This window comes from Rhyacophila brunnea, unplaced genomic scaffold (genome assembly GCF_057557595.1).
Source record: "Rhyacophila brunnea isolate RB1 unplaced genomic scaffold, BYU_Rbru_1.0 scaffold_10, whole genome shotgun sequence".
NCBI lineage: Eukaryota > Metazoa > Arthropoda > Insecta > Trichoptera > Rhyacophilidae > Rhyacophila > Rhyacophila brunnea.
Window position 1 is genome coordinate 36,351,977 of NW_028232752.1, and position 144,179 is coordinate 36,496,155.

The 144,179-nt window shown below is 33.3% G+C and overlaps 5 protein-coding genes across 5 annotated transcripts; 3 read left to right on the top strand and 2 right to left on the bottom strand.

Annotated features, from left to right (window-relative positions):
* Positions 1 to 33,663: 33,663 nt before the first annotated feature.
* On the top strand, positions 33,664 to 55,962 carry Nurf-38 (Inorganic pyrophosphatase Nurf-38). The gene is made up of 8 exons (XM_085953953.1): positions 33,664 to 33,842; positions 34,344 to 34,459; positions 40,328 to 40,527; positions 42,546 to 42,616; positions 50,355 to 50,572; positions 50,821 to 50,879; positions 51,840 to 51,949; positions 55,758 to 55,962. Exons 1-8 carry the CDS (start codon positions 33,785 to 33,787, stop codon positions 55,787 to 55,789), a joined length of 864 nt encoding a protein of 287 aa, XP_085810079.1. The 5' UTR covers positions 33,664 to 33,784; the 3' UTR covers positions 55,790 to 55,962.
* A 7,903-nt stretch (positions 55,963 to 63,865) lies between these two features.
* Cow (Proteoglycan Cow) lies at positions 63,866 to 101,869 on the top strand. Its single transcript, XM_085953967.1, has 12 exons — positions 63,866 to 64,111; positions 83,282 to 83,345; positions 84,084 to 84,186; positions 84,849 to 84,977; positions 85,371 to 85,516; positions 87,040 to 87,212; positions 87,944 to 88,025; positions 91,612 to 91,776; positions 92,469 to 92,567; positions 93,490 to 93,648; positions 97,982 to 98,122; positions 99,516 to 101,869. Exons 1-12 carry the CDS (start codon positions 64,007 to 64,009, stop codon positions 99,596 to 99,598), a joined length of 1,449 nt encoding a protein of 482 aa, XP_085810093.1. The 5' UTR covers positions 63,866 to 64,006; the 3' UTR covers positions 99,599 to 101,869.
* Positions 101,870 to 106,107: 4,238 nt separating this feature from the next.
* On the bottom strand, positions 106,108 to 106,562 carry LOC147079172 (uncharacterized). Its single transcript, XM_085948988.1, has one exon. The coding sequence runs from the start codon at positions 106,475 to 106,477 to the stop codon at positions 106,298 to 106,300; it is 180 nt and encodes a 59-aa protein (XP_085805114.1). The 5' UTR covers positions 106,478 to 106,562; the 3' UTR covers positions 106,108 to 106,297.
* A 1,389-nt stretch (positions 106,563 to 107,951) lies between these two features.
* LOC147079173 (protein ST7 homolog) lies at positions 107,952 to 112,124 on the top strand. The gene has a single exon (XM_085949001.1). The coding sequence runs from the start codon at positions 108,137 to 108,139 to the stop codon at positions 109,664 to 109,666; it is 1,530 nt and encodes a 509-aa protein (XP_085805127.1). The 5' UTR covers positions 107,952 to 108,136; the 3' UTR covers positions 109,667 to 112,124.
* Positions 112,125 to 118,802: 6,678 nt separating this feature from the next.
* LOC147079174 (uncharacterized) lies at positions 118,803 to 124,028 on the bottom strand. The gene is made up of 5 exons (XM_085949011.1): positions 123,845 to 124,028; positions 123,467 to 123,663; positions 122,424 to 122,573; positions 119,459 to 119,575; positions 118,803 to 119,133 (listed from the first exon to the last, which is right to left on the bottom strand). The coding sequence occupies exons 2-5, from the start codon at positions 123,626 to 123,628 to the stop codon at positions 118,984 to 118,986; spliced, it is 579 nt and encodes a 192-aa protein (XP_085805137.1). The 5' UTR covers positions 123,629 to 123,663; positions 123,845 to 124,028; the 3' UTR covers positions 118,803 to 118,983.
* Positions 124,029 to 144,179: the final 20,151 nt, after the last annotated feature.

Sequence of the window (144,179 nt, forward strand, 5' to 3'; positions counted from 1 at the left end):
GTTTCCACGTTTCATTTTTCTGTTTCTTTTGGAAAATATAATATAGCATATTTTATAACAAAGTTAATAAAATGTTAATAGAACAATATTAATCAAACGCCCGCGATGGATGAGTGTTGAACATTTATATTTGTTTTTTTTCCATGTGCGCGTGGATCCAGTGCCAATAAAAAAAATCATTAAGGCTTCGGCCACACCGAAGTGCTTCGCTTAGTGCTAAGATAGGTGCTATGCTTGTCTACTAAAAACACTACTGCCACAGTGCACGCTACGTGCTTAGGTACAAATTCAGTTGAAATTTGGGAGCTCTCAAGTCAATAATGATGACACTCTCAAAACTGACCAGAAAGCTACTTCTCACAGAGAATTTACGTTTCAAATTTCGAAAGTCTAAATTCGAACTTGTTGGGTGCATAATGTCGATTCATCTAGAAGTACTCTTGGAGAGTTTCAACTTCTCTACAAAGGATTTCGGAAATACGATGAAAAGTTTTTTTAGTTATTTAAGGATGAACCAGGAAACATTTGACTTATTGTGGTCAAATTAAAAGAGACATTACGTATATTTTATAACTATGTTATAATTTGTTAGATGGGTTCCACAAAGGCTCTCCTTTATAAACCGCTCCTATTGAAACTTCCTCCATCTTGCAAAACCACAAGGTGTCACAATAAAATTAACCAACTTGTCTGTTCGCCGGGAGATTCACTAGTTGACTAATAATCACGTAGCGAAGCGTGCAGTGTGGCAATTGTGATAGTATAGTGTGCGTCCGTTTCCTAGGATATGTCACCTAGCACGTAGCGTAGCACTAAACACCAAGCAAGGCACCTACCTATGTGGCCTCGGCCTAAGAGACATCTTCGATTGATGCCCAATATTAATGTCGGATCGTAGAACCAATGATAATTAATCATAATATCAATTTATACTATAATTTGAAGAATATATTATTTGGATGTTGTATGTTTGTACCGTCCTTCGGTTTTTCTTTATACAAATACATACGCGCAGTCAGATTTCGACAAAATTTGGACAGTAGACGGAGGCCGACAAGCCGGAGTGCGTGGTCGGGGTATCGAACTTCAGTTTCTGTTGCACCCCGGGGACAGTTTTACGGTTTTTGCGGAAAAAGGGCGCCGCGTACAGGTCTTTGAAACGCGGAAGTCAATGCTGCAACCCCCATTTTTATTGAATATGTCGCTAGAATGTGTACATTAAAAAAAAATATTGGCGTTTATTTCAGCTCAATCGGAGGTCAAATGGCAAAGTTAGATGTAAATAATTTTGTTATTGAATCGCTAATCGACAGTTTGGTGCGGGCGACGCGTTACGCGTACTGCCACATTAGATCGGAATGCTTCACTCACGGACAATTAATCAAGAGTGTAGTAAAAATCTATATATTTTGGCACCAAGTGGAAAAGTCACAAATATTGTATATTGAAAAGCCCTGGAATGATGGATTGGATATTTATATTATATAGAAATGCCTTAAAACAATAAATTGAATATGTACCACTTTTTAAGAGATTTAAATGCAATAAATGCACAAAATATATTATATTAGGTATGTTAAAAATAAAAATCTCTAATATATTTTTTTACTTTTTTAAACCCAATTCTTTGCACTCTACGTATTAAATTTAGAATTTTTATTTTCAAATATTAAACCATTCTTCTCCCGGGCAGCGGCGGGTGATACTGCTAGTTATTCTAATAATTTTCAATAATTAAGTTTTAATTGTTAGCTAGTTAGGTTGTAATACCCATTATCAAGAATATACAATATAAACAGGCGAACCGATTAACCACTAATAATCGCAGATGCGATTCTTTCCTGTATTATAGTATTATGATTGCAATCGTCAATTGTGTTTAGACCACACTTGTTATAAGGTATTCTCTCGATTGGCGCTTTTCATGCTCAAAGTGTCAAAACTTACTATAATGCAATTAGTTTATAGGAAACAGCTGTGGGAATTAACTGAGACAATTATCAATTAAACTACGATTTGTGGAATAAAATATTATTCATATTAGAATATCTACCGTTCGGAAACGGATTACTACGAAGTAAATGCTATCTCAATTATAAAGTAAATTATTTTGTGGATTTTAAATCAATATAATGCTTCTAGGACAATTATAATCACTTTGATGAAACCCACCCCGGCCATTAACTCCATGTCAATAATCCCCCGGATAATAACCAAATGATTTAAAAACCTCTGCATAAAAAAAACTCTCGGACATTAACCCTCCATATAGAAATAATATCTCATTTGCACGAAAACAATAAATACAAAAAAATATTCTACAAAATAAACTTTTTAAAAAGAATTTGAGAACACAGAATATGGATATCAATTTAAAACTGTACTAACACAATATGCACATTTTAGAGATGAAATGAGGAAGAAAAGGTAATTATTTCTTAAATATTGAAATGTCTGAAACTTAATTTTCTTATTTATCAGAAAAAAATTAATTCATTTAAAATATTGAAGTCTATTAAGAATTCATTTTAACATAATATTTATTAGGTCTAATATTTTTTTGTATTAATTTCCATTGTTTGTTGTGTATTTTTTGATTGAAAAAGATATTAATTTTATACCGGTGTTTTTTGCAGTGGGGTTTTGATCTGGGATAATAATTGTCCTGTTACCTTTCACACAAGTAGGTTTATAAGCTTGCGCTTAGAGTTGAAATTTTATTTTACCTTTTATCTCTAAATAACTAATCTCTACTGCAGGTTGTATATTAGGTATATGTAAGTACAATATAAAATGGTTTTTTTACATAAATTATATAAAATATTAAGGAATTACCATCATATAACTGTACACTAATAAAAGTATGCATAACGAACCAATTAATCTGACGATATTTATTTTAAGAAAAAAATACTTGTTTAACTGTGGCGCTTTTAAATTAAAAATAAGGACTTATTTAGCTAAACAAAGAAAGATTTTGAGCATTTCTTAAACCCCACAACGACATTTTTAATTTAGAAATTTAGCGAAGTACCACTAAAGAATTTTTTTCATTAAATTCTTAAATATAATTTCAAGTGGGACCTGAAATAAAATGTAGTGCAAAATTGACATTCCGACGGTTACTAGTATTTTTCGCCAACCAGCTGCGGTTGAGGGTAAAAATGGTAACTTCAAGTGCTTACAATCTACCTACTAACTTTGAGGTACCGTATGATGGAAATAAAGCCAATAATCTCAAATTAAGGGCGGACATGCTCAGCGTAGGTCAAAATGGAGCTTTTATTGCATTTTCAAAGCATGATCCTGGACATTTCTTAAACGTTGTAGATAATCTATTTATATAATTTTAAAGCCTTATTATCCTTTATATTTATTTTAAACATTTGATGACTGCGTAAAGTATTTTTATTACATAAAATAGTATTCTTTTAAACCTCTCGCTCTGACGTTTTAGAATATAGTCATATTTCAGTACATGCATGCGCAGTGGTGTTAAGACTTTTTACATGTATTAATTTTTAAATGCATTTATAAAACCATTAGTATAATTTATGTCGAAATTATTATAGTGAAATATTTACGATAAAAAAATATATTGATAATCTCTGTGATCCCAAATTTGACAAGAATCATTTTATTATTCAAAAAATGGGCAAGATTAACACATTTGAAGATAATTCCAAAGATACTAATTATAGGCTATATCTTTGACCATTCAAGTGTGATAAACATCCTACGGATAATGATTGCTTTATAATAATTATTGACCTAAGAATAAGGTAGTGTTTTTTTGAAATACGCCATTTCTTTTGGCATTCTCCAGTGGTTAAGCTACAACATACGGCCGTAGCCATAAAACGACAAACAATAATTGAAGTAGGGAGTAAAATGATGTTAACGCGCGTGTTTGAACATGTACCTAACCAATTTTTTTTAAACGGTACGTTTTTAAGGCCCTCTTGTAAGCCTTAGCCTATGTAATAAATCGATAAGCGTAGGTTAATAAAATATAATAATAGTGTTAGCTGCATGATTTGTGTACCTAAAAGTCTCAGATTGTGAAAAAATACACATTGTATATCTCATGTTAGACTGCAAAATACAAACATGACTTAGTGAATAAATTTATTAATAGTATAATTTAAAAAAAATATTATTTACTTACTTGAAAAACATGAAAATGACGAGTATATTCCCGAAGGCCCCCGCCAACATAAAACACAAGTATAAGCCGGCGATCAAATAATGTGCAGTCTTAGAGGGAGGTGGAAAACCGAGCCAATGGACATTTATTAACCTCAGGTAATTATCATCGAAATAACCATGCTCTTTCCACAACGATATCGGATATAATCTTTTAAATTGATCAGCCATCTGATTCCAACTGTCACTATCGTTCAGAGCGGCGTCTCGGCTCGAATTAAACGAAATGTCTGTATCAAAATCGTGATTTTCTGTTATCAAAGTTTGCTTTGGATCGTCTTGTTTATCTGTCCCTTCCGAATTTCCTCTAACTAATTTGACGCCCAATTCACCGTTATGGGAGTCGTATACGTCACTGTAAATATTTGATAAACCTGTTCGCTCAATTATGTCGGCTTTATCTGGGTTTCCGGTAAGTTTTAATGGTTTATTTGGCGGGAGATTTCCATATAAAGCTGTCATTTTTAAAACTTTTGGTGGACTTGTTGAATTTATGCGTTTTGTTCTATCTCCAATAGAGTATGTTTGATTTGCATGCTTTATAAATTGTACAATGTCCCTCTTTGGTCTGTGCAAACTTTTAATATTAACAAGAAGATAATTGACATGCGTTGGTCTTAATTCTTTAGATGTATAATCATTATATTTTGTATTCACTATGGTATACTGTTCATGGTTTTTATTATTTTTTTCTTGTATATTATGATACAGGTGTCTTATAATATTCTGATCTTTTCCATCGTGTGGTTTTACAATTAACTTGTGATAGAGATGTATTTGGGGATCAGATGTTAAATTGTTACTTTCTGATACGGCGTAACAATATAGCACATTTGTTAATATCAGCCATCTGACAATATTAAAACGTGCCAAATGCATTTTTAAAAATTAAACAAAACGACAACACATTTACCAATATAAGTAACACAATGAAATGGCTGTATTTGATATTGAATATACTTTCAAAGCTGTATTTTGTTATTTAAATTTTATACACTTTATAAATCACAGTTGCAATATTGTAATGTTGCATATTTAGCGGAACGTTTTGATAAATGTAAGTGCGTACGATACTACGCTAGTTCGCGGAAAATATCCCGATTATATGAGGCTCCAGCTTTTATGATAAGCTTGTGCTCTCTATGACAGTTGCCGACACACTGCCTGTTGAAAGCTCGCTTCTCGTCTGCTCAAGTTGCGCCGCGTAACTTTAACTCAACAAGTTACAATGGTAATGGTGTATTACATCCATGTCCCGGAGGAATCCCGTGTTTTTTCTATAAAAGAATTATAAAGTTTATGTAACATTGTTAGATAATAGACTCAAACTAACAAAAGTGTAATGCGACGGATGATTTTCGTGTTGCGTAAGTATTAGTAATACGTCAGAGAGCTTTCTAGAAACTATAATCCCTAGCTACTGGTACGAATTGTCAATAAAGTTAACGTTTTTTATCATCAGTCGCTATTTTCTATTGCGCAACGAACACGTAAGATACTATAATGATAAAGCTCGCAATCTATGCGAAACACATGTCGTAAAATAAATTATTTATTGTGATGAATAACAAATGATATATATGCTTCATTAATTACCATGATAATCATAACCACCATTACCAAGTAAACGCTGAATTTCTTAAAAATCTTGTATTACTTTGCATAATATTTTCTGGAAAACATCGTTTTTTTCGTACCAAGGAGTTTCTGTAGCATTCGCATGTCATCAATCGGGGACACTGTAGACCAGGGGGGGGCAAACTGCGGCCCGCCGGGTATTTTTTGTGGCCCGCCATCATTGTACTTCTGATTACGAATAACTTTTTTATATTTTTTTAAAAAATATTGACAATAGATTAAAATTTGAAGAATTTGTTATTTCGTAAATGTATTATCTCAGTACGTCTTCCTTGCGCCTCGTCTCACACTATGTAACAACTATTTTCTACGTTGAAGATTGTGACACATTTAAATACTTTTAACTCCGCGTTTTAAGGAAAAAAATATATGCCCATGATATGGTAAAAAGTTTGAATGGATTTCAATTAAAACTCAAGTTATTCCTTCGACAAATATCGAATAACGACGTGGACCACTTTCCATCTTTGAAGTTGCTGAATATATCAGAATATAGATTTGAAGAATATGGTAAAATTATTAAAGCTCTGAATGACGATTTTTCACAAAGATTTGGTGACTTCCGAAAAATTGAGACAAGTTCAGAAATAGTACGCGATCCATTTTCAATATATATTGATAGTGTACCGACAGAGCTACAACTTGAGATTTTTGATCTGCAGTGTGACACTGATTTAAGAAAATTGCATCGTCGTGAAGAAATCTCCAAACTTTACAATGCCCTTAATTCAGACAAATTCGACCAACTTAAAGATTATGCAAGAAAAATGTTCGTTATTTTTGGATCAACCTACATTTTTGATCATGAACCTCGATAAAAATTCTTTACGATCAAATATCTCCGATGCCCATTTACAAGCAGTTTTGAGAATATGAACTACAAAATTAACACCTGAATTTAAAAAAATATTTATTTTTCGTGATAATAAATATTGTAGGTATATCTAAAAATGGTATTTTACTTGCGGCCCGCCGCTAATTTTGAATTCTTGAATTTGGCCCTCCATCCAAAAAGTTTGCCCCCCCCTGCTGTAGACAAAAGTGTTAATATATCTTTAAAGTTATTTAACGTATTTGATGATGGATATTTAATCCACAATGAATGTAACTGTAGTAATTACTTATTTTAATTTTTGTGCCAAACTTAATAGACCAATGCGTTCATAAGAAATGATAATATATTTAAGATAATGTATCGCAATGAAATACGTCTTCTCCACAATAATTGTTCGTTGATATGGCGAGATAGTGAATGAAAATAATATGACTATTTTAATTTATAATTATATTTATGACATTTTTTCATTTTCGATAGCTAATTCGTATACGAGTATACTACTTCTTTTTAAACAATGTTTAACATTTTTTTTTATTTAGGATTTTTAATGCTGTTTCGATATATAGGTATGTAGGTATATATAATTATACTTCTGATGAAAGCGTTCGTATGATTCTTAAGTCGATACCCATTATATTGCAGAGAATTTAAATAAATTGTCAATTTAAAATATTGTTCAATTATTTAGTGCAATTCTTATTTTATAAATTCATGTACACATTTATAAAAAAAACAGAATGATATATACATTATACATGTTAAGTCTATAATTTGGTGACTAGAGTAACAATCAATAAAATCGCTGCACTTTGGGCGCATGTTCGATTCAGTACAGAAATACCAATGTACTAAATAAAATTATTTTAGTGAATTCGGCATCCTAAAAAAACCCCATTTTAAAGTGTTTATTTCTTTATATAGAATAATACCGATTCTTGTGTTTTTTGGTACTTTCAATTTGGTTCCTACTCACTTTTCCACCATTATACATATTTAAAAAAAATCATACATTCTCATGACATAAAGTCAGGGACGTAATTTTCCAACTTTATATTATTTATGTTTTAAAACAGGCATGTATTATATCACACGAAATAACAAAAAAATGTGTATGCCTGGGGCTCTGGGGCTTTAGTTCTAAGAAATAAAAGCGACAGCCATATACCTACCTACGTTTTTACATAATAGAAGAAGACATACATATTTTTTTAAAGTACGTGAAAACCATTTCATATATTATAGGTATCATTGATTTCACACGTAAACAATTTTACAATAATTTGAGTCATAGCATCGTGTCTGTATGGATAAATGCAGAAATACAGAACAACCGTTAGAAGGCGCTTTTTTAATAAGTATATCGCCTTTTAAAATTTTCATTTTTTTTAGAAGCCTGTTTTTAATACGTTTCCTCACCGTTCGAAAAGACTTAAGTATATAAGAATAAAAATCTGTGAAACATGGAAATTTTTGTGAATACTGATGATACCTACTGAACTATAAAGCAAATATCGAATTGGGTTATAATGTTGGCTATCGGTTTTAGTATATTAAATTATTCGTTGAATAAAATAAATAGTTTATTAAAATTATTAGCAAGTTTAAGTACGTGGGTGCCACGGTTGCCGTCGATAGTGGTATATCTAGTGAGCTTGGAATCCGCATGGGTATGGCGGGTCTGCATTCAGCCAACTGTTCAGATTCAGGCTGTATTCTGTAAGGACTAAATGTCGTTTGTTTAACGCATGAGTGCTATCTGTGCTCCTGTATGGCTGTGAGATATGGTATCTTACTAAGCTACAAAGGTCTCGGCTTTTGAGCGTTGAAAATCGATGCCTCCACCAAATCTTAGGGGTATACTGGTACGACCGCGTTACAAACACCCGATTTCGTGAGCAGACACAGCACCCTTCGGTGATTGAGGTAATCGGGAAGAGACGTTTTACGTGGCTGGGACATGTGTTCCGGATGCCGCCAAAGAGTGCGACACTTCGTACCCTAGTGGCTCATCCTCAAGGGTTCCGTCGTCGTGGCCGGCCCTGCCTCACCCTGCAGCAGTGCTACAAAAGCGATTTATGCGCTGCTTCTAGTGTGTATATGCATGAAATGTGTTCAAATTATGTATATACAATTTATTATTATTAAAAATATAAATATTAAAGCTCTATAACGCATTCTCTGGTTAGATTTTTGTTTGTGAAGGTTGTCCTTCTGAAACTAAGCAATAAATAATAAAGATTCATACATTACAATGTATATTTTTTATTATATATATTGAAAACAAGCGTATGAATAATGTAGTATTTCCATATTATATAAATTTAATAATGTAAATGTATTTTTATTTTTTTCTGAGAAAATAAGTAGGTACTTACCTATTTTAGATTTCAGTACTAGACGGTAATGATTTTATCTGAAGCGATAGTATTTTTGTTTTTCATGTTTTTATCATTCTGCACGAGTGCTATGAAAAATAAAAATACTTTGTAGGTACCTACATAATATTTATAAATATATAATATGCTGTCAAATTGGTTGGACTATAATAGAGAGGTCGTCATTTGACCTGCATCGATAGCAATTCCACAAACGTGTGTAGTGGTTATAATAAAAGCCATAATGTAACATATTGTACGTTATCGCACTGAATGATTGCGACTATGAATACTCGTTTATAACCACCATTTTTTGACATTTTGTTATAATGTACGAATTACACTCTGCTGTTTCCATTTTATTTGCGGTTGTAAATTTAGATATTACACTAAGTGTAAAATAATCTGTAATACGAAATGATTAGCAGCTGAATTAATCAGTGGCCGAGTTGTGAATAGTTAATGAATGCATGTTTATTTCTTATTCATTCAATAATACACAAAATTTAAGAAATTAAGTGTATCCAATATTGATGAAGATAATTTGGAACAATATTGCCAATATTTTTTTAAAACTATTAGCATTGAAGTACCTAAATAGCTTACTAGTATAATATATTACGTAAGTAATTATAATAGTATCTATATATTATATTTATCAAGGTATTTTTTTCATTCAAATGAACAAAAATGGTATTCAGGAATTTCTAATATTTAATCAAATAGTCTTAAAATTTGTTAGATAAGGTATACGTTTTATAACTTTGCACTTTTTACTACACTGCCCTCATAAGAAAAAAGGCAGCTTTTCGACAAAAATCACAAATTCAGTTAGTGTACAGATAATGCTCTACGTGGAATTCTGAACCATTTGACATAAAGTCAAAAACGGTATAAAATTTATTTCAATATAATAATCGACATATTGTTTTTCGTTTTTTTTTTCACAAAAACAGTAGTTATTCTAAACAAAAAGACGAGTTTTATAAGCAAAAACACAGCATCGATTGAAAATATACTGGTTTTTGCTTATAATATATATCAAATAATGATTCATCCACATTATTTAAAAATTTATTAAAAAAATTAGAAAAAACGTTAATGTCTCATTATCTCAAAATGTGACTCTGGCAAATAGCTGCCTTTTTGCTTATGGGGGCAATACATTGATATGCCTCTTTGCCTTATTACCTCGCATATAATTAGATCAAATAATATTCACTTGTATTAATATATGTAGTAATAAATAAATAAATAAATAGAATTGTGATAATATAATATTATGTAAAAAACTTTTTTTAGAATACATGTACGAGTATTACACTATTTACATCCTAGAGTCGGAGTGCAAAGTTATGAAGCGTATACTCTACCTACACAATAATTTTCCGTTCATATACCTTTTTTACCAAAATGTAAGTATGTATGTAATATGTTTGAATATAATTCCATACGTAGCCATACAAATAAATTAAAAAGACACGTAATCATCACTCATAGTCTCAGATTACTAAGTATGTATGGATACTTTGAACGAATCGATGCGATAGGTAGTCAATAAATTAATAAAGGTTAGGTTAATTTAAGTCATTTAGTAAGTTTAGATTATTTTGATTACATTTACTTTTATAATAAATTAAAATTGAATGAAAAATGGTAAAGTACTCAATAGTTCTCCCTTTCTGCGAAAAGCTTTCTTCACTGGTTATGTTTAAAAAATATCTCATTTTTATCAGTCAAACCACGTCATTTTTAGTGTTTCAATCCTTCCTTCCATCTCCAACCAATGAAGAGTCTGTTGAGGTATTTTTAATTTTTAAAACATGGCTTGCCGACGAAGTCATCTCCCCTTCACATGATATGAGATGATAAAGGGATTTCTATAGATTATTTGTTACATTTCTTGCAAATTTGTACTTTATTCAAATACGGATCCGAACTTTCTTCTTAATAATCTAGCCGAAGACTTATTGCGTTTGAAAAAATAAACATTCGAATATTAGGTATGTTAAGCAAATACCTTTCACAATAAATTTACTTTATCATACAAAAAATACTTCAAATCCAATTTTTGAAATGGCGAAATTGTGAATTTTTATTTTCATCAAGTACCTAGTTAGTCAACGTCTGTTTTATTACGTTTTCCTTATTGACAAAAAACCACGAAGCGCAAAGACGGTGGATTATTTTTTACGATTAAATGAGGTTTTTCTATAATTAATAGCAAAATAAAAATTAAATTGATTTTCGAGATTCATCATTACACATTGTATTTTATGCGCCGCTGTCATTGACACGACAAATATAAGCTTGAAATGGATTAATATCTATTCAATAAACACTAATAATTATCTATATAATATGATATAAAATAAATTGTGATAATAAGATTTTAATAGAAAAAGTTTTAAAAACCTTTTGAAGAGATTAAAACATTCGAAAATCAAAAGATAGAGTAACTATTGGCTATATTGTACCAAATAAATGATCACACAATACATTGATAAGGATTACTTTACATTTGATGTAAGATTAACGTAAGTATTACAATTTAAAATTATCAAAAGATCCGCTAAACTTTCTAGTAAACCCACGTGATACGGGGTCTAGGACGATTTGGCACCGGACAACTGGACGCCACGGAATTTGAAAATAAATAGACATTAGGTACTTATAGGTACTTTAAAAAAATATATTCAATATTGTTATTTATACTTCAATGATTATATTATGATTTAATAGTTGGTAAGAATGTAAATATGCAGACGTAAACAATGATTTAATCGTGCATATGTTTAAGTTCCAACGAAAAAAGAGTTTTTTATTTAATATAAAGCCTTAGGCATGGTAATTCTCAATCCACGATAAAGAATACATTATGTTAAGAGTAAAATGAATTCAAACTACTAAGTCGTAGATAGACACTGATTAAAATACCTCGTCTACACGTGTCTACGACAGTGCGGCGTCCAATTGTCCGGAGGCCAGTCGTCCCATTCCCGTGATACGCAATGCCTGGTAGCAAGTAGCGAGTAGCACCGTAACAGCATCGTATGGAGAGGTAAATGCTTGACGTGATGCGTAAGGACAAGAAAACAAAATAATCAAATAAGGGTATGTACGCGATGTGATAGTGTTCAAACCTAAAATTAAAATGGGCACGATACATAGTTTGAAAAATAGAGGTATAGAAATGCTGCAGAAGTGCGTTGCAAAGCAATCCAAAGAACTGAGAGGAATTGAGTCGGTTTGGATAGAGCTTTATCCAGTAGTGGATTGATCTAAAAAGACGATGGTAGTGCCACCCTACAACCCTGTGGGGTTTGATGTGGGTCATCAATGTGGGTAGTCATCGACGTGTCGTATGTCATGGTGTTGAGGATGATGATGAAGAAGTCGAAGATGGATGCAGGAGCGAGTTGTATTTGCGGCGTAACGGTCGGTACAATTAATAGTATGTTGCAGTAGTTATGTTACAATACTAAACTTATGATAGAGATGTTGTGCAGGACGATACGGGATTGAGGTAGTAACAGACTGGAAACGTATATTCAAGTGACGCTTCCGATGAATTAATTATTATTCGCTATTTATACAATCAAAATAATATTCTTTTTATTGAAATAATCGAGTCAGCTATTATCTGGCGTTTGCGTCAATGGATACTGATTAAGTGAAAGACGGATATGCAGAATTTATTATTGAGGTCAGCTCCTTACAGAGTTTGCTATAATTTGACACTATGGAAAATAGATACCTATTTAATTTGTAATTTAATCTCCATAATTATTGATATCTCAATTTAAAAATCTAAGATTTCGCCCAAAACGATGTTTTCTGGTGTAGAAATGTTGATTTTTATTGAAAATAGTTAAAAAAATTTACACATACTATGTACCCTACGTGAGTCGCGAATACGAATTAAGTAAAATTAAAATTAGTTCACATATTTAATATAAACTGATTTATTTTACCCATTCAAATTTACTCAACGATTAATAATAATAAATTGGTGACAAGTTTTATGTTAGGGCGTATTTAAATAATGCGTATTGATGTATGTGAAGTCGATATTTTCGATGTACGTAGACCCGAAAAACACAGTTTTCAGCTCACTCTGAAAGATGACATTTACAAAATGTGGGTGTATCGACATTTTCTTCGTATCTGTTTGACTGAAAGAGTAAGAAACAAAAAGGTGATTCAGTGGACAAACAAAAGCAAATAAAATTACTTGAACAGTGGTTTAGTTTATTTAGATATATTGTTATGATCGATATAACTTGATCGACGTAATCATTTAAGGCCGTGGTGTTGAACCCATGATACGCGTGCCACGGTTGACAGGTGCGGATTGTACAATTAACTATTTATAAAGGCCACTGACGATACGTAGCATCTATCAATAGTATGACATTGACTTGGATTCTGAACGCATATTTATTTTTGATGAAATTTTGGTGAATTGATCTTTTCATAACGACATAAAGACCTTTGGTTCTCGACAAACAAATGTTTGTGTGTTCGAAAGTGTAAAAAGTTTTTGGTAAAGAAAAGCAAAATAAATTTTGATTATGTTTACAGTTTTTTTTTAGAAATAGGATAGAAGGGTCTAGATTTTGAAAAAACTCTTTTGGAGAAAAAAGGTTCACCGTAGCTAAATATGTTGTTTCAAATTGAAGAAAATCCATTGGCACGCGACACGCTAGTATTTTTTTGACGGTTTTTTTGGAATCTAAATATAAAAAGGTTTGCTAACACTGATATAAGTCAATGCTTTCCAAACGGTTATACGTACAGGTTTTGAAATAATTTTTGCATATTTTTTTAGGAAACGAATAAGTACCAGGTGTATTCCATATTTGAGGGTGCGGTCAGAAAACTGGATAACCCACAGTATGTGATATCTTGAGTTAATTACTTCATTGAATAAAGAGGATTTTTATTTAAAAACTTCAATCATTTTAGTAAAAAAAAATATATTAGTGGATTGATGGTAGTAACACATAAAAATACATTCCATATTTACCCACTTTAATGTTGAAACACCAGACAAACCACAACAAGATGGCCGATTTTAGAGATTCTAGGGAGCATTACTAGAATTCAAATTTCAATATCGAAGAATTCCACATCCTTAATAGTACTACTTACTAATATAGATATATCATAGAAAATTCTGTACTAAACATTGTTTTTTTTTCATTGGCTATTTAATTAGTTGTTGATTTTGTCCATTTCTTAATCAGGTTAGCCTATTTTCTCAACCTATTAAGCTCATGCATTGGATCCAAACACAAGTTATAAAATGTGATTTTTTCAAACGCGGGATTGAAGCTTTCGACCCGCAACTTTATAAGTGGATACTATACTTTGACTTGTAAAAAATAATTTAATTACAATAATTTATTAAACATATAAATAATGTGAATTGTTAATGTACGATCCATATGTACTGAAATAACAACGCGTAAGAGTAAAGATATTTATCAATGGTAATAACAAGTCAGTGATGAACAATAAACGTTGATCAATGTATAAGATGATATACCTACAACAAAAATATAACTTTATATCATGGGACGAGAAATCAGACATTTAAAAGTATATACTTAAGTAGAAATATTATATCCTTGCTAATTGAATCGAAAGGAACGATTACGAACTTAAAATAAGCCAAATCAAGATTATGATATATTTTCAATGTGTAAAAATAAACACCGTAAATACTCCGTCCTTAGATGAGGACGATTTTTTGTTCTTTGCAACAGTATGCATTAAATATGATGTTCTAAAATAGATGTCATTTATATTAGGTATATTCTGAACTTATCAAAAAACGTAGTCTCCATTATAGACGAAAACCCCTGGAAATTAAGCCCCCGTTAATAACCACGCGGATATTAACCCAGCGTATAAAATAAAAACTCTTTAAATTCGATTTTCATTGATAAAATGAATAATGAATATAAAAGTTAATTTGACAAAATATATGTTTCAAAATGAATTGACAAAATAAAAATATATTTGACACAGCAAAATATGAATACGAACTTTAAATTATACTTACATCTAAAATGCACTTTTCATAGAAATAATAATCAGAAAATGTACTCAGTTAAACATTATTTAAAATTATACTGAGTCAGAAAAAACATTTATGAAGCAAGATACAAAAATCACCGGTACCACAAAAATGTCATGAACTTACGAGGGGCTAATCTTCTGGGGGTTTATGGCCAGGGGGTCATTTTGTACTGTTATCTTTCAAATGTTTTAAGCCACTACTGGTTACAACAGATACATTTGAGGGATTTGCACGTTTTGTTGTTAATTCTATTCGATTTCACATTACCTACATAATTATAATCATCAAAGTAGGTATAACATATTACTAACATAATAAATATATGGGGTCAGGTATTAATCAAATTCTATTATTCCACTTGTACTTGCGAATATTTTGTTTTATTCAATACTGAATAAACCCAAGATTTGAGAATGTTAGATTTTCTGTTATCTTTCTTTGTTAGATTGTTTTTATTGTCTCAGAAAGCATAATTATAAGGAAAAATCATTTAACTCATCGTTTGGATTTGTAGCTCAAACGATAAGAGCAGTCGCCCGGAAAATGAAAGACGTGAATCCTTTTCTAGGATTTCTTAAAAATATATGTATTTCCAATAAGAAATAATCTAACATTCTTAAATCTCGTGTACATTAGATATTGCATAAACTTTGAAAAGTTCTAATATGAGCTGTAGAAATCGCTAATACTCTCTGAAGGTAACTTTTATAGTCAAGAATACATCATTTATAAATTATCTTATTATATCCACCTCTACGTCAAAATTATACCCTAGATGCTAAACTTGCATATTACGTGGTTGTATAAATAATGAGTTGTAGCTTTATTGAATTTACGTAAGAAGCTTTATTGATACTTACGGTATATGGTATTAATTTCAATCATATATATTGATCTACACAGGTAAATATTATTTAATCTCTATTATATAATAGAGATTAAATAATATTTACCTGTGTAGATCAATATCATACATAAATAATTAATATGACATAAACAAATAAATACAGGATATTATTTAGATGGGTATTGTCACTATCATGATAAATATTCTAGTCGGCTTATAAACCGACGTATGCTTTATGGTCGGGATAATTATTTAAACAATTCAATTAATGGATATACTATTATTATTATAGATAAGATATAAGCCTAAAATATTTTTAAATGCATTTAAATATATGCACTCGTCAGAAATAACACCTAAATAACACTGGCGAAGGGTGGAGGTAGGTTGTTAAGATCGGACATAAATAGATCACATTAAACTTTATCAGTCATACATATTTGTTTTCATTGAACTAAGACTTAAATATGCAGATAGTCTTGATTAGTTTTTAAAATTAATTAAAACCTGCATAGACCAAGCCATTATTAGATAATAGTCAAAAAATACTCGTATATCTATAACATATCTAAAACTATGCCATTAAATCATATATAATGTTGGATATTTTATAAATATAATAATATATGGTGATAAAAGACTTATTACCAGTGTTAGCAGATTGATCGGCGATATTAAATACTGTACTGCAATTACGAATTCTTTAATACGTCAAGTCAGTAAGTCAGTAAAGTGTCAAATTAGATTATTTCCGCGATATTTATATTTTATAAAATAGTCAGCTACTCGTATGTCCATTGACGCAAATGACAGTAAGTAGCTGACTCGATTAATATAGTTATTTCCTAAATTATAATGGGTAGATATTATTTTGATTATATAAATAGCGAATAATAATTCATCGGACATGTCACTCAAAGCTAAGTACCTGGTCCGTTACTATCTCAGTCTATGTACTGTCAGTTATTTATATTACTGTACCGATTGTACCTTTGTACTTATGTAACCATAAATAAACTCTCACTCCGACATCAACACGAATAACCATGATCATCTTTCATCTACAACTCCATCGACCCTCACATTGACGACTCCTATAAATATTTTTTTTTATCTATTATACCTAGTTTGGTTTAGGCAGGTCTTAATGAATTTAAAAAATGAACCAACAATATGTGTAATATGTATTTTTAATCCAACGAAAAGAAATAAGTATGAATGCAAGAGTCTGCATAATATTATCTTATCGCCCAAAGTATTCCAATATTATTATGATTTGGTTTAGGCAGGGCTTAATTGATTTTTAAAAACTAACTAACACCATCTGCAAATTGTAGTCTTAGTTCAATAAAAAATAAATAGGCATGACTCACAAAATTTAGTGTGCACTATTTATATCGTATATTAACAGCCTAACTCCACCCTTCGCTACTACAAATAAGTAAACAGGGAGAAACGTTAACAGCATAATGCAATTTTGATTTTATTTACAGAGGAACACGGATAATATTAACGTGTTTATTGGTATGCATTCAATTCATGCATATTACAAAAATTGTTTTGGATTACTGTCAAAAATATTGTCATACAAAAATGAACGAATTCTACTAAATTATTTCAAAAAAATATATTAGTACTTATATGAAGAATTAATGTGAATTACATAATTCCTGAACAATGTATAAAAATCCTGAATAATGTTTTTATCTGTCACAAAAATAAGGTTTCTCGAAATAATTAAATTGTGCATATTGAAATACCCAAATATCTTGTATGTCTGAACCTAGGAAAAAAGGTCAAAACCATTTGACTGAAAATATACAAACACAAATTATTTTTAAATGAATCCAACTGGTGGAAAATTCTATTGTATTTTCATTAAAAATATTTATATTCTCCGAAAGAAGTCGATGTGAAAAATCATGATATATATTCTTATAGAGTATTAACTACAGAGGCTTATACTTTTATGTACATTTTTTTGTAATGGAATTTTCATTATTTTAATACGTTTGCAGCGATTATTTGAATAGTATCTGGTAGTGCATATAATTGGAAATACAATTTATAGCGTATTGCCCCATTAATCCGGATATTTTTTTTATAGTTTTCAAACCTTTGGAGCTATGATTCCATCTAGTAAAATGTTCGAACTCATTAGATTTCGATAGATCTGGGTTCTGATATTTGCAAAGCGATAATATTACATTTTCACATTTAAAATATAAACATAATTTTTTCTAAATTATATAATGTTCAATAATCAGAATTATATATTCTTAAATCTTGTGAATTATTCGTTTGAATAAAAGAAATAGTTAATTAAAAATTATTAGCAAGTACAAGAAGTTGCTTAAAAAATATTAGAGAAATTCCTAGACGTCGGTTAGTAATCTTCGTAATAGTAAAATAGCTACCTACTTTGATTTAATAAACAAAAATCGATTGCCGAAGTAACATGATTTCGAAGAGCGCTGAGTGGTAGGTATTTAATAGCCAATAGCTTAAATATTTGTCGTCATTAGTATGTCTTCCGTAGCATAATGGCTGAATGCGACGAGTTTGGGGCGTTTACCCGTTGGAGATGCCGGGTTCGATTCCCGACCGGTTGGCTTACTTTTTTCAAAAAAAGTTTTTTCTATTGGTTGTGATATACTCTCTGTGTGTTTTTCTAAATTATATAATGTTCAATAAACATAATAATAAAAAGTGTCAAAAAGATAATATTATATATATAAAAGATATTCAATAATATATGTGTGTATATTGTTATTTCGATGCTAATGGTTTATGGGTAGAGCTCGTACAAATAGTTCTAAATCATCGCTTATATTCGGCAATCTTCAGCGTTTGTGGACGGGAGATTAGATAAACGTATAACATCTTAACAGCTGAAATTAAATACCGATTAAATATTTTTTTACTAATATTTATTAATTAAAAAACTGATCTTTACTAGATAAATTTGTATGCATAGTAATATACTAGTATAATAATTATCCCTCGTGGTCCATTACATACCAGATGCAGTTGTTTCTCACACGGAGATTGCGAGTTTTATTCCCGGTGGGATTTTAATACATTCACTGCTGACCAGTTAATTACTTTTTAATTACCACATTTAAATCATGTTAATTATATCTAATGGCCGACTACTGCAAACGCGCCAGTCACGTTGTTAGCACTAAATGAGTTTTAATATAATATATTTGTCATTGTCTCAAGCTTGGGTTTCTATATAATATAATTGATTGTTATATCACTATCATCACAATAAATTATGAGATAAACCTATTTCCATCGCAACCCGAGTGGTAAGGTACAGAGTACTGAAGCTTAGAGATTGTTAAAATTCTCATAGAATCTTTACTTTAATTCTATCAACGGAACTTTTTGTTCGCAGGTAAAAAAAAATAGGTACATTTTCTATCCTTGAGCAAGATAAGTTAATAAAAGCTTTCGAATATCATCTCAAACGGATTCGGCCGGCAGAAAATTTGCGCCGAATCAAGTAAAAAAGAAATAAAGACATTTCTCGAGATTTCTTTTTCTTGAATTTTCAAATCTCGAGAAACGAAAAAAGTCGAGAAATTACAACATGTATACAGGGTGTCATCATATAAAACGAGGTGCTCAAAATGTAAAAATGTAATACTTACTTACCAATAATTTATCAAGAGCAGTTAATTTATATCAGATATAATTCAACATTACGATACGAATATCTATAAATACGTTAGATTACAAATAAGTACGTTAGATTTTTTTGTTATATATTATCTAAGTTAGATTGAAAAATTATTTTTTCACTATATCGAGCGATAATCTTGTGGATTTCATTAATGGAAGCTGTGCTCCGATGCGCTCCGTCATTTTGATCTCTAGGCGGAATAAAATAATATAGTAAGAATAAAGGAATAAAAAAATATGTATTATGATGTCGCAAAAAGTTAACATCCGAACAGTAAAATGGGCAATTTTTCCATAAAAGATTAAAGAAATCTGACAAAAATGACATGAATTACCCTATTACAATGTAAGTAGGGTAGGTTTTTAAGTACATAGTACATATATGTATTTTTCCAATAAACATCAGGTGTTATATTATATATTGAAGACGCATTGGGCAGAATAAAATGTTAATGAAATAGGTATAACATTAACGCAATTTGAAAATCGATCCGTATTATAATAATTCAAGGTAGATTTCATATTTTAATCACTTCCATCTAAGTATATTTATTTATCACTGCTTATTAGAGTTGCCACTTCATAAATTTGCACTCCGGGGAAAATGAAGATATTCTAAAAATATTTTTTTACATATTATCTATACTTCTATAAGTACATTTATATTAATACAAGTTAATATCATTTGATCTAATTGTATGCGAGTTAATCAGGCAAATAGGCGTATTAGTGTAGTAAAAAGTGCAAAGTTATAAAACGTACCTATACTCTACGAAACGCGAAGTCCAGACTGAACAAATAAAAAATGTTGATTGTCATCGGAAAACAGAAAATGCACATGTCAGAACATGTTAAACGTTTGAATGGGTTTTATATAATTTTCAATATTCACCGAATCGATATATCTTGGTTTGGAATAGGCAAGAGTAAAATACGTATAAGAGGACTTAATACGAACTTTAAAGTATGCATACGGTGATATTATAATATTATTCATTTCCATTTCAAAGTTTAAAATGACCTCCGAGCGTTTAGAAGTCAAGTGTGTATTTATTTGTTTGACCTCGAAAAATATTTACTTAATATTAAATTGACTTAAAAAAAGACATTACCTGCTACACTGGTTTAATTTTACAAGTGAAGAGCAGAATATGCCAATCTAAAGTCATTTCCAAAAAACACTAGTGACACGCCCCCCATCTTATTCTACGCCACTGCGCCCGCTTAGTGCGCTTCGGAGATCAGCTTTTTGCTCCCCACCTTTCATTGGACAAATTAATATGGAGAAAAAGATATTAAAACGTTACAATTCAAGAAAAACAAATCTTACCATGATGGGTGATTTATAAATCTTTTTTAATTTTTTTTTTAAAGATTTTTTGAAATGAAATTCGAGAAATACATCTGCAATACTCTCCGTCGTGGAACACGAGAAGACGGTAGAAAAACGCCGGTTTATAGGTAATTTATGGCATTGCAACGGTGTCATTGATTTTTTGACAATTAAAAAATATTATTACATTATCTATAATCTGTAAATCCAGTGCTGCATAAAGGTCTCTCTTAGTTCCTTCCATCCCTCTTAGTTTAGTTTAGGTATATACTTATTTTTTCACTGCAAAGTATTTCAGGGAAATGCAAATAGAAAAACAATTTTTATTTTTTGTTGACAATGTTGATTCCTAATTTCACATAAAAGGTAAGAATTTCTCGAGATTTTCATTATTTCTCTAGATATTTTCGAGGCGAGATTAAAAGCTCTAGGTAGGTACTGGGCAAGTTTATCAATATTGGTCTAGTAGTTTTTGTGTTATAACGAAACAAACGGATAGATCGGTAAATACTTATTATTAGTATAGATAGACAAATATAGATAAATTAATTACTCACAACCTAGTAAAAGATATCTAATATGATATGAAAAAATAAAAATATATTAAATCGATCAGCTTGCGCTTCTAGATGTCGTCTGATGTAATTATAAACTCTATATTATTTGTATAATTATTATCTTCTCCACCAGCTTGTATATGTTCAACTGCTGAGTATATTATGTATCTCCAATATCTTTCCATTCTTTCCACATTTAGCTCAGTTTGGCAGGTTTTAATATATAGATATCCTCCGTCCCAAGGGATTTTTCCTTACCAGACATTACGCCACTCCTACCTTCTAAGTTGACTGTTCATGGTCCATATCTTTGATCCGTATACCATAATGGGGAGAGATTATTCGACGACCCTAGTTAACAGGCATTGCGGTGGATCGGTGCTAGAGAGCGACAAGTTTAACGTGAGGCTGCGCGCCGTAGCTGCTGCGTTGCCGCGGAGCCTCACACTAAACTTGTCGGTCTGTATTAATTTAATTCAGCTTACCTACTAAAGAAAACTTAGCCGACTATGGCGCTTTGTTTCGTTGGGAAAGAAAACGGCACCCAGGATGGCGTCGGCCTATAACGCCGTGGGTCCCAGCTTCAAATCCTGGTCTGGCCGAATGGTCGAAAAAAAATATGAAAGTGTTATCAAGAGAGGTTACTAAATAAGTTTTCGCAAAAAAAATATTAAATAAAAGAAGTAGGTAACATACGGAATGTTTTTTTTTTGTCGAAAATTCAATATGTTCTACCTACAGTTATTGTAAATTCTATTTATCTTTTTGGTATTAAATACACAGGTAATAATACTGTACGTATTGTAAATTTGAAAGAAATATGATATACTATTTACGACCTTCTTTTCTGGCGGAATTTCCATGAATTCGTGTTTTATTAGAATATATCCGAGATGAAACGAATTCTTGTGAAGTAGCCGCTTATCTACATATTACGTGAAAATGATTTATAAATGTAAAAGATTTTGAATGTATTCAATTAAAATATATTATCGTCTTTTGTCACAGAATTACCGAAAATTATGGGTATTGTTTCGAATATTCGTCGAATTTTCTTTCTACATAATATTCTTGTATGACATAATAATGAAATGCCTCAGAAAAATAACTAGGTACCTACTTATTTCAAGAATTCTAGAAAAACTCTTGAACTGGTGGGATCTGTATACATCTTGATTTTTTGGCTGAGTTACTTTCTGGGTGAGTGCACGTGACCACCCAAAGTTTCCTTCTTACAAAAAGTATATAATAACTACAATATCTCAGGTATTTAAAATTCTACTTTCAAAGCTATTAGCACGTTTAAGGGCGTCAAAATAAAAAATTGGATTATTACTTATAAATCAAATTACAGTATAACCTCGTTTTTACGTGCCCGGAATTCACGTTTTCCCGGCAATTGCGTATAATTTTTTCAGTCCCGATGTATTTCAGTACATTTAATACCCGCATTTACGTTTTTCTTTCCCGCGATTTACGTCGGAAATATTCAAATTATGCGAGTTACGCGCGCTTGACAATGATTGGGTCGTGACATTCGAACGGCGTAAAGTGTTTGGAGGAAAAACTTCGTTTCTTTAGAACGGCGCACGGTGATTGGTCTTAACATAACAAAAAAACAAAAATGCAACAAATATACATGATTTTTTTAATAAAAGATAAAAAAAATTTCAATAAAATTTTTAATTGAATGTTGTTTTTTAATAAAACGTTATTTTTTTTAGAAACATAAAATTTAAATGTTCTTTTTTCCAATACCCGCCTTTTACACTTTCCCTCCAATTAGGTTTTTTTTCTTCATTCCCTTAAAAAACGTAAAATAGGGGTTATACTGTAGTACGTTGTGTTCATTTGAATAACAACTATATTATGTATATATTTCTTGGTGTAATTTGATTATTATATTATATATCTAAAGTCTTTTCAAAATCATGTTATATTATTTTCAATTAAAATATTCTAACAATCTTTAAAATGCTGTCCATTCAGTTTTCAATACGAAATAATTTAATTAAAAATGTATAAAGTTTACGTGATTATTAGAAAAATTAATTTTAAAGATTTTTTTAAATCTATAACATATTGATGATTTGACATTTATACATAATATTTTCTTTGTAATTCATCGATTCAAGTCGAAAAGGTAACTCTTTCTGAGATTGATCAATAATTCAATTACACAAGAGAATTTCGGAGATGATTCCTTTCTGAACTGTGAAATTTAATTGAGCATTTTTACATTCTATTCGATTAAATCAAAAAAATTGCATTTATGTTAATTATGAAATTAAAAAAAAAATAAATAAACGCCTTTCACACGCCGTTTTCTTACGGCTATGTAAAGTTTTTTTTACTTGTTTCTGTACTTAATTAAGATCTTGATATTATAACATTACATAGAAATATGATTTTTTTAGAAGGTAAACTCAAAAATGCTCTCGATATTGATTTTGAACAAGAAAAAAAATATGGAAACGACATGTTAATTTGGTAAGTAATCATTATTTTTTTACAAGCCATGTGCGGTAAATTTTCCTACACAACCTTCATAATATATATTATTTCATACCGCCTTACGTGGGTATATATAATTCATTGTATCAAAGGAATACAAGATTTTTTTCTTACCAACATGTTTTGCAGATTAACGAATAACCCTGGCCGCAAATTCGTATTATTATTAATTCAGGAAAAAAGTTAAAATATTTAGGTACAGTACAGATTACAGAGTTTCTTAATCTTTAAGTCACGAACCACTTAGTTATAATAAATAATTACAAATAATTACAAGATAAAAAGAACTTTTTATATACTTACAACGTTTTTAAATTTTCTGTTGAATCATATAAACTTGACTTGACTAGCTTAAACGATCAAAAAAAATTGTACTTGATAGAAATAATACTGAAATGTCATTTTGACATGTCATATTGATTTCCATAGTGACGCACGTATATATTAATAATTTAGTTGCTAGGACCCCAGACCCCTAGCAACCAATAATGGTGTCAAAATAACTTTTCATACAAAACAGAATTAACTGAAAATGAATTCAATTCTACTTAAAGATAGCTAAAAATATATATAAAAAAATGCATTGGCACCGTATTCTGATATATTCTAAAAGTTTAAAATGTCTAGCTAGTCGGGAAGTTAGTTAAAAATCGATTGCAAGATTTGCAGAACCACCGGTCAAATAAGAATACGAGCTAAGAAAAACGCTGTAATAATAAAAAACCGTTGAAATAAAAAATAATTAGTACTATTTAAAACTGACAATAAAAATATATAAATTTTATTAAAAATCACCTATTAGAGTAAAAACGAAAACCGTATTTAAATAATACGAGTATATTATATTTGTAAAAATGTAGGTAACTAAACATAATTATTTGGAAAAAACGGAAATTCTCTCAACCAATAATTTTATGCGATACCTCAACTTGTCAGTTTTTATAAATTTCAATTATAGCAGGTCTAATAATATAATAGCCAATCTCATTTATTCGTGTACTTACATCTTAGTAAGTGGTTCGCGTTTTATGGTTTTTTTTTTTATTATATTGGTTAATGTTTAGAAACTGAGCTCACTCAAACATAGTTTTGAAAACTGTTGTTGAAAAGTTGACTGATTTGGATGTAACTCATAAATTACTCAAGAGATATTTTATTATTGAAGTACGCGTTGACAAAGTAACCAATAATTGTTTTTCTTTTTGTAAAAATATCATGACTCGTATTATGTTCTGTCATAACATTTTATCGTTATAAACGGCACTGCAAAGTATTTACTGTTAATTGTCTTTAGCCTCAATTACATTGAGCTTCTTTACGAGCTGTTTATTGGTGAATTTACAATCTGCCTGTAAAATCGCCCAGTGTAATCATCGAATAAGCTAATAAGCAGGTTGTAAACACTCTACCGAGAAACGCCCGCTTTTAAATTCGCCAATAAACAGCTCGTAAAGAAGCTCAATGTAATTGAGGCTTATGTGTAGTTTCTAGCTAGTACACCGATTTCATAATTTTGTATAGCACTCTTATAGGAATACCAGTTAAGAACCACTGGTATAGAAAAAACAAAACAACTGATCTATAAGGCAGTGCTCCGCAATCTTTTCTTAATTTCGGCACACCAAAGGTCTTCCCAGAATCCAACGGCACGCCACAAGTAAAGATATAATATATTAAAAAAAGTTCATACACCCAAATAACATTAATTTATTGAACATACATAGCTTGAATACACCTCAACTATATACCTACTCAATGATATTAATATGGACGAAGCATCTGGAAAAAAATGACTCTCACTTTTTTGTCGGGTCTGCCGAATGGCATAATTCATATTTTTATATCAACATCGTCTCAGCATATCAGCATCTAATCTCATTCATCGGATTTTATAATATTATGTAACATTGTATGTAACCGAGAAACACTCTTCTAACGCCATTAATTGTAATTTTTGAAAGGTGATATTACTATAAATTCTCGATGCGTGATATCGCATAATGGAAATTACGAAATTTTGTCACGTGACGTTTGTCATGGACGAATTTACTTACTAGCTACTGTACTGAGGGCGTTGTCCATTAATAATGTCATTGTACCCACTAGAAACAATCATATTTGAAAAAAATCGATGCTCGACGGGATTTGAGCCCGTGTAACCACTGGTATCGGGCCAACTGTGCATTCACCAATTATGCTCCGAGCCTTATATCCTCCTATATCTATATAATATGGTTGGTCCTATTGGACTGCTTATCATTTTTAATTATTTGAACTATAGTTGAAAAACTTTGCTCACTTAGATATGTCGTAGAAAATGAGAACAGAACTGCGATGCCAGATCCAGAAAACATCCAATGGAACATCGGCGAAGTTCAGTTTTATCGTCCCGTCGTTTCTCAATTCAAAATTCTCGAATTTGTCGGGAAAGCGCTTCTATATAATTTCCGGTATTGGTTGCAAAAGGATTTCGAATCCAGTCGTATTGATTGTATGAAAGTAATGTTCAAATTATTTCTTTCGCAGCAAAGTTAAATATTTTTCAGCCAGATCCAAAGGTATTAATTACTTGATTTCAATCGTGGTCTGGTAGGTCCTTTGGTATATTTGTATAGATCCTTGTCTTAACTCATTCTGCCAAATTTCGAGTTTATTTTTGAATCCTAATTTATCGGAGTGTGTCAATATATTTTCATTCAGATCTTTTTTTTTTATTAAGTTCATGCAAGTGCTTAAATATATCAGCTATGTACGCAATACTTAAGTATTGTAAGTATAAATAATATGTAAAATTATTTGCGTTTTTTAAGCAATGCACCGCGGCACAACTAACATCGTCTCGCGGCGCACCGATGCGCCGCGGTACAACGATTGCGAAGCACTTGCCTTTTCCTCCACCACCCGCCACGTCTCCTCAACCATTATGCAGGCGTATACCGTGGCCTAATAAACGAATGAATAGCCGCTCTTCGAAGCGAAAGCTATTGCGAAGCACTACTATAAGGCACTCACCCGGCCAGTTCTTTCATACATTTTCGATCGCTGACTTGCGAGAATGCGGTTGTTGAAGACTTATACGAAAAAAATATGGACCCAACTCAGGTGGTATGTTGAGTATTATGGTCCAAACACATTACCATCACGTCGCGTGTTGCCACGTGCTGTCACGCTGGGATAGAAGTAGAAACGTTGAGATAGGTATGCTGAATCACTAGTGTCAGGATGTGACGTGGTGGTAATGTATTCGGGCCATTATGCATGTTTAGGTAGACATTACCATCACGTCACGTGAGTGCACATGCGCTCATGGTAGGCTCGCGCCACGGGTAAAAGATGTGTAATGTTTTTTTGGTAGGTATTTAAAATGTTATCAGACAATATTGCTCCCACCCGAATATGGAATATGCGAATATAGTATCTTATTTGAGGAGATCAGGATTCGCATTTGGGGTGTGGGCCCAATGAGGATGATGATATTATTATTATGTTGCAGAAATCCGTTGATAAATTGCAAACCCAATCGGCGACTCCCTAGGGCCTAGGATAATATAAAAAAGAAACAAAATAGTAAGTGCTTACTTGAGTAGGTAGGTATATCATATAATGTGATGAGGTCACGAAATATCAGCATCACTTATAAAAGGGGTTGACAAAATGTAACTTTGTACAGTTACTTAGTTAATCATAAGTCAATATTATTAACGTAGGCGTAGTAAAGGGATCGTGTTTTTCCCTCGGCAACTTTACGTGATTAGATATTAGATACACGCGTAATCAAAAAAATGTTATAATAAACTTTAGTGTATTTGAAAAACTATAGGGATTGAAAAGCAAATCCTGGTATAATCAATCACTTAAACACAGTAGCTTCTCAGAATTATTAAAATTATCTTCCCAGTAATGTCTTGGTTTTCCAGGTATATTCCCCCCTGACCATCCACGACCTAGCGTCACTAATTTACGTAGTACTGACGTTATGATATTAATACAATTTATTTTGCACTATCAATTTTAGAACGTTTTTGGGATGTATTAAAATAAATCATCATAATTTTTAAGAAAAATGTGTAATAATTGTCACGTTGCAAATATCAATTAAATTTATTAATCCTTGCTTTTCTTACAGTACAAGTACTTTTCTACTAATATCCATTACTACCTTCTTTACTCCTATAATCCGTAACGTACCTTGTACTATCTTCAATTTAATAAATTCATTTTATTCCCATACTAACCTTTTCTCATATTATAATATATTAATACATTTCTTTTATTTTGTTAACTGTCAATTCATGGTGGAACTGCATTGTATTGTTGTTTTCATTTAATAAAACGCAATTTTTATGTAGTACTTATTCCACGTTTAATCAAGAGATTAGGACCGGTTGTTGGGAGCGGGTTCGGGTTGCGGAGTTGAAAATGTCCCTCTGAGGCGGACGAAACCGGTCCTAATCTCTTTATTAAAAGTGGAATAAGTACTACATAAAAATTGCGTTTTATTAAATAAAAACAACAATATTAATACATTATAATTATTATTACCAATATCGAAAATATTATACATATATATAATATATATATAATATATATTCGCCTTGAATTAATATTTAATATTGTCGGCCAGTAGCCATCCTAAACAACAATATTAATTTCATAAGCTTTTATAATTAACATGAGCATGTTTAGGAACATAATATTATTATTAAAATAAACAACTAATTCCAGTTATTCCTGTATCCAAAATAATACAATAATTATAATTAGAGGATTCAGTGTAACACACAATTAATATTGTATGTAGCCAGGTTTCCCGAAGGCCTATATTACATAAACAATTATTTTATGTAATATATTATAAATATGATAATAATCCCTATATCCTGAAGATATTATTTTGATTTGGCAAACGATTGTACGTATAATTTATTATTATCCTTATAATAATAACTCTCAAATCTCCTGGATAAAAGACCAATTTCTTACATAAACACCAATCTGTTGTTTTTTTAATACTCTAACTTCGATTTATGCACTCCCTAAATGTCTTCCACTTGAATCAGATAGGTATATTCGAAAACTATTTGATAATTTCAGAGATAATTTACTTACATGCTCTATTCGTTTTCGCTATAAGTACTACTATTGACCTGTCAAAAATGTTGTCTTCGTCAGATAAGACATTCTAATTCTTTATTGCCATAAAATTGTAATAAGTAACAAAAGCTAATACAAAACTGTCAAACAATCTAAATGAAGAGATCTTCACATTGGCAGTATGACGCCGAGAATTTTCTAAATGTAACAAAATTGGTCTCTGTGGCGACCAGGTTGGACGGTCCGATGAGCCCAACAGCTGGTTGAACCAACTTGAGCAACTTTTCCCTTTCCGTACACATTGTAGGAGATTCCCAGAGCATGTGGCTTGCATCCTGTATTTCTCCACCGCATGGATATATTAAACGGGTAACAAGACCAAGCTCACAGAACCTGCTAGTGAAGCCACCATGTCCAGTCAAGAATTGACTGGTGTACTGATTCGTAGTCAAAGCGGTTATCTCCATTCGCCATTTGATATTTAGAAAATAACATATTATGTGTGCTTGCCTTTGGTGAGGCATCCCATTTTTCTGCCAGGTCTTTAACGCCGCATACAACGTTATTAAACGGATACTTCGCTTTCTCATGGATAGTTTTTTCAACCATTGGACGATCCACATAGTTCCACTAGTTTATGAGTAGGTTTGACAATAAATGTAACAAAGACGAAAGTCGTGGTCAACTTCTTTGCGGGCCAAAAAGAAATCCTCATCAATGGCACTCAGCTCGAACAAGTGAAAAACTACATCTATCTCAGACAACAAGTGTCTATAGATAAGTGTATATTTGAAGAAATTGTTTGCAGAGTAAAGCTGGGCTGGAGTGATTTTAGCCGCCTGAATAATGTCTTCAAAAATGACCTTCCACTGTGCCTAAAGCGCAAACTGTTCAACCAGTGTGCGTTTCCCGTAATCACATAATATGCGTGTGAAACATGAACCTTTGTGGTACGGCGTACCAGCGTGGTACGGAGAGGTGCATGTTGGGCATAGCGCCTTCGTCCAGCAGTGGATAGATTCAGGCTGATGATGATTATGATGACGTATATTATCTATGGTGCTACTCACAGGTCGTCCAGTGGCCACAGGCTGTGCGTCTCGTACATGCCGAGAGGAGTGTCACCTACGTCGAGTCGAAATTTCGCAGAGCTGGACACATTTTATTTGAGAAAATGTTTGCTCACAAGAATATGTTGACCCAATGCTGATAATAGAGCAAATAATTTTTTTTTAACCATGAAAAATTTTGTGGTAATGACGCCCAACATAATGAGTGTCATTCTTGGAGCTGCTGGCGAGGATTTTTAAATTTATTTGACCATAGAACTGAACATTTGAATTCAATGTACATCTAATTCCAAATTATGTATTCCAATATATTAAAAATATTTCACAATAATTATATTCACATCTACATCTTCAATGCCTTCGTGTGTTTGATGAAAAATATTTTACTTTTGATATTATTTTCAAATACAGAAAATTTCAAACAAAAACCTTCAGTTACTTACTTAAAATTAATAAGTGATAAAAAAAACATTATCATTTATTCATTTTAACTTTTTTAAATTATTGGTATTTTCAATAAATAATTTTATAAAAATAATAATTTGAAATAGATATTATCATATTTTCTTGGCGGGTAATTCAAAATGTTGTATTGGGTAATTCAATTACCCGCGGGTAGTAGGTTGCCGACCACTGTGGTAGACTATACATTCATATATTATATAATATAAAGAGAAAAAAAACAATTAAAAATATTCCAGTCACGTAAGGTAGTTTAAATATAATTATTATGTTCGTTGTATAATATCTAAATTAAAATATGCTCACGCACTGTATGTCAATTATATTTTTCAACTGTTTGTGTATGAAGTACCTAGATACATAGCAACAAAATGAAAATCGCGATAAAACAACAAAAAATATGCCATTGATCGCGGTTCTAAAATCTTAATCCACAAGGTTGTCAATATTCGAACGAACGCGGGAAATTCACACGTGTTTTGAATAAAGCCCGCATTTTTGTGATAAAATCCTTTCTGTACCAACATAATATCACGCAGCGACCGTAGCGCTGAATTTTACTATTACGGTCGACACATTTTGTCTTTCGGATAGTTTGAGTACTTACCTATCTATCCACCAAATATACCTACCTATTTTCCTCAGAATAAGAGTATTTCCACAAAATGTAATCTTTCGAATATTGGTTAATATGAACTTGACGCTAGATAATAATATGTTTGTCAATATTCCCATCCTGGTTGATAATTGGTAAACTGGCGTTATTATGACGTGTCGGTCATTCTTTTACCTAACCTAACCTGTCAGCTAGTATTTTTTGACTACTTACATAAATTAAAAATAAAATAGGCCAAGCGCAGTATCTCTCCGTTCAGTGCCATACATTTTTTAAAAATCTTTCCGTTCTAAGGCAGATCATCCCTATATTTTATCTAAGACTTTTTTAAAATGATTTATAGCCATTTACAAGCTTTGTCTGTCAATATAGATTGAAATAAACATTAATTTCAACAAACAAATATTTGTAGTAGCTTGGTAATTAACAGAGATGCAGTAGCGGATTCGAAATCTTGACCCACGAATTTAAAGCTGGTGTTCTGTCACTACTTCACTGCAGGCGCATAATGCATATGAAAACAGTGCTCGAAATGGAAGATTTTACAAACCGGAGCGCTCGATAATTTTCCGAAAATATTAATATAATAAAGTATTTATGTAATAATTGTACTTGCATTATATAAAAATATAACTGCAAAGCTCAGACGGTTAAATGGGGTATGTAACTGTCCATAAACTTGTGGCATGCAAGATAAGAGCATAATGTTGTTGGTGTTACAGACGAAAATCAAAGTTTTCCTCTCGTCATAAATATATTTTTTGCTTTGATATCGTATAATTTTTTTTAAATACCTATATAAAGTAATTATTACTTTTAATAATTCACGAACCGGAATGCAATATTTCATTTTTCCACGAGACGGAACGATAATCTCAGGAATTTCACAAACAGGAGCTGCGCTCCGGTGCGTTCCGGTCCATTTCGAGCGCTGTAAAAATGATAATTGGACACATTATACGTATACCTGCGAACAGCATGATAAAAAGACGCGAAAGCTATATAGAATACAATATATATGTACCACTTACGCTGCACCACTTAAAAACGAAGATAATGATATTTTGAAAAATGAATATGTACCTATTGATTGTTTTTATAATATCTAAAAATAGCTCGCAATTTGTCAGTCCTTTGTTAATATCTAGATGCGTCGCCAGAACATTATTAACTGCACGCGATAAACCACACCAAGTTGATCCCTCGGGATCATTTTCGGGACCACGCCTGATGAGTTTCAATTCAATAGTCTACTAATTATTATTAGGTATGTGGTACCTATATTCATAATCATAATAATTATATAGCTATTGCATCACTACTTAATTGTTTATTTACAATAGCGTGATAATTGATTCATATAAAGCATTCGTTTCATATTTGAATCCTGTGTCACGCATGTGGTGATGTGAAAACTGATCCTTTTACCCCGTTTACACGTGCATGGATGTACTGTGCATAGTAAGAAAATGTATGGGGAAATATGTATTATCCTGCAGTTGGCAAGATTGCGTGCATAAATCAAACAAGATTGGAAGATTCCAAATTGTGATAATTTATTGCGCGCAAGTAAGATTATTTTCGATCTGCGCCTGCACAGTAGAGCGATAGAGAACGAGATAGCGAAAGAGAACATGCCGGTAAAAAAAACTAGGACTAGGTACTCATTTTGAATTCCGATTTTCAATACGACTTGTCAGATAATAGTAAAATGACAACCTCGCGTCTCGCTTACTCTTGAAGAATGAGATTGGAGAGACAGTCAGCACTTTTACGTGTAAACAGTTATTGTCATGACAGTCTAAAATAAGCACAATTGCCGACAGTAATTCCATGCATGTGTACAGGCGCTATTACTAATTTTTTAAATAATTTATATTATGTCACTTTTGTACTCTTTCAATCGTTGGCACTACAATAATTATTACGTACATAGCAATCATCGACATATTTACAATTTTATATCGTAACGCGGGAATCACAATGACTTTACATTGTGGCCAACCAAACAGTTTGATAATTTGCTTAATGTTTATGGTTTGAACCTTTTTACCGCAATCAAAAAGTAGGTAGAAATCTCTTTGGTAGAAATAGTATTCCAATTTCCCCACGCTCACGTGATTGTAGAATTGCGGCCATGTATTTAAATTAGAATTAATAATAATAAAATAATTATTTCGTTAACTTATACATTTTAGGTAAAAAAAAACATACCTAACATCAAATATCCTTAATATTGATCGATTTGACATTTAGGTTTTGGACAATAGCAACACTATTATCGCGCAAGCGCGTAATTTCTGTCGCATTCGAATTTTTGTTAGAAAATGTTAACACAGAACGTCCGCATTCAGCTTTCATTTCTACACGGGCACGTTAGAGCCGGGTTTGCCGCCGTTTCAGCTCGCCCACTATTTCTCTGCAAGGCAACTAAAAACAACTGTCATTTTTCAACGATGTTCTCGGCAGTGGAAAGAGGGACTCCTAATTCAAACGACTACAGAATTTTCTTCAGTGAGTACTCATTTTGACATGCGAACATAACCTTTACCCTTCGAGAAATTCTAGTCCGGATAAGGCACACTATACGTGTTTGATTGTCGATATGATCACATATGGAAATATAATTATTTGATGCCCCGGGTTAATGCTTATTTTCCAAGAGCCTTATATTATGAATTGTGTTTGTTTTCTCACACGGAGATCTTATTTTAAGAAATTACGTCTGTTATGTTAATGTGGGTTTATTTACCTCATCGATTGACATTCTTTCACCTACTTACCCACGAGTTATGAAATATACGGCTAGAAAGACCGCCTTTCACTTTATGGATTATTTAACATCGACAAGGATTTCAATAAATACGAACTGTCAGAATTAATTTGTTCTGTATTTAAATTCTTTACGCACTATTTCAATTTCAGGGTTGTGCAGTATTTAATGAATGAAAGCTGTGTAGGCAGGTTGATATGTAAATAATAATATAATAATAAGTTTATGATGGTTCATTTTAGAGGATGCCTTTGGCCCCATATCTCCCTTACATGACATTCCTCTGTTTGCCGATGCTGCTAATAATATTGTAAATATGGTCGTGGAAGTGCCAAGATGGACCAATGCGAAAATGGAGGTCAGTTAATTCACATTCTTATTTTAAATTATTTAAAAAACAATCATAAAATAAGTTACTAACAAGCGGTGGGTATTTCATTTAACAAACATCAAAAGAAGCTAACATATTTTTGGTACCCAATTATCTATGATGATCGAGTTGATTTGCGTATAACTTCCAATTCAATTTCTTAAAATATATTATGGTCTAATTTTTTTGTCGATGGATGATTATTGTATTGGGATTTTTTCCATGAACACAAATTGGTCAAATAAAAGTATTTCATTTAAATATTTTCAAAAAGTTAGTACTGTTGACTTGAGGGTATTTACTGGAAGTCCTAATTGGTGAGAGTTTTATACTATTCCAAAAGAATCTATTTTAACAACTCTGATTTCATTTTTCTGCACAATATAGGTATTATACTTAACACAAAATTAATGGTAATTGGCTTACACTAACTTACTAGGGCCTGAGTAATACCAGTTTTGAAGCAGGATTGGCTTTATTACTTTAGGCCATAAAACTGAGGGACACAAAGCACACCGATTCATAATACGAGGGTGGGTCAATAATTCCTTAGAAAAAAGCATTAAAACAGTTTTTATTTTTGTATTTTTTTTTTTATTTCTCAACATAATCTCTCTGGAGCTCAATACACTTGGTTAGACGTTTCTCAATTTTTTTTAAACCGTCAGAAAAATAAGTTTTCGGAAGGTCCTCAAAATAAGCATTTGTTCGATCGATGACTTCTTCATTTGAAAAAAACGTTGTCCACTTAGCCATTTTTTTAAGTTTGGGAAAAGGAAAAAGTCACTGGGGGCTAAATCTGGCGAATACGGTGGGTGGTCGACCAATTCGAACTTCAATTCTTCAATTTTAGCCATTGATCGTAAACATGTGTGAACACGGGCATTGTCCTGATGAAAGAGGATTTTTTTCCTGTTTAAATGAGGCCGTTTTTCTTCAATTTCGTTTTTTAGCTGGTCCAATAAAAATGCATAATAATCCCCTGTTATTGTTTTTCCTTTTTCCAAATAGTCAACGAAAATAATTCCACGTGCATCCCAAAATACAGTAGCCATAACCTTACCAGCTGATTTTACGGTTTTCGCCTTCTTTGGACATGGTTCGCCTTTCGCAATCCACTGCTTTGACTGTTCTTTCGTCTCGGGAGTATAGTGGTGTATCCATGTTTCATCTACAGTCACAAAGCGACGAAAAAATTCATCCGGATTGCGTTGCATGAGCGACAACAGGGCTTTAGAGGCCACCACCCTATTGCGTTTATTGTCGACTGTGAGCAAACGCGGCACCCATCTTGCAGAAACTTTTTTCATGCCCAATTTGTCATGTAAAATAGAAATGACGCTACCTTTTCAGATCCCTGTAACCTCAATTATCTCACTCAACTTTAATCTTCGGTCACTTAACACCATATCGTGGATTTTATTGATCATTTCTGGTGTAGTCACCTCTACAGGACGTCCTGAGCGTGGTTCATCCTTTGTTGATGTACGCCCATGTTTAAATTCATTTAACCAGTTATAAATAGTTGCAAGTGAAGGAGCAGATATGCCGTGAACTAAATCCAACTCATTTTTTATTTCCTTTGCTGTTAACCCTTTTATATTAAAATGTTTAATAACAGCTCTAAACTCAATTTTCTCCATTTTTGTAAACAAGCAAATTTTTTTTTTAAATGTACGAAAATAAAAAACAACAACCCGACCAATCTGATTGAAACTTCGCAGCATACTGAATCGGTAGTGCCGCTGCATGAAAACAAACCGCTTACAGTACTAGTCGCGCCAGCTGTCGGCTTTTCTAAGGACTTATTGACCCACCCTCGTATATTAAATGCGCTTTATGCTTACATGACAAACTTTATTGCAATTGAATATAACATTAATTAACATGTGTTTAAGTTATTGGATATTCTTGTCTATCTTGCCCTTTGTATTATTCTATTGTCTGTTTCTCGATGCTCACGTCCCCGATGGACAGTCTTAGCTTGAAATCAATTAAATTTTAGTAAATCTACCCTTGAGTGTGTGGTGACCTCAGCCTTGGGTAAATGGTCCTGAGACATTCCAAGCCATAAAAAAACTAAATATGCTTAACGTCAAAACTTAATTGCCCGTAATCTGCACACTAAAGCAGCGGGGTGGGTTTGTTTCGTAGTTTCATTTGCCCAATATGCACTTGATAATATTCAAGTGCACGAATGACTTTCATGTCTCTTTAGTTCTGTGAGAATTGTTGAAAGGGGACCTCCCAGATTGTTGAAACCTGGAATATTAAAATACTCTCATTAATTAGAATTTTTATATTTTTTCAATACATATTAATCAGTAACCTGTTATATTGTCATACATCCAGATGTTACTATTTTATAGTAAACAAACTTGTTATTTTATCCATGTTAGAATAATGTATGCAACTTTCTTAATTCAGTTTTTTTTATTAAATCTAGTTTCACAATTTTTTTATAATTTTAATAGGTATTTGAGTTATATAAAATTGCAATTAAGTACCTCCTAGTATATTGACATGACTCGTGTCTCCACAATCTTTTTTCATCGGTACATAGAGTATACATTTTATAACATTGCACATTTTACTACACTGATACGCTTCTTTGCTTGATTATCTCGCATAAAATTAGATCAAATGATATTCAATTATATTAATATTTCTAGTAATAAATAAATAAATAGATAATAGGTATATGGAAAAAATATATTTTTATAATAATAAGTAATGAAGCATATACTCTACCTACCTAATCTGTCATATGGAATTAAGTTATTAAATATTCTTATATCAGTAGGAATATAATATTTTGTAGTCATTAGATAAAAAAATAATGATCTTATCTTAAAATAATAAAATATAGGTATGTACCAGTATGTATCAGTTCAATGGCAATATTTATTTATTTCCTAATCAAAATGAATAATTGTCTTGAGTGTAGATATCAAGGCCTTCGTTCTTTTAATATATTATCAATATTGCATTTCCTAGTCTACCCATTTACATAAATATGTACTAATTTTTTTACCTTCTCAATACATTTTCTGCTTGAGTAAACACAGTTTTTTTCTCTCTCCAAATAATCACTATTTAACAAGGTTCTCCTACATTACTTGTAAACACTTTTTACATCAGTAGGCTACAAATTCATCTCACTGTTAAAGAAGTCTATATGCTCAGTTTTGGGGTAAAAATGGTGAAATTAAATTATTTTGACCTAGGCAACGCATAAATATGGGCTCACAGCACAGGGTTATATAAAGATAAAAAGATAGGTTTATTATTCGATAGCTATTTTGGTTGTCACACCATTATCAAGACGAGCAATAGGTAATAGAGTGGTAGACTAACAGTATTGATTGAAATTGGTATCTACTACTAAACCGACCTGAAGAATTTAATATACTCGTAAAATGGAATTCTCCCCTGTAAATGCTAACTCAATAAATTCACCTGTGGCAATAAAACATTTACTATGTTTTGATAGTTTAATTTTTGACAGTCATAGTCAGTCAGAAATAATACACTATTTAATAAATATTTTACGAGTACCTGAGTAGGTATGTATATTTGTGTCGCTACATTTCAAAATCAGCCAAGTCCACCTTTAGGTATTTTTTACTTTTGTGTGAATTGCTGAAGAACTACTGCTTTCTAACATTTCTGCATTATAAAATTGTGGAATTTAATAATTTTTTAAATATTCTATACTCGAAATAATAATATAAACTTTCACCCTTGTGACTGTGTATTTGAGAAAACAAAAAGCTGTTTTTCTCCTATTCATCTATTATGGACTTGGCTGATTTTGAAATCTAGCGACAAATTTGTCAAAAGTATTGATTAGTTGACTAGACAAGGTTATTATGAATGGGGTCGCGATCCAAAAAGGTTTGGAATCACTGCATTGATGAATCTAAGACATACAAATTATCATGCATAAATATGCACATAATATAAAAGATTAAATTATTTATTTTAATATATTATAATTGTATGAAGAATTTTGTCGGTAGAATCATAATATTCTGGAATTGTGCAAAAATCATATTTTTAGGAAGCATTCTATTTATATCATAAATGTTAACCAGCTGTGCTTCGAGGAATTGGTTCAATTTTCCGAAAAAGTCCAATTCAAGTCATCATCCGTAGTTGCGCAAAAATAATTGGACTTCATTGCATTTATTACCATAATTACATAATGTCGGTTAATGATTATTCATGATGAGTAAGTAAGTTCACAATGCACGGGATGAATTATAATATCAACAATAATAGGTGTAAAATGATTGTAATATTGATAACGTATGGGTCAGAAATCATTTCTTATCTAGTTTCTATTCTAGATAAGTAATATTTTTATTGTAATAGAAAATATCTTTCTTGACATTGTTATTCGTGTGTAACCTTGACTTTCCTTCAACAAATTCTATATTGTCTTGTATCTCATCATCAGAAGTGGTCGATCCGCTGCTGAATGAAGGTCTCCCCGTAGCTGCTTTCTTTTCATCTTGCATCTTTTTTACAGCTATATACCGGCAAATTTCATCAACATGTTGATTCGGCGAGTTTGAGGGTGGCGAGTGACATGTTCACTCCATTGGCACTTGTAAATAGCTATTACATCATGTACTCTTACCTGCGTCTTTATCGATTGATTTATTTTGTGATCTTTCCACATTTCACTCAACATGCACCTTTCCATGCAACGCTGCTCTACTAATGTTTGGATCTCTCTTGAAAATTGAGGTTCCATATTTGGATGTATATGTCGGTACTGTTGCACACCGATTGAACACTACGCTATCGATGCAATGGAAAGTCACTTTTGAAAATTGAACATATTCAAACTTGCAAATTGCCATTTTTGTCCAAATCTGTATCATGGACATCTAGTGGTGGCGTGGGGTGCAGGTTAGGCTGTTAAGATTCGACATAAATAGTGCACACTAAACATTGTGTCATACATAATATTTATTTTGTTTTCATTGAACTAAGACTACAAATTGCAGATAGTGTTGGTTAGTTTTTAAAATTCAATAAAACCCTGCGTAAACCAAGCCATAATAAATAGTCAAAAAATATTTGTCTATCTGTAAAAAATCTAAAATTATGTTATTAAAACATATAATTTTAGATATTTTATAGATGGAAGAATATTTTTTATGGTTTGGTTAGGCAGAGATTACTAAATTTAAAAAAAACTAACAACTGTAATAGGTATACTTAATCTAATGAAAATAAATAAGTAATACTGAAAAAAGTGTGCACTATTGTCAGATCGCCCATAGCATATCTAAACTATTATGGTTTGGTTGAGGCAGGGTTTAATTGAACTTTTGAAAACTAACCAGCACCACCTGCAATTTGTATTCTTAGTTCGATGAAAACAAATAAGTAGGACTGGCAAAGTTTAGTATGCACTATTTATGTCAGAACAGCATACACCCCCACCCCTCATCACTGACATCTACAGTAGAAGTTATGTTTATGTACTATTTACGAGAAATAATTCTTAAGTCATTCCAGTTTGTTACTAATTGGATCCATGCACATCTGGATTTTGAGGAACTCTCTCCATTATTCTTGTGGACACCCAAAATACATTGACGCATGTCATGTGTAGTTACACTTTTGGGTGATAATTTAGTCTTCTGTAAATTTAAATAATTGTGAAAAAAAGGATCGGTTCCTATGTAAAACCTTATAAAATTTTACATTTGACAGGATATTGAATAGGAGAAAAATGCCAACAGCGATTGGCCAATTACCAGACAATGAAGGTGAAGGATATTGATGGTCGAAGTTATCTTTTCTATGAAACCTAACGATTGCATTGTTTGTTTGTAGATTTGCCTGAATGAAAAATTGAATCCAATTAGACAAGATATTAAAAAAGGGCAGCTACGTTTCGTTGCCAACTGTTTTCCCCATCATGGTTACATCTGGAACTATGGAGCCCTTCCGCAAACGTGGGAGAACCCTAAGCACATTGACGTCAACACCCAATGTAAGGGAGACAATGACCCAATTGACGTTCTCGAGATTGGGTATGTAATATGTTCAGCCAATTTTTCCTAAGATATACACTTCTGAACTATTTAATAATGTTGTTATCTTCCGAGTTCTTCTGTTCTTATTTTATTTTATTTATTTAGAAAAGAGTATTATGGCATTACAGCGATTGGCCAATGCGCCATAACACATAATAAATACAGATTATAAAAATGACTTAATTACAAATAACAACCAATTTAACTAGAAAGTAGAAAAGAAAATATGTGCTTATGTAGATATTAAAGTAAAATGATAAATACAATTATAAATTTAACCTATTTAACACGTCCACAAACATGATATAGTTAATAAAAAATAAATCAACCTTTATGGTGCCATCAAATAAGTTAATTGCACGATACACAGCATTATGAAACATCACATCCGTCCTGCGACGGGCTATCATGAAAACCGTAGAGTGATTACGGATTGTAAATGAACCCACGAAGAAGTAAAAAGAAATGCTTTAAAAGAGCAATCACTCTTCTGGTGGACAAGGATTGCATTGATAGCATACCCAGAAGAAAACTAGTTGGAAAATTCATTTTATTATCATTGTCATAAGGAAAGAATCCGTGTGTCCTTAAGTAGAGAAATCTATGAAATCTATTGTGGACTCGATCCATCTTAATTGCGTGGACGGACCTGTTAGGACTCCAAATAATGCTGGCATATTCAAGAATACTCAACACAAATGATACGTATAATAGCACCCGGACGTTTTCAAATGATCTTGAAACCCTTATATCAATAGCAAGCATTTTGCTAGATTTAGTACTGATGTTAAGAATATGCTCACCCAATTCTTTTATCTCCATTACCCTACTCCATATTATACCAGACAATGTGTATTGTAACAATAAGCTGTGCCTTGAATGACTGAATGAAATAATATATCTCACATAACATATGAGAACGAACATTATATCGGCAGATGTATTTTGAGCACGTAAATTTTCATATTAATTGATTAGTCATATTAAAGCTATTGACTGTCACTGATGTTATAAAGATACAGAATTTAATTTATCCTTTATCTCTGAATTTATGTTCAAAATCAGTCTGATGATTATTTCTTTTATCATAATATAATTATTCATTAATAATCAGAAGGAATGTTATCATTTTAATACTAGTTAGTCAGTTTTTATTAATTCGAAATGCAAATCGAGAATACAAGAATGTCTGAGACTGGGTTCAGCTAAGCTCTTCATCCTCCCCATCGCCCTTGTTTTGAGCAGCGACAGACAAGGAAAAAATAGTTGATGTCTGAGTACAAGTGACTGATGTGACATGGAGTATTACAAATGAAAATAATTTATAGGATTTAATAGGGGTTGTTTTCATTTACCATAAAATTATATCATTAGCATTATATGAAGCTGAAGTAATATCATCATTGAAACTAGAAAAATGTGTAACTTCGTTTTAATCACCGTATGTGAAGAACTGAATTTGCAAACAGCATTAATTTGTATATGTCATTATTGTTTTATCCTTCTAACGTGTCATCAAACAAATCATTTCTTTAAACTGTAATATACCTATCTAATGAATGCATAATAGTCATCTAAAGTTATTAAATTTTGTTTATGTACTTTCAATTGTATTTTCATACATAACTTGAGAACACCTCAGATATATACCCACTAGAAAAAATCATATTTGAAAAAAAATACGATGCTCGACGGGATTTGAACCCTATAACCATTGGTATCGCGTCAACTGTGCATTATCCAATTAACCATCCAACTTGAAAACACCTCAGATCCTATACCTTGATTTAATTCACAAAAACTGATAGTCAATAATAGCATAATTTGATAAGCATTTCATGTATTGCCTACTAGTTTAAATTGTCATAATTAGTTCAAATTATGATACTTCTAGTGGGTGTTTTCAAGTTATGTATGTCCAATATATGGAATGTTACATTCTCAAAATCTTGTGAATTATTTGTTGAATAAAAGAAATGGTGTATTAATTATATTTTCATTATTTTTTTTTATAGATACCGGGTAGCTAAACGTGGCGAGGTGGTGCAAGTAAAGATCCTTGGAACAGTAGCTTTAATTGACGAAGGTAGGTAAAGGAAAATTATCTATTTGACATAATATGATATTTCTTGTACTGTTATCTAATTAAGCACAATATATCGTCACCGTACTGGCAGAAGTTGGTAAGTAACATATTGATAGTTCTGAGAAAACAGCAAATGAAAATTTGAACTTTTAGGATAGAGCCTCTAGCTTCAATATATACGGTTTCGTTGATCATTATAATTTCAAAATATAAATTGATTTATGCTAATCTGATACAAATAAAGTTTGGTATAAATAAATGAACAAATGATATTCATTTTGTAGGTTTTTATTTAAAAGGTTGCACTTACAAAGTTTTGCTTCTCAAAGAATGAGTGCAAGTATAAGAATAGATACTAAGATGTGAATTAGAAATAACCAGTGGATAGATGAAATGAAATCAAATTATAATAAAATATCAACATTAACATGTAAAAATATTATAAAATTTGACATAAATGGATGTGAAATAAAAAAAGGTTGTCGATATGGAAACAATGTTTTCACAAAAAAAATTCACAAGTTACAGAATCATTGCCACATTTATTTAAACAGTAAAAATGTTGTAAAGTCACAATCAATCTTAAAAAAAATATTATAAAAATTAAACCACAAAAATATTGACTTAAGGTAAAAAAAAAATAATCGACATTTTCCTCGTTATCTTCAGTTTCCGTTTCTGGAGGTGTGTCCACTTGGTTTTTAGATACCGGTAAACTTTTATACCATCCATGCAGTTCTGTTGAAATCATTCCTAAGTCGTTCGAGATCCTTTTTCTTAGCAATCGATATAGGAAGTAGACTTTTGTTTAAATTATTTCCAGATTCAAGACTTCTTGCGGTATATCGATCTACTTCTTGTAATGTTCGTAAATATTTTTTTATATTCACCATTATGATCGTATCGATATTGAATTATTATATTCTTTTTCAAATTTTAAACATTTTATTTTTAGCCAATAAACTGTGTTTATATCCTCATCTATTTTTTTATTACTAATTGTACCCTTGCGTAATGCGGCAAAATCGAAAATTTCAGAAAAACTAACTGCTTTGTCTTATGAGGGTGAGCAGATTTACGATTTCTCGTGGAACAGACAGAGCGGAAAATATTCAGCAAATCAATCATGGAATACCCAGACACATGTTTTTTCTATGTTCGATTGCGCTGTGGACAGAATCTACCTCCATATGTGTATGACCTGATTCTAGGAATATTTGCTCGATTGTATATATTTCTGTGGTAGTTATGATATGTAGGAGAAGTGCTGCAATATTCTGATTTCTTTTCTATCCGCCGCATGTATCATAGAATAATCTCAAGTAGTTAATTTCAGAAGGCAGCTGCTTAATCCAGTAAAATAAAGCACTTCCTCTTTTTCCATTCAATTTAGTCCAAGAGATGCAATATGTATCGTTTGGTGAAACAGCTTCGTAGATGGTCAAGTTATAAACATTATTTTTCCTTGAATAATACATTTGGGAAATTGAATCAGAAGGAATTTGCAAAATACTTTGCATGTCAAAATAAATGTAGCAGATATGAAATTACGGTCTGTCTCGCATCGATTTTTTTATTCATTTTATCAATTTATTTTGCTTCATTACATTCCACCTATCTCTGCTTATGACATTGATATTCAACCTCTAAAGAAGCTCTTTCTGTACCAATTGCATTTTGATACATTTGACAAAGAGTGCAGAGATCTTTTTTTGGTTTATAAAACGAGAGGTTTTGAGAGGAGAGACAACTTTCTCGTCCTTATATTCAGCAACATTTATAACTCGTACACTTTAGCAATAGAGAGTGACGCATCCAAATATTTTTTCGAAGTTGTTTTCCGGCAATAGTGTGATTCAGTCACAAGAAACTTTTAAATGTGATTTTTAACCCTAGTGACCGTTTCTTTGGGGGTTTTGTTTATGGGGTGTGTTTTCCTCGTTGCTCAGGTTTTCCATTTAGACCTAAGGATTTTTTTGCCTTGAACGCATTTATTATAGGTCCATCACTAATGTGCAAAGTGCTCATAAAGAATTTTTAACACACACGATGAGCAGTTCCATTTTTTTCCAAGTAATATGATCTGGATAATTCATGATTCGGTCTAATATTCGCATTTTTTTTCGAATAGGAGAATTTTCATTAATATTGTTAAGGTAATCCTTTTGTCTTGAATAATCTAAACACCATAATGATCGACAAATCTCATTTCCAGCAAATAGGTATATTTGTGCATCGAAATCTACATGTATCAAAATTAACTTCTTTATGCAATTTGCCTGGCATTTCATGATCTCTTCCTTTCTTGGTTTTGTATGGTAATCCATTTTTACGGAGAGATTTACTAACGTTGACTGCCCAATTACTGACAATTACAGCGAACTGACATATACGTAAGATTGACGTTCGACACATTGCTGTCAGGCATAAATCAGTAAGTGCACACCTACCAACTTCTTCCAGTCTATTTTCTTGATAGTAAAGAATATTATGAGTGGCTTTTAACGGGAAGTGACTTTACCAACAATTGCTTGTGTATAATTTGCATTAATGTACTTACTGATAAAATAAATTGCTATTTTTGACAAACTGGAATAAAAATTTCACCTACTGAGTTATTCCAGACGAAGATTTGATACCCAAAAATCTCGCTGTACACTTAACTCATTTTTCTCAATTTTGTCACCTACCAACTTCTGCCAGTACGGTGACGATATATACATTTATTTACAGTGGCTTAATTAACTAGGGGTGCGCTAGTGAGGTAGCCAGAGGTTGTGCCCGTGTTGGTACACAATAATAGAGTTTCATTGAATATACAGATAAAAATATAAAATTTCAAGTTTCAATGTATCGCAGACTAGCGATAATTTAGTATTTAGACCCGCTGGCCAATAAAATATCTTTTGCAATATGTAGTAGTAAAAAAAAATCTTTTTACATTTGTAAATTTCAAATTTTTTAAAGAAAAGGTGACGTTAACTTTTTAACTACCGATAGGTGTATGTATGGCAGTACCTTGCACGCCGCGAATGTAATGTAATAATGTGCCACCATTTATCCATAATAACAAAACTAAAATGTTTATGACACATCAGGGTTGTCACAAAATTAAATGTAAATAATCCGAACCGCCAAACATGGAACACGAATTAAAACTGAAGACGAAAAATTATATACACCAAACATGAACAGAAATTAATAATTTACCAGCAATTTGGGGAAGCCCGTAGTATAAACTGTGATAATGTATTGCACAGCCCTGTAAGCGCTGCCATTTATTCCGGTGACAAAGCTCTTTTCAATTTACATTTCAAGTGGTAAAAATGAATTCTGTTTCAATTCTGAGTATGTGACGATATTCCCAATATATGTAGTGTGTTCATCAAATTTGTATGTTTAAAATAATTGATTTACGTTAGTAAAATCCCGTTTAACGCGGTACGTCCAAAGACGTCATTTTTGTATGAGCGGTGTTCCGTTCACGGAAAAGTGCGCGGCTTAAGACGCTATTGGCAGCCATCCGGTTAATAACAAATGTGTCATACGCAATTAGGCCAATACTTCTCAGACTGAATGACGTAGTTCTCTATGCTGTTATGCAACGAAATATTTCAGTACCATTGGAAACAAATCAATTGGATATTTTTTTTTGAAAATCCACACTACACATATCAGCCATAATATGAAATTTCAACTATCTTTGAGGATGAAAATTCAATATTATGTAGCCTTTCTTAATTGAGTCACCGTTTATTTAGTAGAATTATATTTTACAAATGATGATATAAATTAAATTCTGTAGGATGTTTAAGTCGATAGCTGTTTGTTACACCATTGTCAAGACTACAAAAATAAGCGCCTTTATATTTGACAAACATCATTTTTGAAAACACTTCTGAGAAAATATATTAAAACCAATAGAAAAAATCTTTTTGAAAAAGTAAGACACCCCATCCCGCAGGAATCGAACCTGCATCTCTCGGGTTTCGCGCCCACGCACATAGACCACTATGCTAAAGGTACCATACTTAATTATGACAAATTTTAACTAACGGCTCTTATAATAAATACTCTTTAAAGCGTTTTCTAAAATGAGCTACTATTGTGTAATTTTGAAAAATATTTTTCTACTGGTCTTAATATATTTTCTCAGAAGTGTTTTCAAAAATTATGTAAGTTCAATAGTTAGAATGTTACATTCTTAAATCTTGTGAATTGTTCGTTGAATAAAAAAAGTAATTAACACAATCACTGCTGACCTTTTAATCACCTTTTAATTACCACATTTAAATATGTAACACGTTAATTATATCTAATGGCCAATTACTCCAAACGCGCCAGTCGCAATAATGAATGAGTTAATTAGACTTTATATTTACTTTATAACTCATAGGATGAGACGATATGATCCCTCTCTCACCCTGTGACTATTAATGAATAATACCTACATACTTGGAAACAGTATTAGTTTAAAACAGTTCATTCACTTTCATGCAGGCTATTTTGGATTGTTTCCATGAATCTGAGTCATTCCATGCCCTAAAAACCTATCTCAATTACCATTGTACTGTCCAACAAGATCTTCTTGGCTACGTGTTAAAACTGTGAACTAACAAGCTCCTCCCATTTTCGATTATAGCGCCTTCCGGTTAGCGACGAGTTATCCACGTGTTATAACTGTGAACTAAACAAGCTACTCCTGTTCATCGACGACAGCGACTTTCGGCTTGTGCCTAAATCTTCTTGTTGGACAGTAGTCTTTAAGTTGAAAGCTATGTTCATTATTCATCATACATTTTTTTAATATTCGGAATTATTTTGAATCAATCAGTTTCCAGTAGTAGGTATACTTTCAGCTTTGATGTTTGTCTGCCAGTGGCGAAAATATTTAAATCAAATTATTACCCAATAACTTCATACAATTCATAAATTGAATACGTGTATTAATAATTAAGGCTATAAGTACCTAAAAGTAGTATTCGCCTGTGGTTACAAAATACTTAGTCATTACAGTAAAATTGCATAAAGCAGACTTTTTGAAAAATGTGGTTTCACAGTGTGACGCAGTCTCAGCAGCTTCTATAATTTTAGTAATTAAGAACTCGCGAGTGTCAACAAACCGTCATCAGCCATTTTATATTGAATGCCGTTGACCACTGCAGTGGTACTTACGCCATTATAAATAAAACACGCCAACGACTTAAGTTGCCAGATTTATATATTTTGCTGTATTTTTTTTACTTGCTTGAGGCACTTAGACCATAGTTGACGTTATTGGCGTATGTAGAACATTTTTCTATAAAAAAGTCAAAGTTTTTATTTTTTTGGTACTTAGAGCCTTGATTAATACATGTATTCAATTGTCATAACTGATTTAATCAGCGCTATTTGTGGCACCTGGATATTATATTATGTTAAATGCTAGCACATAGTCAAAATTAATTTTTCAAGATAAATGTTATCTAGTCATTTAGTAATGTGTCTTCACCACTGGTTCACTGGCACGTCCACTTAAGGTTATTTTTTCAGGGTTAAATTTGGGTCATAAATACACGAATCAATAACCACCGATCAAACAAAATTACAATGAATTCAATGTTAGCTTTATTGCTGTGTGAATGTTGTATCACTCATTTTTTCATGGTGTATTGATTTTATATAACAGTATTAGATGGCACATTTATGATAGAAGATGTAATTGAAAAGGCAATTTTTCAGTACATACATTTTATGATTAAACTGTAGTATCTATCCCCCCCGGTGGCCGCGCGGCTTAAGTGTTGGACTATAACGCCGTGGGTCCCAGGTTCGAATCCTGGGTCTGGCAAGTACACATTGTTTTTCAATTTGTGTGTGAGTTGGGGTATAGACCTAATAGGTAGAGCAAGTGGCTGACATCCATTTCTTGTAAAAAGAAAATCTATTAAAACAAACCTCTACTCTGTGGAGGCCCATATGGTCCTATTAGAATCGGACATGGTCGGATCTATGTTAAACCATTTTCCCAGTTTGCATAATCAATAGAAGCTTCTACCTACACCTCTGCTGCCCTCAATCCTTCCTTGCATGGTGCATTGTAATAAATCATGTTTTCATTCATCATCATCGGCACTACAACCTGATGTGGATGTACGTATCGGTTGCTTCCACAAAATGTCTCTACTCCCTCTTTCTGCTGTAAGTTTCCTCTGACGCCTTAGCTTCAGGGATGCTGTGTCTCTTTCTACATGGTCCAACCACTGCAGTCTAGTCTTCCAAATTCGCTTTTAACTTTATGTCTCTTACAGATGAGTGTCATAGGTGGTTGGTTGTCTTCCATCCTTAAGACATGGCCTGCCCAATGGTTTCGCACTACTTTAACGTGTGATGGAACATGCCACTTATGTCGCACGCGTCCTTGTTAATATTTTCCATTAAAGGATATACAGTCTCTTTATCTTTTTTGATAATGCGCAGTATTCTCACCCATATGTTAATATGGCCCTGATGAAGGTTTGTCCACTCTGTGGAGGCCCATATGATCTTATTAGGATCGGACATGGTTGGATGAGGGTTTTGTAGAAGTGGCTTATTTTCAATTTCCTTTGGGAAGAGTCATAATTTGAAGTGCTTTTAAACTGTAGTATGATTTAGAAAATTATTTTTGATATCAATTCTACGATGAGTGTGATGCCAAATAATATGCCGATAAGATGAAACCTGGGTCACAAAACATGACTAATGGAAAAATGCAAAACTTAAATCAATTAATCAGAAATAAGAATTGTTTACTACAATAATTTGTTTTTGCTTGATTCTCCTGGTGTCCATTTCCTTGACAGCTTTTTTTTCACTATTACAACTAAAAGTATGCAGCTCTCTTGTATTTTATGATCACTCTTGACTTATTTTGACATCTTAACGCTTCATCTATGGTGATGCAATCAATCCAGACTAACTTTTATGTTTTATGATGAACTTTTGATATTCTTACCATCAGTGTCCAGACTTCAATTCTGTATAGTGTATAACAATACAGATATCCCATTATTTTTTATTCAATATTGAGTATACACAAGATTTTTGAATGTAGTTTTCCTTTTATTGAAAAGATGATCCCATTCGGCCCAGGATATTTTCTAGGATTTTTCTAATAAGTATATTAGGTATTTTCAATAGTAATATGTCACCATGATTAAATGTTTCGAGGGTTTTGCCATCTAGATTCTGACTGATCAATGACATTGCAATGGATTGAAATTAAATAATTGAATGAATGTAAAATCTTTTTGAATATACTGTTAAGGACACAAAAAGATGACATTAAATTTCATAAATAAAAAATATAAATATTTTGTTTTAAATCAGTATATCTGAAAAATACTTGTATCTATTATTAGAATGAATTATTGCATTACTGTAAAATGACTGTTATGCATTGTTAACGTTCATATATTTTAACTAATGAACTTAATAATCTACTCTGATTAACTATCTATTAATCAACTCATGTTTTATAGTGTATTTATCTCATGAAGTTGTATACTTCACTGACTGCGTGCGTAGACTTGTTATTCGTTTGTATTTTGTTACTACGCATTCTACCTAGAAAAGTAGGGGTCAGCTTGAATTAAATCCACCTACCGATCTGATAAAAATTTTATAACGCTGAATTAAAAAAACTAACATAAAATGTGATATTAGACCTCTTAAGTTGTTGTGTTTATTGAAAAGTAATAAAGAAATTAATTTGCAGGAGAGACAGACTGGAAGCTCATAGCTATCGACGTCAACGATCCTCTCGCGAATGACATGTCAGACGTTGGAGATGTTGAAAAGTTTTTCCCTGGCCTCTTGAAAGCAACCATCGAGTGGTTCAAGATTTACAAGATACCCGACGGCAAACCCGAGAACCAGTTTGCTTTCAACGGAGAAGCTAAGAATGCTGCCTTTGCAAATAATGTCATCGCCGAGGTGATTATGATTTTTGTAATTATAACTATGATGAAAGCTTTACACACAATATGTCTCGGGAGAGTTTTTTCCAAGCTGACCAAATTCTGACATCCTGAAAATCTGTTAAATATGTATTCAAAGTTTTAAGATAATAATGAAAGATATTTATCTATATCCAGGAAAGAAATGAAAATTTTTTCAAATATGTATGCTATGAAACTGAATAATCCTTCCTGAAATTAATCATTGTTTATTTCAATTTATAGGTACACGCTTATTGGAAATCCCTCGCCAAGAAGGAAGTAGAAGTCGACAACATATCCTGGTAAAAGACAATTATTGTAATTTTAATATAGGTAATATCGTTGATACTGAAATGGGTTGTATGATGATAGAAAAATGTTCAAATGTCTTTTTTAAGATTGCAATAGTGTTTAGTTATTGCTCTTTATATCCTAATATATTAATCGAATATATTTTATACCTATTGTCTGACGTATTGGAAGTTAACATTGTCTTTTCTTTTTGACCATGTCCGATCCTAGGAAGATCATGTGAGCTTCCACAGAGTGGAGGCTTGTTGTAACAATAGATTTTTTTTACAAGAAATGGATGTTAGCACTTGCTCAATCTATTAGGTCTATACTCTTGACTCCAAACACACAAAAAACAATGTGTATTTGTCAGACTCAGGATTTGAACCTGGGACTCGCAACAATATAAGCTGACGCGTTGGCCGCTTGGCCATCGTGGGCTCGAACATTGTCTACTAACTTCATAAATTAAAATATCCAGTGAGTGACCAATTTGACAAATGATTTTAAGTTATGTTCGCACTACAATGTAGTATGATATCAATATTGCTTATTTTTACTTATAACCTATTTCAATAACATCAGCGATAATTTAAACTAAATTACATCTATAGAGTGGAGTTTCATTTACGAGGCATAGTTGTTTGTCATTTGCATAACACTCTGGGTCTATATACTTCTTTATTATTTTATTGTTTTCACTGTTAATACTTAATGGATAGATAGACAGAAAATGTAAGCTACAATTTATTTAATATTTTTGTACTTTTTCCAGACCATGACCGATATCACCCTGTTGGTCTTGTGTTTAAATTATTATAAATTAATTGTGAAAAAAGTATGATAACTTGCATATTATCAATGGATTGTTTTTCATATATTCCCATATACTCCGTAGATATTGTGAATAAAAGTTTTCATTTATATTTTAAACATTTATTTAATAATAATGGCTACCTGTATTCTTTCAGTGTAAATGTAACAATTGCTGACAGCCCTTTCAAGATCTCCGTACCTGAAGCTGACGAAATCCTCGCCGCAAGCCCAGCCCCGGGAGTAGCTCTTCCTGTTGAACCAATAGGTATTTATTTCATTTATCAACGACAATGTTTATAAGAGAGAAGTGTTCTATCCTTTCAAAAATTTCGGGGTCGGTTTACATATTTGATCCCGGTACCTACTAAACTCAATTATCTCGCCTATCCATAGGACTCACGGTCGTCCTGTAGGTTTTTTAATATCTCTCAGGTACAATTGGATGATTGAAATTTATCCATCAATGATCTGTTCTTCGAGTGATACAGCTTGCCAATCTCTATTTAGATTTATACACTTTGTATTATGTCTAACACTCTTATTTTGCTCCCTTATGCATTTACTTCATTATCTTGAAAGTATCAAAATAATATATTGTACTTACATTCTATTGATTGACATTAAAAATAAATGATAGAATGTTATCTAATATAACTTGTGCATTAGGTTGTATTTCTGAAGTTCTATCATAATTATTGTTTTCTATTACTTGGGACTATCACAGTAAAGTTGTTACTTCTATTATCTGCTACTAGGTGATAATATGGTAACGGATATTATTGGATGTGTGATTGAAGATACTTGTCTGTCAAAAATGATACATACATGTGCTCACCTTTGACTCCGAGATCAAGATAATAGGCTGGGACATGGTTTTTTTGACAATTATGTCTGGTCTGACAAAACAGACTTAGACAATCAATCGACATATTTTACTCTCAGCAACATTCACTGTCGAACCATAACATTTTTTTTAAATTCTTACTTATCTCTTGGGCAGCGCTCACATGCATACACCATAACCATTGACTTACTAATGGAAGTCATGTATAAATGAAAAGGCCCTCGTAAGCGATCCTGCTTATTGATATATTGGTTTGCTGATACAAATTTAATTTTTTTATTAACCGATAAATACAGAACTTACATTGTTGAAAAACAAAATATTGCGATGAGGGTCATTATTGCAAGTCTGTATTCGTGTGTTTATAATACTGTTGTCTTCTTCTGCTAACATGTCTACGGCTGTTTGCATATTTTGTTATAAAAATACAAATGGCAGGATATGTTAACTCTACCTATATTGCAATTGCAGATTTAATTGTTCTTTGCCCACATTATTTATTGAGAATTGACTATAGCGAGTCTGAAACGTCAAGGAAGTAGGGAAAAGATAAGAAATAATCAATAAAATAGACAATGATTGTTTATCTCGACACTTTGACATGGTTAATTCTTCGAGTAATATACAATCATCATAATATATTTCTCATTTTGTCTAATGGAACACGTGGTACGAGGTCGGAGAAATTCAGACTGGATTGCGGAATACCCACCCATACTAAATTCTGTAATAGGTACATATCGCACCGTGAGTGTAAAACCAAGGCATCTGCAAATTTTTCAATTTCGAGATTAAATGCAAAAGTCGTGAACTTGATAATGTAAAAGTGAAGTAACTGAAAGAACATGCAATATAATGTAGATATAAACCAAATATTATGGTTTTTTTAGAAACTCTATTTCTCCTGACAAAACGAAGACTTCAAACCCTAATATATCCAAAATATGTCTTTTGCAGATACCTTGGTTCTACACTCACGGTGCGATATGTCCAATTAACCTACATAATAATATATTATAAAGAACATCACAATATCATGTATCTAAGTTTATTTAAATGCTACAGATATTAATTTTAGTAATATTTATTAATGATATTATAAAATTTCTTTCCTGTCACATGGTTCTTCTACTACAGCCATTTAGAGGTGGATTAAACATAGTTATGTCTTGCTATCATTGAAGATGGATAAATTGAAGACATTTCATGCAAGTGTCAAATACACCAGGAAATTGTTTTGAGTCACAGATACATAGTATATGATAAAATGAATAACATCAAAATAAAATATTAAACTTCAAATATTTTTTGCTTACAGTTAATAAGTGGCATTTTGCAATATGTGCCCCACGGAAGACTAAATTATGAAATTCAAAGAAAACTGTATGTTACAAATTATTGTTTGGCTGCACTGTTTGTGGTTCGATGGACAAATAGGTGTGCTGTGGTCACTTGATAACTATGAGTAGATTATTTTTGTTCACCTTTAAATGTTGCACAATATAATAACACAGTGTGATTTTGATGAGATTTAGAACTAGATGTTTCAGTGAGAGGCTTGTGACATTTATTAACATTTCTAATGCTAAACAAGAGTCTTTTTTCTTATGGTATAATTAAAATTTATATATCTTAATCAGATTTTTTTATTAATGCTGTACACACTATTATAATATACATAGGCAGTGGCGGCTGGCGGTTTCTAAAATTGCTTTCGGTGAGGGTGCATAAAAAGTTACTTACCGTAATTAAAAATAAGATATATTTAGCGTGGTTTCTGCTTATCAAAAACCTCTACAATTTTCCCTAAGTAGAGTAAAAAGACCTTTCGATGTCCACGGATATCATTGGAGTTGTGAAAATGATATATGAAAATTGACTAAACTATATAAATGATATGTAAATATTTAAGTTTCAGTGCTTTTATGTTTTAATCCTCTCTTTGGGGTAACTTTTGTTATTTTTTGTGAAGTCTTTATTTACCATTAATGATTAACATATTGTTATTCTAAGACATATTAATTGTTGTAAAGAGGATTCCATACGTTGATAAAACAAGTATGGCTAAAAGAGGCATCAGGTTACTATGGAAACTAGACTGCATTAAATATTTCAATATATTATATGTCGTCATTCAGTATTTTAGTCATTCTATGAATTAGTGAAGATCGCTGTTTTTCTCTCACTTTGAAAACACACAATACCTATGCCGTTTGCAATTTAATATTAGATATATTTTTTAAATTCACATACATTTTTAATCAAATGTACAGTGTTGAATAATCTTATAGAAAGGATCACCATTATGTACTATGTCTGCAAATACAAATACAATTAATACAAACAAGAACATAAATCAATTTGCGTTATTGTGGCTCGTAAATGCACATAAAATTGTAATATTATAATTTAGGTAAATGTTAAATGTTCATTTACTGTTGATATTTTGCCATTCTTAGGTACGGGTACACCTATATTATATTAATAAGATAAATTTAATATTTTAGTTTAATAAAAATAATATGCAATTTGTGTGAAAGTGTTTTTGTAATTTAATTTTTAATTGGTTGGGTTAACAGTTTTTTTTCTACATTAGTAAGTACAATAAAAATTCAAATGCGCACAATGTTTGTTTTTTTGATAGTTTTTGGTTAACGAAATTATTGCCTATTGATGTCGTCTTAGAGTCACGCCTCCGATAGATATTTACGCAACACAAATGACATGATGCGATTCGAAAAATGCAGCTACATAGGATTTTGTGTCCAATAATTTTCACACAAATCGTTAAAAAATAGCTATTAAAATTGAGAATAATATGCCAATCTTTTAATGTGATTAAAATATTTTTATTTAGTGAACATGCTGTCAACTCTTTCTTATGCAAAAGGTCGGAACTGCATATTTGGCTATTTTGACTTAATTACCTTTTATTAAATAATTTAAAGATAAAAAACAATGGTGTCATTAAAATTTATTAAAATCTTACTACTGAAAAGTTACCATTTTGCAGTTAAGACCTTATATGTAGGAGGTGTTGATGTGCTTTATGGGATATGGGTCTGAGTGCATTGTTTTACTCTGATGTTGAGTGATTCATGCTCCGAAAGCCTTAATGGAAGCATAACCCAAGATTGTAAACCTGATGTCTTGTAAATTATTGTGTTATGAATGAGTGTTGTTAGACGCTTTATAATTTTTAATTAATTTTACATTTCTTTTGTTTCAGTGGATAAGTGGCACTTTTTGAACCTGAAGTAGAAATAATATCCTCGCATTTATTCCCCATATCAATCAACAGAATCCCGGTATTCCTTTCATAGTCTTAAATATTATTTAAAGCAATTATTTTAATTCTCACCTTTGGTTGTTATTTATTTTATCAAGCTTTAAGGCACTATTATTTGTTTTAAATAAACGTCTTTTTGTGAATACTTTGTTGTTTTATTTTAAAAGAATAGATATACATAAGGAAAACGTTGAAATAGTCAGAAATATCCAGGAGAGCAAGCATCACTGGCATGCAATTTAAATATTCAAAGACTTACTGTTAATGTGACTCAATTGTAAATGTTGTGAATTTTATGAAAAAATAGATTTTGAAACTGCTTTTAGATTTATCATAATTGTATATTAATTAACTATTTTTTTTATTCAACGGATAATTGACAAGGTTTAAGAGTGTAACATTCTAATTATTGAACATTATACCAATATATATATATAGCGATACCCGAGAGATGCAGGTTCTATTTCTGCGGGGTGTCTTACTTTTTTCAAAAAGATTTTTTCTATTGGTTATAATATAATATTTTCTCAGAAGTGTTTTCAAAATTATGTATGTTCAGGAATTAAATTAGATCAAAAGCTGATCGGCGGTCAGGTCAACACATTTATTCATTTGAATCCAGAACATTAACCTGTAAATGGAAATACCTCCACCCTGTGGGGGTAGGTCTATAATAATATTTCGTCACTGTTGGTAACTGACCTACTCAATAAACATTGAAAAAATGTATTACATACATAATTGAGTCAACATTTACATGGTAGAATACCATTTTACAAAATGATAATATAAATTAAGTATATTAAATTTTGCTGTGTGTTTAAAAGTCAATACAAGCTATTTCGGTTGTTACACCATTGTCAAGACTACAAAAATTCTTTCTTCCGATCATGTCCGATCCTAATAGGATCATATGGGCCTCCACAGAGTGGAGGTTTGTATTGACAGATTTTGTTTTTACGAGAAATGGGATAAGCAACTTTGTTAAGTATAGAATGAGACGAAATGATTTCTCTCCTCACTCTGAGACTATTCAAGAATAATACCTACTTACATGGAAACCGTACTAATTTTAAAAATGGTAGTATTATCTGACAAAATTACTTACGCTCTGAAGTTTGCTAATTTGGAATAGGTAAATTTACTTGAACAAATTTATATGATGTAATCATTCAAACACCTGAATCTAGTGAGGCAGTGCTTCCCAAGCATTGGTACAGATAGATATAGTGATAAGCAGTTAAATTTGTTTAGTTATCTCTTAAATCTGAAATTTGGTCCATCGTAAGATAGTAAAATAAATATGCTGTAATAATATCATTTTGCATTTTTGTATTATAATTTTGATGGATTTACTATAATTTTGAAAATCTGAAAAATAATAATATTGCACATAGATGTCATTGATATGACGTGAAATAAACTTCCTTATACACATCTGAATTTGAAAGAAAATTGGCAGGTCATAAGAACTATAAATAGGTTTCTCATCTGACAGAAGGCAAGAGATTCAATTTGCTTCTCAGAACATAAAGTGATTCATAACAATTAGTTCAACGGTAACCTAGTTGAGTAAATCCACTTCATAGTTAAATATGCAATTGTAAATTTTACATAGGGAGATACCAGTTTTCGATTTTTTATAAGTGAGGTCTCATTCTCAAATGATCTTCTATTACTATATTACAAGAAAATATTGGTTCATTTATGTTTTTATTGTTGAAAGGAGGACAAGTCGAGCGATAACATTTGATTTATATAGTTGTCTTGAAAATAATAATGACATCTTATACAATATGTCCGTGGGATTGGAAGTAAAATGCTTAAATCACTACGTACAAAGCAGTTACAAGTTTGCATCCTGTTACAAGCATAAATGTGTACAGTAAAACCTCGTTAGTAAGAACACTCATAATTCGAAATTCGCCGTAATTCGAAATTTTCCCGAAAAAAAAAGTCCCTTGAACATTATTTTCATATAAAACCATACCTTTAATTCGAATTTCGTAATTCGAAATGATTTCAGAGTCCCTGGCATATAAAAATATTCAATAAATCGTAATAAAGTTTTCATGGGACAGTCATTGAAAATTGTAACAGACTTTCCTTAAAACATCAAAAATTACTTATTTTATGATGGTAATAAAAATAATCCTGACATTTTATGACCCAATTCGGTATGCAAATCTATGTTCAGAAAAGAAATTAATGAAAATAAAAAAAAAAAAAAAATTTTTTCATTTTTTTATATTTTTCCCCCATACATTTCGTAATTTTAATTTTTTTTCGATTTTCGATCCCATGGAATTCATTTTAACGAGGTTTTACTATACGTGGATATGTAAAAACAGCTCCTTACTCATTTTTAATTGTATTCCAATTATTGTACTTGTTTAATCCTCAGTACTTCAAGTATCATCTTCAAAAGTGGGGTAGGATACATCTGGTAAAACGTGTTTCTAAAGGGGTGCGCTAGCATGTTGTATGTTCCAAAACTTAATAAAATACCTATTTCTCAATCATCTGGTGATAACTGATTATTGAACATGTGTTCAAAATAATAAATACCTGCATCATAAACAACATTTAAAAAATTGGATAATTTTTTAAATCTGATTTTATACTTTAGTCAAATGGGCACACATTTTAGTTACAGTAAAATTTACTATTTTACAGTCAAATTTGAATGTTATCTATTTATTCATTACAAATTATTTTCCATTGCTTCGTGCCACAGGCTAGTGCTGTTCAAATGGTGATCCGAGAGTTGGTACTCACAGTAATCAGATCTGCACAATCCGTGAACAGTCAATTGTCCATCAATAGTTACCCCATTTTTATCTTGTCCAGTCTTATTATCAAGCTAAACTGACTATGAATTTTAGCAATAGTTTTGGTCTGTACAATGAACACTTTTTTCATTCACCAGCTTGAGTCTTGAATCTTGATTCACTCAAAATTATTAATAAATCTTACCAAATAATGATATGATAGAATCGGTAACTGAATCTTGTCACTTTTGAGACTTGAGGGAGTAAGTACTGTGGTTGTTTCCCAAGTCGACGGGACAGTATTCTAAATTTGAATGTGTATTTATTTCCTACAATAGAAATTTCACTCGACTGGTCTCATACAACTAATACATTATTGAACATATTATATAATTCTGAAAACACTCATGAGAAAATATTTTTTTCCGACCATGTCCGATCCTAATAGGATCATATGCCAATAGAAAAATCTTTTTCGAAAAAAGTAAGACACCCGGCAGGATCGAACACGCGTCTCTTGGATATTGTGCCCTGTGCATTACCACTATGTTACGACTGCCATGCTTAATTGCGACAGATTTTAACTATTGGCCTTTTTAATACCTGCTCATTAGCGCTCTCCAAATTGTGTCTTACTTTTTTCGAAAAGATTTTTTCTATAGGCTATATTTTCTCACGAGTGTTTTCAGAATTATGTATGTTCAATAATTAGAATGGTGTATCTTAAATCTTGTGAATTATTCGTTGAATAAAAGAAATGCTTAATTAAGACATTATTATTGTTTGACGATTATATTCTTAATGGTTGCACAGTGAAAAAAAAATTCAACAATATTATTGATACCTACCTATTTATGTTACAAACAATCTATGCCTAATTTAACTTTCATTTCATTTTATTACAAATACTTATTTATATTTTTACTCTATTTTTTTATCGTTCTCTATGTTATGAGACCGCGTGACAAAGGTCGCAGGGTGCTATCTCTGTATAGCGAAGTAGTTCTAGCTAAATGGGTCACTTGTATACGAAAGTTTGAGCAGCACTGTCATAGATTATTAATTTTCATCAGGCAAATGAGTAAAGTAGGTCTCTGGACATGGCATTTTGGCACGGTTAATTTTGGAATAATTCTTTGATCCCAGGTAATTGATGGTGTCAATTTATATGACAGCCGGGAAGAGAACTTTTATGTCAACAACAATTTTTGTGGGTGGAAATAAGTGGCCAGTCAATTTAGATCGAATTTTTGGGTCTTTCAGAACTAAAATGGTCTGATCATTATTTATTAGATTTTGAAACAATTAAATAATAACAAGTTTTTTTTTTCGACCATGTCCGATCCTGATAGGATCATATGGGCCTCCACAGAGTGGAGGTTTGTATTGACAGATTTTGTTTTTTACGAGAAACGGATGTCAGCCACTTGCTCAACCTATTAGGTCCATACCCTGACACACACAAATTGAAAAACAATATGTGTACTTGCCAGACCCAGGATTCGAACCTGAGACCCACGGCGTGATAGTCCAACGCTTATGCCGCGCGGCCACCGTGGGTGTCGAAGCATAATTTGTAACCCATTATGCGTTTTACTTTTGGTAGAATAGAATATATTATTATGTACTTACGTAATTTTCATTCATTACAGTGGATCTAAATAATTATCATTGTAGTTTTAGATATTTGAATAGATATTTTTTTAAATATTATTAAATATTTTTATTTATTATTTAACGCCCACGGTGGCCGCGCGGCATAAGCGTTGGACTATAAAGCCGTGGGTCCCAGGTTCGAATCCTGGGTCTGGCAAGTACACATATTGTTTTTCAATTTGTGTGTGTCAGGGTATGGACCTAATAGGTTGAGCAAGTGGCTGACATCCATTTCTCGTAAAAAAAACAAAATCTGTTAATACAAAACCTCTACTCTGTGGAGGCCCATATGATCCTATTAGGATCGGACATGGTCGGAACAAAAGTAAAATAGATAGTGAATTAGGCAGATGGGTAGGTACTAGAAAGGATTATAATATAAAAACAAAACAACAGAATTTCTAACCAAAATCAATACGAAAGAAATTGTAATACATTGGTAGGTAGAGAAAGGACAAATTCTTCGGGCATTGCGGCTACGACGAAATCACTTTGGAGCGGTGTTAGTGTCATTTTAAAGTAACGAAACCAACACCTAAATGAGTCGCCTACATCGCAAGAAGAATCTGACACAATTCTACCTAACAACAAATTAAAAGTATGGCTCAGTGATCTTAGATTAGAAGCTTTTGAAGCTAAATAAAGAAAAAAAATCATTCCTGCTTGTCAACTTCATGGCGTGATCACTCTGGAAAATAATATTATCTACCTATTATATTGCCGAATCCTGAATTAGTTATCTCCATTTATCTCTATCATCTGCAAGTTATGTAAGCTGATGCCATTTGTGTATTCCTGTGAATTCTTTACTTTATCTTTATTGTCCTTGTGCCATTTTACCTGGCTCACAGCCCAAAACAATTCTCCTTTCGTTTTCATTCTTGTATTATTTGAAGAATTGTACAACACGATATATGGCAGCGAATGCGAACCTTTTTATGTTTCCGTGCCAAAATATTCGTAGTACCCAATGCATGGCGTGCAAATGGTTAATATTGGGGGTAAACTATAAATTAGGAAACCTATGTGCTTATTAGTCGTAATAATTGATTAAGTACTATAAATTTTCGGAAATATATATTTTCATCTCCACCTTGTCGTCTTCATAAAATAAAGTGATATTTTGAATGCGATATTTGTTCTTAATATGCAATAATATGACACATATTGGTAAAACCACAATTAAATGCGATGTTTGTTCTTATACAATCAGAAAATTAGAAAAACCGCAATAAATACCTACGACATTTCTAAATTTATAAGTAGAAGGTATAACCACCCAAAAATACCGTGCTGGTGAGAAAACTAATGACAGGCGAATTACATCCGTTTACGACCGTCCCGTCACCTCAAGTGCAATTTTGTAATGCGTGTGTGCCTCAAGTGCGTGATGGAGTGATGAAAAATAGTCAATATTCTTTTGTAAAATCTAAGATTCTTTCGCGTGCCAATGATTCGCCTCCGCTGATACCTATAAGGGATAGGCGCATAAAGGATAGTATTTCACTGATACACGTAGTAAATAAATTTGCAGCACAAATTAGCATAATGGGTTTATGACCAATAAATCTCTATTCGAATCCCGTCGGGCGGGTAAAATTCATGGATTGATTTAAAAAAAAAACCATAGGGTATTTTTATCCAGGGCATGGGTATTTGTAATGTTCTGCCCTTTCACCACACTCACCTCACCCATGGCCCCCACATCCTGAAGCGGGCACCTAGGCCAAGATGTTTGGCTGCCCCACTACCTATCGACAAGGTTAAGAGCAGTGTGATGTTCTACAGTAGTATTCCTCAAATAGTATTCCGTATATTTTAGCGATTTTCTATATATTTAAATAAATCCTATTGCATTATTGGGTTGCCAGAACTCGGCATCATATCATGATCCACTGGTCGCGACCCCCTTTTCTGGTAGCCAACCAACATGCGATTCTTCGATATTGGATAAATAGCCATTTTTATTATTCAGGAAACACCAAAAATAATTATAATATAAAATTATATACCTACATGAATCTTCATTTAACTAAGTATATCAATCATCATATCACGACAAATTGCATTGAACAACACATTTTTTCAAATGTTAAATCTTTATCAAGTTAAATAGGGACCCAGCCTTAGACTATAACTTTTTTTATAATATAACAAATTTATGGTGTATCTTGATCTCATAACTGGTCAACCCGCCACGCTGGGCCCCCTAACCCCAGCCCCCCAGGCTGGAGCCCTGTCAGCCCCCCCCCCCCTTGTGGGGGCCATGACCTCACCTACTGAATAGCAGCATGAGTGTATGTTTAACAAACAATCCTCGCAAAGTAAAATTATCTGCACTTTTATTTAATAAATGATTGAAAACATGTCAATGAAACACCTATAAGTAATAATATATTGTATTTACATAACTAATATGCAATACTAAAATTTTGGGAAAATATACAATATCCAATGTAATACTTTATCGCTATCTATTGCGAAATATAGATACTTATTTATAAATTTAATATAAAATTTTGGTAAAATTCTGCGCACGCCATTGTCGCAATTGGGCTCATAAAATACATCTATTAAAAAAAGCCATTTTCAATAAATACAGGATGCCGCGGAAAATGTCCCGCTTTCTTACTCCACTACATTAATATGAGACTCAAAGTAGTGAGGGAGCTTTTATAAGCTTCCACGAGAACTGAAAGCCGTAAAATTTTTATGCCCGTAGTTATTTTGTTTTAAACCTTTATTGGAAATTCGCAACAATATTATCATAGGAAGTTATTACGTAGATACAATGTCCCTAAAATCACTTAAGTCTTCGATCTCAGTAATGGGTAGTAGTAAAAATACCTATACCCACCTACATTTATTATTATTTCAAATTTAATATTTTCTACAAAAACTGTGTCTATCTTATAACTTATAAGAATTCGAAAGTTTGAATTTGGTACCTAGTTCAATACAATTTTATTGGGTACCTAGGTACTAAAAACGTTAAACTATGTTTTTTGTGTTTCTATACTACTTACCTAAACATTTTTTTAGTTTTAAAAAGTTGTAAAATTTGCTACGCTACGTACCTACCTATACCTACGGCGGAAAATATGCAATGGTTGTACTCGTGGACGTATGCCAAAATAATGCTCGTTATAGGTACCTATGTAATAAATGTTCTGTTCGATCGATCGTAGTTTTCAATTACATGTCTGGGAAAACGAATTTTCCATGAAGCGTGTATGAAAAATAAACAATCTAATAAGTACTACTCTATACGCTGATGTGTTTTTTAGGTAGGGTATTTTTTGTAATAGTTTTCGGTAAAATGGTATTCTCATTGGAATTCCATAAGTATCGATGCGGCGAAATTATGTAAAGTTGTACCATTGACATAATTATTATAAAATGAGCTCGGACGAGTAACCCATTCTTTTCTGCCGTGACTAATCTCCCGTTTAGAGACATGCGCAAGAATCCTTCATCGATTGCAGCATACTTAGGAACCTCCGTACACATCCGCGCGTATACAGATTGCGCCGCTGCCTTATACCTACAATATTCCACCTCCACGAGCCGAACTCCTATGTCGGTGTCGCTTCGGCTTTGCTTTATGCATCCGTACAATACAATATACATAGGACCAGCGGCCGCGGCGCCAGTCTACTCTCGATCGCCCGTTTTATATACAAAAAAAATAACATCCAATTTCACGGACAAATAATTCGCGACGAGGCTTTTTAGTCGATGGTGAATAATTGAGTGAATAAAATGAAGTTCCTATGGACTCTATTTGTAATAGGTCTGATAGCAGTGTCTGCTATTGACGCCAAAAAGAAACGGAAATTCGATGGCGACTTCGAGTTCGCCGACGAGGTAAGGCGTAAGCGATATCTTTTCTTATATTTCCACAGCCCACTACCTTAATTATTATAATATTGCAACAGCATTATTTGATTGTTCTACACTAAAATATTTGACAATATATCGATTCGTATACGGTCCAGCCACCCTTGCAAAACAGTTAAGGGGTGTGATATGATTTGATATTAGACTGGGAATGATAATATACAATCGTGGACATTTAGGAGGGTCATCTCAAGGCGTTGGAATAAATTGTTTTCGTTTGACCGAAGCCATACATGTGGGTATTTTTTAGTTTGTCCGTAATGCGAGACGGTGTTCATTGTATTTTTTTACCTGGGCTGGGCGCAGCATTGCCGCGGGCAGCAAGAATGTATGATGTATTATTTTATATCTCTTTTTCTCTCGACAAAAAAAAAACAAAACATTTTTTTCACAGGCGCTAGAAAATAAATATTTTTTTGGTTGATAGCTATCTAATTATTGATTATAGGTAAAATCTATAAATATTCTTGTGCAGAAAAAAGATCTTAGAATCTAGGTACTTATATTTTTTATAAACAACATACTTACGATATTATTGCTTCCATCCAACCAGTTATTAAGGATATATTATATTATACTTAATATGTAATATTATATTATAATATAAATTCATCTTTTTGTATAACAGTGTTTTGTACGTATTGTATTTAAGATAGTTTTCTTGAAGTTAGTGTAAAACTACATAGGTACGTAAGAATCCTTTATATATGCATTATTTTACCGTATTTTTTGACATATTTGGAGACCCCCGCCTCCAGGCCGCAAAAGATGCTGGTATTTTTAAGAACTTTCTCACGAATCAGAAGCCTCCTTCGCTTCAACGATGTCCGGTTCTACTTAGCTAAGTATTTTCACCAAAAATTGATAGAAAAACTATGAAATAAACCATTGATAATATCGAGGGAACATAGTAAATTGTTATAGGTAGAGACTTACATAATATTTGTTTGAATAATTGTTGTTGATGTTATTGTAAAGATAACATGAAATTCGTGAATAATTGTCATGTTACCTTGGATCAGCGCTGTTTTAACTTTATTTGTAATCTCACTACAAATAAATCGATCGGCTTGTGAGACAATTATATGAAAATTGGGTACAAATTTCAACGCAACTTCACCTATCCAAAATAAATATGCAATTTTTTAAAACAATGGATCTTTTTAGAATGACGAAACCAAATCACTCAATGTAAAAGTGGTGAAAAAGGGACCACTAATTTTCCTACAAAGCCTGATTAGATAGGTGATAGTATTAATTATTCATTTTTTTAAATTTAATTTTATTATTCAACAATACAATTGTGGCAATTAGGTACGTCACACTAGAACTTACTTCAGCGATTCTATAGGAAAGTCACAGAAGGCTTCATCTCTAAGAAGATTCAACATTTGTTTTTGACTATGCATTGACAAACTATACATGCTGTAATATATACCTATCACAAGTTTTGCATGAAAAAAGTAGCTAAATTTATTTATCGCGTTCTAGTAAACAGCTGTTGTTTTTGTGTCAATTCCAGAAATCTAAAAAAACTATTTTCATTAGCTTATAGGTATGACTCCAATTAAAATATGTTTTTAGTCATTTATGTTGAAATAATCTATAGTGAATCGTGAAAATCTTAAAGATATAAGTAAGTATATTATTCCACCATCTTTTCCCATTGTAAATTAATAATAATAGAAAAACAATATCTGCGACAAAAATATACTTACATCGTTAATTTATTAACCTCGGTTGTTAGTTAGAGGATCATGCCATGGTAAACTAGTTAACTACCTATATCTAGATTAATTGTGTAGGTCGGTATCTGTATTTAGTTCCAATTATTATTAATATGTTTTTTTAAGGTTTATAATTATTGAAGATGATCGATTGAATTTCTCATAACTTGCATTACCTACCTATTAAAATAATAATATTCATTTGACTCAGCTTAGGTGGATATCTACGTGGATTATTTTAATGTATTCTGAAAATCTAAGTAGGTAAATTTAATTTTGAACAGATTTTTTTATTATTTATTTACCGATTGTCCATTTCATCAATAAATAATTTTTGTCTTTAAATTTTGTTTATCTGTCATATTATTATATATTTTGTATCAGTTGACAATGTCCAATTGAAGTGGACGAAACCGGTCATGATCATTAATAAACTATGTGGATTGGGATTCATTTCAATTAAGTAATATAATTAATTAATTAAAGGGGAAAAAACAGTTAATTCCATAAAAAAAAAATTGTTCTAGGTACTCAATGCCCGCCAAATGTTAAATATTTCATAGGCTCCTATTACAAGTATTAATATAAATATAATTCACATATTTGTAGGCATCTTTATATGTCCAAACAATAGAGAAAATGACAATTAATCAAATAGATTGTACGCGATTAATATAGTATTGTAAGGACCTTCATCCTATAGGTACGTGTACCTACATGATTCGGATTTAGGGGTGGGTCAACCGGTCGGTACGTCAAATCGGAACATTATTTTATTCTCAGCATAGTTGTGTACTTAGTACCTATTTACTTTGAATTAATAACCAAATAATATAATACATGTCCACTTCAAAACTTATTAATATTACGAATAAAGCAGTAATACTATCGTATCCATAATTTATTTAGAGAATAAGGCTTAAAAAGGCGTCAATCAGTGTAGCCACCAGGGAACTTGTGGTAGCCACATATCATCACCCCGTTTCTACCTTGCCTCAAGGAATTGGTAGGAAGGAATTGCAAAGTTATCACAAATGTAGGTATGTACTTTTGGTCACTCTTCAATAAGCTCGCTATATTTTTATCCATCAGGTCCAGCAGCGCCATCTTTAGATTAATAAAGCCTGAGCATATCTTTTTGCACAAGCAACGAGTGGTCCACTGTTCAGCTATCAAAATCAGATCCCAGATTGCTTGACATATTGATTCGCTCTTTCTTGTTTCAAATTGAATTGTAAAAATTCTCAAATCAAATATATTAACTATCTGTGTTATTTATAAATAACATACATTCCAGTTATTCATCAGCTCTCAAAGTCAGACTAGTCCTTCCCACAAAACTGGTGGTAATACCGATTTCCAAAAAATATGTAGCATTGATTTATTCATTACATTTAATGAATAATGTTGTGTTGGGAATTTCCCGAAAAATTTTAATATTAAAATAAAGAGTTATTTTGTTTCATTGAATAATTTTAAGTGCGAATATACCAACCTTCTTATATGGAACCTTTTGTGGTTTCTTTGATTATAATTCCTTCTTACCCAAGCAAGTTCCAGCTTGACACAATATTGTGCTATTTTTGTATGGAGAATGTGTGAGTAATTTATTGATTTTATCTCGTTTTCATATTGTTTAGAGTTTGTCTCTATAGAAGCAGGTTTTCCTAAACCATCAGCTGATACAAAATTTAGGAGGTGCCACTGACTTCCGCATTTACTCCGTCTACTATTTATAGCTTCTCGTCGCTGAACTATTTCGGATACATTCCTCATACCCAGACAGACTTTGGGTCTAGCGATGAACACCAGTCTGCAGTTATAATTACGCGTGCTCACCTACGAGTTTTGAGACACCATGCATCCACAAGTGGTTATCCATTGCACGTGGTCTAACGGTCATAATTATTGGGATTGTTACTATCCGTTTGTGTCGTCCGCGCGGTCTTGTTTCTTGGACATGCGGCGTGAGAATAAGCAAACATTGGACTCCTCAAATGGTTGCATTAATTCATGAGAAGGTACCGAGGATTTCCATTGAGCGAGTATGTATAACGCCCAGAGGATTGGGGGCAACCCGTTAAGAAGACTATTTAACATCCAAATCATCCAGGTCACGAGGTTCTGGCGAAGAAATAATATTCCATACACCTAAATAATTTGTATTTTTTTTAGTTCCTGTGGGGGGTGGGGGGTTCCGGATCCGAATTCATCCCCCTTTGCATTACCGAAATCGCATATACTCGTAGAGTAAACTGAGCTTTCTATGTGATAGTTAGATTTTTTCATATAAAAGCATAACGAAGGAAGTCACAATATTTCTATTTAAAGAATCCGTTACAGAAATAAATAATCTTATTAATGGTACAATATTCTAAGTCTTATATCATGCGATATTTTAACAATCGAATGTTTAAAATTAATTTTCAAATATTTCAAATCAAATTTATTCTCAAATGAAGCTAAGTAATTGTAGGTATAGCATATATTTAAACAAAAAATACTTATTTATTTATTATTATGATCTGCAGAAGCTTAACTACGGTATTGTTGTTTAATTTAATAAAACGCATTTTTTTGTAGTTCTTATTCCACTTTTAATCAATAAATTAGGACCGGTTTCGTCCGCCTCAGAGGGACATTTTCAACTTCAACAGTTGAAAATGTCCCTCTGAGGTGGACGAAACCGGTCCTACTTTATTGATTAAAAATGGAATAAGTACTTACTACAAAAAAATGCGTTTTATTAAATGAAACAACAATACAATGCAGTTCCACCATGAATTGACAGTTAACAAAATAAAAGAAACTTAACTACGGTGACAAGTTTCTTAGCAATTTTATGTTAGTTATTTCGTAATTTGGGTATCACGTGGTTAGGTTGATCACTATGTTTATTTGTGTCCATCAAACAAATATTTTTTTTTATAAACTATACGAGCTTGCCAATAAAATAATATAAAAATACCTAGTTTTAAAATTAAAAAATATAAAATTCATTTATTTTTATAACCTTACTGGATAGTAGAAAAACTATTAAATTAAATAATCGATAGGTATATTAATTTTAGAATATACAGCGGTGGATAATATTATTGCTTTATCAATAAATTGAAATCAAAATAATTCATAATGAACCGAAAATAGTGAGATTTTCGTAAAAAAATCGAAATAAAAATAAATATTTATTTTCATTGATTTTTTCTTGGCATCAAAAATAATATAGTTCGCATAATTTTCATCATTAGAGTTTCGATATGTTTTATTATTGTTATTATTTTTTTCTTCTTCACTTTTTGTGTTAAAACTCATACAAATTCCCTATCACGTGTTAGGGCCATACTATCACAAGACTTAGCTCATATCACGGTGTAAGCTCAATATTTGCAGCCATTTTCATATCTCAATAATACTGTTGCTAAAGACATTTGAAGTTATCTGTGTCATAATATCCTTGTTATCAAAGATGTACAAAAAAGTACATTAATTCTATTGAAAACCCTAAAAAAACTTGGTATCACGGAATAAGCTCAGTTTACACTACCTACCTATTTGGATTCAAGCGAATCTCGATTAATTCGGAAACAATTAATCACGCCTTACATTAAGTTCGAACTAAGTAGGGTGACGATATCTATTTCATGATGTTAGTTTAACGAGCTCTATCGACTGGGTGGTGGTTACTTTAATGTCGTTATTGATTGGATATATCAAAATATATAATATACTGTCGTCAACTGCTGTAGGTATAACCTACATTAGTAAACTGGTGATAGATAATTTATACATATGGGAAATAGTTAGCGATATCGTATAATATGCTTACGTGCATATTCCGTATAATATTACATTTTGTGGTCTAGTAGTTTAATATTTATAATAAACATCTGTGTAGGTTCCATACAAATATGATATTGATCATGATTTTTTCGATATACTGAAAACAGTTACGGGTTTTCTTCAAGCACGGTATTCTTAAACAGATTTTAGTTTTCAACATTTGTATCTATAGCTAACTGTAATTTTCAACAGTACATTTCGTAAGGGGACCGTCAAACCTGTCACGCAATACGAAAAACAATACCTACCTACGTGAAACAGTAACGTACTCACAGTGATCTGTGTGTGAAAATCAGTTAATTGCGATAAAACCAACTCTGTAAAATTTATACAAAATAACAAATTTATTTCGAATTTATTTATTTTTTAAGGTTGATTGGATTTTATATCATATATCATAATATAGGCCATATGACCAGCCGTTAACTGAAAATGTGACATTAAACATTCCGCTTATATGAGGATATAGGTATCTACCTTTTACTTTACTCTGTGATAATATGATTACTAACTTCCCCGCGTTGTTCATGCAACAAATTAAGAGGCGTAACACTGTTCAAAAAGTTACGTTAGTACTCGTAGATAGAGTAACTACTTTTAGGCTGCGGCGGATAAGCGGGGGTAGAAAAAAATACTGAAATCAGTTAGACTTACCTACCCGCACTCTTATGTACCTTAACAATTAATTATGGTTTAGATAAAATCAACGATCGGTGGCAAAAAACACCTTCGTTTCCGAAATCACCCGAACGTCGCGATTAATCGTACGAGCTATACCACTTTTTTTCTCTACATTCATAATATGTGGATATCTTCTTCATGAAGAGATTTCCTAATAGTTTTTTTTACGAGAAATGGATGTTAGCCACTTGCTTAACCTATTGGGTCCATGCTCTGTCCCAAACACTCTGAATAACACCAACGTGCTCTACCGAGGAATAGGTAGTGGTTGTACCATGTACTGTTCTGCTGTATCCTGCCAAACCTTTTAACTGGCGGCAAATTGGATAAGAGGAATTTGTTTCGTCGAATTAATAGTTATGAGTAAATAAATCTTAGTTTACGTTAAAATGAAATAATATTGCTATATTTATGTCAGTGAATGCCGGGTGAAGCTTCAAGCGGAAATATCCGTGCCATTTATATCACTGAATGGCCTCAGACAAGGTGACGCTCTGGCATGCTTTCCTTTCAATATTGCACTCGACAAGGCGATACGGGATTCAAAGATTGATGCCCGTGGCAGCAGCACGATATTTACTAAGCCTGTGCAGCTGCTGGCGTATGCCGATGATATCGACATCATTGCCATATCATAATTGGCGCTGAAAAAGGCATTCACAGCACTAGAAGCCTCTGTTAAAAGAATGGGCTTACAAATAAACGAGGCAAAAACTAAATACATGCCTGTCTATGTCACACCACGAGAAGGCGCTCAAAAGTTAGATATTGGTGCATACAAGCTTGATACAGTCGACAGTTTCATATACCTTGGTTCTCATGTAACTCGACATGATGATATTACAGAAGAAATCAACAAGAGACTCATGTCTGCGAATAAATTCTACTTTGGTCTGTTGAGACATTTTAAGTCCCGCATACTATCTCGCCGAACTAAAAGCACTCTTTACAAGACACTTGTAAAGCCCGTGCTCACCTACGCATCGGAAACCTGGACATTAACTCTGCGAAATGAACGAGCTCTGAACATTTTTGAAAGAAAAATTCTCCGCCGTATATATGGACCGATCAGGGACGGCACCAATTGGAGGAGAAGGTGTAATGCTGAGCTCTACGGACTGTACGAAGATTGCAGCGCAGTTCAATCTATTAAGATTGGGAGACTGCGATGGCTAGATCACGTGCACTGTACGAATGACAATGCACTGGCAAAGAGAGTGATGTCTAGCAATCCAATAGGGCGTAGAAGAAGAGGCAGGCCAAAGATTCGCTGGTTGGATGGAGCTGCCAGTGACTGCCGTATTCTGGGGGTACCGAATTGGATAGCGGCCACACTGGATAGGGACAGGTGGAGGGAGCTGTTGGAGGAGGCCAAGACCCACACCGGGTTGTCGCGCCCCTGATGATGATGATATTTATGTCAGGTTTGTACTGTCTCACCTTGCGAAAGGATTAATGATCCACTTATATATTTTAAAGTCAAGTAGGTAGGTATCTAGAATATAAAGAAAACAACTTAAACGGCAAAAACTACAGATTCACAGACACTTGGAACCTCTGGCATTCTAGTATGCCGCTGCACACAGCTTTACAGACACTGATCTACTGATTGATTACCTATCTAATGTGAAATATATTTTATACTTCATAAATGTATTTGTTATTTTAGTTTGCACGTCGATTAATTTAGTGTTAATCAATTATTGCAATGGTTTCTATAATTATTTTAGGGGGAAATGGTCGCTAAAATATAGAGCCTTTATCGCCTTTACTATAGAACTCATTATGATGTTAGATGTATAATACTTATACCAGAAAATACCTCAGTTTTATAATTCTGCCATACTCGTGTTTGCCGCATAGGTACCTGTGTCCATATTTTTCTCTTTATTGATTTAGGCCATTTAGGGCATTAAAATCATATCTCCATCAAGGTTTTCGATGGCCCGTTGTAGGTAGGCTTAACTTTCCGAAACTTTTATTTATGGCGCCTCCACAGCAGCGCTTCACTTCGATAAAATTCATGTTATTTACGACTTGTGGAACAACTTAGCATAGAAAAACTGGCTTTTCGAAACCTCGTATTACCTATTTAACTAATTTTTCAGGGTCTTATCTTGATCTCGGACTTATTAAACGTAACGTTTACACCTTTTATAAACAATAATAGTCAGTGCGGATTAGTTGACACTGTTGACAGAGCACCCGTTTCTGAAGCCGGTGGGTGCGGATTCAAATTCTGCGTATGGCAACAATTTGAGTGCTTAAAGTCAGACAACGTTATCTACAAAAAAGTGTTTTTTTTTTTGATAACGTTATTTTACATTTACGGCTACATGATAGTCAAACAACGTTATGTCAATCTTTTCTAATTTCTTAATTAATCGTCAGTAAAGTTTAACGCTAACTACATAAGTTACCCTTGTTTTCATATTTTTTAAAAAACTATCCCTATAAATTTTAACATCATCATAAGCAAGATAAATGTACAATACACAATAAATTATAAAATATTAACATTAGGTTTTAAATAAACATTTCCCTTGTTGAGTTATGCTTCAAATACACTCTATGACGATCGGTCATATATATGTCGAAAAACCCGTTTCTTATGTTGGCGTCCTGTGTCACAGGGTGTCACAGAGTGTAAATACGATGTCATAGCTGTCATACAATATGTATGTATAAATATCGGAATGGCATAGATTTGATCATAAGGTTCAAATAGACTATATGACGATCGGGCACATATATGCTAAGAGCGATTTAGTGTCTATGATAAAATCTATGCCATTCCGACATTTATACATACATATTGTATGACAGCTATGACATCGTATTTACACTCTGTGACACCCTATGACACAGGACGCCAACATAAGAAACGGGTTTTTCGACATATATATGACGAATCGTCATAGAGTGTATTTGAAGCATTAGACACTAAAACGCTCTTAGCATATATGTGCCCGATCGTCATATAGTCTATTTGAACCTTTACAAGAATCTAAAATAACGATTTTTGGCTCTCCTGTAAAGTTGCACTTTTGTAGATAGTGTTGTTTGACACTAAGCCCTCGAATTGCACGTTTTTACAAAATATGTTATACCTATTTATTGCAAGACTTCAAAGAGCTATTTGAAAGGCTGGTAACTTTTCTCGTTTCTCGTAATTTCTCGTAAACAGTCTGTTAATATAACTGTTTGAAGGTCCACATGCTCCGCTTATGGACGAAAATGGTGACATAGTTTTATTTTATAAATAAAATGATCTTTTTGTTCATTGATTCCGGTCATCAACCAGATTCAACGACCTCCGTGAGCAATCGTCGACTTTAAACAGCAATCACACGTAACGATTCAGTTACCAGCTCAATCGTGCTAATGCTTGATTTGATTGGTTCATAATATACCTAAATACGCTCAGTTGCTAGTGAGAATAATTAATTAAATTATAAGTAAAGTAAAGTAACACAAATGAAGTTTAGACAAATAACGAGTTACTGATTGTATTTAATATAGTATTATTTTTGTCTGTTAAAATAATGAACGAAGTCAGGCAGCCTTTATTGTGTGAACGTCAAATTTGTGATGTTATGTCAAATGAAAAATAGGACTCGCTGGCGCAGCCAGGCTTGGAAGTTCAAGGTTGATTCTGATATTTATATATATGGATACGTTCTCGGTAATCTTCCTCTATAACCAATTGCAGCTCCAGAGGTATCTTTGGCTCTTGTCGATTTTTAATTCTCTTAATATAATTTCATATGTTCTATGGTTTTCTTACACTTAAAAAATTGACGAGCGTCGCCGAGATTCAGTCCATTGACCAAACCAGCAATGAGGAACCTTTATTTTCGCGAAGACATCTTGGAGCCGCATTTATAAACCGACATATAATATATTTTCCACATAATTATTGAAACCAATTATTTTGCAAAACAGTAAAGTCTTCGTTCTGCCCGGCACCGATATTTTTTCAAAACAAGTTTTTATGTATTACTTAATACGTAGATATACCTATTTATAAGGTATTTTGAATTAAGTATGTTTTTCCAATAAAATCTTATGTATTCTTTGAGATATTATTATTAAAAAAAAATCTTCATTGGATCGCCGAAAATCATTCTGGGGTCCTTACGTGCTGCTGGTTGGTCATCACTGGTCTAAAACTAAAGCTAGCTTCAGAAGGTATGACAATGATAAATTACCATGACTATCCGAGCATCTATAAAATATACGACATATTTCAGCTTGCCGATAAATATTTTAATTAAGAAATGAAATTCCTCCAAGTAAATCGATACGTTTAATAATGTAATACGAAAATAACTAGAAAAACACCTTCTAAGATAATAGCGTCTAAAATTTTTGCATAAATTCACATTGCAATATTAAAACGTTGTTATTTGTAGGAAATATTTATTTTTCTATTAGAATTTAGCAATGCATAATGAAATTGTACAGTTTAATAGAAAACCAACCCAGATATGCGTGTATATAATTAAAATAATAATTAATCCCAGGCAGGTGATTGGTTTTATGAGGTTGTCGACCTATGTAATATTTTTATCAAAGTTTTAACTCAATTTGGCAGAATATTGATCTTAAAAAAATGTATGTATTATGTTTAGTAGGTATTCGTACCCACTCAAGATTTTAAAACCCACTTTTTAAACAGATTTTTGCTCGAAAAGTTTGTTCACAGTAAGTACATATTATTATATATTTCAAAAAAATAATTAATTGTCAAAGTTAATAGAGAATGAATATCATCGATACTGTGGTAGAATAAAATGACGTGATATTTCCTTACAAAATTCCGCGATTGACGCAATGTGATTTTACGTAGCTCGAATTGAAACTAAATAATTCAATAAACCATACGTAAGTAATGAAAATCCTTCAACATGCTGGTTTTTCGGTTATAAATTTGATATCGAATAATACCTACTAACCGACATTATATTTTACGCACGATTTAAATATTTGAACATTAAATATATATATATAAGTATACAATATAATTATATACGACATTTGAACATTATAATTATATTGTAATATTATGAAAAACCTCAACAACAATATTTCAGATGTTGAATCTTAATTTCTTAACTATTACCTGTCTACATTGTTTACTTACATATTTTTGAAAACGCTGTAGAACAGGCTTTTTAGATTAATATTTTAATTAACCATTTTTTTTTATTCAATTAATAATTCACAAGATTTAAGAATGTAACATTCTTAAATCTTGCGAATCTAAGTAAGTTATAACAAAAAATCTTGGAGTGATCCGTGACGTCGGTTAGTAATTAAAGTAATACCTTCTTTGATTTAAAAATATAAAAGCCGATCGCCAATAGTAGCCAAAAGTATGGCTTCTTTAGCATAGTGGTCTATGTGCGTGGGCGCGATACCCGAGAGATACAGGTTTTTTCAAAAAGATGTTTTCTGTTGGTTATAATATCCTATTTTCTCAGAAGTGTTTTCAAAATTATGTAGATATGTCCATTAATATAATATTTTTCCAACCTAATTAAAAATAATTGGATATATGAATGAATAATGACTTCAGATCTTGAAATGGAAATTTTTACTATCCGGTAACTTCTAAATCCATTCAGTTTTTACCCAGTTAATATCCAAAGCTGTTCGTAGGTTCCAATACCTACAATAGCAGTGTCTGTGTTATTTCTTATTCCTTCTCTTCGCCATATAAATATCCAATATCCGCAGCACATTCTCTCTGGGCTACTTTAATAATTGCGTTCGTTTATTACGATTCTCCCCTCTTTGTATTATTTTCACCACTAGAACTAATAAGTCCTAGTTGGTTATTTGTATGTTATGTCCTATAAATATGTTATTATTTATCATTATTGTGATGTTACATTCTCAATTAAAAATAAATATTGGAAAAAGTAATTATCAGATGATCTGAATTCAATATAATATTATGATTAATAGATAAACTTGTCGTTATTTTATATTTCAGATAACAAACTTATTTCATTTTGGTTAACACAGAAAACAATCTGAAAATTAATTAGGAAATATACCTACTTGCACATTTTGAAACCCATTAATTATTAATTATATACCTACCTGTTTATAAATAATTAATATCAAATAATTGTGTTTGTTAGGTATGTACCTAATTAATTTTAGACATTAGTCTTAAATGTATTCTGAGTTATACATGTGTGCATGCCCTTAATTATAAACAATATAGCGGATCTCGTGGTGCAGTGCGTAAGGCGCTGGCCTTCCACCCGAGAGTTCCCCGTAAGGACACAATATTTATGTGATTTTCTCAAAGCCTGGGCGTTTGTGATTGTTCAAAATTACTAACAACCACCTCGTATAAAAAAGGACATGGTTATTAATAATTCTAAAAAATATATATAAACAATATGAGATTATCATAATATAGGATTTCTGTTTACCTGATTAGATAAGTACTTATATTTAAAACAAAATAATATGTTACTGGACACCGGCAGTTTTTTAAAATCTCGACGATCAGTGAATTACTTTCAGTACTTACCTATTTAGAAGTTTAGTCTTTTAAGTCATTTAAGTCTTCTATACTTAAACTTCTAATAAATCTTTTTCATAATTTACAAAATGTTATTTAAAGAACCACCACAATATATAACATTCAGGCATAATTTAATTAACAACTATTTTTTATTACGGAATGTGAATAACAGCAACGCCAGTTTCATTTGTTTTGTACATCTGTCATCGATTTAAAAAAAATGGAATTTCGAAGAAGACCCGTGCGCATTTCAGGCTTAAATTTTTTTTTACGAATGTAAAATTATATCAATTTAGATTAGATTATTAGGAATTGCAGTAAGCTGTGTGTAAAAAAAAACGTATGCCGATGATATCGACATCATTGCCATATCAGAATTGGCGCTAAAAAAGGCATTCACAGCACTAGAAGCCTCTGCCAAAAGAATGGGTTTACAAATAAACGAAGCAAAAACTAAATACATGCCTGTCTATGTCACACCACGAGAAGTCGCACCAAAGTTAGATATTGGTGCATACAAGTTTGATACGGTCTACAGTTTCATATACCTTGGATCTCTTGTAACTCGACATAATGATATTACATAAGAAATCAACAAGAGAATCATGTCTGCGAATAAATGCTACTTTGGTCTGTTGAGACATTTTAAGTCCCGCTTACTATCTCGCCGAACTAAAATCACTCTTTACAAGACACTTGTAAAGCCAGTGCTCACCTACGCATCGGAAACCTGGACATTAACTCTGCGAAATTAACGAGCCCTGAACATATTTGAAAGAAAAATTGTCCGCCGTATATATTTATGGACCGATCAGGGATGGTACCAATTGGAGGAGAAGATATAACGCTGAGCTCTACGGGCTGTACGAAGTTTGCAGCGCAGTTCAATCAATTAAGATTGGGAGACTGCGATGGCTAGGTCATGTGCACCGTATGAATGGCAATAAACCAGCAAAGAGAGTGATGTCCAGCAATCCAATAGGACATAGAAGAAGAGGGAGGCCAAATATTCGCTGGTTAGATGGAGCTGCCAGTGACTGCCGTATTCTGGGGGTACCAAATTGGAAAGCGGCCACACTGGATAGGGACAGGTGGAAGGAGCTGTTGGAGGAGGCCAGGACCCACACCGGGTTGTCGCGCCCCTGATGATGATATGTGTAAAAAAATATCTAGCTGTATAATTTCATAAATGTTCACTTTCCAATATCATATAAAATTTAACTTTGACCTCAATATGGTTATTCGAGATATTTTTTTCACTAACTACATCCCTTTTAACAATAACCCTAACCTTATTACACTTCCCACCTTCCATAATACCGGCATTATTTATTTTTTATGAACCCGTGTCTACTACAAAATTACCACTCGAAAAGATAAAGTACCTACCTATCTGTACCTTTTTGGAAAACCCTATCTTTTGCATTATACAGCGTGTTTGGGGTGGAAACTCATGATAACATCCCATCCAATGAGTGTTTAAAATATCAGGTTTATAAATTTATTTTTCGTGCTCTGTTATTGATTCATTGATGAATTTTCTCAATTTTCGCATAATAGTTAGGTACATATTTGCAAATATTTTGTTCTACGACGTGTAACATTGATATAACAAATAATCCTAGGCCGACTAGAATCGCAGGATTGTTTTTTTGGTGAACTAACAATGCATCGTGACTTCACTCTATTCCTGATCCAGTGTTTCCCAAACTACGGTACGCGAAAGATTTGAAGAGGTATGCGGTTGGCCTGTTTTTACGTTAATTAATATTTCTATTAAAATTATCAGTGATTTACGCACTGGTTTCAACTGTTAAGTAGGTAGGTACTATAATTAATATGTACCTACTTATATATGTTATGTGTAATATAGAATATTTTCTTCGCGTATGTATAGTGACGTCCCTAGGAAAACTGCTGCCCCTAAGCAGATTTAGGAAGCAATACCCTTTCTATAATGTTATAAGTTTGAGGCTTTCACGGTTGTTTTTTATCGTAGTAGATTTTTGGGTTTCCACCGTGTGTCCTTCTTCCTTCTAGCGAATCAAGCCATTCTGAGGCCCGAGAGGTAAATAGTGTTGATGGTAGGTACCATAACGAAAACTATTATTACAAGAATGGGTCGCGAGAAGAGAGTTAATAAATAATTAAAGAGAGGTGCTGTAATGGAGTATTTTTGATCGCGAATGGAAAGAAATAAGATTAATCTACGTGATTATTATTTATTATGCATTAATGGGATTTATTTCCCAATCAAATCCTCGTCAGCGGGGTAATCTACCACGTCTCATAGGCGGCTCTAATGATACGGGGGTTCATTGAGGCCATGGCTACTCCGTTAGAAGATACGATAGGGTCTAGGACGATTTGGCGCCGGGACAACTGGACGCCACGCAATTCGAAATTAAATAGACGTTGGGTACTTATACGTACTTTTACACACGTAAATAATGATTTAATCGTGCATATGTTTAAGTTCCAACGAAAAAAGAGTTTTTTTATTTTATATAAAGCCTTAGGCATGGTAATTCTCAATCCGCAATAAAAAAAAACAATAAGAGTAAAATGAATTAAAACTACGAAGTAGTAGATAGAAACTGATTAAAATTCCTCGTCTACGTTTTGTATACGTGTCTACGACAGTGCGGCGTCCAATTGTCTGGCGTCCATTTGTCCCATTCCCTAACGGATACGATTGTATATAAATACAGTGATTATTATTAAATCAGTTTGGCACAGTATTACTATTTTTCTAACTAAATATTCTATATGTCATTATAGGTAACCAACGGTACGATATAAAAATAGTTAACAATATACTAGTTTGGGTTTCTTTTTATAATTATTTTGTTTTAGAATACGTAAGGTATGGTACCTAAGTTGTGGGCAAGGTGGTTGAGTGTTAGCAGAACTATTGATTACGCCGTTGAAAGGTTACCTGCATCGTTTAGCTAGATGTAATTATACTTTTTCGTATTAGGGGGGTGTATTACAATTTGTAGGTCAACTGACGTGACATTTGGTACGATTTTGCTACAACGCACGCCAACGAAGCATTCATTAAAGCTCCGTGCTTTCGCTCGGGTTGGCATAGGCACAATAACACCTAGCGTTAACTATAGCGGAAAACAACAATAACAGGCTTTTTATAGCGACTATAGAATTGAGCTGGCTATGGTGTCGGTTTAATCGTTTAGTGTAGTGTTTATTGCACGTGAATCATAATTGAAGTAAAATCGAGATTGTTTTGGTCGTCGGAACATTATGAGATTTATAAAAATAATATTGTATTATAATCTTTTTTGTTGATAAAATAATATTTGATATCTTGCTACACAAGGAAAAAAATCATAAAAATATAAGTAAAAACCAATACTTTACTAAGATATAATATTAATTCTACGTTAGATAGCTAGCCTTCCGGTTATTGAAATTGAATATCTCTTTCAAAGAGAAACGCTAGCGGCTAGACATTCGGTCATATTATTATGTTTATCCTCATGTCAATGATAGGTAATATATATTATATTTTTTTACAAAACAATGTAGGTATGAATGTCATAAGTCATAACATAATACACACTACCTTATATACTTATGAGTTATATAAGTTTTCAACGATATGAATCAACAGCAATAGTCATTATTCAATTATTTTAGTAAGGTTTATCTATTTTCACGGGCAGTAGGCTGTTAAGATTCGACATTAATAGTGTACACTAAACTTGGTCAATCGTACTTATTTGTTTTCATTGAACGAATAATACAATTTGCAGATGGTTCTGGTTAGTTTTTAAAATTCAATGAAGCCCTGCTTCAACCAAATCGTAATCAATACAAAATATTCTTCTATCTATAAAATAATATATAAAATGGTAGATGGCTTAATGACAGAATTTGAGATATTTTATAGATAAACGAATATGTTTGACTATTATGCAATATGGCTTGGATTAGGCAGGGCTTAATTGATTTTTTAAATGACAAAACACTATACACTGTAGTCTTAGGACTTAGGTCAATGAAAAAAAATACGTTTGACTGATAAAGTTTAGTATGCGCTATTTATATCAGATCAGCATAGCCTACCTCCACCCTTCGCCAGTGATAGGTAGGCACTATATAACCTGTATCTGTTGATACATTTGCAATAATTCCATCCAGTTCTAGCATATTCAGTGCTGTTTTTAATGCTAATTTATTTATTATTCTTATAACGTTCTCAAAATATTTTAGGGTTGCGTATGGATATATAAATATCGAATTAACCAAGTTCAAATAATAAATAAATAAATATCAATAAGTATGTACTTAATGGTTTTGAATTAAAATTATTTTTGTTTATTTTACCTACTGAAATTGAGTCATTTACGTTGACAGTCGTTTCGGGTTTAGTTTAGTTTATAAACGTAAATGACTCAATTAAATTAGAATAAATAAAAATACATTTATTTCAAAACCATTATAATAGAGCTCTACCACATACGCCAGTTCAATTAATTAATATCACTACACTACCTACCCAGTTTTCAAGGAAACTCATAAGAAATTTGCTCACATATTTTCCAATTTTCCAATATTACACACGATATGGTTTCAGGGCCGAGCGCAGATTTTTTTACAAGTACGGGTTTTATCATAGGTTGGTATATTGATTATTGTTTATGTTTATAGTATGCTATTATCGTATGATTGAGGCCCGAAGAGACTCAATGCGTAACGTAATTAAGAGCCCCCATAACGTTGAACGAGATTTTTCCTATTGATTTACAAGAATGGGGCAACAATTTTTTGATCTTATAAATAGAAAACATATCCCCTTCAATCTGCGATTAGACAAGATCTTATACACTGTTAGTAGGTACCTATGAATAATGATATTGTACGAAAGTGGTGTCACAAGCAATTTTTGCATTACAAGAATATGACAAAAATTTTGAATTTATTGGAAAATTAAAGATTGAATGACGAAGACTTTTACTTTGAGGATCCTGGTTATGTGGAATCTTAATATAAATCTCTAATATAAAAATTCGCCGTATTGTGCATTTATATAAATTGTTATAGATATAATTTAAACTAATGTTTTTTTCAGTAATTGTGCCGCAGATGCCCGCATGAGCTTTATATATTTTTTTAACTGAAACAGTTTATTCCATGTAGACAATAATTTTATTATATTAAATAAGTACCTACCTTTTTCTGTCCACGCAGATGCTTTTCGATCCAATTTAAAACTTGAAATTTTCATACATTTTGATGCATCATTATCACAAACTAGGATTATATTAGGTTGGGGTAGGTTTGGTTTGGTTAGGATAGATTAGGTTTGGTTTGGTCTAAAAAGAAAGTTATAAAATGTCTGCAGCATATTTACCAAGTTTTCTTACAATCGTTTTGATAACTATTATTATAAGGGTATAACCATTGATATATAATTATTCATCAATGTGTATAACCAACAAAATGTAATATTTTACGATTAATAATTACCAACCTATCTATAATATTTTTCTCAGCTCGTTTTGTATAAAATTTGTTGGATGCATTTAACTAAGTAATTGAAAGAAATCAATTCGATAATATGAACTTCGTGTTATTATGCATTCAAATTCATAACAATATTATTTTCAAGGCAAGAAGTCATACTATATAATAGGAGAGGGGGTGCTTTCTATTTCAATCTGCCTTCAAACCAGTTCTAGGTATGTCACAGCGCTCATGCTCGTGTTATGTTGTCCATAATATTAAATTGATATTTTAAGTAAAAAAATAATATTACATGTCACAATGTCAAACTAAAAGGGCTCTAACTTCTAACTAGATTCTAATTAGGCTCTAAGTCAGGCTATCTTTTAATATGTTAGGTATGTGCCGAATAGCATATGGTTATTTTATTCAACTCAGGTTGAATAAAACATAGAAAAATGTTTGGAGGGGAGGTCAATTTCGAAAAAATAACCATAATTATTTGTTATTGATTTTAAATAATTAAAGTAACTCATTAATAGATCACATAAAAAGGACTTTATTAAACATTGAATGGTGGTGGGTATATTTTGAAGCTTTATGAGGTAAATTAGGCCAAATGTAAAAGTGAAAATTATAATACAAATAATAATATACTTACCTTGAATTATTATGAATAATATGTCATAACTGTTTATTTACTTCGTGAAAAACCAGAGATCAACAATGAGGAAAATTAAAAAAAGATAATGTCAATTGAATTCCTTGTGTATTTATTTGTATTCAATGTCAGGGTGTTTATGTTATGTATTATTTTGATAAGACAACAGATAATTTAATCTACTAAAATATTTATATCTTTTGGTTTTCCAGGATGAGGGCCGTGTCATTTCTAGCAAATCTGGAGAAAAGAAAAAATGGATATATGACCCCAATAGTAAGAATATTATATTTTTAAAATATTAGTGGGTACACTTCTAATGAAAGAATTGAGGTATATTAGTCAGCGTGTAATATTTATTCAATGTTGAATTTCCAATTAGAAACGAGAACTGTTAATGTGTGTTGTGTTTTATATGCTGTCTCCAGCATGCAAAACCATTTTTTAATTAAATACAGCATTGGCGTATTTTTTATTGATATTTAAAAAAAAATAAAACATTTCAACTTGAAATTCCATCGATATATTATATCTGATAGAACTGCTGTACATTATTTAATATTGTGATGATGATATTTTTAAAGTAATTTTTGAGATAAATAATGAAAAATTGTTAAAAAGTAGTTAACCTCCACTGTTTTTTGCAAAACAATTAAATATATTATTTCTTCTAATTGTGTTGTGCCAAAGGTTAGCTGTATTTAATTGTATGTTTCGTAATTCCATTACTAGATGTGTCTGATATCTGTTAAACTTCACCTTAATTTTATTATAATTAGCCATTATATACTAGGACTACAAGAGAAATTAATGCATGCAAGTGTATGCTAATGTCTTACCAGGTGGATAAACACTAGATAATAACTATCATCTAGTGGTATATTCTTGGAGCTGAATAGGTTAGAATCAGCTACTTAGAGGAAACTGTCGACGAGCAGTGGGTCAATCCCACCCGGTGACGATGATTGTTTTCATAAATTTGTATTTTTAAAAATGTGATTTGTATATTTACAGGTGATCTCTGTCATCCATTGAATTGTCAGAAGAAAGAAATATGTCTATTGAAAGACTCCTACACTGCGGTGTGTGTCTCCAAAAAAGAAATTCATAAAAATGGGTAAGCAGATACTTAATTGCAGTAGAAACATTATAACAATTAGATTTTTATGCATTCCTTTTGTTCATCCACTTCTAAAATACATTTCTATAATTTTTTCACCTTGGAATAAAGTTCACATCCAAACTATTGAAAGATGCCAAATACATTGTTATGTGCTGTACATACAAAAATAATATTTTATTTAATGTCATTATTCCGTCATATTTTGATTTTGCTTTCGTTCGTTCTGTGTATAGCCTTTTACATGAATATTGAGCACCGGGGCTGGGTCCCCTATCTCCGTCATCTCGGTTGTAGTTTTTGGCTTTAGATAGGCTTTGGTGCGGTACGCGTTTGTGTAATTACATACACAACGGGTACAAGTATATAGATTTAAATATACAAATAATTCATGTTTTCTTCATCCTGGCCGTGATGTAACCCAGATTCAGGTCACATCACTGGTCAGGTGGTTTCCGGTGAAGATCTCTGCTCTCTGCAACTTTTTTACTAGTTCTTAACTTCCAATGTTCCATTGATAGATACACATTGTAAACAGCCTGCACCAGATATTGAAGTCTAAATATATGAAAATGAAAGTGGTTAAATGTTAAAATAGAATAAAAAATTTAATTCAATGGAAAAATAGCACAATAATAAATACAATTTACCATTATCAGAGATTTGGTGGTTCCTGGTGGATCATCGAGCATTGCATCTGCGGGAAGTGAAAAAGAATCGTCCGACAAAGACGATGATGTCTTCTACGACTCAGAAGATGAAATGGAAGATCAATCGGACACTTTTGCGTGAGTTTCATTATTTACTTCAATACAACTGTTGTTAAAAAAGGATTCATCTTTTGTACTGCTTATACAGAGATATGGGATAGTCACTATGTTATTATGGAATTTATGAAAAACTCCTATATTATTATGAGAATATTGTGAGAAGCAAAGAGATTGATAAGCACCTCTTTGGTGGGGAATAATTTCTGGGGAAATTGAAGATAAAATAAAATCAGAAGAGGCATGTGGAAATATTGGCAGTTTAGATGAAAGTAGGGTTTGACTTGTACCCACAACAAAGTAAAAGTTGTATTTGTATCTAGAAATTTTGTTAAGATATTGAAAAGGGAGATATAATATTAGATAGAAGGAACATGTATCCATATTCATTTTCTGTTTTTTTTTTGTTTCCAGATGTGTACCGTGTCCCGTTATTCATCCAATATTCCTATGTGGATCCGACAACCGTACGTACTCGTCACTCTGCAGACTCGACTATCACAATTGCATTCACCATTCGGATATCAGAGCGTCTTGCAAAGGCTTCTGTCCGTGTAAAGGTAAATAATATATTGTATAATATAATATTTTTATTATATTTATAAAATTTATATTACCTATGTAATATAAAGGTAATTATATTGTTTTTATCGACTATACAATTAGGTGTGGATTTTGGCCACCTGTGAAGGACAGACTTTTTAGAAAAAGCAGTTGGTAGATGTTTGCCCAATGGATTAAGACCATGGTTCTTCAATCACATCACAATCACAATCATTGAAAATAGCAGTAGGTATTAAAACAATTACATAGGTACATCAAAATAATGTACTATGCACCTGTCTGCTATGTTATTAATTATAAGAGACAGAAGTGAGAATATAATGTATTATAGTTGTTGATCATTATCACTGTTTTTTTTTTAAATGAAACACTTATCAGTGGCGAAGGGAGGAGGTAGGCTTTAAGATCCAGCAAAAATAGTGTAGGTACACTTTGTCGGTCATACTTAATTGTTTTCATTGAATTAGTAGTAGGTAAAAATTGCAGATGGTGTTGGTCAGTTTTATAAAATTCATGTTACTCCTGCTTAAACAAACCTCAATAGAAAAAAAATATTCTTCTATCTATGAAAATAAATATCTAAAATTATTTATGATTTAATGGCATAATTTTAGATACTTTATAGATAGATAGATGAATATTATTTATTATTGATGATTATTTCTATTATGGCTAGGTTAATGCAGGGCTTAATTGAATTTTAAAAACTAACCAATCCCATCTGCAATAATTAGTCTTAGTTCAATGTATGACTGACAAAGTAGAGTTTGCCATATTTATGTCGGATCTTAACAGCCTGCCTCCACCCTTCACTACTGATACTTATACATGCGGTTGACTGAATCCCGCTGAATGATATCGCAAAAACTGTCATGAAAAATGATCGACTCTCGAATGTATATGGAAAGTTTTAACAACTCTCGACTCGACTGAGGAGCAGAACTAACCTGACATTGGTGATGCCAATTGGGAGGGCAATAACTCTGTTCAATCAAATCGCTTCAGATGTTGATATATTCCATCTACGTGAGGATGAGTATAGGTGGACGTTGTTTTATAAATCCTTAGGGTCCACTTCGCTCATTCAGTGTGCTTCCATGCTTTATAATTAATTATGCATATTTTTTATTTTTATTTTTAAATGTCATGTTGTGATCGTCTTAAATTTGTAATGTTCACGGTATGTAAAAAATAAATAAATTTGAATTTGACTCCTAAATAAGGCTGTCTTAAGACCTGCGTAGGCTCTAAGCACTTTCATTCCCAGGGGCCTTGATCTAAAAATTTTACATGATATTTTTTATGCAATTTTATCATAAATTCCATTGCAACCTTTATGTTAATATGTACTGCAAACTGCAGGTACCGTATGACAATACTAGCATTATGGATGGCATAAAATGGGTTACTAAAAACAAGTCAAATGGTATAGCACCAAACTTAAGTCAATTAGAATTCAAATTTGAATTTTATCATGTACATTTAGTTAATATTAATTTTTATTACATTTTGATAACAGATGCCGACAAAAATAACAAGAAGAAACAGCAGAAGCTAAGTGCCGAACGAAGAGTTAAGAAGATGCAGTCCACAATGCCACATCGGCCACACGCCCAGTACAGCTTCACTCCCGAAGACTTCAGATACGACAACAAACACTACAAGTACATCAAGTACACCAAGTACAACAACGTGAGTAATTTCATTTTGTTACACTTTTGTTCTCCTTAGAATCTTGTCACGTTAATATTTTTTGATGATTGTAGGTAATAGTATGGTGTTAGATGCGACTATAAAAGATTTAAATTTTATCTGATATATGTACTTGACATGTGACGGAGTAGTACCGAGTGGCAAATTTATTGACGTAGAGGCAGGTACAATTATTAAGCTAGTACATGATGTCATCATAACACCCACAGTGGCCGCGTAGCTTAAGCGTCGGCCTATAGTGTTGTGGGTCCAAGGTTTGAATCCTGGGTCTGACAAGTACATATTGTTTTTCAATTTATGTGTCGGTCAGAGTATGGAAACCAATAGGTTGAGCAAGTGGCTGACATCCATTTCTCGTAAAAGCAAAATCTGCTAATACAAACCTCCACTCTGTGGAGGTCCATATGATCTTATTAGGATCATGATGTCATTTGCCTTAATTACCGATCACTTGAATTGATTGTTGGAATTTGAAATACCTCATATGAAACATAGGTATTAGAAATAATTTGCATGAATCATAGATTGATCGATAGCTTAAAGGATAGAGTACCCACTCGGAAAGTGAAAGATGTGAGCTCGAGTCCAATTTATTTTTTCTAGGATTTTTGGTAATCGGTGTGTGTCTGAGGTTATTCAAAATTATATTATCTGGTTTAACTCATTTTAATCTATAAAAACTGTCATTGATTTTCTATTTTTATTTCCAGCAATTGATGCAAGAGAAAGCACGGGAGAATTCATTCAATGATGTTTTGGATACGAAACCTAATAGACTGTCTTCAGTTCACGGTAAATAAATTAATCTAATCCCAATTAATTTTATGTACACTGGCAAAATGTCACAAATATGGAAACCACACAAATACAATAGAGATATTGTAGTTATAGAAACATGATTAAAGAAAGCAGTAAAGTCTGATAATATGTTATGCAAATGTCCAGTTATGCAAAACATCATGGTAACCATGACACACATTCTTCAGTTCCCCTTACAAAGTGTCAAATTAAACCAGAATGACAGCTCTATATAATATTTATTTACTTAGTGTTTAAAGGATTTGCAGAAACGCTTTCACAATTCATTTTCTCAGTCAGAATTGACTTTTTGAGAATGATTGATCCGAGAATGTGTGAAAACTGATTGAATAGTGAGCTTCACTGAAAATACTGTATAGGGTTTTTGTTTGTGAAACAATATCTGCAACATGGTGTAAATCTCCATGTAAATTCAGATGTTTTCACTTTGATGACAAATAATATGAATCATCGAGTTTCAAAAACCTCTCTGGAAGGTTGTTCAAGTTTCGAGTAAATCACGAAGAACGGTTGTGCATACACATGAAGCATTAAATGTATTCTTTTTTTGTAACTGTCTTCAAATGTGTTACTAAATGTGATATAACTTTGTATGCAGATAACTTGTAACATAAAATATATTCGTTTAAATACTGTGCAGAATGGGTTTTGAAACTCATTGTCGAATAGAGTGGATTTTGCATCTCACCTTTAAGAACAGAATGGTTTTTGTTAATCACTGTCATGTGATTTTAAAGAATATAAATTCATTTTGACTACTTTTATGCATTTTATGAAATTGAACACCAATAATATTTGAAATTTAATTTAATTATACGTTTCAAATTTTTAAAACATATTGTATAGAATTATTTATTTAAAAAGAACTAAATCGATGATTTTTTGGCAAAAATCGTTTGGGAGTTTTCACATATGCTAGGCTAAATCAGGCGGGAGTAAAAGGGTTTCTTTTTGTAGATCAGAAAATAACACGAAAAATTTAAGTATCTAAACTTAATGAAAAAAGTCACGCCTATGGATTATTCACCAAAAATGCCGCGAAAACACGGATGGAAGTGTCAAATTGTGTTTACCTTTCTTTGCATTGCATGCTGAGTTTCCATGCATCTGGATTCCTTGAACGCTTCCTTGAGGTTCCAGGAAGAGAATTCCTAACACTTATCAAATAATCATTTTTTATATACGATTGAAAACGACAAAATATCAATAGCAAACTAGAGCGATTTACCTCACCGAGTGTAGATTCAGTACTGCGGCCATATTGCATTTTTGTATGAATCGCGACTCCTGATTGGCCGATATCACTTTATATGCTTTTTGAAACTCAGTTCGCATACGGAGTGGTTTTTGTAAGTGACCCAAATATTTAAAATGATTTCCTGATGAGATTTCATGCAATTTGAAACTCTCACCCGGATAACTAGATGGATTTTAAGGTAATGAATAAAATGGCATCCAAAGGTCATTTTCTTAAAAAAATCGTCCAGAATGGTTTTTGAAACTCGATGATTCATATAAACTTGCATACAATTAATTTGGGGTTTACCATCACAGAGATAGGTAGGTACTGTCACACCCCCAAATTGTCACAAATTGCGGGATGTCTCCTCTGGGGTCTAAAGAGGTCTGAACCATTTTCGAGCTGGCTCATAGTAATATGAGCAGGGGTCGATTACGAGAGAAAAAAATGCGTATTATCATTTTTGGTATATTCATTTCTGCTTTTTCCCCCATACATTAATCTTAGCATATAAGTATTAATCGGTAAGCATTATTTAGATAAAAGGATTAAAATCATTTTTCTTTTTTTATAAGTCAATTTTTAAATTTGTCCATAGTCATTGAATAAATTAATAATTGTTGTTTTAATTTAATAAAACAACAATACAATGCAGTTCCACCATGAATTGACAGTTAACAAAAAAAAAAAAAATAATAATGTCTAACACCCTCATTTCTTTGCGAGCGGCCGTTTGTTTGCCGCAGCGGAAGGGGTATCCTTCTTGCCTGCAGAGGGGAAGGGGAATGAAGGCAAAGAGACACTTTGATTAAAAAAATTGTCATGAGACATTTTGTTGGCGCGCAGAATCTTCTAGACATCTAGACAGCCAAACAGTAAACAATATCAAACTCGCCCTAAGAAAAAAAAAAAAATTGGAAAAATTGTATGAAAAATGTAACCAAATAGTATTAACGAAATAAATAAATTGTTAAAGTGTTAATTAATTGTTCATTCCCGAAGTCCCAGCAACAGACGATGTCCAGCACCAGCATACTGAGCGAGAAGAGAAATGCATCTTCTCACTTTCGACTTGGCGGGATATGACAGTACCTATATTGATGAACAGATATAGAATAATATTGAATATGTTGGTATTAGATCATTATCATGCGAAGTATCAAATTAGTTAACACATTGATTGCCAACTAGTTTTACATAAAATAGTTAAAAAATGATTATTTGTCTCTAAGGTATTATTTTATAGGTAATGAAAGAATATAATGTTTTTTTTCATTTTGATGATTTTTTTACGTAAATATTGGTTTTTATGATGTGCCGGCCACATGTGTCCGTCGCGGCGCCAACAAGTTAATTTATTCTATTGCGCCGGGCCGGCCACTTCGCCGGTCACCTGTCCATATGTGTTGACGAGAGCATGGTGCCATTTCGCGGTCGAATTATATTTAGATTTAGATAGTACAATAAACAGAAAAGGCACAAATACGGAATAAAAGTTTTCAAATTGGGTAGTATAATACCTGGATACACATAAACTGGAAATATACGTATACATACCTTATAATCATTTTTTTTATTCTATTTTTTTATTATTTACATATTTTTTATTATTTACATATTTTTTATAACTTACATTTTTATAATCTATTTAATTTTTATTTTTATATCAACAAAAACACATTTACAATTTAAAAGGAAAACTTTTTTTTTCATTATGTTCATTCTTTACATTAGTGAGCCTATATTTTGTGACTGGGAAGACATATTTTCAGGCCAAGTGGCAGTAATATACAGAAGGGCCATGCCGGTCACCGCGTATCGAAAAATGCACTGCGCGCGTGCCCGCCGGCGCTGTAGAACAACTCTAAGGCAGGTCTTCTTTGCCGGTCACCGGTGACCCCCATGGCCCCCTGAACGTAATCCAATGCCGGTCACCGGTGACCCCCATGGCGATCAACGTGTTAATAATCTTTCATCTATATTATTTAAACAGGAAGTTTAGAAACCTAAATAAATATTATTTTGTATGATGATAATAATTATTAACGTCCACGGTGGCCGCGCGGCTTAAGCGTTGGACTATTCGAATCCTGGGTCTGGCTTGTATACATATTGTTTTTCAATTTGTGTGTGAGTCAGGGTATGGACTTAATAGGTTTAGCAAGTGGTTGACATCCATTTCTCGTAAAAAACAAAATCTGTTAATACAGACCTCTACTCTGTGGAGGCCCATATGATCCTATTAGGATCGGACATGGTCGAAAAAAAAAAAATTATGTGAATATTATAACATCATCTTTTTTGTTTATTATATTTCAGACAACAATATGTGGGATGAAGGAAATAGTGTAGAAAACCCCACAACAAACAATGGCTGCAGTGACTCTGCCATGGACAGTATGGCCGATCGTCTCCTCGATTGGTTTGCTGTTCTTATGAATGACAACAACAAGAAACATGTATCACACTACCAACCGAGTAAAGGTAAATAAGCAATATTAATACGTACATATACTACATACTTTCACGAAAGCTATTTTTGCCCTCGTGTATTGCCAATTGATTAAAAATATAAATCAGATGATAATCATCATCATTAATGGTTGGCCTTTAATCTCAGCTATTATTATTCTATACGAGATGCCAATTGGTTGCGCATTCTAGATTATACGATAACGCTCTTCCAATGGTTTACGTCAAAATCTTTCTGGGCTGGACAATACAAGTTCATTCATTGGATATTACCAGCCCACCTAAATTTGACTATTTTGATGCTATGGATTATGTCAATCTATGCGTCACAACTCCATCCTAATTTTCAGCTACAAATATGGCTCTGGGTCTTTCTTTCAAGATCCTTGAGAAAATAAAAATTTCACAAATATTTGCAGACACAGATAATTTTTATAACATAAGGCTTTCTATTTCCTACATTGTGAATTTACTTTCAAGCACTTTCATAACAAGCTAGAGATGATTTTAATGAACTATTTGGATAATAATAATGTCATCATCATCATCAGCCTGAATCTATCCACTGCTGGATGAAGGCCTCTCCAAGCTGATTCCACTTCTCTCGGTCCTGTGCGTTGCGTTGCCAATAATAATGTATGCCTCCATAATATGTACACTACCAAATTGCTAAATAACTTAAATACTTACCTTTTCCTCTATAGGTTTTCCTTCAGACTGTAAATTAGAAGTAAAATGGATGTTCGGCCATTTGGATAGAGACACAGATTCAAAACTGTCAATCAAAGACCTGTATTCTCTCGGTAAGTTTAGGTTAAATACAGACCCTATATTAACTTTGGTAAATGTGTCGCAGATGCCGTCATGAGATTTTATAACTTTCTTTTTAGACCAAACCTAACCTAACCTAACCTAACCTACCCCAACCTAATATTACCTAATATAATCTTAGTTTGTGATAATGATGCATCAAAATGTATTAAAATTTAAAATTTAAAATTAACAATTATTGGATCGAAAAACCTATGCGCCGACAGTAAAAGGTATTTTTAATAATTGTCTACATGGAATAAACTGTTCTCGTAAAAAAAAATTATAACAGCTCATGAGGGCATCTGCAGCACAATTGCCTTTATTTTTAACAATGGATTAATTTACCTCAAAGAAGCACAAACAAAAATGAGTGTGATAGGCTGCACCATTACCGATTCTAGTGATAAACTTAGTTTAGTTGTTCTTTCCTCGACATTTTCTGCTTATTATAGAAGCTATTCTGAAGACAACCTCTGCAATGAGTCCTAAACGTCAAGAAAAGATGGAAGAAGAACACACGATGACCGCCCAAAAGCACAATACATTAATATACAACTGTGAAAGTCACAATGCGAGTGGAGAACTACAAGGTTCTAAGTGTTTGTCCTTGGAGAAACAAAAGTAACAATGAGGCAGCTTAGAATACTACTTCATTGTTGGGCTTGTTTTTTCAAGGACGCACACTTTAGAACCTTGTAGTATTAGGCTTGCGACAAGTCTAGATGTTATCAATTAATACCAGTTATGTAAATAAATTTTTCATTGTACATATATCTGCAATTAAAAAAGCAAACAATGTATTTCAATTTTATGACTATGTATGTATAATATTGACATTCAAGTATTTCTTTCAATAGAACTATTTTAAAACAAATCTAATCACATAACTGATGAGTATTATGTAAATTTCAGAACACGATGACCAAGAGCAATGTATGAAGCCTTTCTTGTCAGGTTGTGATACCAACCGAGATGCTTTTGTCACTCGGGGCGAGTGGTGCCGATGCTTCTTGAAAGCGGACCGCCCCTGCACTGCAGTCACAAGACGGTCGGCGAGAAATCATTTTGTCGGTGAGTTTGCAATATTTTATGTCCATGCCGAAGATCTTGAAGAAAATTGCTTTCTAGGTTGAACCTATTATATGAAAGTGATGTTATCACCGGCCTTCTGCGCGCTCTTAAGCGGAGATAGCAGGCCGTGATAATGTCAAGGCCAAAGCGGGGGTGGGAGACAGAAACGCGCGGTGTATGGTGTTGAGGCTGGTATATTTTAAGTCGTTGATACAGGGTATTGTCGTTGGCGGTCGGTTGGTAATTGGCGCTTTGGCGGGCTGCAAACGTGGTGTCGCGGCTGGGCTGCTGATGCTTGGCATCCGAGGCGAGAGTCAGTGCTTGCGGCGTGGCGATGCAGTCTTTTTGGCGGGAAATGCTGGCTGGGCTGTCCGGAATGCTTTTAGCTTAGGATGCTTGTTGCTCCGCGTCCGAGGCGATGCTTAATGCTGTTCGGCGTCCAATGCGATAGAGGATCGGGGCTTGCGGCTTGGCTGAAGAATCTGGAGATGCTTGATGCTTCTCGTTCGACGTCCGATGTAAGAGAGAGCTTTTCGCGCCCATCCAGATCCAACTGACATATTCGCGGCGTCCTGTTTATCGTGTCGGTCGCGAACCTCCCTGTTTTACCGACGGCGCTGTTTCGAGTGGCCGTTTTTGGTAGACCGTTGATACCAGATGGAAATCTCCCACAGGAGACTACCTCAAAGGGCGGACCGAACCATCATATTTCCCAAAATACCACAGCCTACGTCCACTCTTCGCGGTGATCGCAACCCTCGGCCGAGCGGAACCCGTCTCCTTGAAATTCAAATTCGTCAAATTCCCGCCAAAACAGACGCGGTCTATCAAAAACGGCCGCTCGCGCCGCCACTAGTCAATCCGTCGGTAAAACAGGGAGCTTCCCGACCGACGGATAAAACAGGACGCCGCGAATCTGGCAGTTGGATCTGGATGGGCGCGAAAGCTCTCTCTTGCCTGATACGTCGACCAGCCAGCATCTCTCTGACATCAACCGCCGAACCAGCAGCATCGACCGCGAAATCTCTTCTCGCCTTCGCTCGCCTCGGACGCGAAGCCAAGCCAGCATTCCGGACAGCCCGCCAAAAAAGACCACATCTGACATCGGCAGATCGCCACGCCGCAAGCACTGACTCGCCTCGGATGCCAAGCAATCAATCAGCAGCCCAGCCGCGACACCACGTTGCAGCCCGTCAATTACCAACCGACCGCCAACGACGACAATAACCTGTATCGTATCTGTAACGACTACCCTGCAATACGATGAATAAACCAGCCTTGACCAAATACCCCGTGCGTTTCTGTCCCCCACCCCCGCTTTGACCTTGACGTTATCACGGCCTGCCATCTCCGCTTCAGAGCGCGCAGAAGGCCGGTGATAAGTTGATCGCCGTCAACGTGGGGCTTGTGGGCAGGATTGTGTCCACCGGAGCCAGCATCGACCCTGAGATACGCCAGCAGAGTGAGTACAACTGTGAACTTCCTCAAACAGTGACATTTGCGAGTACTCACTCTACCGGGGGAGAAACACACGGCCGGTAGTCACAATGTCAAATTGACCTTGTTTCGCGCTTGCAATCGCGACATCGAGACACGAGGCGATGCGTTTCTCGCAGCGGAAATGACGCACGAGATCGCGCGGAACGTACTCCCGCGAGTTCATTCGATGTAGAAAGCCTAGCCAGACACTGCTGGGGGGCCGCGCAAAAAACCGCGTGGTCCCGAAACCTGGAATTCAGCACACCAGTGGCGCCTGACAGAAGCAACAGCCTGGATAGCAAATCAGCATGGACATCGGCTCCATCGCAAGACGTGACAGCAGCATCGTTATGTTCCTCCGACCAGCGGTATCATCCGTCGACCCTGGCCCACGGAGGAATACGTAAGATGTCATGGCCAACGGCGTCGCGACGCTACACGGAGATGCCCCGGCTACCGACGCCGACGCTCTTCGTGACCGACGTCACCCAGCACAGCGAGGTGCCAGCCAACGGCGCTCGTACCTCAAACCCAGGCGAAACATCTGCCACCAGCGCGGATGTCTCGCCTAGCATAACCACTAGCCTTATCAAGCCTAGCGAGTCTTAACGCACTGGAAGACGACACTCCTCGCAAAGACCCAAGGTCAAGCTTCAGTACCAAACCCCATAACCAGCCGCTTACCATTTGGCACCGGCGTTATCACGGAGTGCCCCGGCGCGACGCCCGGCACCTTCGTGATATACCTTACGGCAGACCGAGGTTGGTCGCCTGGTCTCTGGTTGCCCAACCGGCGGTGACCAGCAGATACATCAGACACCGCCTCAATCGCCGACGGCCCAAGGCCACATCGGATCTGCAACCTGAGGGACCAAGAAGACTGAAGCGGAAGCCAAGATTCCAGGGACACAGCAAGACCCCCAGCATTAATCGACAAACATCCGACGCCAGCGAGGATGTCACGCCCGCCTTAAAACTACGACACCTATGGCCAAACCGCTTCGACGCCTTGGACGTGCGAGAAGACGACGCTCAAGAACTCAAGGTCCCACTTCCAACACCAGACCCCATCACCAGACGTCTATTCTTGGAACCGGCGCTATCACGGAGTGTCCCTGACTGACATGTCTGACACCTCCGCGAAAACCTCACGAGGAAGCTGAGATTGGTGCCCTGGTCTCTAGTCACACAATGGCGGCGACTAGCAGGCGCAACAGGTCCCACCTCACTCTTCGACGGCCCAAGGATGCGATGAGCTGGTCGATTCGAGGGAACCACCATGTGGAAGTGGAAACCTCAGCAGTTTTGACACGAAAGAGCCTCAAGCACGCCAAGACCATCGGACGCGTCAAAGCCGCACAGAGGTGAACCGGCCCCCAAGGACAAGCGACGGTAGGCTGATGGAAAAGACGACGGTTCGGTCGTTTCCCGGAGAGGTCGTTTGATACCAGATGGAAATCTCCCACAGGAGACTACCTCAAAGGGCGGACCGAACCATCATATTTCCCAAAATACCACAGCCTACGTCCACTCTTCGCGGTGATCGCAACCCTCGGCCGAGCGGAACCCGTCTCCTTGAAATTCAAATTCGTCAAATTCCCGCCAAAACAGACGCGGTCTATCAAAAACGGCCGCTCGCGCCGCCACTAGTCAATCCGTCGGTAAAACAGGGAGCTTCCCGACCGACGGATAAAACAGGACGCCGCGAATCTGGCAGTTGGATCTGGATGGGCGCGAAAGCTCTCTCTTGCCTGATACGTCGACCAGCCAGCATCTCTCTGACATCAACCGCCGAACCAGCAGCATCGACCGCGAAATCTCTTCTCGCCTTCGCTCGCCTCGGACGCGAAGCCAAGCCAGCATTCCGGACAGCCCGCCAAAAAAGACCACATCTGACATCGGCAGATCGCCACGCCGCAAGCACTGACTCGCCTCGGATGCCAAGCAATCAATCAGCAGCCCAGCCGCGACACCACGTTGCAGCCCGTCAATTACCAACCGACCGCCAACGACGACAATAACCTGTATCGTATCTGTAACGACTACCCTGCAATACGATGAATAAACCAGCCTTGACCAAATACCCCGTGCGTTTCTGTCCCCCACCCCCGCTTTGACCTTGACGTTATCACGGCCTGCCATCTCCGCTTCAGAGCGCGCAGAAGGCCGGTGATACCGTGTTTGTGTTTTGGCGGGAGCGTAGACGAATTCGAATTTCTAGGAGACAGGCTCCGCTCAGCCGAGGGTTGCGATAACCGCAAAGAGTGGACGTAGGCTGTGGTATTTTGGGAAATATGATGGTTCGGTCCTCCCTTTGAGGTGGTCTCCTGTGGGAGACCTTCATCCGGTATCAATGTTATACCCAAATGGTGGAATATGACAACACACGCCAATGACAAGTGAAAATGAGAAACATCTTGAAATGATTTGGTGGGAAATGAATTATGTATCGTCAAATGACATCTTTATATGCAATTGAATTGTAATAATTATTCTCGTATTATTTAAGTTCATGGGTAGACTAAAACCTGTACAGATATTGAGAAGATATTTAGAGAATATTTAGATGATCAATTACAAATATGTCATTTGTATCAAGAAGTGCAAACAATGATGGTGGCTATACCAAGCCATCACATTAATTCACTTCATACCTTCACAATATGCTAACTTACAAAATATTAGTTTTGCTGCGGCTACCAAATTTACCGCATTATAAACGCTCAAGCAAAGTGTTTTATTACTAAAATTTCATAAGGGTTAGTCAAACTCTCGGTAAACAATGTTGATAGCTACTTATTTAAAATTTATTGGTTGTCAGTTCAATTTAATGAAAGAAATGATTTGATTACAGGGGCGTATGTTCCGCAATGTGATTCGCTGGGCTACTACCGACCGCTGCAGTGCCACGCCTCTGTGGGATTGTGCTGGTGTACTGACAAGCACGGTAATGAGCGCTCCGGAACACGCACAAAGGGAGAGCCTCGATGCCCAGGTAACAGATACACACGTATCTTCTAATTAAGACTTAATTATTATTTTCTTATGTCTATAAAAATGACAAAACATTTTTGTTCAACGCGTGTGTGCTGCTGTGATTCTGTATGGCTGTGAGACGTGGCATCTTACTAAGGTTCAAAGGTCTCAGCATTTAAGCTTTGAGAATCGATGTCTGCCAAATTTTAGGGGTACATTGATATGACCGCGTTACAAACACTCGAGTTCGTAATTAAAGTTATCACGGAGAGATGTTTCACGCGGCCGGGACATGTGTATCGGATGCCGCCAGAGAGTGCGACACTCCGTATCCTTGTGGCACAACCTCAAGGGTTTTGTCGCCGTGGCTGGCCTTCCCTCATCCTGCAGCAGTACTACAAAAGTGGTCTACGCGCTGCAGGTCGTGGTGGTCGTTGGCGGTGGACCGAGGGAAGTGGCGCGAACTTGTGCTTGCCCTATGTCCCAATGCTGAGGCAGTGTGAAGTAGTAATATGTAGTATACTCTATAATCAATGTGATAAAACTCATTGAAGGCTTTGTCTTCTCCCTGCATTTATAAATACATAACGTCAGAAACATACCTATTAGAATTTTAAAATTTTGAGTGAAACATTTTTACGTGCAGTAGATTGAATCCTATGGATATGTGATGAAGAAAGCATCACAAAAAACATACAACAATGGCAAGTCTTGTAAACTAATGTCTCCTGATGCCCAATGTAATTAAAATGTTACTCTGCCGTATATGATGTACTTGTACCAGCCAGCAACACTACATTTAAGGATGCAAAATATTTTGTGTCGAAATCAGTTAACCTACGATCGAAATAGTATTCCAAAAGAAACTGTGTGAACGCACCTTCATAAAATGAGAAAACTTCTTGAAAAATTGCATTCTTTGTTGCTAGCCGGTTAGGGTTTATAATTATAGACTTTGAATGTTTCATTTCTGTCACATGTGGTCGTCTCACATACACACGTATTTCGCTTGCTAGGTTAGGTTACTTACCATTAAGCGAACCAACAGACCCAAGTACAAACATTGCAAATATTAAATAAAAACTGTGCTACCTGGGATCTTTTAAATTCTTCTTAATATCTCCCTCCCATCTATGTAACATAAATCAGAGTAATATTTAATATTACTGACTTGATTCTTAGATGGCATTAAAATGACAGGAATAAGTGCGTTTCTGATGCTTTTCCAAAAATGTGAACATTAAATATATTTTTTTAAATAAACCTGTAGATATCATTTGTTTATATTACCTATAACTGTCTTCTCTTCACAAGCAAAATACAAATTTTACTCATCGGGTTGGCTTTAGTAATTTAGGTACCTAGGTTATATTACGCAATTATTTCATAACGGTATGTTGTTTGACTTTCAGAGTCTGATGACGCTGTCAGCTTACCATCGGACGATGAAGACGGTGCAGGCGAGGGGTCGGCTGATCAGCCGCTAGATTTTTAAGTCATCTCAAAAGGCAACATCAAAATTAATGCTATGTTTTTTGGGATAACATGCCGTTATACCATCTACATGCTAGTGAATATTTTTAATAAAATCCTGAAAAATATACTCACAATTTTTTAAGCGTTTCATGTGAGGTACACAGATAGGGGGTTAAAATAATAATGAACAAAGTCCAGGAAGTAAATAAGCTTTTCATTTGTACGTGTTCTGAAAAGGTACAGTTTGTCCGTTAAATTTCCAAGCGATATTTGATTTACCATTTTGCTGAATTGATTTTATCATAAATGAACTTCATTGGAGCAATTATGAGAATATATGGACTTGATCCATTATTGTTTTGAGCCCCTTAAATGTTGAATTAAACTCAATATTTAATATAAGTTTCCTATTTGTATTTTTACAACTTATATTCACAGAACTACAAATATTAGAGAGAAAACGCTTTTATTGCACCCTATTGCAAATGTGTCAAACACTGTGAGCGAGAATGAGAGAGATGTTGCGAGCTATAACTCCATCCTATTCATGCCATTATACCGTAAACTTTGAGACTATGTGACACTTTGGTAAAGCTTAATTCCCCAGAGGCGAGCTTCGATTCGAATGTAACTTCTTAACAATAGGATAAAACTTACGTACTAAAGTATCTCATAGTTTACCGAGGTGTTATTTCATTAGGGAATAGAATATAAATGAAAATCAATTTGAATTTTTGAAGATTTTTACTACATTAATGTATGTATTTAGTGAAGGTGTGCATTTAATATTATTATTATGAACTGAGTGTACAATTGCATTTTTAGATGATATGCGAATTGGCCTACTAAAAATGTCATTATGAATACATACTAGTAAAGTGGGTTGTGCGTCAGATGTCTAGTAGGCAATATCTATGATTAATAATATTATGAATGGTATCGATTTAAACACTTAGAGGTGAATGTGCTTAACATGGATTAGTTATATTACAACATTGGTAACATTGGTATAAGATAAGACATTTAATCTTATGAACGAGCATTCCATTAGGGATATGATAGAAATAATCAGTTAGTGTGGCGGGGGTGGGTGGGAAACATTTGTATTCTCCGAATTTGCTTTCAGCGAGCGTATAGTGTATGTAAATACTTCAAAACGGCAAGCCATTCCCGACATTATAATGTTGTAAATTAATTATTGTAAACTAACAAATTACGCAATCTCTCATGTCAGATTATTTTTTGCGTAAAGGCCGCCGTAAATGATCCAAGAATTTTCTCAAACGAATATTGCACAATAAACTATTACAGAATTTTGACCACCACGTAAAGAGGGTTCTGATTTCTCATAATAAATATTCCACATTTTTATAAGAACTAAATCACTGTTTCTGCTTTAAAGTGCAGCATAATTATTGTGGATGTCCGCTGAGTGGAAGTTATTTTAACAGACAGATTTTTTACGAGGAATGGTTGTTAGCCATTTACCAAACCATATCGGATTCTGGATCAAACAGTATGTGTAATAGATATTCTGCTATTTATCCACTGCTTGTGAATCCGTATTTATGTTTAGTTAAGTATTTGAAAATTCACACATTAACATCTCATGTAAACCATACTGTCACTATCAATGTCAGCTAGCTCCTTCCACCGTGACATACCTCCTTTACAATATAATGATGGGATTGTGCAAACTTCGTTTTCTTTCGGTATAGGTGAAAAAATGTATCAAAATGAGAGTGGTGAGAAGTTACTTTGTATTAAGTACAAACTGCTGTAAAAGCAGGATCGATTTTTTCAAACAGTGCCATAATGTTCTATGCGTTGGTAAGTCCTTTGATCGTATATGGAGGCCATAAAACCATAGACAATGTAATACTCAACAAATGGTTATATTTTTAACAAAATATTAGTCCACGAAATCATTTCCTCCATTCCAGCAGCAACTGCTTTTATTCAACGATGCATATAATGTGTTATTATTTATAAGATATTTAAGATAATGTACTTTGGTAACAACTATGTATCTCTCTTGAATATTTTCTTGTTTTGATTCTAAACCGATTACTTTTATCATGATTTCAATAGTATCTATGCAGCATCCTTGCCTGGAATTTTATATCTTTAAAAAAAAAACTGTCGATAGTATAGAATTACCTGTTAGTTTTTTAGTATATTTTATGACCATGTGTGTTAATTGTTGAGAATTATTGCACATATTCTTCCATCGTTTATAAATACCTAATGTATATCGGTGATTAATTTGTTAATTTACCACTGACTGTATAAAAATACATTTTTATCTACTAATGCACAATATTATTAATTTTTTGCCGACTCTTATTGAGTCATCATATTTGAATATTATTATTATTAAAAAAAAAATGCTAATATTTCTTTATGTCACTTGTGCAATACTTGATAATTAATTTTCATAAGAAAAAATTAGGTCTTTAAATTATTATAAAGGCGACATTCATTATAATAATTTTTAGTTTATTGTTTTATAATTTTTTTTTTTTTTGTAAGATGCTTCTTAAAAATAATAATTATTAATCCAAGTCCTATTGCGTCCCACAAAATATGTGTAACACTAATTATGTTTAGCAAGTGTCTTTCATTGGTGTTTTCCCTGAATATTTTAAACAAAATATAGAACTGTTACCACATAGTTTCCAAAATCAAATTGGCTTTTTATTCTCCCAGACTTTCCGATATTAATTTATTGCCCACTACATAAGACGAAGAATGCACAGTAAATCTATGTATGTGGAAACATGTATTATCCTGCAGTTGGCAAGATTGCGTGCATGAATCAAACAAGTTTAGAAGCTTCCGAATTGTGATGATTTATAACGCGCAAGTAAGATTATTTTCGATCTGCGCCTGCGCAGTACAGCGATAGGGGCGAACATGCCGGTAAAAAAACGAAATACTCATTTTGAGCTCAATCAATTTTCAATACGACCTGTCAGATAGTAGTATAAAATGACAACCTCGCGTCTCGCTTACTCTTGAAGAATGAGATTGGAGAGACAGTAAGCACTTTTACGTGTAAACAGTTATTGTCATGATGGTTTAAAATAAGCACGATTGCCAACAGTAATTCCATGTACAGGCACTATTAACATTAATTAACTATTTGAGTTAAGGTCGGGGGAGAACATGCATTATTGTAGACTACTTTTTGTACCCAAATGTTTTTTACTAAATTGCCTCAAACTTGTAATGATATTGATGTGAATAAGGTATGCCAACACCATTTGGTCATTTCTTCCCAGCTTACACAAGCATGATATTCATTGAAAAGCTAAGGATAAGGATGTCCGGGACAAACTCTTCAGTTCGTCGTTCATGCGATTCAGAAGGGGGGTGATATCTTGGAGAGACTGGCCCTCATCAGCAATCTAAATAGTAAAAGACGAACATTCACACGCTGAACTCATCAAATCATGAATGCGACAGGATATCTGTCAGTGTTGCCATATGTACTGAAATTTTTATCATCAAAAGGAGACAGTATGATTTATCATTAAATCTACTGATATTTCTGTGAGCAAAAAAAGATAAGGTGACAAGTCTTAAAAATTAAAAAATGAGTTAAATATGCCATATGAACCATAATGCACAGATAAGGTAGAGGATGAGTCAAATTAACACCTCTGCGCATATATTCTAAACACAAGACTATTTTCAGCCGCTACAACTGCTATCTAGGGTAGGTTTGTATCGAAGTATTAGCACTTATTGTAACAATTACAATAAGTTAGTTGTAATTGTTACAACATGTGCTATGTTTTAACAGCACCTCTTTTGGCTGTGGTAAGTTTTAGAGCAGTTTTGATCGTTTAGACGGCTAACTTACCTATTGTAATTGTTACAATAAGTGCTAATACTTTGATACAAACCTACCCTAGGTAACTGCCATAACGGTAGAAACCAGTCTTGTGTATAGAATAGATGCGCTGAATCACTTAAAGCTACCCGGTAACAGAGGAAATTAGATCTGGCTTCAGTGAATAGGGGGCTGTATCAGTTTCTGTCAATACAACCTGACAGTTATATGGACAAAATGCCATTTATTCTGCATAATTTCGACTTTAGTAACTATAGATATAGTCCAGCTTGGAATCAGCCAGACCTACAACTTGTAATTTCTTGACTTGATTTGAGAATCAAGGAATATTTGATTTTTGAGAATCTACGATTGATTTTTCGATTTCTCGAGATTTTTTATATATAAAATGTTACAACATCCTAAGATCATTCCTGGGGTTGTTGCCAAAAGTCGGTAAGTCGATAATTGAGGCTTCTAATTCCAAAAAGCGAAAAGTCCACATTTGGTCAAAATCGAAAAAAAAATACACACATATTCTTTGTGTAATTTTACACAATATGTATTGATCGAAAAATTCCAAAACACGACAACCCTATGAAAAAAAATATTTTAAGTCTCGATTTATTACAAAAAGCGACGCCCGTGTTTCATATTATTATTTAAAGCTTGGTTGATTTCGCGCGTGTTTAAGTCGACCAATAAGGGAACGTTCAATACTAAAAATGGCGTCTCCCATGCTGTAGCATTCGGTAAATTCATGACAGTGCCACGGAAATATGTGCCTTATGCGGAAAAAAATAAAAAGTGAGGTACAAGTAGCGCTTGTCCAATTTTATTTTGCCTATATTTATTACATTTAAGAGTTTATTGGCTGAAACAAATTGCCATTTGGTTCTAATTTCGACATAGAATACAACGTAAATAATTATCCCACATTAAAACAAATAATTGAAGCTTGAAACATAAAAACGTTGTTTCCCGCAAATATCGAATTGTGGACATGTCCCTTTTTGTAATTCGACCCTCAATTTAGAGTTAACAATGTATTATGTATAAATATGTATGCTAGAAAAAAATTCAAGGCCATCCTATAAATATGCAAATAAAGCACATAGAAATTAGCATTATGTCTGATTTTAGAGGGCATATCAAACTTCAAATTGCAATTACTCCATAACATGATTTCGAGACTTACCAACTTTTGGCAGTAACCCGATATGGGGTTCTACAGGTGGAGGCTGTACTAACACAGATTTTTGTTTTTACGAGAAATTGATGTTAGCCATTTGCTCAACCTATTAGGTCCATACACACATTGAAAAATAGCTTGTGGATTTTTTCACCAGACCAGGGACCCATGACAAAATAGACGACATGTTATCCACTTGGCTATTGTGTACGTTTAGGTCTTTTAATACATTGGACGCAAAAGACGCACCTAACGCGTAACGATTAGGTGGCCAATCGATATAATTAGCATGCTATTTAAATGTAGTAACATCAGTCAATGTGTTGGAAGGAAATATTTTTTTCAATGAATTTTTCCAATTTTTCGTACTCACCGTACTGTCCAAGGTATTGTAATTTGTGATTGGTTGCTATTATTATAATAATTATTTTTGGCATCAACCGTCTTGTTTCCTCGGAAAATTGTGTAGCCTGCTGTTGTGGAATTCACTCCAGTATTGTCTAGTTTAATACATTGGACACTAAAGATGCGCCCAGCGCGTAATGATTAGGCGGCCATTCGATATAATTAGTATGCTATTTAAATGTGGTAATTAAAAAGTAATATCTAGTCAACAGTCAATGTGTTAAAACATCCAGTTCGCAAGTAGGTAAGTAACAGGTATTATTGTGATTCTGGATGAATGTTTGTGTTTTTCAATGTTTATAATGTCTACGCTTATCAATGTTTTCTTGTGAGATCAGCGGAATTAATGGACAAAACTGAGGATTTCAATCTTAAGCTTCTTTGGTGGCTGCTTTAACCAAGCCTCTAAGAGTGTAAACTGACCCGCATGTGGTGTCTACATTATTTGATTAGTTAGGTACATAGTTTATTGGTTGAGGGTCCGCCACTCAAAAAACTGACACGCATGACATCACCACTTCATATGGACTGTGCTTTAAGGTTGTGTATGGTACACCCACACACCTCTGTTCAAAAGCAAAATCTTGTGTAATTAATAAATATATAAGAAAAAAAAAATACTGTTGCATACCAAAAAACCCCATCACCGTAATTGAATGTACGGCTTACTGACGGTATTGAATATGGAACCTGCACATCTATTATATACACAAGACTGCTTTCGGCCGCTATCTACAGTAGGTTTACATCGAAGTATTAGCACATATTGTAACAATTACAATAAGTTACTTGTAATTGTTACAAAAAAAGCACCTCTTTTGGCTGTGGTAAATTTTAGAGCGAGACAGTTTTGACGGCTAACTTATCTACCTATTGTAATTGTTAGAATAAGTGTTAATACTTCGATACAATCCTAACTTAAATAGCTTAGATGCTGAAGAAGATTATGTCTACATTTTACATTTCAATGCAACAAGTATCATTTATTTGTTCTGAAATTTACCGAGGTTTTGGTTCTAAATTAATATTATGATTACGGAAAACTAGGATATTAGGGATATGGTGCATATAATTAAGTAAAACTAAAAAACTGTTATTGAATTAAATTAATACATATTTATTATTACCTAACATCAGGAGAATATTCTACATATCGACCTTACAATATGGGAGTAGAGTTTACAGTGCACTTTGTAATATTTAATTTTGACTTGTTCTTTAAAAACATTTTATAAACTTAAACAGCCATCCATTATATTATCGCACATTTTCTTCTTGTAGTTCTATTCTATGGGGTCGTCAGCGAACTTGGTGTTGTATATTGGCATGTATTGAAGAACTAATTTCCATTCAGTGAAGTACAAGAGCCCACAGAAAGCTGAGGCTCCGAAAACAGCTGCAGAGCCAGTAAATGCTGACAATTGCTTGATTTGCTTAGGTCCAATTTTGTTTAATAAACCCATTTCGATTTCGGTAACTTTTCCCTCACTAGCGAGCAGACGAAGTAAGGTTGACAGGTTACGTAAATTTTGACTTTTGTCTTTTACTGAAAACAGTATTGCCAGTTTAAAATATCGGCAAGATGTGAAAAACATAAAATTCTAAAATAATTAATTAACAAAATACTATTCAATGTTATAAACTATTATTATTTAAAAATTGGGATGAATATAAACAATTTTTTAATTAGTGTAACTTTTTACCTACCAATAAAAATCGTCTTGAAAATAAATGGAACCATCTAACTCAGTGTGTACCAAAGAGATTGGAAGAATCCAATCTCTTTGGTGTGTACAAACCAAGTACAAACCTTTTTACCTGCACGTGTCAAAATTTCTCAAATATTATTTTTCGACTGTCGTGCCGAGCAATTTTTCATGGAAAAAAATGAAAAAAAAAGCTTTTGAATTCTATTGAAAATGTTTAAAAATTCCAATTGAGCCCTTGAGATTTTATCTTTCACCGTGCTTCTAACTTAATGTATATCTTTTGTTCTTTGAATAATTTTTCCTTGTTTTCAAAATTTTCAAAGAGATTGTGGTAGAATCCCCATCACTGAACGGTTTTTCATTTTAATCTATTAACGTTGAAGCAAAATAACAATAATCTGTTATATTTGAATGGCTGCCGATACATTTTATAAGGTTTGTTGATTGAACATTTTTATTTTTAACTGCCCTTTAAATTATCTTTCTTGGTCTTTGATTTTCTAAAGGAGTGACAAATGGTTTAATAAATTGATTTTCTGCATACAACTATCCCAGAATACAAAATAGTATAGGTGGGTCGGTACTGCTTTATTGCGTTCGTTAATCATACCATACTCCTTAGTACACCAACTTTATTAAAATTATAATATTTCTTTTTTATTTCCACTAGCCATGTTAAATAAATAATTATAATAAATGATGTATTAAATTAAATAAAATTGATGCACTTACCTTCACTGATACTTGCTACGGTGAACATCAGCTGAATTGTAGCCAATAAAAAACACTACCTCTAATGATAAAAATTTGTTGGGTTAAAAAGGTGTATAGAAAAAAATGAAGAGTCCAGAAATACTGTGTATACAAAATTTAACTTGAAAATCGTTCGCGTGCGATAGGTTGATGTACTCTGGTCTAACCTCTTTGGTTGAAAGCATAGCCAAACTATAGCCAGCTGAATTTTCCAGTTTCGACTTTCGGCAATTGTACCCAGTGATGCCAACCGTACTATAATTATAGTACAATACTATAATTTTAATTTCGCGAAAAATGTAAAATACTATAGTTTTATGCCAAATTACTATATTTTAAAGGATTCAAGAAGTAAAATGTTCCTGTACTATATATTTTTCAGAAATACTATAATTTTTACTCCTTTGTACTATAATCAGCATTTAAAAAGATGGCAATACTGATTGTACCATAAGCAAAATATAATTTTGTTTGAGCGGCTGTCAGAATTGCACAAGCGTTTTTATTGTCCAAAATATTTGAACTGCAAACTATATAAATTAAAATTAGACGAATCATCGAGTAACTAAATAGAATTGATCTATCTAAAATGCTACACGAAATATTGCATTTAATTTATACATTTTGATTCAGTGACAAAAAGATCCATCAAACAATACAATGTGGGATTCCAGCTTATTTCTAAGCACTTTGACTCCAAAGTTTTATGTCGCCTTGACGGGAACATCGTCCCTAATTTCTGGGCTGATTCTAATTTTTGAGTGGTGGTATTTTCGAAAATATGGAACTTCTTTCATTGAACAAGTTTCGCTCAACCACATAAGTCCGTGGATCGGCGGAGCCGATAACGCTTCTGAGCAAAACGGGTCGACTAATCAAAACGGGGCTGGAAACTCGCCGCAGACTATTCCCGAATGTAAGGTGTGGAGGAACCCTCTCAACCTGTTTAGAGGGGCTGAATATCAGAGGTTTTATTGGGCAACCAATAAAGAGCCCCTCACATATTATGATATGAATTTATCCGCACAGGATCATCAGACATTTTTTACGTGCGAAGGCGACGCGGGCAAGGCGGAGTATGAGATAATGCAGACGGCATGGCGTGAACGTAATCCTGTCGTTCGGATTAAATCTGCTCAAAGTGCTATCGAAAGAAACGCGGACTGCGCTCCGGCTTATATTTTACTGGCCGAAGAAGAGGCAACTGGCATCCTAGAATCGGAGAAGATTCTAAAACAAGCACTAAAAGTGGCCGAAGCAAACTACAGAAAGTCTCAAAATTTACTACATCAAGGCACCATAATGGAATCGATACACAGAAGAGATACCAACATTTTAATATATGTGAAAAGACGGCTTGCAATGTGTGCACGAAAACTAGGAAAACTTAAAGAGGCAGCTAAGACTTTCAAAGACTTAACGAAAGAAGTTCCGCCTATAATGAATGTTTTAAATATACATGAAAATTTGATTGAAACATTGCTGGAACAGCAGGCGTACGCGGACGTGCAAGCCGTGCTGGCAAGATATGATGACATAAGCTTGCCAAAATCTGCAACCATATGCTACACTGCGGCTCTGCTCAAAGCCCGTCTGGTTGCGGACAGGTTTTCTCCTGACATTGCGTCCAAACGAGGCTTAACGACGGCAGAGATGACCGCCGTCGAAGCGATACACCGTGCTGTCGAGTTTAATCCTCATGTCCCCAAGTATATTCTCGAAATGAAGCCTCTCATTTTACCGCCGGAGCATATATTAAAGCGAGGAGATTCTGAAGCCATCGCCTATGCGTTTTTTCATTTATCACACTGGAAAAATGTGGAAGGCGCTCTTAACTTGTTACACTGCACATGGGAAGGTACGTTTCGGATGCTGCCATATCCACTGGAGCGAGGCCATCTCTTCTATCCTTATCCTTCATGTACGGAATGCGCTGATCGTGAACTTCTACCATCGTTTCATGAGGTGTCCGTTTACCCAAAAAAAGAGTTGCCATTTTTCATTCTGTTCACGGCCGGTCTTTGTTCTTGTACGGCCTTACTGGCCCTGTTGACGCACCAATACCCTGAGTCTATGGGGCATTTCGCTAAAGTCATTTTGACTTATATGTCTTTTCCGTTTCATTATGTTATCGACAAAATGGAAGCAATTCTTCCAGTAAACATTTTACAGCAATTATCTAAAATATAAAATATTGAAAAAACTATTGTAGATTCCTTATTTTTACCAACAGATACTGACATCTACTAAGTACTGTTAGGGTATTTTAGCATTATTTATGATTTAAATTTTATTATTCTTACAAAATATCAGTATCAATTTTATTCAAACATAAATTGAGTTTTCTCTCTTATGTTGTGACCTAGTGTTTCTCAATCTTGCAGTATGGGTGTATCTACACCTTTTGGGATATTATCATATAGGTGTATGCCATTACAGACAGAACAATTAGAAACAGGGATAAACTATCATAAAACATTCATAATTCTTGTGATGCTGAATGTATTTTTGGATGAAAGTGACACATACTAGAAAAATCACCTGAGTAACAACACTTGAAATCCCTCCTAAGTACCATAGTTTGGGAAAGAGTGTATGTAGTCAACCTAATACATAAATAACATGTAAAGTTCCTTATGTAAGGTGGCTAATCAAGACAATACTAAGTGATAGTTTTATAAAATTGTCATCAATTATCATCAAATACATGCTGAATCACTTGAACAGATTAGCTGATAATCTCGCACGATTTTTAATCATGCCTTTAGTAATCAATGTCGATATTTAAATTGGCATAACATTATGCCAAATGGAACCTTCTCTTATCTTTAAAAATACATGTACCTGTACTTTAAACATTTATAAACCATTGAAGATATTTGGATTGTCTTCAACAAGTGTCAACAGCTGATATTATAATAGTTCAAATTTGAGCGCACATCCCACTGGAAGCGGTCTGGCATGTTGTGGGATGCACGGGAATTTCCACTTGGTATTTGCTCTGCACCCAGCGCCCTCTATAACACCCCACACCACTTCCAGTGAGGTTTGCGTCTTATGCATAATAATTCGAAATAATATTTATATATTCTTTTTACAATAACTATGATAATAGTATGTATTGTGTTCTAAATAAGAAAAATGAATTCTACAAATTTGTAAATTTGTTGTTACGTACTAGTGAATCTCTATGATTTATTTATTTATTTATTTTTCAGAATCATATGTCACTGTAGCTGACTTAGTGTTGTATGCGTAAGTAATTATTGAATCATTGCATTTGACTATTAAAAATGTTCTCATGTGTGGACAGTGTGCTTTTCCATGATGTATTTATTACGACTGCTACCCGCCCCACTATATATTATTTTATTATCATTACGTACTTAAAATAAAAGACATAAGTACACCTTGACTTTACTTAAGCATTTTTTCACATCTCTTACTTATTCGAGGCTGTGTATACATTATACATAATATTATTTTTCATAACCATTTAGATAGAAGGAAAACGATATCCTTTTCCCAGTGTTCTTAATTGTGATTATATTATGTGTTTAGCAAAAATTGTGTGCAAAGGAATTTTAAATTATAATTATACATTAAATTCATAAATTTTTCTCCTTAATAAAATGTAATATCTAATGAGATCTATCCTGTCTAGAAATTATATCTCATTGGTTTATACAGTTTATATAAGCTATAAAGCAGTGGCGAAGGATGGAGGTAGGCTGTTAAGATCCAACATAGATACTGCACACTAAACTTTGTCAGTCGAATGTGTTTATTTTCATTCAACTAAGACTACAATGTGTAGATAGTTTTTAAAATACAATTAATCCTGCCTAATCCAAGCCATGGTAGATGATAATAGTAAAAAAATATTCGTTTATCTACAAAATATTTAAAATGATGTCATTAAACCATACATGATTTTAGATATTTTATAGATAGAAAAATATTTTTATCGATTATGATATGGTTCAGGCAGGGCTTAATGAATTTTAAAAACTAGCCAACACCGTCTGTAATATGTATTCTTAATTCAACGAAAACATATAAGCGTGACTGAAAAAGTGCCCATTATTTTTGGCAGATCGCCATTCTATACCTAAACAGTTATAGTTTGGTTTAGGCAGGGTTTAATTGTATTTTAAAAACTAACCAGCACCGTCTGCAAATTGTATTTTTAGTTCAATGAAAACATAAGTATGACTGATAAAGTTTAGTGTGCACTATTTATGTCGGATCTTAACAGCCTACCTCCACCCTTCACCACTGCTATAAGGGATAGTATGATTTGAAATTAATCTTGTCGCCCTATTCTAACAGTTCTGTTGACCATCTGTGCACATACAATATTAGCATAGTAATAAAGAATTTATAAATTTTCAGTGTGAATGTAGGCGTTAAATTTTGTGTGTAAAATGTTTACAGTAAACACAACAGCTGAATAGGGATTTTTAAAATAGTCTTCCTTACCGGCTTTCATGAACTCTACAATGTTAATTTAATTTTGTAGATTTATAAATAAGACACTGTTTTACGTCATGTTTTTTTTTTTTTTTCATATCATTAGTATTTAAGGTATTTTTTTCCGAGAAAAATGTACAAAAATGTTGTGATGAATAAATGTAATGTATTTCTTTGTGCCAAAGTGTATTTTTATTTTCTTGTTTGATCTCTAATGGAAAATAATGTCTTCTGAAAAAAATGGTACAATAAAGATCGTAGGTATCTATGTATAATAACCATTGCTATTTCCTGATAGGAATAATGTAGGTATCTGTGAGATTAGTGAGTCACGGTTTCACATCCCCCTAACTAGATCAATCCCTCGTGGTTTTTTCAAGGAATGGGTAATGATCAACTTACCAAGTTATTTCACTACACTGATGGAGATGCCCATATATTCTGTAGGCACCATCACAATATCGGTATTAAAACTCATTAGCTGCAAACTGGTTTATACCTTTAGGCTGAAACTTCATTGGTTGCATACCACCTAACACCAATAGGCCGCCCAATGAACGGTCAAATTGCGTTATAAAATATAAAACCTATGGATGCGCCAATACTGTACAAGTTTAGCTATTTAAATTCTGATGGATTTAAGTTTTCTACTATTCCATTTGAGTGGTTTTTTTGCGACCCGGGTTTCCCCTTTCGGAATCTTCAGGCGCTGTGTACACTCACCAAAGGTAAACGTACACTTACACGAACACTCTTAACTCTAGCTTATATAATGGTACGTTTACATCTGACACTTATACCCGTATACTTATTTTATGTGTCGGACATAAAATTTCATTTACTGTTTACACCTGCATGGATCTGACATAAAATTCTGGTATACTTCTCGTTGAAATAAAGTCTCGACACTTTATTCAATGGCAACATTGGAATAAATATATGCGGTGTTTACATATGATATTGTAATTTATTCGGACACTTATTTTGTATACTTCTCAAAAACGTTATGTCAGTTGTCAATATGGGAATGTTAAAAAAGAAAGCAGCGAGTGTTATTATTTTAAGTCTTTTGGCAACAAAAAGGAGGAAAAAATGGTCTAGATGGGTGCGGGAATGGATTCAGCGACGAAAAGAACTAGGTGCCTTCCGTTTAATGTCAGAGTTTAAAATCGAAGATCCAACTCAATTTGTGAACTTTAGTTTGCAAGATTGGACCTTTTGCCAAAAAACAAGACACACAATTCAGAAATGCGTAGAAGAACGATTAACAGTAACATTGCGATATCTAGCACTTGATCGTCATTGCATATTCAATATAATATTATCGTACCTAATACGAGTAGAGGTGTGGGCCAAAATGAATTAGGTAATACCATTTGAAGCGCATTTTTTCTTCACAGAGTGCATCAGAATTAATCGTATGTGCCGAGAACAAGCGATATTTTATTTTCGAACAAAATCCATAGAACACGGCACATCCGATTTATTTCTCATTGTCTATGATTTTTGACAGATCGCTACAGTACATTTATTAACGTAAACGTTGGGCATACATTCATGGTGTACCTATGATTATTGATTGTCCGTTGTTTTAGAAATATACATATGCAATTCACTAGGTACCTGTCAAACTACGAATATTGTGTCAGGTACTTGACATAAAAGTAGACGGTGGTCCAACTTCGGTGATATATCGCTCCAAGTTCGAACTTGTCGAAAACGCGGTGTTTACATTTGCGTATATAAGTAGATTGAATAAGTGGTAGGTGAGAGTCGACACACGCAAAATAAGTGGCAGATACAAATATACTTACTGTTTACACTTAAGTGAATATGGTGTCATACATAAATATGACGATATTAGTGTCAAATGTAAACGTACCATAATAAATCAATACAATAAGTAGGTAAAAACTCCATTACCTACCTATCAAGTCAGGGGTCAACAATAAAAAAATACAACAAACAAATTACGACTAGTTAAAGTTAAGTGTTAGTAAAAAACCTAATTAGTAAAAACCCCTATCTTATTATTTATAATTGTTATATTATTATTATTATTATATATGCTTAGAATTCAAATTCCCTCAAGTACCGTTGGTCGATAGTATTAATATTTAGCTATTTTAGGGGGATCATATATGCCAACAGAGAACCTAGCGGAAAAATACGAAGCTTGCAATTTGAGATTTTTTTTTGATAATTTACAATTTCAACTGTATTAATTAATAAATATGTTATCTGAAAACATTAAAAAGATTTTTTTTTAAGTCAAAGATAAACATACAATTGTAAAAAAAATGTGAATTTGTCAAATATTTTACGTTATTATTACATTATTTTTATGGTTATATTTAATTTAAAAATTTTCAGCATTTAGATTTTTGACTAATTCATAGTTTTAATATTTTTATATCTATTTTAAAAAACATAGATTTTTATAAAAAATATAAATGTGTATAACTTGAAATCCTTTTTATTTATATCAAATCGAGCTTAAATATTGGAACCAGTGACGGCCGGTGGTTTCCAAAATTGCTTTCATTGGAGGTGCACTAAACATTTTCTTACCTTATTTAAAAAGAATATCAATTCGGTGTTGTTTCTGTTTAGTGAATACCTCAATCACTTCTCATTAAAGTCTGGAATTGTTTGTAAAAGTTTTTTCTCGATGCTTAACACAGATAGACAGTTAAGTCTGTCCTGATTCATGGTATTTCTTAAAGACGATTTAATTCTTTTAACCTTTTAACAGCCCAGCTGAAAGTACTAGGTATACTCCCCAGGGCCCAGGAAAAAGGAAAAAGGAAAAAGGAAAAAGGCGAAAAAGTTTTTCATACACAATTTCGTGAAAATGTCTGAAAATTTTCAGGTATGGTAGGGTTGTCACAACACTGCACTTACAAGAATTAGTTGATTTTTTTTTTTTTTTAATATAAGTATTTTGAAAAATAAATTTTATAGTATTTTTGTAAAATGTCACCATAAATACTTATAGCACTAAGAAGTATACTAAACACATTAAAATCACTAAAAACTTTCTTGTGTATGGAAAATTTCGAAGCACGGTTCAAAACACAGAGCAATGTCGCACTGCTTGCACAAATACCTAGTTTCTTTCCGTCTTTTCTGATTTTTTGTATTGGCACATACATAACATCTTCTTGCCGCATTAATTTTATTGTTAGTAGGTGGTATTTTACCCAAAAAATGTCTTTCTGTTAGCCTAGAGGGTAAGGGTGCTTTTCGCTTCAAAAGAGTTTTTGGTTCTAACTTATGTTTTTCGATCAGTTGTCCGATGACTTTCAATTGAAATTCACCCAGCGGTTGTTTTTTTCCAGTTTTTTGTTGGAACAATACATGGGCATTCAGCAGAGATAAATCTATCAAATGGAAAAAAAGTTTTTTGTACCATTTGACAGTTTTTCTTGTCGAATTTACAGAAGAAATTATCATATCACTACGATCCACAGCACCCATGTTTTTATTGTAATCAACAATGCATTCCGGCTTGGAAATCGGAATTTTAGTCTTATAGTCTACTTTTCCAGTAGGTTTGAAAGTATTGTTGTGAATTGTGGACAACATTGTAACATCCTTTTTATCCTTCCACGCCAAAGCCATAATTTCGTCAGTATGGAATGTATCGGTTTCCCCTTTTTTCAATTTCTTAGTAAATTTGGGCATCCCAATTCTGTTTCTCCTTACGGTTCCACAGGCATTCGTCCGGTGATCATAAAGATACTTGAATAACGTTGGGCTGCTGTACCAGTTGTCAATGTACAATGTATGCCCTAGTTCCAAGTATGGTCCAAGCATCGTTACCACCACGTTGCCCGATATACCGATGTAATTATTTTTCTCAATTTCAGTTTGTTTTCCGGTATAAATGATTACATCTAAGACAAAACCAGTTTTGCAATCAGCCATTACAAAATTTTTTATTCCGAAACGACTAGCCTTCGTCCTGATGAATTGGCGGAATAAAAGTCTGCCTTTGAAAAGGAGAAGACTCTCATCAATACATATGTTCTGATATGGACACATGTACTGCTTGAAAGAAATTTTCAGTTCCTTCAGGACCTGTCTAATTTTATATAGTCGATCTCCGGGAACCTGCGTTTCATTGTCACAAAAATGCAACATTCGATGCATCAGTTCGAAACGATTCCTGGACATGGTTTCGGAATAACATGGTGAAAATAACAATCTGTGGATAGACCAGTGTTCAGATATTTTATTCCGTGAATTCCTTGACATTAGCATACACAGCCCCAAAAATGTGTACATATCATCAATTGTGCAGTCTACCCATCGCCGTAGACGATCACTCAAAACTGTGATATTTTTTGTGGCAAATACAAATTGTCTGTTGGTCTCTCGGACCAACATTTCAACAAAAGAAATATCGATGAAACATTTGAAATAGTCCATTTCGAGTGCATCCGAAGTCAAATTATCAGCTTTGCATCCCGAAACGTTAGCATCGAAGGAAAATGCGCGTGGCTCAAACATATCCGATTTCCACTCAAATGTCGGTCTTTCAGTGGATTCCGGTGTGATAATTTCACTTTCATCGACTTCCAAAGTTTCCTCAAGTTCGACATCCGAATCATCACTTCCATCGTCTTCAGATTCAACTGTTTCGATAAGGTTATCGATTTCACCAACTTCGTCGATCTCATCCATTTTGAATAATAAAATTTGTAAAACTAAACTCGTAAATAAAACACTTTGTATACGCAAATCGAATCCGAAATACAAATGAAAAATAGTCACAACACTTAGTTCTTTGTCAATTTCTATCTAAAAACATCGAAAATCTTTCTTTTCATTCAAGTTTAGTAGGTAAAATCTAAAACAAAACTCGTAAATATAACACTTTTTTATACGCAAATTGTATATGAAATATAAATAAAAACACTTGGTCACTCAATAGAAATTAAATTTCAATGTAAAAACATTGAAAACATTCCAATTATAACGCAAATCTGAATAAGAAAGCATTCCGAATTAGCATCCCGACTAAATGATATTCCGGCGACAACTGACTCATCACTATCGAATCATACCAACTGCCTATTGTACAAGATATCCCAGTGTGCAGGGGAATTTTGAGCTAACCCTGATTTGGCCTCTCGGGAAATTCCCTTATTCTCGCGATGTATGCGCCGTACAAATGTTTTTTGCTTGCAAGGTCTGATCAGAAATGTAGTTACACGTTTTAAAATTAAATAAATAAATATTTGACTCATACAAGCGCGTAGAACGGCTCGGCATATATCGTACGGTACGGGCGCCTGAATCGCCGCTGTGCATGACGTAAACGTTACGTTACGGGCAGCTATCAGGTTAAGGGTTGAAAAACACCTTTCACTTTCCACAGATGTCATCGGACCATCCTTTTTTTTATTCTGACTCTTTCTTCGAAGGAATTTTTATTATTTTTGATAAAGTCTATGTTTACCGACATCATTTTAAAACACATACACTTCACTCATTAAACAATAATTATGTGTATTATTATGAATCTTTTATTCAAAATTTATTTTTATAAACAAAATTATCGAAATAACGTGACAAAACACCCTAAAAATCCGACTATAGATCGCAACAACAGAAACCATACTGAATTGTATTGTAAGCAAATAATATTTGAAGAAAATATTAAAAAAAAAAAATGGATGACTCGATTGTTTTGAATAGGTAAGTACGAATTTTTCGACTCTAATCTCGACAAGGGGTCAGTCCCTTCGGCTACAAAATGCAATAAAACTTCAGACCAGTCAGGCATTGTTAAAAATATGACATGTTATAATAATTCACTCACTTGGTAAATGAACATGGTAACTAAGATATTAATTTTTTATAAATTATATTCAAATATAGAACGATTTAAGGATCGTATCCATAATAATATTTATGTTGATAATCAATTTGTATTCAATATCAGCCTATTTTCAATGAATTTATATGAGATTTAAATAAAAAAAATCTATTTTTTTTATCAATCCTGCTAAATCTCAGTTACTACATTTTTCCACGCATACTGTTTTTTTTGTGTCGAATTTTGTGAACTGGTCGGTGTCCCAAACGGCCATAAAATTTTGTGTGTTTATGAGTTTCGCGTATCGGGTTGAACTGTTATTACACAATGTAATATGAATGGCAAACTAAGATCGATATTAGGGCGCTCACCACGAGCACCCGTTTTCGATGACTGTTCAGTGGGTACATGCTTTTGGTACAGATTTACATGGATTACATTACGATAAACGAGTGATGACTTATGAATAGCATTGTTGCACATTGAGTGATTTTTAGGGAAAACGAGTGCAGCGCACATTCATGGTGTTAGAAAAGCCGCCGCTGATTGGGACCATACCTAAATAAGATTTCATATAAATGAAAAGGATTTCAAGTTATACACATTTATATTTTTTAAAAGATATAAAAAATATTAAAACTATGAATTAGTCAAAAATCTAAACGCTGAAAATTTGAAAACTTAATAAACTAAATTTTAAAATTAAGTATAACCAAAAAAATAACGTAACCTATGTATCAAATATGTGACGAATTCACAAGTTTATCTTTGACTTAAAAAAAAAATCTTTTTAATGTTTTCAGATACATATTTATTAATTAATACAGTTGAAATTGTAAAATAAATTATCAAAAAAAATTTTTCAAATTGCAAGCTTCATATTTTTCCGTTAGGTTTCTGTTGGCATATAATATGATCCCCCTTAAGTTAAGCATAGAAAATATCCTATATGGATAATCAATGGTATCTGCACACTGTAAAGGTCTACATGGAAATAAAAGCATTTACAAGATATAAAAATGCAAATTACTGTCAAAGATGATCAAATTTATTGTAAAATTACTAAAACCTAAAAATTCATTAAAACATAATCACACGACAATTTGCAGAATTAACATAATTAGAATACAGTGCACAGGAACAATATTTATACAGAAAAATGACAATTTTATTAATAACAATACTTTAATATATTATAGATAATTTATTATGCCTTAAGTTTTCTCCCCAAACCCATATTATTATGCTTAATCTCTCTTTTGAGACGTCGTTGCTCTTTTAAGATGTCGGAGGGGTCGACGTGTTGCTCATCCCATCCTGAATTGGTCTCTTCCAGCCACTCACCCAAATCAGCACCCTATAGAAACAAATAACATTTTGTAATACTTTCCCTGAATTTTTATGATGTATGAAAAATCTTATTCTTTTATATCGTCGAGTCTGCGGAATTTCATGTTTTAGCTAGAGCGGAAATAACAATTTTTTAAAATTAACAGTTTAATACAAATTATCAATTTAAAACTGTCATATTTATAAGAAAATAGGTAAGTACATTGTTATAGAAAAGCTACAACGTACCTAATTGTACCTAAGACTATCAGACATAAACTATATTAACAATTGCATTGTATAATAAAAAAAAAATCAGTAAATATGGTAAAGTTTAATATTCAATTACTTACCCCTGACATATCATTGGAGACTGCCAACCTCGATAAGTCAGGCCCTGCTGATCTGTTTCGGTTGGTTGGGTCACCGATGAGAATTCTCTTTTGCTTTACATATTGGGGTGTCATTTCCTAGAAACCAAATAATACATTGATTCACTCCGTAACTAGTAATGAGTAATATTTTAAACTGTGAAGTCTTTAGTGTATGGCCTGAGTGGACATATGTTCGTTGACAATGTCTTTCTTTGGTTATACGTTTATATGTTTGAGTTGCACATGCCACTTACGCCCCGACGAACGCTGTCCACTCAGGCCGTACACAAAGTATTCCAAATACAGTAAGGGAAAACAAACTGAAGGTGTCTAGGCCGACAAAATAGTTGAAGTGAAAATGGATATCGCCAAAATAGTATTAGAATAATTCTAATAGATTTAAGTTTTGTACTATTCCATTTTAGTCGCTTTTTGCGAATCAGGTTTCGCCTTTCGGCATCTTCAGCACATGCGCACTCACCAATGGCAAATACACACTTACAACGAATACAGTTAATTTTAACGTATATAATAAAGTAGGTAAAAACTTTATCACCTACCTAATAAGTCAAGGATCACAATAAAAATTATTATAACAAACAAAATATGAATAGTTCAAAGTGTTAGTAAAAAAAACCCTAATTACTAGTAATAGGCGTATACATTGTCAAAACCCTAAATGTTAGATCATTAGATAACTACTCACTAATAACATAATCAATAGGAGTAAAATTGTAAGTACTGGGTAACGTATTGGGAATTCACTGGCATTAACTAATAAGAAATAACAATGAGTAAATTATTATCCATAATTGGTATGAATGTCGGTCTTTAAAAAAAGAATATATTATTAGTAATTAGGTATTACACTTTAACTATTCATAATTTGTTATAATTTTTATTGTGATCCTTGACTTGATAGGTAGATGATAAAGTTTTTACCTACTTTATTTTATTAATTTATTATATGTGTCGCTAGATTTCAAAATCAGCCAAGTCCATAATAGATGAATAGGAGAAAAACAGCTTTTTGTTTTCTCAAATACACAGTCACAAGGGTGAAAGCTTATATTATTTCGAGTATAGAATATTTAAAATTAATAAATTCCACATTTTGATAATGCAGAAATGTTAGAAAGCAGTAGTTCTTCAGCGATTTACAAAAAAATCAAAAATACCAAAAGGTGGACTTGACTGATTTTGAAATGTAGCTACACATATCTCGTTGTCAGCGTGTATTTACCATTGGTGAGTGCGCATGTGCCTGAACATGCCGAAAGTCGAAACCCGGGTCGCAAAAAATTACTCAGAATAACACAAAACTTAAATTCATTAGAATTCAAATTCCATTAAGTACCTTCCCCTCGGTCGATAATTATTACGTTAAATATTTGTTTTAATTTACTATTCCTCACCAGATGCTTAATCATCGATTGGAAAAAATTGTAGATTAGTTTCATTGATTTTCAACAATTTGTTTTTAAAGAGGATAGAAAGAAAAAATAGCTGTCGTAATCTCAAACCTTTTGTGACAAATACTGAAGAGGTCTTTGGTAAAGATTATTGATAATTGGAAGACAAATAAGTTAACATTGTTTTTATATTACATAACCATTAAAGTGAAGTTGCAATTCGTAAACATTAGTCCAATCGAATAATATATTCATACTTCTTAACCATAAACACGAGGAGTGTAAGCAATACAATAATTAAGTCAATCACCAATTGCAATCGGAGACCAAACATATGGACTTCCATCGTGCGGAGGTATCTTAATAGTCTTATTTACAAAGATTGGTTGTTATTCAAATGCTCAACCCACTCCCTCTTTCCAAAACTCAATTGAAAGAAATATTTTAAAATTTGATAATACAGTACACTCTCAGTAATCCGCCGCTTGATTATCCGACAGCTACTATAATCCACCGTTATTTTTACTAGTTGAAAGCACAAAATCATGCTCTATAATTCGCCGATATTCGATTGTCAAATTCAGTCGTTCGCCACGTACATACAACGCATATGAGACGGGTTTATTTTGCAAACTTTTTCGTAAAACGTACATTCATCGCGAAGAAAGTAATGTACCAGGGCAGAAAGAGCCCAACGACCGCATCACAATAATTATGCCATGCTGCAATGCAACCGGGATACAAACTGAAGCTTTTGGTCATAGGGAAAGCCAGGAATCCTAAGCCAATCAAGAATATCTGCCTCACTGAACGACTGGTTGTGTCAAGTGATTTACTGTTTAATATTTAGTTTATAAATACTCATATGTATAATTTAGTAAATAGTTGATATTGATTATAAAGGATACCGTCATTTGCTAGTACAGATTTCTCAAAATAATTATTTTTATGAAATACCTGTTTTAATTTTTACCATTTTTTGTATATATACACTATAATCCGCCGCTTTCACTAATTAGACACTTGTCTGCAGTGACGTCCCGTGGGAGTAGGCAGATTGAGCGTCACTTGGGGGCGGCAGTTACCCGAAGGGCGGCAGAATCTTTTGGTATATATAGAAATAGCTACTTAATAATAAAGAGTTCTTAATAATGAAAATATCTTTCCTTTAAAAAATTCAGCTCATTGGTTGGAAACAAAATGTATTAATTTACAGAAAAGGTTTAACAGGACTATAATTTTTTATCGGGATCGCGATGTCTAGTTTACTTCCGTTGTCCTTTGACACCAGCACGGATGATAAATAATTTTGTATAAAAATTTGGGCGGTATTATGGTGCTGCACAGCAGCGGCATTTTTTCTAGGGACGTCAATGCTTGTCTGGTTTTTAGGGTGACGGATTACTGGGAGAGTACTGTACATAATATCAAGCTGCCAGATTTGGAAACACCGGTCAAAAGCCATGCGTTTAAACCTTTGGTCCATGACGGGCTGCTCTACATAGAATAATCAATTGTAATATAGTAAATACCTGAAACAGGTTATCCAATTCCTGATTCTCTACATTATTCTGTGGAATGTTTGCTTGAGCTACTTTCTCTCTATATTGTTGTATGTGATCTTGCACAGTTTGTGGTTGTATGGGCCTGTCCACCCATTTATCGTCCCAGCTGATGGCTCCCTATAAAAAACACTTTATTACTAAGTATTAAGGCTTTTATTATTATACAATCAAGACATTTTCATTACACTTCATTTTTGGCCATATTTAAGTATGGACATTAGATGTCACAATTTTCGTTATTTTTGACTCCATCCTTCCCCACTTGGTCACAAGATCACAAAATGCGTTTCTGGTTATTTTATGACGTCACATTTTCTACAAACCCTCCATCAAAAATCATCACATAATAACAAAATTCCTTCCTTTCTCATGGCATGAGTGTTTGTTTATCTGGTTTGAATATTATGACAGATGAGTTGTTTAACATTTCAACTCAATAGATTAAATTATGCAGGAATCCAATATTGTCAACATTTCTGCGTCCGGACTATGTTTGTCATGGGCTGAATATCTTTAGTTTACTACAACTTGCTCAATCTCTTAGGCTTGTGCGTTGGGTCTAAATATATATTGAAAACTGGGATTTGAATTAAAAACCTATGACTTCATAAGTGGACATAATATGACCACTTGTCCCTCGCAAGCAAGTATGTCTGATTTATCGAATTAAAATTGTAGAAACTTTGGCCGGTATATTGCGTATTTTGTCAAATCATTTCATTTCACTAAAAAATAAAAGATAACGAACGTTGGTGTAAAAAAGTGTGACAGAAACAACGGTAAAGCTATAGTAAGTACCAACTCTATATCGTTATTATGGGGTGTTTTGAGACCAAAAACCTAACACAACATACCTACTTATTTTCGGGTTGTTTTTCAGATGGTTGTGTTAGGTTTTGGTTTGGTTTATAATTTCAAAACACCATAGTTTTACCGAATCAACTAGGGCATTTTTAGCGAATATTTTTGTAGCCCAGCCCTAATAAATTATACAAAAATAAATTGGTTACCTCTTCAGAGTGATTTGGTACAATCCCGATATGAGTAAGACAGTCATCTGCGTCTTCTGTATAAGATCTTTTTCGCATTCTAAAGCAGCATAGTGCTCTTCTGACAACGCCAACAATCAATAACAAAAGTGTCTTAATCCTATTTAATATAAAAAACATCATCACAGGTTCACTGGATTGTAGCGTGTAAATTATTACTGAAAAGGAAATTGGAATAAGCATGTTACGAAAATACTAAAAAGGTGAATACCATAATGATGGGGTGCAATACGTTGATAAGACATTAGACAACACATCATTTTCTTTTATGTGGTTTTCATTTGTGTATCTAGTGATATCAGTGATACTTAATAGCAATATTACAAAAATAAATCTTACGTTTAGAATAATGAATTCAATCCGACTAGAATCTTCTATCTCTCATTGTTAATTGGATTTCCTTAATCATCAACTGTATTTAGAAAATGATAAGACGAAATATCAACGTCAGATAATTTACTTATTTTGTTTTGACAGATGGACAGTACAGAATACAGATTGACAGGCCCGGCTAAATGATACCATTTGCAAAAATATATAACGTCGTCGTTGTTGCCTCCGACGAAAAATGTAAAGTTAAAATATTTGAATCATCCTAGAAATAACATTATTATTAATTTTAAAAAATATAACTGAAAGTTTTATATTTAAATTTTATTTTTCAGGTTGAGAGATTCTTTTTTAAAGTATTCGACAAAATCGATTTATTTATTTTTTATGAAACTTTGCCGGCAATAAAAAGTTACACCCAACATTACGGCAACACTGGGTACAAAAACATTGTGGGAAATTAGAACGAGCCGGTCTGGTTAGTAGCTGTAGGAAAGGAAAGTGGAATATTGAGTCGACAATAAATATTGTCGTAGCGAATATGGCGGTTGAAAATAACCTTTGCAGATTATGCATGACCAGCGATGGCCTGCAAATACATCTATTCGGAGACTATGCTTGCAAAAAGGAATTGCTTGATAAAATTACTGTATGTTTACAGATCACCATCCAGAAAAACGACATTCGTTCAAAAAGTGTGTGTTACAGCTGCATACATACTATTGAAAACTACTATAAATTCAAAATGATCGCTAAGCAAGCTCAAGAAAAGCCATTATTTCAAAGCAAGACATTTCGATCCGAAGAAAACAACAATAAACTAATTTCGATTGTGCGCGCAGTTTCACCGCCTGCTAATAACAATAATATGGCGTTAACGTACCGTAAAAATACAGTCTGCGCCGATCTGGATTCGTCTTGGAGTAATTCTAGTCTGGAGTGTGATAATAATCAAATTGAAATGAAGAAAAAGCCATTTCAAATAGAAACATATTCGGGACATTACAAAATCGACTCCGAAAAACTGATCGCCGAGCATTTTGAAAATATGCTAGAGGAAGACCCCGAATTACTGGATAAGCTATCTAAAAACTACGGGGTGAAAAAATCAACAAATCTATTTCAAAATACTAATAAACCATCGGAAGCTATTCGCGTAAATAGACTGACGTCTTTTCAAGGATGGCAGAGCCGTAAAAATGTCGTCGACAGGAAGCCATTTTCATCCAGCAGGAAAGAGAACATTCCAAATTTAAATATTAACAATTTCGTGCGGCGCGCAACCAGAGATCAAACTATTTCAAACGACAAGAAAGCGGCCGTCAATAATTTTACTAAAGACAAACATAACACTAAAATAATTATGCCGAGGAGCGGAAACAGCAAGAAAATGTTTGTCGACGATTATCTGAACACACAGAATGCTACGATGGATTATTCGATGGATTTTTTTAATACTCAGAATAAACCGCAACAAGATTCATCTGATTCGGATGGCAGTCTTCATTTGACACCCGACTACAATATCATCACACACTTGAGGCAACGTGGAAATAATATGTTCTAGGTGTTTTCTTGATAAACAATAAATTGACATAATATGTACCTACCTATCTAAGAGTAATTATTTTATTTGACACGTTGAGCTATTTCCATTATTATTATTATCATTATCATTAATTGTGCCATATAATTAACCATTGCGTTATTCTAATCGATCGGAACAAATTTTAGTTTTTTTATAGATTGAAAGAAAAGCCTGTCACTATTAAATTTAGTGTAGTACCTACTGTATATTCTTAAGTCTGAGAAATTCAATTAAATTTATTCTACAATGTCTTTCATTTCGACTCGTACGTCTTCCCAATTTTCATGCGAAATGCTTCAGACGGAGAATTATTATCGTTCAATGGTTTATCGACATTAATTATTTTGTCATCAATTTACATACTCGGTACATACCCACGGGTGTAGGTATATTAATTAAAAATAATATTTAAAATGATCCACTTAATCCCGAATTATTTTTAATGATTTTGCAAATAAATGAGCTATCCAGGGAAATCTGTTTTTTATCCCCAGAGTGTTGAGTATTGAATTTTTAGGTTTACGTGGGATGAATGCCAGCAATATTTTATTTATGTCGATTGAACTCTGGAACTCAATGCATATCCTATATAACATAATATATTAAGTACACGCAATAGAGACTACGCATGAAATAATAATAAAAATATCAATGATTTTATTATTTATATAATATATATTATATTATTTATTGATAAAATACTGTATTATGTAAAACTAACTACCTAGGTAAAATATTGTTATATTAATAAATGTAATATTATTATAATAACTGTTTAAAATAATCAGATAATAATATGTACCTAAGTGTAATTAATTTTTATTTGTTGTTTCTTGATTAAAGGGCATAATATATTGAAACAAAATATAAAACAATAAATTAATAGTATTACTATTTCACCTTATAAATTAATGAAAAAAATGCTAAATAGCCAAGACCGGTTTCGTCCGCTGCGATATTTCTATTGGTTATTATTTATTTAACTAGACAATATTTTTTTGCAGATATCTAAATGATAGGTACATTATAATATAATACTTTATTGTAGTATGTACTAATGACGTCCAATTTTTCAAAAGACATCTTTACGCATTTAAATTTATAATATTTAACATACGAACTAAAATTAATATTTTTCGATTAATACCTAATATAACAGGGGTGGCCACACTTTTGTTTTCTAGGAACGACTAGTTGAAAAAAATATGTATGGCGAGCGACTGATAAAATATGGCGAGAACAATAAAACCCAATTTTTTATAATTCAAATATGTATTTTGAAAACAGATATTTTATACATATAAAAAATAATGATACCGAAACATCGAATTAACGACAATAATATAGGTACTTAAGTAATATTATTATGTCTGTCACTTCTAAAAAAACTAAGTAGGTTCACATTAACTGTAAATTCGACATAGTTACACAATTTACCTGTATATCGAATATTAGAAATTTTATAGTAGCCAAGATACAAACCTTCGCCAGGAAACATACTTAAAATAAATTCTATACAATATTAATTATCATTTAATTACATCAATATCATATCACATAAATTGCATCGCACAGCCATGTATTTTAAAATTTAAATACTCCTTGAGGAAAATAGCGCCGCAGGCGACTTTTTTATTATTGAGCAAATTTGTGGCTTGTGTTTTTCTTACTTAACTGGTTGACCCGCTACGCCGGGCTCCCCTCAGACTAGAGCCCTGTCAGACCCCACCTTGTGGGAGCCATGCCTGCTGGTGTATAATGCAATGATAACTGATAATAGTGGGTACTGTTGCCTCATTTTTACATAAAGTAATAAACCCAACATGATTCCCAACCATAGCAGGAGCTCCATCAGTCGTACCGATACTAGTTTATGAATAAGAAATCGAGTACGATTAATATTCGACTTAAATGCATTACATATATCTTCTCTTTTGGATCGTTCATCCATTGGTAAAACTGTTAATAATTCTTTTGAATCAAACATGTCTATAAAACCCAATCGAATAAAAACGCATAGTTGTGCAATATCCGTGTAATCTACCGACTCATCAAATTGCAAGGATAGGAATTTACATTATTTATTTTATTAATGTTTTCCTGTAGAATTTCTTCCAAGTTCTCATCACTTGTGTTCTTCGCATGACTGTGTTTCTTGATAATGATATATAAGAGAAGATATAAGAACTAGCGGATTTTAAGAGCTGGAACATCGAGTAGTTTTGACTCGTTTGAAGTTGACTAGTACAATATTATTATTATGTCCGCGAACGACCAAAAATACCTTCGCGATCGCAATCGACCCACTGGCCATCCCTGCTATATAAGTATGTATATATGAGTGTTTTTTTTATAATCATGCCGCTACAAGTCGGTAAAAACAAGTGAATAATTAACTAATTTAATAATTGCCAATCCCTCATACCTAAGTATTGATCCAAGAATATTTTTAATAAATAATTATTTGGTTACTATACCTACGAAAAATTGGAAGTAATAAACAATAAAAATAAATTTAGCAATCAATTATTGGCATATAATAATTATTGTCATAATAAAAAAATAATTGCCCTAATTATTATTCATCTATAGTCAATAATAATATTACTGATTAAGTTATGTCTATCTGTTATAAATAAATGATAAACAAAATACCATATTATAAAGTTTTTATTTCTGGGTTACCGGTCCGCAGGTGTTAAAAGGTTGGGGAATGCTGTACTTTTGTAGATACATTAGGTATTATTATTTCATGCTATTCATAGTATATTATTTGGCAGAAATGTCCGATGTGTGTATGTTATAATATCGTAGAACGGAGGTCGGAAACCCTTTACTCGTAGAGGGCGAAATACAAAATTTCAAAAACGCCAAAGATACGAGGGTGGGTCAATAATTCCTTAGAAAAAAGCATTAAAACAGTTTTTATTTTTGTATTTTTTTTTTATTTCTTAACATAATCTCCTTGGAGCTCAATACACTTGGTTAGACGTTTCTCAATTTTTTTTAAACCGTCAGAAAAATAAGTTTTCGGAAGGTCCTCAAAATAAGCATTTGTCCGATCGATGACTTCTTCATTTGAAAAAAAACGTTGTCCACTTAGCCATTTTTTTAAGTTTGGGAAAAGGAAAATGTCACTGGGGGCTAAATCTGGCGAATACGGTGGGTGGTCGACCAATTCGAACTTCAATTCTTCAATTTTAGCCATTGATCGTAAACATGTGTGAACACGGGCATTGTCCTGATGAAAGAGGATTTTTTTCCTGTTTAAATGAGGCCGTTTTTCTTCAATTTTGTTTTTTAGCTGGTCCAATAAAGATGCATAATAATCCCCTGCTATTGTTTTTCCTTTTTCCAAATAGTCAACGAAAATAATTCCACGTGCATCCCAAAATACAGTAGCCATAACCTTACCAGCTGATATTACGGTTTTCGCCTTCTTTGGACATGGTTCGCCTTTCGCAATCCACTGCTTTGACTGTTCTTTCGTCTCGGGAGTATAGTGGTGTATCCATGTTTCATCTACAGTCACAAAGCGACAAAAAAAATCATCCGGATTGCGTTGCATGAGCGACAACAGGGCTTTAGAGGCCACCACCCTATTGCGTTTATTGTCGACTGTGAGCAAACGCGGCACCCATCTTGCAGAAAATTTTTTCATGCCCAATTTGTCATGTAAAATAGAAATGACGCTACCTTGTGAGATCCCTGTAACCTCAATTATCTCACTCAACTTTAATCTTCGGTCACTTAACACCATATCGTGGATTTTATTGATCATTTCTGGTGTAGTCACCTCTACAGGACGTCCTGAGCGTGGTTCATCCTTTGTTGATGTACGACCACGTTTAAATTCATTTAACCAGTTATAAATAGTTGCAAGTGAAGGAGCAGATATGCCGTGAACTAAATCCAACTCATTTTTTATTTCCTTTGCTGTTAACCCTTTTATATTAAAATGTTTAATAACAGCTCTAAACTCAATTTTCTCCATTTTCCATTTTTCCATTTTCCACAAGCAAATTTTTTTTTAAATGTACGAGAAACACACAACAACCCGACCAATCTGATTGAAACTTCGCAGCATACTGAATCGGTAGTGCCGCTGCATGAAAACAAACCGCTTACAGTACTAGTCGCGCCACCTGTCGGCTTTTCTAAGGACTTATTGACCCACCCTCGTATATTATAATATATAATATTCGTCAATTAAAAATATTTTTATCGCGGACGTAAACTTTTTAAACAAATTTAAAGTACCTTCACGTTTAAAAATACGTTAACAATTTTATAAAAAACTGAGTATTTGTCTTTAATGGTATTAACTGTTAGTTCATTGTAACGAAATGTTTATTAGAATTAACGAGATGTAAAGTAAAAGATTTAAATGAAGTCTAGCATACTTTCATATCAAATATTTTTTCTTACCTCATCTGGCATCATACTTTTGGCAACAGAGTTGACAACGCTATCGAATCGAATATCTTCCGCGAGCGCCGTATTGCCGATCCCTGTATAGAAAATAATAATATGTATGTGTACCTATTATATTACCCACTGCCGGTTGACGACCTCTCCAAACTAATTTGACTCACGTCTGTCGGGTGCGATGCGTTACTTCGTACCTTGCTTATTGACCAATCCAGCAACCAATAATTAGTTTACCTATCGAAAGTTTTCTACGTCTTCGGTAGCACTGGATCACCAGAATTATCCAGCGACGGTTTCTTTCGAACTTATGTGTCAGCCCATGCTCGAGTATCTTTCCATACCACGTTGTGATACCCTGCGTGTAATGTGTAATGTAAAAATGTATATATATAATTAGTGTTTGTTGTATAATTTAATACATTCATTTGAATTATGGAGTTGTGGAGTATCGATTCACAATTAGTTGTATTGTACAACCACATAATTTCAAATAATAACATTATTGAAGGAAAATAGCACTAGATAGAAATATATAGAATAGAAAATAGACTTTTTTTACTATTAAAGTAAATTTGTGATATGTGTTTATCTTATTTATCTGGCGACTCCCCACGCCGGGCCCCTCCTGAGTCCGGGTCCCCAGGCCAGAGCCCTGTCAGCCCCCTCTTGTGGGGGTCATGCCAAAAGAACTCCAGTCGATCTTTGTTTGGCGAACAATTTCATCGATCGTCGATCTATAAACCAATTAAACGTAACATTTTTTGTCTTTGATATGGTTAATTTTAGAGCGGCTTTAGGGTTCCTGTATTTTCTTTCAGTCTGGCGGGTAAAGTACTGTTATCAGCGAAAGTTCCGGGAATCCCTTAATTTTTGAATGCTTCGATGATTGAGATTTTGTGGAATATTTGTATGATATTATACAATATCTTTTATTACTCATAATTTAGTAGATTGATTTAGTAAATAAATAGGAACCTATATCTACATACGTATAGGTATGTATTTATTTTTTTAAGTTTTGTAAACACTAATGCTGGATCAAGTATAAATAGATACCAATATAAAAACGATCATCAATCGTTTATAGTAAGGATAAGCACAACACATATTACAGCAAAAAACAAATAAAAAGGAGCACAACGAATGTGTAAAAATGCGATTTATAATGTGTCAATACTGGGAGTGTAGTAATACATGCAGTGGCGCACCCAGGATTTAATATTGGGGGGGGGGCCCAAGGAGGAGAATGTAAATTAGTCCCATAGGCTATTTTTCTTCTTCACAGCCTAATTTCTCGTTGTCTATTGCACTCGGTGTACCTACACCATGGTCCCCACATCCTGAAACGGGCCCTCAGGCTAGGATATTTGGCGGGCCCCCTACCTACCGCTAAGATTAAAGGCAGTGTGAAACACTACATTAAAGTTTTTCAATTTGTGTTTTAGTTCAAATTAAGGGTACTTATACATAAGAATTATTGGCGATTTTCAATACATCCACTTTAATAATGGAGCTGTCGAGTATCGACACATAATAATCAAAAAATATATTGCACAATTATATAAGTAATTGAAAATGTTCATGGCCAAGAAGTATAATAGCGCCGCAGGCAACTTTTTTTACTATTAAAGCTAATTTATGATGTGTGTTTATCTCACTTATCTGGTCAACCCGACACGCCAGACCCCCCACAGCCCGGGCCCCCAGGCTAGAGCCCTGTCAGCCCTCCCCAGCCATAACCTACACCACTCCGGAATTCGGGTGGACACCGAGAATTTTTTGACAGTTCCATTAGGGATTGGGTTTCTAAAAAAACCTGACATTAGTGTTTCGAAATTTTTGTGTTAGAAATTAAAATCTAAGAAATTGTTCTAAAAAGGGTGCTGGTTTTGTTTTGTGTTTTTATTTGTCTAAGCCGAAAGGTTTATTGGCTTTTAATTTCAATGGTTAAAATCATTCTGATAATTTTCATGTTTGGGGGTTGTCAGGGCCCCTTGCCCCCCCCCCCCTGGGTGCGCCACTGTAACCACCTCACTTCAAGTGTGGTGTGGGCATGGCCCCCACATCATGAATGTTTGGCGGGCCCCCTTACCTATCACCAGGGTTAAGGGGAATGTGATGTTCTAGAGTAGTGTTCCCAAATGATATTCCGTGGATTTATCTATATTGTTAAATAATTCCCTTGAATTCTTGATCTGTCGGACCTCATATCATATTATCGATCGTTATCATACTATGAACCACTGATCGCGACCCCCTCTTGTGGTAGCCAAGTTGCATTCGACCCTTCGATATTGGATAAATAACCATTTTTATTTTTCTATAAACACTAAAAATAATTGTAATATAAAATGATACACGTGAATTATTATCATGTAGTTACGTATATCATATTTTCATCATACTTCATATTTTTCATGTTAATTTTGATGAAGTAGTATCTATAGCGCCACATGCGATTATAATATAACAAATTTTTGATGTGTGTTTATCTCAAAATTAGACGAGCCGCCACGCCGGGCCCTCTTAAGCCCGGGCCCCCAGGCTGTAGCCCTGTCAGCCCATGGTGGTGGGTGTAGTCGTACTTTTCGCCGAATTTTTATCGTCGATTTTGGGTTTTTTAACAGTGAAGTTCCAAAATATTAATTGAAAATGGAAAAAAAAGTATTATTACATTTAACTTATAGGTACACAAATCTACCCAACAGAACACAGCCTAATTTCTCGTTTATCGGACTTTTGTCTATTGCACTCGGTGTACACCACTCCGGGATTCGGATGGACACCGAGAATTTTTTGACATTTCCATTAGAGATTGAGTTTCTAAAATAACCCTACATTAGTGTTTCGAAATTTTTGTATTAGAAATTAAAATCTAAGAAATTTTTCTAGAGGGTGCTGGAGAATTTCAAATAAATTTTTTGCCGTGTTTTTATTTGTCTAATCTATTGGCTTTCAATTTCAATGTTTTTGGGGGGGGGAAGGGGGGGGGGGGCAAGGCCCCTTGGCTCCCCCCCTGGGTGCGCCACTGAATACATGTGACATCAATAGATGTGTTTGTGTTTTGTTGCTGTTAATATTAAAAATTAAAACGCACTACTTTTTCTATCCCCCACCATCTTCGTTATCACAAATTCATAAATATAGGATTTAGATTATTATTATGACGAATAATTATTTTGATAACCCTACCTCGTTACCAAGATATATTCGAATCGACACTGAACGAGAGAAAGTCATGCAATAGGTTTACTAAGGCTAGTAAGTGTAATCTAGGATAGCAACCATTCAAATAATCACAATTGCTTTTTCGTGATTGCTCTGCACTAGAAGAAATGGTATCTGCGTACATATGTTAAAGCTTAAATTGTTCCGCAATACTGTGAAAGTGTAATACTCCGCGCCCTTGTGGCAAAGATTCATGGACTTCGTCACCGTGGCCGACTCTCCCTCATCTACCGCGATACCACAAAAGAGACTGCGGGATGCGGCAATGGATCGAGAAAAATGACGCGACCTTGTGATTGCTCTATGCTATGATGCTGGAGCGTGATAGCGTGAGTATGTAATCGATATTCATTCATTTTATATTAAACTGAAATAATTATCGGTAAGGTGGCAAAAAGTAAACCATTTTTCCAATGTATTTTAGGCTCCACAATATTAGGTGACAGGGCGATATGGTCGATACGGTTTATTTCCAAACGTGTACGTATTATTTCGGAAACTTAGTATACCTACATTTCGGGAATTAAAAAAAACTCAATCCATTTCAGCATAACGTGGATTAAAATTATTGTGATAATTGTATGGTATTTTTTTCAATTCTAAAATAATTTTAGAGTTATTGATGTTGAAGCCGTCTTGGGCTACATATAGTTGCTAGAATTTTGAATAGCCTTATGTCTTATACCTATCATAAAATATTAAACTAATTTTCTTAATATTTATATTGTAGGTACATTGACGTTATATTAGGTAAATAATATTACTAATAATCAAACATTTGACACTTGCGGACTAAGTGCTTGTAACAGAGAGTTTGTTGATTGATCATGTTCGATCATATTATGGGTCTCCACAATATGGAGGTTTGTATTAAAAGATCTTTGTTTTACGATGTTAGCCACTTGCTCAACCTATTAGGTCCATACTGAAAAAACAATATGTGTATTTTCCAGACCTAGGATTCGAACCTGGAATTCAAAAGATTTTATAATTGCAACGATACGTCCTCTGAAAACTGTTTAATACGACAAAATATTTTCTGAAAATCTTGTTAAACAGAGTCTAGGTTAATTTCTTTAGGTAGTTAATCACTTAGACCAACTTTAGTTATATTGTAATACCTTCTCAGAATTTTTCAGTATCTTATACGATTCAACAATAATTCGGAAAGAAACGATAATAATAATATGTACCTACTACATATAATATTGTTACATTATTATGTAGGATCTATATTTTAAGTAGGAATAATTTCATTCGTACAAGTTTTCACGATATTATTATATGTAATATGGGTTGGATTGAAAAGTTTTTGGGGAAGCCTATAGGTGCTGTACGTAAGTATTCTGTATTGGAATCAGTCGACGTTTAGAGTCGCCGGAAAACGGACGCGCCTGGGATGTTTGTTTTTCCCAAATAAAGCTGCCGCGACGCTATCATGACGTAAAAATGATCGTAAAGTTTAGTTAGTTTTGCAAGTGATTATTACGTATAATTTGGAGACAATGTGACTATGTTCAGATAAATGAAGCAAACTTTTTTTTAAATCTGATAGTGTTGTTCAATTTAAAAGATAATGCCACTACATATCCATTAATAATAATAATTTCGTATTAGACATCAACTGTCTAAAATAAGTTTTTTTATAATAAAAAATACGTTTGTATATTTCCTTTATTATAATATTTCAGTTGGGAAAAATTATTAACCTTTAAGAATGTCATAGTTGTAACGTTATAAAATAGCACCAAAACAAACGGCGTGCTTCTTCTTCCCCGTCGTACACCTCGTCGTAATTACTCTGAAATTATGTAGGTAGGTGTAATAATTAGATTTTTAAATAAGTAAGACATGTAAAGAAAAAAATAATCGTTGTTGAAGATATTATCAGATTTCAGTTTCGTGGCTAAAAAAATGTTAAAAACTACGTTAAAGCACCTATTGTGATTTTTATTTATAATTTTTAAATTTTGACGGCATACTTTTGCTATTGCACATAGGTACATACATATTTTAGACCTATTTTTTTTTAACGTTAAGGGTAGAACGACAAAAAAACTAAAGGTAAACTACGCAATAAGAATATATTATAATTGCATATACATAAAACAATGGATATCATTCAAAACAAATAAAAATATCATATAATATTCCTTCAATCATAAGTAAAGTTTAAAAAATTATTAATAATACATTTTTAAAAAGAATAGGTAAAACGGGGACGTAAAACTACTGCAAAGTGTTTCATTGTACCTACATAAATATAATAAAGTGTTGCATTTTAAATAAAGGATGACAGTTACGGAAAGCAATGCAACTAGAAGTCTAACTTTGAACGGTCTGACAGTGACAGCTAAAATATCGACAGCCTCCAATGTTTCGACGCCGGAAAATCTCTCCGAGAGCGACTTCTATCACGAGCTAGAGATATATCAAAAACTATTGAAAGGCAGCTGTGAAAATGGATCCCCTAAACTGTTGTCCAAGTTTCCACGTGTCGTGGAGGGTGGCAGCGGGGAGGAGAAAGCCGAAGGTGGGGATAAAAATGATTGTGATGAGGGGGCGGAGAAGAAAAACGAAGAGAAAAAGGTGCCTAAGAATAAGGCCAAGCGGCTCCGGCCTTCCAGGTCATACAGTACGGAGAGAATTCATAAATTTGGACGGAGCAAGTGTGAACATGGTAAGTATCACATACCTACTTAAATAACTCTATTAATATACTCTATTTTATGGTTTTATGAATTCACAACAGTGATTTCTATACCCAATAAGCATGGGAGTCACTTTTTAGTTTTAAATAAGTATTATCAGGTGAGTGATCGATTGAAATAATTTTTATCATTTCTCCTATTTTACGACTAGTATTATAATAATATGAACAGATAGGTACTATAATTATATAAACATAAAATAAATTAGAATGTTGTATTTATAGCAAAAAATAAAATGTGTTCGCACTTAAATCAACAAAGTGTCACAATAATAAAAAAAAATGTAAGAACAGTGGCACTTTACCATCACTTAAAAACTGATCAGTGCTTTCTCATCCAAATGTAAATATGTTTATCTGTGAATCAGATTTTATATATTTGTTTTTAAATATTTTCATATTTGAAAACGAAGACATAATAATATGCATAAAAATGCCTTCACTCGGAGGGCTACTCAAATCTTGTAGGTCAATTCATATTTTTTAGAACCTTCAAAACCTTTAGTAAGTACCAGTAAGTTAACATTTTTGACGAGTTGTATTCTTATCATCACAAAAATTACCATTTGATTCGAATTTTCCAATTAAATTATGAATAGCTCTATAGGTTGATTATTTTGACCATACATTTCACTTAATGCTCGTGCTCGGATAGATTCATTACTGTTGTAATAAATTTGAACTTGTGTATCTTTCCATGATGATTTGCCATTCAATTTTATTGGGTTTTTTTAGAAAAAAGTTTAGAAAAAAATTGTTGCTATGACGTTTTAAAAATCTATAATACTAATTTGATAACCATTCACTGATGGTATACCTTTATAATTATTTATATAGATAGCACGAAAATGACGAAAAGAGAAACCCGGGTCACTAATCCGACCTCTAAAAAATATTACACAAATTCTTATTAATTTATTATAATTCAAATTTAATTTATATTCCAAAAGAAACTTTCTTTAGAAATGCCATAGTATGTCATGCTTAAAAGAGATAATATATTATATATTATTTTTAAAGGAATATAAAAAGAAATGTTAAGAATTTGAGGAACTAAAGTATCAGCATTTTTTATTGGAATTCTGATACACCATTAAATGTATAAATGCATGAATAAAAGAGATTTTAAGCACCCCAAAAATCGAAGGAAAATGTTCCAATTTAGATATAATACTGGAAAAATTTACGAAGGGAGGATTCGAGAGATTGTTAAGGGTACTTAGCTGAACACTGTCGAGCAATGTCTTTATGAATTAAAAATGACTCTGATTTTCATTTAATTTCATAGAATTTTATTGCAAATGTTGTAACACAGTTTTATGAGAGTGATTGATTTTCTTTTTCTACAGACACATTTAGTAATATCAAAAATAATACAATATTGTAATCTTTTCTATTTACAAATAGTAATAAAAGTTACTTGTTTTTTTTCCTTCTTCGCATCAGGGTATTTATCCGCTTAATACCGCCGTAATGAAAAGATAACAATTCATATTGAAAAAATATTATTCTAAATTGTAGGTTATGGCGTCCTTCGTTTGTAGTAAATGCATCACGGAACATAATATTAATTCTGTGTTCCCTGAAATGCACATTTATTGATACTTGCGGTGCCAGCTGGCAGTTGCCAGCTGCCTCGCTAGTCAATAAACGTCGATTGTTTAAGTATAGTAGATCAACGCAATTTATAGGATCGAGATAGGTGGAATCAGTTTGCAGAGGCTGAATGTCAAGCACTGGATTTTTCCAGGTTGATGATTTGAATGTGTATTATATTAACAGTACAGTCGTTAGATGTCCATTAAATATTTTTACGTAGGTAATATTAGATTAATTGAAAAATTAGGTCGCCTTGATGGTGGCCGACCTCCGCTAAAAAGTAAAATTTCTTTCATTGTTTCCACAAAATCAATCAATTGTGAATGGTCATAGACAAAAAAATGGAATATTATGTAAAATGGTGTTGCCATATAGGTTTTAAGATTTTATTAATAATATGTGTCCAATGGCGGCCGTTTTACCATAGTGAATTTTACTCAGATCTGATTTTTTCCAATGAGAAAAAACAATGTACAGTAAAAACAAAACAATGATTCGGTTAGTGGATTGTATGCGTAAGAATACGTACGAATACCTACGAATACGTGCTCATCGGCTGCCAGGTATTTAATACGGCTCCCCGTCAGCACGCACACCATCGACCAACCGAATCATTGTTTGGTTTTTACTGTACGCCCATGTACTGAAATGTGAATTTAAATTATTTACATAAATATAAATTATATAGCACTGGATTGTCCAGAATTGAAAAAGTTTTTGGAGGAAGCCAAAATCCGCCAAGATAAAAATGATAATAATGATGATAATATGGTTTGTAACAGTTTTGTGTTTGAGTAACAAGATAAAGGAATGGGGGGGGGGGGGGGGCAAGACAAGCTGATGAAAACACTAACGACGAAAGCGACCATATACAATATTCAAATTAGCCTCATTATACGCAGTTTATACTTACTGGGTGTTAGCATATTCTAAATTTTGACTGCTAAATATTTTATATTATCATCATTCTATAATAGCTTTAACATATTTATATGACTAGCAATGTAGTTCTGGATTCCGCACGTAACATTATAGGGTAGTTCATGAGTATGTGTGCCACAACCGACAGGGAAGTGTGCCACAAGCTCGAGCTTCCGAGGTTTCTTTCTTCAAGGGTACGAGTACATAGCCCGTCATGCCGTAGTTTCTCTGAAATTTTCACATTATAAATACAACGTTATCATTTTTAAAACTCATAAATTGAGTAGGTATAGCTTTTCATTTTAACTGTATTAATTACGAATGACATTTCCTTTAACAGTTACATAAATGAGTCATGTAGGAATAATGAAGGTCCTGAAATAACTAGCTTGTAAAATAACTGAAACTAAATGAAATTAAATATTTAACAGTAAACAAGTATTATAACAGTCTGAAACCGATGCGAAATAATATTGAAAGTTTATAATTATTGTTTGGCTGTTTTTGCATAAATCCATCCAATTATAGCATAATACATATTTTTTAATAAAAGCATATTGACAAAAGTTTAGTCACGGACTTGTGAAATGTTTTTCGTTCGTGGAAGGAAAAATTTTCATAAACGAAAGACAATCCGCGAGGTTTTAAAAAAAACAGGAAACGTGACTTGTTGCCCAATGAAAATATTTTCCTTCCACATTTTCGCCGTATACAATATAATAATACCTACATTATTCCTTCCCTTTGTGCGAAATGGTTTTGTTTATATTAATTATCTTTTACAAGCTTTACAAATAATAGTATCTTGTTAAGTTGGTGTTTCTAATTTAATTTTGCAAATTAAAATTTTGCATATTATTAATTAAAATACGTTTACTGTACCTACCTACAATATCCGCAATTGTTCCTTTATCGATGTATTCTGTTATTTAACCAGTAGAGAAAATATGCCTTAATTTTTGTAATTTTTTACAGGCTCTGCGCTGCTTTTGTTTGAATAATATACTACTTCTTGATCCATCTCCGCTCCTACGTGGTGCGTTAAAGAATCTCTGTCGACCGCCAGTCTTCTTGCGCCATCCTAAGTCATATAGGTCCAACCTATAATAGCCTTTCAGGGCGGATGCAGTGAGCAAGAAAATCAAGCTTCAGCCATCTCTGAATTCATACGAGAATGCACAGAAAAACATATTGTATGTATTTATAAAACTAGTCTCTTACCAATTTATAATACATTGGATCGAGACCAGAGCTGACACAACGAAAACGAGGTGTATATTCTTTTCATATTCTTTGACCATGTCCGCCACTTAGATGTTGCATATGGACAGCCGGCACCTCCACGAATTCTTGTCATTCACCAGTTTTCTTGCGTCTATTCAGATCATGCCAACATCCCGTAAATCCGCCATATAAACTCTGTGGATAATAATTAGAGGTCTTCCAGGGGATGCCAAAATCTGGTTGAGTTGAAGAACAGTCCTGTGTCTCCTGTGTTAAGAATTGCATCATAGGACCGGCAAGCAAGGTATAGGGCAGGATACATGATGATCATCGGAGATGGCACTTAACAAAGAGAGTTCGCTGGATGGCTGGATTAACATTTAACTTGTCGGCGACTGTACTCAGTGAAAACCAAATACCGCTTATTCGATACTTGCATTCTGACAGTAGCGAGTCACGGCACCTTATGAATACTCTGAGTAATCATATACTAAGCTTTGAGAATAGATGTTTGTGGCGGATAGGTACATGGCGGATAGGTGTGTGGTGGTATAACTTTAAGAGTAATGAGGAGGTAGGAGTGCATACCAAACAGATGTATTATATTGTTACAACGCAGAAACTAGAAATGAAAATACTCAGATGCATTGTAGGTAAAACCATCCGAGGTCATAGGCATATGAGAAGAATAGATGCGAAAAAAATTCAAAGGTGAAAATGTGATCAGATGGGGAAATCATGGGCGAAGAAAGACGGAAGCATAGCTCGAACCTTAAGAAACTTTGATAAAAGTAAAAGTATTTTTTTTATAATTACAAGAATACGAAAAATACAACCAACTGATTAACTGTTTCCCTAAATATACAGGAAGACAGATAAATAAAAGTTGGTGACACTTTTCGCAAGTGGACTGTATAAGTTTAATGGTTGTTGTGGATTCCGGATCTAGAGGTGGAGGCGATTTAACAAAATGCCAGACACTGACCTTTTATGATGATTTATGGTGGCTCCATGGTTTGGTTGCACTGTCACTCGCGCGGTATTATTTGTTTGGGTTACACGGTGCGGGGCACTTGACGGTACAATTGTATATGGATGATATTGTGGTTAATGAATGATGATGAGTTGTATGATTGCTGAGGGTAGGCATGTCTGTAGGATTGAATTAACTGTGGTTTAGCGTTAACAGGCACACACACTAGTGTCTTGAACTAACTCTTGAATCACTCTGTATCTAACACGGCCTCGCTCGGCGGTTCTGGAGTAACTTAACTGTTGTTCGCAATTACATTCTTCTTTGACCAGTAATTGCAGATCATCTGGTCTTGTAACAATACCTTATAAGGGGTTTGAGTAGGGGGGGACTAAGGATGAATGCGACCACAATTTGGCTCAACCAAAAGTATTATTATTATTTACCCTCAATTCTATTTCTATATACCTAAATGTGTGTACTTAATATTTAATAATACGTAGTTCAAAGCGATACCGGCTCAAAACCGGTGGAAATTCAAACTAATAATACAAATATAATAATATTCCCCGCATTCACGAGTGAATATTTCAAAGCCATTTAAGATATTTTCTCGTGTAAGCCGAGCCGAATTGCGTATAAATTATTAGAAGAGATAAGCAGTAAGACTTTAGCACATTATTTGTAGGAACATGATTTCAAAATAATAATAATCGTAATCAAATAAATTACGCCGTTAGGAGTGTTTTATTGTCATTACTCTGATGTATGGGTATCTCATTTTCTATAGCGGTAACTCCGTTTTCATTGTAACCCCTCTGTTGGGAAATGTTCAAAGCATTTAATATGTTCATTTATGAACACGCGTGTAATATGAGCCCATAACAATGTACGGTTTTGAAGAAAATATACATAATCTACATAGTATTTTGGCCAACACTCATGGAGCCCAGAAATTTTATAACAAGAAATTATGTTCTTATATAATTGAACATACATAACTTGAAAACACCACAGATAATGGTTATATGGGTTGAATTGAAGACACCAATGGTTATACGTGTTCAAATCCCGTCGAGTTTCGTATTTTTTTCAAATACATTTTTTTATAGTGGGTATTATTACTGATGTGTTTTCAAGTTATGTGATGTTCAATATATGAAATGTTACATTCTCAAAATCTTGTGAATTATTCATTGAATAAAAGATTTTTTTATTAAAAATTGTTAGCAAGTTCAAGTAGACGTTATAACTAGAATATTCGGCGAGAGCCGGGCGTCGGTTAGTAATTAGGGTAATTAATATTCCTCGATTTAATACACAAAAACCGATAGTCAATAATAACGCAATTTGATTTCATGTATGACCTACTAGATTAAATTGTCGTAATTAGATGGGAGAATCGTAGCATAATTGGTTAATGCACAGATTGGCGCGACACTAATGGTTAGACAAGTTAAAATCCCGCCGAGTTTCGTATTTTTTTCAAATATGAATTTTTCTAGTGCATACATCAGATGTTTTCAAGTTATGTAGGTATGTTCAATATATGGAATATTACATTCTCAAAATCTTGTGACTTATTCATTGAACAAAAGAAATGGTTTTTTATATAGCTACTTAATTGTTTCATATTATGATTAATGATTTTCCGGTAATTTTTCATTCAAGGCTGAAATAAAACGTTTGCAACATTTATAGTCTAACTCTAACTCAATATTGTCTATCAATTTTGTACGTGGTTGACTGATAGTTCACCTGTCTTTTTGGTGTAATATAAATGCAATAACTAAATCATTTTTAGTCATTCATTATGGTCACTATTAGTGATTTATTTTAAAAATACCTAAAAGGAAAATTAGAGAATTATTTCTTAAGCCTGACCACATTGACTGCTGACTAGATAATTACTTTTTAATTATCACATTTAAATAGCATGCGAATTACATCGAATGGCCACCTGATCGTAACGCGCTAGGTGCGCCTTTAGCGTCCAGTGACTTAAGTCATTGAACGCTAAAGACGCACAATGTCAAAGAGAAATGGGTGGGTATACAAATAAACAAAATCGTATATGGCTTTTTTGTCTTACCGTAGTACAGAGAGAAATAATACTACGTTAGTACCAATATGTAAAACCCGTCCTACCATTTCGGCGAACTAAAAGCATGCATAACAAGACACTTGTAAAGCCTGTGGTTATTTATATCCCAGGGAAAGACGGACATTAGCTTTTTGAAGCAAAATCATCCGTCCTATGGGTCAAACAGGAATAGCAACAATAATTGGAAGGAACGATACAGTGCTAAACTCTACGATTTGCTGAAGATTATACCGTGATTCAATCAATTATGATTGAGATACTTGAAGTAAGCCAGGGTACGCCTTGAGTTATCACGTTCCTTGTGATGGTGTCAATGTCAACAGAGAAATTCATCTGATTATTATTACGATGGGATCAATTTGAAAATATCAGAGACGAAATAATATAATGAATACTTACAATTAACAGGCACCTGTACCAATTAAATTAGCATGCATCAATAGCTTCAGAATACCTGAAATGATAAAAACATTTTGAAAACACAACAAAAACGATGTTTGTTTTTCTGCATCATGATATAATATTGTTAGTGTAGTCAATTAATAATTTATTCTATACAAGTATAGAATAAGCAAAAGTATACTTGTATAGTGAGAGGAGTATATCTAAATAAAAAAATCTCTAATAATCACCTCCCTTATTAACATTTATTGGATAATAGATGAATCACACGTCACATAATAGGGACCATAGAATACCATAGAATATTACTGAATATAATATAATAGAAAGGTTCATTTTAAATTTGATAAATTTTCATAATTACAACAGATATCGTATTATTCTAGGTAATTCGATATTATAATGATTTTTGTACATATCGATCATATATCTTTCATTATGATAATTTATTATAGCAGATAATAATACGTATTATAATTTTTATATTTACGGTAAGTAGATAGTAAGTAGAATAGATTACTGAAGCGACAAGCAGAAATTAAAGATCTTGGCTTATTGTTTCACTCATTTTTATCATTTCGCTCACACATCCTGTCCACGGTATTGCGTGCGAACAAGCTTCTAGGATTTGTCATGAGCGGGCACCAATAGCGAGGGCTGTGCGGCTGGTCAATGCACTCCCTAGAGATGTAGACATTTTTAGCGATGCATTATGTATTCTGTTTTTTTAAATCCTATTTTATTGTTTAATTTGTATTTTTTTAAATTATTGTTGTTTTTTTTTCTCTAATTGATTTACTTGTACTTTTTATTCTAAATGTCAAGTTGTGAACGTCTTGAATTAATAATTTGTTATGTGCTCAACGTGTCTTTTTTTAAATAAATAAATAAATAAGTATTTCCGCTGATAATGTCGAGGGTAACATTTATCAATCATCAATAAACTATTCTATATTATATTTATAACATCCTTATACAACTTGACAGCAAAACAAGGGTGCGTAATTGATAATGATAGTAACACAGAAAAAGAATTTTATAGGTCATTGAGGACCAAAAAAAACATTATTTGGAATAGGAAGCAGTGATTGGTCTATTGATTTTCTCGGCTGTGTAATAAAAACAAACTATTGTAATGTTTGCTTCCCCTTTGCCGCGATAAAA

Coding starts and splice junctions, on each gene's coding strand:
- Nurf-38 (XM_085953953.1), top strand. CDS start 33,785: ATGTTCTCGGCAGTGGAAAGAGGGACTCCTAATTCAAACGACTACAGA. Junction 42,617..50,354: donor AGTAGCTTTAATTGACGAAG/GTAGGTAAAGGA, acceptor ATTAATTTGCAG/GAGAGACAGACTGGAAGCTC. Junction 50,573..50,820: donor CAAATAATGTCATCGCCGAG/GTGATTATGATT, acceptor TTCAATTTATAG/GTACACGCTTATTGGAAATC.
- Cow (XM_085953967.1), top strand. CDS start 64,007: ATGAAGTTCCTATGGACTCTATTTGTAATAGGTCTGATAGCAGTGTCT. Junction 83,346..84,083: donor ATGGATATATGACCCCAATA/GTAAGAATATTA, acceptor GTATATTTACAG/GTGATCTCTGTCATCCATTG. Junction 91,777..92,468: donor ACACTACCAACCGAGTAAAG/GTAAATAAGCAA, acceptor TTTCCTCTATAG/GTTTTCCTTCAGACTGTAAA.
- LOC147079172 (XM_085948988.1), bottom strand. CDS start 106,477: ATGGGTTTATTAAACAAAATTGGACCTAAGCAAATCAAGCAATTGTCA.
- LOC147079173 (XM_085949001.1), top strand. CDS start 108,137: ATGTGGGATTCCAGCTTATTTCTAAGCACTTTGACTCCAAAGTTTTAT.
- LOC147079174 (XM_085949011.1), bottom strand. CDS start 123,628: ATGATGTTTTTTATATTAAATAGGATTAAGACACTTTTGTTATTGATT. Junction 119,576..122,423: donor AATTGGATAACCTGTTTCAG/GTATTTACTATA, acceptor TTTGGTTTCTAG/GAAATGACACCCCAATATGT. Junction 119,134..119,458: donor TCTCCAATGATATGTCAGGG/GTAAGTAATTGA, acceptor TTGTTTCTATAG/GGTGCTGATTTGGGTGAGTG.